Here is a 144,179-nt window from a genome sequence, read left to right as displayed (position 1 = left end):
TGAAAACATAATAGTACATTGTTGTTTTTCTTTCCTAGCAAGGTTTTTGTAGTAAGCTGTACTAGTATTGAATGCAACTGCAGATAACTTTTGGTGCTAGAGAATAGCTGCAGTTTACTCTTCTTCCCACTAGGGGCCCTATAAGATCTGCTGGTCTCTGCAGAGACAGGATGATCCCTTATTTTTTCAGACCAAAAAGGCAACAGCCCAGGTATGCTATATTTATACTGTGGAGGTGGCTCAGTGGCAGCAAGCAGTGTCTTCTCTCATTACCTACAGCAGAAAAGCCATGAGTAAAAGCCAGCCAACTTGCCCCTCCAATCTCTCTTTCTCTCTCTCTCTCCAATTCACTAGCCATTTGCAACCTGGTGGCAGCACCGATAGTGCTGCTTAGTGGACCTACAAACAGCAAGAAAGGGTATTGCTGATCACCCCAGAGGTTCCTGGGTCATCCTATGTTGTCTCCCATTTCCCAACAAAAGGAGAGGCAGCAGCATGTGTGGTTGGTGAATTTGGTAGGTCTGGCTCGCTGGGAAGTCGCCGTTCCGGGCTGTTTTATGTAAAAGCGTATTATAGCCTGGAACGGGTATCGGAACATGGTTTTTGTGGAAGTTTTGTGTCCTATTGCATGCATCCCATGTAGTCATGTGGGACTGGTGAATTTTGGAGGTCTGGCTCGCTGGGAAGTCGCCGTTCCGGGCTGTTTCATTCTGTTCCGGAGGGCATTTTGGTTGTTAAAGGGTTAATAAAAATCCTATCGGAATGGTTTTTGTTCCTAAATGTTGTTCTCAAGTGTCTCTAACACATCCCAGTGTTTTTGGCATCAATTTCCTTTATAAAGGGCCCGTTCTGGCCTGTTCCGTTCCATTCCGGCTTTTACACCATCCCTGGGATTTCTATTGGGGGGGGGAGAAGCTACAGTTTGCAGGATTATTGGGGGGTGTAGTTTTGATGTATGGTGTGTATATAGCCATTGTAGTGCAGAGGTTGGAGTATTGGCCTTGCACAATAAAACACACACCTTTGTTTAAATGCTTGTCCGGCTATGTAACTCATGGAGGGCAGGGTCACAGTTGCTGCAGGTGAATTGGTGTAGCATCAGAATTTCCCACAAATATATCAGGTGGAGAACTTGTGAATATGTTGTTTGGGGAAAATTCAGCCGTTCAGGTGTCCCAGGTACACAGAGAGATGGCTAACATTGTCTGTATGCACAGAAGATGCTGGTGTTTCCTGCAGCAATCCTAATATGTACCATTATTCTGAGATCCTGGGCAGAATAATAAGTTTTTAAAGCCAGGATCTATTCATGTTTCCTTTAAGTAAATTCTAGGTAAGTATGGCTTGTGTGTTTTCACCCTGTTCTTTTCATGCATATTTAGGAGTATGAGTAATTTGCATCCAAGTTAACATGTATAAACACAGTGTGTGCTTCTTGGAGGTAGAACAGGATGAACACATACAAAGTTTAAGATCAACAGATGTCCCACTCCAGTTTCCATCTTCTGGTTAGGTTGTGTTAATGAAAAAATGGCCTCTGTAATAGAACACCTGCAACTCTGCAATTCCGTTTCTAAAAAAGACTTCCTAGTGCTCATCCTTGCGTTGTTTTCCAGGACTTGTTTAAGAGTGTTTATTTTAAACCCGTTGCAGGAGGACATTGTTTGCTGATGCCAGTTTTGTAACAGGGTATCTGTTTGTCTTACTCTGTTCTAAGTCTTCTGTTTGGTGTGTTATGAATCTCTCTGAGCAGATTAAAAAAACAAAAAACATAGCCCATAAATAAGCTGCAGTAAAGAAGACTAGCGAGTGAACACTCTTCCTGGAAGAAAGTGGGCATGACTCTGACTTCTCATCAGAAGTACAGTAGAGCACTTTTGTAATCTAGATACTAGATTTCATGCCAGTGGTATACTAACTAAGGCTATACACACTAACCTGGAAGTAAGCCTCATTGAACTTGGAACTTATTTCTGAGCAGATATGTATAGGATTGCACTGTGAGCTCTGTGGAGCAGAGGTGGACTGGCTTCTGTCTTGTGTGATCGTTTTTTTAACTGAAGACCTGTGGACCATAGAATCATAGAATAGTAGAGTTGGAAGGGGCCTATAAGGCCATCATGTCCAACCCCCTGCTCAATGCAGGAATCCAAATCAAAGCATTCCTGACAGATGGCTGTCCAGCTGCCTCTTGAATGCCTCCAGTGTCAGAGAGCCCACTACCTCTCTAGGTAATTGGTTCCATTGTCGTCTGGCTCTAACAGTTAGGAAGTTCTTCCTGATGTTCAGTCGAAATCTGGCTTCCTGCAACTTGAGCCCATTATTCCATGTCCTGCACTCTGGGACGATCGAGAAGAGATCCTGTTCCTCCTCTGTGTGACAACCTTTCATGTACATGAAGAGTACTGTCATATCTCCCCGCAACATGTTTTAAATTTTAAAAGCAAGGGTGCATGCTTGGGAACTCTCATCCCTGCTGTAGAGGACACAGAAAGAGCACAGGGCTGTTCCAGAGAGCTTGGCAAATATGCTAAAATAAAGACAAATTCAAATTATAATTTTAAAACACTGAGAAGAGTGGTTTTGCAGAGGAGAAGAGATAGAAGTGGTTCAGAGTTGACAAATTGGGAACATCAAATAATGGGGGTGTAAATCTGGGCATTCAGAGAAATTCGCTATGGATGAACCTCTTGTTTTAAGATCAGAAGTACAGTTGCATCTTAGATTAGCTCGTGCCTTGCAGCAGGAGCTGTGGATTATTGTGGCAAGACCTCATTGGATGCATGAAGTGGACATAGAACTGCCTCCAGTTGCATGCATAAGAACCAACATGGGTTGGAATCCAGTTTTCCTATAAACACATATTGAAATGGTGGGCAAGTAATACACTGTGTATCCTCCCTGTGAACACAACAGGGATTGGTTAAAGGGTGAAAAGGGATAACTCATTTGACTTCAAATGTTCTTGAAGTCTTGCAGCCTTAAGAAAGGTCTTGCATGATAATCCAGTTGGTTTCTAAAGCACCACTGTACACTCTCTCATACACCTTCTTTTGAAGCTTTCTTCTCAAACGTGCTTATTTTTCTATAATTCTTAAGCTGTCTGTAACTACTTTGGTAACATTCCTGCATCTCATCTTGTTTCTACTGAATTTGCATGCAGCATTGCCAGCATCACTGCCTGACACCTTTGGGCAGCTTCTAGGGCCTCAGTACCCAGAAGGACCCATCGCTGCTGTCTGCTCTAACATTGTTTTTGCCCCTGATCCAGTGCTTCAGCAGTGTAGGCAGTGCTATTACAACAGAACTTTTAATACATTAAGAAGAATGACTACATAATGGGGGGATGGGGAAGGGAAGGATATTTGAACAGGAGTCTGCATCTAATCCCTGATAACCAGCCACGTACCTTGCTCATGTAAATCCATCCTACTTTAATTCACAGTTCCTCCAAATATAGTGAATAGCTTCCTTTTATCAGTTGAGGATTTGAGTAAATGCTGTTGTTTGGAGGGCTTGGAGATCCTTGTTTTAGAGTCCATAGACTGCCTGATACAACTGTAGGAGCTTCCTTGGGTTTTGTGGTTTCAGTTTAGTTTTGAGGTTTTTGCTCAAATGTTCAGCCAGTAGTATTGCTTAGACTGTTTTTCTAATTGAGTGTGCTCTTCTTTGTTGGTTGTTGCAGACATTAAGGAGCATGTGAAGCAGCTGGAGAAAGCCGTTTCTGGGAAGGAGCCACGATATGTCCTGCGTGCCCTGAGGGCATTGCCCTCTACTTCCCGCCGCCTCAACCCCAACGTGCTCCAGAAAGCCATCAATGGCTTTTTCACATCTAACAGTGCTGTGCGGGACTTCCTCATCAGCTTCCTGGAGGAGGCAAGTCCAAAAGGGTTTTACAGGAGGGTTGGATACTGAATTTTTTGTGGATTTATTTTGGAAAACTCCCCTTTTGGGGCCCAATTAATCAGTGCTCTGTGTTTTGCTACTCTGCGTCATCTGTGATTAATTTCAAGATTTCCTAGTTCTTGAATTGCAATAGGCGGGCACCATATGGTTCCCTAAGGAATTAATGTGAAATTAAGGTGAGGGTGGGATGATAGCTTCTCACTAACCTGATCACGTCTCTCTTACTCGCTTTACAGCCTATGGACACAGAAGCTGACCTACAGTTCCGGCCCCGCACAGGAAAGGCAGCCTCCACTCCTCTCCTGCCAGAGGTAGAAGCATATCTCCAGCTACTCCTGGTCATCTATCTAATGAATAGCAAGCGCTACCAAGAGGTAATATATACTGTCCAAATATGTATCCAGATGAAGTTGGTGTTTCTAGAAAGTACGTGCAAATGTAGCAAGAGTGTTTAGATCATCACCAATAGTAGTTGGCAGGTATTTTTTCTTCCAGGCTCTAATATCTTGGTGACCATTAGGGCATGTAAAGTCTAGTATTGTTGCCATGCTGTTAATCCCCATGTAACAAGAATATAATTTAAAAGTACATAAACATCCTCAAAGTACATAGACATCCTCAATACAAAATTAATATGGACAACAACTTTAGACCAAAAAGAAAATATCACGGGACGTGCTCACATCATTTGCCTCAATTAGGCATTTCCTACAATGCACCTCTCTCATCTATCTGAATTAGACAATACCTTTGTATAAAGACCTGTACAACCTAAGCTAGTGGTGGTTCATGCAAAGTGACCTTTAACACCGATCTCAGTCTCTCTCTTGACTGCTTGTCTGCTAATACGCCTTTTGCCCCAAATAGTCTATGATCTTCCCCGAATGCCCAATATTTCCCAAATCTGTGCACACAGGCTTTATACATGTACATCCAGAACCAAGCACTATTTGAAGCATGCTGGATGAAGCATGTTTTCTAAACAGACAGGCTTGGGGGGAAATCATATTTGCAACTGTATCGGATCTTATAACCTTGAAAATAAATACCTTGATGTATAAACAAACAAAAATGCTTCTGTATGACAAACACCAATGTGTAACTGTGACAATGTACCACTGAAGAATAAGACCTGTAATTGGTTAATATATAAACATGTTTTGTTTGTCCATTGTTTATGTATCAAGGTATTTGTTTTTAATTTTTTCTGGTTATAAATATATATATATATTTAGCTGTACAATATTTGAGCAGTTATTTTTATACATTTCATTTCCCAACTTGTTTGTTGTTTTTCTTGGGTTTTGTGATTGGATTTTTTCTTTCAGTTTTAGCGATGTAGTGTAATTGGATCTCAGAGCCTGGGATTTTAAGGGCAGTGGAAATTAGAACCCTTGCAGCCCCTAGTGGACCTGAGCAAACTCTGCTCAGAGACGACCAAGGGCTCCCTTGGATTGACTCTGATTTTGTAATTTATGGAACTTGTTTTGCTGCTATCAAGATATCTGTGAGAGGCATAAAGAGCAAACTGGGGTGCTTCTTGCAGACCTTGTTTAAAAATTGATGTAAGTAGATGTTGTTTTGAAGCCATAAATGTCGCTATTAGGAATTCATGTGTGCAGTAGTACAAATCTTCCATGTGAAATCTCTTTCATTCAGGCCCAGAAAGTTTCAGATGATCTGATGCAAAAAATAAGTCCTCAAAACCGCCGAGCACTTGATTTGGTGGTGGCCAAGTGTTACTACTACCATGCTCGCATCTATGAGTTCTTGAACAAGCTAGATGTGGTCAGGAGGTAAGTCTGTAAGATGTTGCCATTTGCCCCTCTTCTTTCCTCCTTTGTAATATTTTTACCCCAAGCATCTTACTGACACAATCGCTGTTCATTCCTTCTCCTTTCAAAGCTTCCTTCATGCCCGCTTAAGGACAGCAACACTTCGCCACGATGCAGATGGCCAGGCTACCCTCCTGAATCTGCTGCTGAGGAACTATCTTCACTATGACCTGTACGACCAGGCAGAAAAGCTGGTCTCCAAATCAGTGTTCCCTGAGCAGGCAAACAACAATGAGTGGGCCAGGTACCTCTACTACACAGGTGAGAGACAGCACTTGAGCCTTTCTTGAGATCCCAGATGGGCTGAAGTCAAACATGGAACTCAAAATAATAGGCACCTGTGTAATCTGTGTTATACTGTCATATTTTTTGTGTGCAAAGAAATTGAAATAACCATTACCTTGAGAAGCTTAGGTACATTAGCCACTCTCATTTGCATAATTTATTCTGTTTCTGGTAGGCAAAAGGAAGAAATAGGTTTCTATGCAAACTTGAAGTCCTGCTCACTGCCCCTCAGATTCCTGAAATCCTACAACAATTGCCCATGTGTTTTCAAGCTTCTCTCTATAGCCCTGGGGACTAGAAATGTGCTTTGTTAAAAAATAAAAAATGCAAAGATTCACAGTATGCCAGTTTCAACACCAGATACCAAATGTGACATTTGTCTGTTATTAACACTGATGTCCAGATTCATGTGCAGCCCTATCAAGCAACCTTTGGTTTAAGGTTATCTGAATAACAGAGAAAGAACTTGAAAATGTTCATTTTCCAGCTTCTTAAGACTTCAGGGTGCAGAGGAATTTCTCCATGTCCTCTCCTTTCTCTGTTCATTTACTGCAGTGTTTTCTGAAAACACTAATTATTCACTTATTTTGAAATATATTGCTTTTCTTCCAAATGAGGAACTCAAAAGCAAATTACAAGGATAAATATAGAAGACAGAAAAACAAATACTAGAAATTCAACCTTAACAAAATAAGCAGAGGTTCCTTATACCTGCATTGCCTGTACTTCTGGAGTGGCATGCCTAGAGGCAGCTTAGCAGCTCATGTGCTAGGTTTTTTATATGCTGCATTCCAGGGAATCCCGTTGAGAGCCTTCAGCTCTCCGTTGGCTGTTTAGGGCATAGTATCCTTGTAAAGCGGAGGGAGTAAAAAAGTGATAGATGTTAAAAATGAGAAAGTAGATCAGTCAAGGATTTTTTTAATCTCATCTGCCATTGTTATGCCACTCAATGTGTAGTGAGATGCAAGATAGAGAGGGTGGCGGAATTTTAATTCATCCAGGGCAACAAAGAACCTTGGACCAGACTTGGCCAGGGTAGTCCAGATTTGCCAGTACAGAAGCTGGGCTAGGCCTAATTGGAAACATGTCCTTTTTTTTTCTTTTTGCAAGTTGAATTGGTTTCTTAGGATACTCTTAGACGAGAGGGTGTTGGAGTGTGTCATGTGTACTGATAGAGGCACCTGCCAGCCACAAACTACATGGAGAATAAGGATTGGCAGGATCAGCATGGGTGACACAGTGCACAAGAGTGACTATAGCACAAAACCCTCACTTGTTTGAATAACCCTTTCTTGAGGGACCTTCCAATCCATTCCCCACCCCCAGTGCAGTGCAAAATCAGTCATGGGGGAAGCTGTCATCCAGAGGCAGCCTTAATTTGTTATATCTACACCAACCATTCCTAGTGTCAAGTTCCTCTTCCCTTCCAGGCCGCATCAAGGCTATTCAGCTGGAATATTCTGAAGCTCGGAGAACCATGACAAATGCCCTGCGGAAAGCACCACAACACACAGCTGTTGGCTTCAAACAGACGGTGAGTGGGACTTGGCTCCTCCAGGTGGCGCAGTGGAGTGGTGATTAGAAGAAAGTACATCTGTCATTCACACAGAACTCACAGCCATCTCTAATATTGCTTTGTGGTTAAGTAACAGGACAAATGGGTCTCTTGTATTTACATCTTAGGTCCATAAGCTGCTGATAGTTGTGGAGCTGCTATTAGGTGAGATCCCTGACAGACTGCAGTTTCGGCAGCCATCTCTGAAAAGATCCCTTATGCCCTACTTCCTCTTGACACAGGGTAAGTAGCATGGCTGAGGGTCCTACTTAACGGTCTGATAAAGACAGTGGCCAATGATACTGGTGCACTAGAATCTCCAACTAAAATGCAAAAATATGAAATACATCAGTATTAATAATACCATGACCATTTGAAACATTACTCAAAGATAGTCATATTCTTACAATTTGTAATCTCTTTGATTTGAAATGTACTCAACTAACTGGTCTTATTTTTGTTTTACAGTTAAGGTGTATATATCTCTTACTAGATTGCTCTTGTGAGCACAGAGCAATGGCCCACTTCCCATCCTCCAATAAAACAAAAGTGATGAGGGCAATGTGCATATGGAAGTACCCAGCAATGGGCATATAAAAAGCAGAAGAAATGGTTTCTTTAATCTTGCAATATGCAGATGCCCTTGTACTTTGTAACCATGAATCTTTTATGTAGTGAAGCCCCTAGACACATTGCATGCTAATCCAAAGCATCAAGCGTCACCAAGGACAGAAATTTAATGTAGCACATGAGTTAGAATTCCTAGGCTGTAGTTATTTACATGTGGGGTGTGTGTGTGTGTGTACACACGTACCACACTTCACCTGTATCCTCTCTTGCATCTTTCTGTTATCACAGCTGTTCGGACAGGGAACCTAGCCAAGTTCAACCAGGTCCTTGATCAGTTTAGCGATAAGTTCCAAGCAGATGGGACCTACACCCTCATCATTCGGCTGAGGCACAATGTGATTAAGACAGGTGAGAGGCTGCCAGTTTCTCAGAGTTGTGACATCCCATCTCGTAGCAGCATGGAGGATTGGGTTTGGAGCAGGGTCAAAAAACCCAGCTCAGCTCTTGAGCTGCCAGTGGCTGTGTCCCCTTTGTTTCACCTTTTCTTTGGGGTGTGTAGATAACGAGGAGATCCCTGCTCCTGCAGAGAGAAGAAATGGCAGATATCTGGTGGATGTCCTTAGTGCGTCCGCCCCACTTGCACTTTATTTAAGCTTTATTTCTGTCTGTCACAAAGGTGTTCGCATGATCAGCCTTTCATACTCGCGCATCTCCTTGGCTGACATAGCCCAGAAGTTGCAGCTGGATAGCCCAGAGGATGCTGAATTCATTGTTGCCAAGGTGAATGTCTGCAGTGAAACCCTGAGACTGAGTTGAATGGGAATACCCCCTTATCCTCTCACTACATAAGGCTATTAAAGCTCTGTGACCATCTGGGTCTTGAAACAAATGCAATTTGTCTGCCAGTCCATTAGGGAGACTTACCTTCAGTGTCTCACAAGAGCTGTAAAATATCAGGATTTGGCCTACCATAATCCAGATAACTGTCTGTCTTTAAGCTGTGATTTCCTGACATAGAATATTCCAGCTCTAAATGTTGAGCAGGAAACACTTGAAGGACCTTTTTGAGTTGCTCTTGGCAGTATAGACTGTGTCAGGTAAAGTTCACCCCTGCTCTGTCATTTGTCCCCCTCATCCTGCTCTGTTTACTGAAAGCCTACGCCTGTTCACAGTCTGTTTCCAGGCACAGTGAGCAACTGGGTGAGGCAGTTCTATGCCAGCCTTGACGATGGAGAATTCCTTCACAGCTCCAAAGTAAAGGGTTCAGATGCCATTGTGGTTTTGTTTTGTTAATGCGTGGGACTTACCCTGATAATGTGAATAATAAAATAGGGAGTAGACCTGAGTGTGTGGCAAATGCCTTCCCCATAGCCAATAATCCACCATTTATCTGGAATGAGTTGCATGGCCCTTCGGAAGACTTGACTCCGATCACCTCTCTCTAGAAATCAACTTCTTAGTGCTTCAGTTTAAAATCTTACCAGCCAGCCTGTCTGCTCTTAAGGATATCGTCATTTGAAGGCAACTGACTCTGTGCTGCTTCATCTGTGGTTCCCAGGCCATTCGGGATGGTGTGATTGAAGCCAGCATCAACCACGAGAAGGGCTATGTCCAGTCCAAGGAGATGACAGATATTTACTCCACACGGGAACCCCAGCTGGCTTTCCACCAGCGTATCTCTTTCTGCCTCGACATTCACAATATGTCTGTCAAGGTAAAGAACCAAGTGTGCATTGATGTTCCATGGAGGGCATTCCTGTATTTGCATAGGGTAGAAAAGAGGGGAGCCTCAATCCTACTATTGGAACTGTTCCATTACAATCCTACATCAGAAGTATACCCCACTGGCATCATTGGGACTTACTCCTAGGTAACTGGAGAAGGATTGCAGCCTTAGTGAGGTCAGTCTTCTGTGTCAAGACACTTCTACTTTTCAAATATGATCAACAAGACTTGCTGATGCCACCATTCAGGTGTTCCTCTGCTACTTACCAGACTGAAGGCTCTTAATACCTAGGGATATCCAGCAACTAGATTGGAAGGATGAGAACTAGATTTCTGTGCACTTTCTTCAAGGGAATTGTTATCAAAGGGACTGGCTGATACGGTGGAGTGGCTAAGCTGTGAATCAGGAAGTCCTGAGTTTGAATCTTACACCTAGTGTGGACTTTTCAGTGACTTTAAGCAAGCAACTTTATCTTTCAGCATCACTTCCATCTGCAGTTTGGATATAATATTTACCTACCTGATAGTGTAAGAATTACTGAGAACATGTGAAGTGTTTTGAACAGTCTGAAGCACAATATAAATCGCAGTGGGGAACCTCTGGCCCCCGGGACCAAATTTAGGCCACCGAGCTCTTTTTCCCAAACTGTGCTCACTTGCCATCATATCTGATGTCAGATCTGGACAGATAGAAACACAGCTGGATCTTGCAGCTGGAAAATAAGACTGAGCTCACTGCACATGTAGGGAACCCACTGGTGCACCCAAACCCTGCAGAAAGCAGGACTGAACTCCCTGCACACCATCTGCCCACATGTCAATGGTAGTCCATGGGGAGATAAAGGTCTGGCCGGCAAGGTCTAAAAAGTTCCCCACCTCTGATATAAATACTAATGTTTACTTTTTATCACAAAAGATATGAAGCATCTAGATTTCCCCAGCTTTGGGAAGGGGATATGGTGGTTGCAGAAAGGGATCCTGGGAGACAGGAACTAAAGAGCTAAAGCTTAGGGAAAGATGCATGGAGCTTCTCTACCTGTCTTAAGCAAAGAACAGGGAAGTGTTCCTATAAAACTCCTGTTTGTACCACTGCATCTGCTCTTGAAAGTCTCTATGGCAAAGCTTCTTGCTATAAGACCTGCCTCCAATTCATTAATGTCTGCCTCATCTTACTCCCTCTTTTGTTTCTAGGCTATGAGGTTTCCTCCGAAGTCTTATAACAAGGACCTGGAGTCTGCAGAGGTGAGGATTGCCTAGAAAGCCACTTGGGTCAGGGCACAAATTTTCACTAGGCTGTAGGTCTAGGATGTCATTCCTCAGCCTGTCATAGACTAGCAAATCACCCTCCCATCATCATTATCTCTATTAATCACCCTCCCATCATCATTATCTCTTATAACTTTCACTGCTTAGCATGGTGGCTGCCTAATCCTCCAATCTTGGAAACTGTTTATTACATTGCATGAGCCGAAGAAGATGCATAGCCCAGAGGGGAAGGTTGGCTGGCCAATCCCACAACTTTTAATTGAATTACTGTGTTGTAAGAACACACATACTCCAGTCAGACCAAGTGTTCCTATTAAACCAGTGCTGTTTTCCCATATTCTAGGCTATGTATAAGATTAAAATTCCGTGCCAAGAAAAGCTGGATTCTGTGAGCTTTGTAAATTGAGTGTGTTTGCACCATTTAAACCACAATCTTTGCTCTTTTTGTATTTTTTATTGTAGTTTTGCTAAATACAGGAGAAGCAAGGACACTGAAGCCCTTTCCCTCAGCTACTAAAAATGTTTAGCAATCTTCTGTAGCATCTGTGATTTTAGCACATACTGCCCATGTACTTTGAAGCATATCTTCGTAACCAAAGGCTAGAAAATTCCCTTTTTAAAATGAAAGTTAGTATTAGCAGGAATTGTGACTGCATCTTATGACTACTTGAAGTTTGTTTTGCTGCTAATTCTGACAGGCTTCCCAGCTTTTAACCCTGCTTGGGTTTATATTTCCTTGTTTTCTTTTTTGTCAGTGTGACGGCTTGAGGTTTATCTTTGCTTAAACAAAATTTCCAAAAGACACTTTAGTTGTGTATACTGATGACATGTGTAGAACCCCTTCTGACACACACTGAGCATGCAGGGGGTGGGCTGGGCTGGAGTAGCCTGCATGGCCCTGCAACCTCCCTCTTATGTTCTTCCAATGTGGGCGGAGGGAATTGTCTGAACTCCCTCTTTTGAACAGTTTTTGTGCTCATAGTAATATAACAGTGTTTGGTGTGGGGCAGGCCATAGCCATAGGAGGAGCACTTGGATGCTGTTTATCTGTGACTAAAACAATAGTCCCAACATAAACTGTGTCTTTAAGACCCCATTCATTTAGATTTAACAGCCCTCCCAAAAATAGTTGTTGCCCAGTTCAAAATCTTTCCCCTATTACACAGGTGTCAACCATATGAACAGCTTAAAAGGAGAGAAGTATGCCATCTTGCAACCCGCTCGTAAACACAGTTTTGGGGAAATAGCTGTACCCTTGTTCATAATGTTGCACAAGATGTCACCTCTTAGCTCTCCCTTGAGGAAGTGCCTTTTAGTATCAACCTACAGAACTCCCTGTTCACAAAATTCACATTGTTGCCCTTTGCTTTTCAGGAGCGCCGGGAGCGTGAGCAGCAGGATCTAGAATTCGCCAAGGAAATGGCAGAGGATGATGATGACGGTTTTCCTTGATGCTCTGGGGTGGCTGCATTTGTTCTTGTTTTTGTTTCTTGCCCAATACAAACCATTGTCTACTGGCTGCAACCCAGAACTTGCCTTTCTATATTCTGCATGTTGGGGGTGGTACAGAGGAAAAAAACCCATAGCTGCTCTGGTGGAGGAAACAGAACCCTAAACTAAAGGTCACCTTGTGGTTTTCAGTTATGGATGTACTCACAAGGGACTAAATGAATCCACTATTGTGCTTACCAGTTTTTAGGTGGGGGGTGACAGATCTGGTGGCACTGTGGACCCCTCTTCAGCTCCAGCTGGCAGAGTAACTACAGTTGGAGATTTTTTGTCAAACTTTGTTTAGGGCTTTTAAATAAAAGTTTGGGGAAAATGAAATGCCTTGTGTCCAGAATGTTTAGAGCACCGGTCGTCTTGGTGTCTTCAGAAAGTTGGGAGTTAAACCTCTGTTTAACTCTATTTATACGTATGGAAGAATGCCTGGAAATTTCCAGGAAATTTGGATTTGAAAACTCCAAAGTTTGACAGTGGAATACTGGCTTTGGCTTTCATTGAGATCAATAGAAAAGCAAAAATGAAAAAAGGAACACAGGAACTAGTGACAAAAGGAAATTTTAAAAAATAAAAATGAAAACAAATGGAGATTTCCCACGCACCCCTTGCAGATCCCTGATTTAACCATCCTGAATAATTTTGTATCATCTATAAGTTTGGTCAACTCATTGCTCAACTTTGCCTTAAGATAAAGGCATTGAATACTACTGGTCCTAATACAAATCCTTCGGGGGGACCCCGCTTGCCACTTCCTTCTTCTGTAAGAACTGTCTTCTGCTTCCTGTTCTTTAACCAGTTGCTAGTCCGTATGAGGTTCCATCTTTTTATTCCATGGCTGCCTTTGGTGAAAGTCCCAAACGTATCACCAGTCCCATGATGTACTGCAAGCCTTGGATCAGACCTAGTGAAGAAATCCCCAGATTGTACTAGAACTGACTACACATGCCTACAGTTGCTAACTTTTTAAATTAACCTTTGCTCTTACTCTTTTAAAAAGTAACAGCATTGGTAACTGATATATTATTTGTAAAAACCTGTTACCTGCTAATATCTGTAGATCATGCTGTTAAACACCCAAAGCAACGCAGTGCAGCACCAAAGTGAAAACACCAGGCAATTTGGGGGGTGGGCAGGAAGAAGAGGGGTAAAAGAAAAAGTTTAGTGTCCAACACAGTTTGGACCTCAGGTCCTCATGGAATTCTACAAATAAAATATTTTTATGTAATTACAAAATTATGTATAGAAATTCTTAAGACTGCAAATGCTACATTTGTGTATCATAATTGAACAAAAACAAGCCAAACTCCACCCCCCAGGGCTTAATAATTGAGCCTTAATTAGAGTTAGGGTTCACCATGGGTTAAAACCTTTTTTTCAGACCTATTACCAAAAAATAATAGTAATGAAGTGTACTTTTAAAGATATGCTGAGTGCTTTTTGAGCACTAGTTGAGTACTCACAACATCCTCTGCATTTCTGATGTGTGCATGGAATGGCTTTTAAAAAATAGGCACACAGGCAGTCCAAACTCAAGACAAAACAGGATGACTTCTGCAATCTGTACAAATGTACTGCCTTCAAGTCGATTCCGACTTATGGCGACCCTATGAAGAGGGTTTTCATGAGGCTGAGAGGCAGTGACTGGCCCAAGGTCACCCAGTGAGCTTCTTGGCTATGTGGGGATTCGAACCCTGGTCTCTCAGGTCATAGTCCAACACCTTAACCACTACACCACACTGGCTCTCTAATCTGTACAAATGGAGCAAATTTGTATAATGTCAATTCTGTTAACTCTATTAACAAAATTACTCTGGCTTTCCTCATCGCAGAGAAAGGGAAGAATCCATGCCTGGTTCTGAAGTTGCATTCCAACCACTGGAAATCTTTTCCCACCATCTGATTTTCAAGCACATGCAGCAGTAAGGGCAAGAAACTGACTTTAAAAAAAGTGACTTGGGGATTCTCAGGGACCTGAATTTTGTTCCAAGTACCATATTCTGTGCACCCTAGAATGTGTTCTACCCCAGTGCTCTGGTATTTGCATTCTTTCCACCATGAATGTCATGTTCTATATACAAAAACTGCCAGTTATAATTAGGTATTCCTAAATAGGATACTGACATCCAGGATCTCCAAAGTAGAATTTGCCAAAATGCTACCTGGTGCCTCTCTCAAGGTTCAGCACTAAGATTCAGGCTTACATTAAGCCAGAGCTCCCCTTTGTATCTCAGGTGGGGAACAGGCTTCATGCTGATTAACAATTCAGGACAATAAGCCAGAATGAAATCCTTGTTTAACTCACATTAAGCTTGTTCAGACATAATCAGGAACTCTTGCTCAATGCAAGCTAGGTTCTCTGCATCAAAGACAGTGTACCGCAGGAGTAGCATTAGTCCATGGTTCATGAAGCTATGGACAAATGCAGTCTAGATAGACAGGCTAACCATGAGGGGGAGATATATAAATGTTTATAACAGTGGTGGGGAAGCTGGTGTCTTCCAGATCACATTGGGCTCTTCAATTCCCATCAGTCCAAATCCAACATCTGGAGGACCACAGGTTCCCCACTCCTATGAAGGCAACACAGGAAGTTGTGGTATGCTTGGTTGTAAACATGTACTTAAATAATATACCAGGGACAACAGAAACCTGGTGGATTAGAGAGAAGCAGTAAGATAAATGTTTTACTACATACAAATCCTTTAGAAATGATAGGGAGGGATTTATTGTGGGTGATGTGTTAAAGAGTGCATAAGCTAAAAAGCTTTAGCAGACTCTGGTAATACTAGGCCAAAATGTAAGCTAGTACTGAGGAGATACTTTCAACCCCGCACCCTGGCCAAAAGTCTAAGGGTGATCTTGAGACTGAAAGAAATCTGGCAAGATTCTGGAAAGAAAGTGTAATAAGGGAGTGACTTCAGGTATCCTTACACAGACTCGGTAAATGCATGTTTGGGTCATGACAAAGGCACAAAATATCTGGAATAGATACCATAAAAATTACTGTGCTGTAGAACGGTTGGTCATAAAACTATCCTGAGAGGAAGGGACCCTGGACTTCATCCAAGTGGTGTCCAGAACGTGGTGTGAGATATGTTGTTGAATCAATTTGAACATAGTCACAATAGTGCTAGCAAATTACATGCATATGTAAGTCTAAAATTGCCACAAAAGTTCAATAGTCTCATTTTATTTCAGAAGAGGAAACTTCTCAGGTATGAGCAAAAGAAATCTAAGCTAATTAGGAATGTGAAAAGCAACAATCCAAGGAGTGTAGTGCTAAAAACATTCATAATGAAAATTTCTTTAAATTTATCAGAATCCAGAAACTAGAACCATCTCCATTTCAGCTGGTCAATTTGGAGCCTGAGTTTTTGTTTTCCTTTCCCTTCCCACTTCCTATTCCTTTTGTGTCACATCTTGTAAAGTAGCAGTTAGCTAATAGCCCACATTTATTTATTTACAGTATTTATACATGGGCCTCTCATAAAATATTAGGACAGTGGACAGCAATATAAAAACATTTTTATAACAAAAGCTGTACAGAACAATCATTAAAATAACTCTCTACTCAAGAAATTTTTAAACAATTGCACAGGCCTGTACATATACCCCCCTTAGGAGTTTTTTGTGCCCTCCCAAGATCTCCCAAAATTTAAAAATACATTTTAAAAACAACAACTCGACTGCTCCTGTGTGGCTCCGGCTATGATGCCAATAGATATTTTGTGGGCCCCAAGCCCTCCCATTAAAAAAATGGGTTGTATTGCCAACCTAAGTAAGTCATGGGAGAGCCAGTGTGGTGTAGTGATTAGAGTGTTGGAGTACGACCTGGGAGACCAGGGTTTGAATCCCGGCACAGCCATGAAGCTCACTGGGTGACCTTGGGCCAGTCACTGCCTCTCAGCCTCGGAGGAAGGCAATGGTAAACCACCTCTGAATACCGCTTACCATGAAAATCCTATTCATAGGGTCTCCATAAGTCGGGCTTGACTTGAAGGCAGTCCATTTCCATTTTTCAACTAAATCATGTCCATCAGTTTCAATGGGTCAACTCCAAGGAGGACTAATACTGGATGCAACCCATTAATTTTGTTTTTCACTTGCTGCCATAGGTCCCCCACTGTGATGGCAAAAGATTTTCTTGTGGCTCTCAAGTCCCACCACTACCAAATTTGTCTATTTTTAAAACATCCTTTTTTTTATTGACAGCTCTCATAGGTAGCTCTCTAAGATAGTGTGATGCCAAAAAAAATTTGTGACTCCTAAGCCCCCTCACATTTGCCCATTTAAAAAAATTACTGGCCATACCTGTTGGCCCCCTGCTGTGATACCAAAAGGTATTGGTGATCTTCCAGGACCCCCAAATTTGCCCTTTTAAAAGAACATTAGATGTCTATGCCCACTTTTACACTTGAACCATGCCCAGTTTGACATGCAGTCCCCAGAGGGTTAACCACAGATTTAACCTGGCCCTCAGCTAAAAAAAGGTCCCTCCCTGCTGTTTTAAATAAACAAACAGGTTTTGACACAAATAATCAGCAGATCCCCAAGGGTCAATTTGGGGCAGATGCTTTCTAACTTATTCATAAATGATCTGGCATAGGAGCATCCAGTGGGGTAACCTAGTTTATGGGTGGCAAAAAAATATTCAGGCTGGTGAAACCTGGGCAGACTCCTCTCCCCAAGCTTCTTTCAATCAAGCTGGTCATTTCAAAACTATGTAACTTAACTGTTGCCTGACTTTGCTTCTTCCTGCCCCATCCATTTTCTTTTTGTGTCGTAATCCTGTGAGCTAGCCATGGACAGCTCTGCTTAGCTAGTTTTAGGTGATTTATAAATTGTGAAGAATAGTCTCTCCATACTGGGCTGCAAAATAGCAAACAATGTTCACTACAGGCAAACATACAGTGAGGCAAAACAAAATATAACTGCACATAAAACTGACGAGGTCTCAACTGGTCGTGACTAATCAGCAAAGAGATCTTGGGATCATGATTGATATCTCCATGAAGACGTCAACCATCGAGAAGAAAGGTGAATCCTGTGGTAGGAGAGAGAAAATACAAACCTATGGTGCAACTCCTCTGGAGTACTGTGTACAGTTAGTCTCTGTGTCTCAAAAAGTATATGGTATAGCTGGAAATGGTGCAGAAAAGGGCAATCAAAATGATCAAGGGGTTGGACCAAGTGCCTTATGAGGAAAGGTTGCAATAGTTGGAGGGTTTAAATTAGAAAAAGTACTACCAAGGGGGAACATGACAGTGTTATATAAAATTATGCATGGTGTGGAGAAAGGGGATAGAGAAGTTTTTCTCCCATCCCCATAATTCTAGAGCCTATATTCATTGAAACTGAATGGCGGAAGATTCATGATAGGTACACAGAAGTAATTCTTCACAAAGTATGGCATTAACTTAACAGAATTTGATGTTATAAGATACAGTAATGGCCATAAGCTTAGATAACTTGAAAAGAAAATTAGATACATTTATGGTGGACAATTCTAGCAATAGCTACTACGTATCTGAACCTCCAAGTGTAGAGGCAGTATACCTCCAAATACCAGCTATTAGGAGCAACAACAAAACGGGTATTGCCTTCAAGTTCTGGTTGGCCACTGTAGGACTAGATGGACTGCTGGTTTGATCCAGCAGAGCTTGTATTTTTTGTGACACCTTCAGCCCTTTAGCAGAGTCCAAAATGGCATGCAGAATTTATTCTGGATTCTTCCACCTGCTTCCATATTTCTGGCAAGGCTGGAACTCTTTTTTTCTAGAGGACCCACCAAATCTTTACATATGGTCATTATATCCACCCACCCATTCTTGACATTGGACAGCAACTTCTAACTAGAACATAAGGATGGGAGAGAAATTAACTCAAGGGCAAACTTACCTAATTCACACTTTCTGATACCATACCTGAACAGGAAAAAACAGCTTTCAAAATTAGCACTTCTCCACATTTTGCAGTGCAGTTCTTCAGCCATGTAATGTGTACAAAAATGCATATACTAGGGTAAAGTGTACATAGAAAATGCATAATTAGTGAAAATAATATACAAAATGCATTATATTAGAAAAATCGCATACAAAATATGTATATTATAAGAAATTTACACTAAAATCTGGTGACTTTTCATTAGAATTTTATTTTTTAAAAAACAGGAAGTGATGTGGAAATGTGGAGAACTGAATTTAAGATTAGGAAACTGAGAAAAACCAAAATTGACAGATGTGCCCATCCCTGCTAGCAGAAACCCCAGTTGGGGAACACTTTGCCAATAGCCACATGGACAATAACCACACTGGCAATTCCCGTCTTCCTAAAATTTATCCCCAGAAAAACACTCCAAGTTATGCTAATCAGAAACCTTTCCAACAACATCACACGTTGGTCCATCACATCTGTGCTTTCATGATGTCAGCTTTGCTGAGAGAAGCCTGATGTTTCAGACAGTTTGTTGCTCCTGAGGGGAAATTTCAGAATGTCCTGGATTTCCCAAGATGGATTGAAAACAGGATATAGAAGGGATAGGTCTCCGTCATGCTAAAAGCTTTTCCTGGTGATCTGTTTGTAGAGTAATAAAAGTGCAGGGGGTCTGGCATTTTTCCTCAAGGTGGCGCTTCCATTTCAGGGGATATTTCATTTTCGTAGCTCTTAAACTACAATATATAGTTGCTAAGAAAATGTGAGTTCTAGGTACTGCATGAACTATGATGATGGTAAGGCTGCATCACACATTATTTTACACAAAATCCACACTTTCCATATATGGTTGGTAGCCTTGAGATCCATACATGTTCTGTTTGTGGTTGGATTAATGGATGTTAATGTGATTGATTATTAATACAGGAAAGCATATCGGTTTTCAGTGGTATTTCTAATGCGGATTTGAGAATGCGAAATCCATACTAGCTTGCAATGTCATATGGACGATGGTGAATTAATGAGAACACAAAGCAATAACATTGCGAATTATACAGTCGTATGGACGGGCCCTGACAGGGATGTGGCAATTTCTCCATAGCTGAACTCTTTAAGGAGGGTGTGGAAGTGTCAAATCAAATGGTGGAGAGATTTCTGAATCTCAGATGGAGACTAGAAATATGAGGTGACTTTGATCCAAATTGGTGCCTTTTATGTAGTTTCTACAGCTGAATGGAACTGCATTGAAAGGGGAGGAGATGGAATGAAGTATTGTCTTTTTCTGTATTTTGAAAACAAATTCTCTTAATTGATTTATATTGGTATTCTGAATGGTTTTAAATGACAGTATTTTACTGAAGTGTGACATTGTATTTTATAGTGTGCATAACACATAAAGAAACAAATAAGAGCATCAGTCATATTGTAGTGTCAAAAGAAGTCAATTTTATTTAATTGATCTTCTGGAGCAATTGTTTTCTTTTTCCTTGTTTTATATAAACCACCATGTGAGAGCCTTGCCCTAAAAGGCAGCCTAGAAATATTTCAAATAAAATAAATATGTAGCTCCTTTAGAAAGTGGCAAACTCAGTTAAGGCCTCCATGTCCTTCCATTCACATTTTTCCTCCCTCTCCCCCCCCCTTTTTTAAAAAAAAAAGTTATTTGAGGAATGCAACTTCCTCTCTCCAGCATCAAAACAGACACCTTCCATCTGCATTCACAAACTAGCACTGCAAGGAAGCTTCCACATGCAATTATATGGAGATGGGAAAGTTAAGTGCTAGCACAACATGGAGGCTAATGCAATGGACGTCGAGGCTAATTCTGTGGACACCTAGTGTGGTGGCTTGAGGACAGGAGGGAAGGTGCCTTCCCCATGGCCAACACCCTCAGAGCCCGCCCAAGTAATTTTGCTACCTGAGCCAAGGGACAAGATAGCACCCTCTCCCCTTCCACATGCAAAAGCCAACCAGACTGGCAGTTGACTCCTATTTCAACCCTGGGGATGGGGCAATGTCCTCTACTGCAATTGAGGGCAGCAGGCTACCTTTGGGGGCATAGGGTAGGCTCCAGGGCCCACACACAGCTTTTCCATCTAACAACTCCCTTCTCCCCTGCATCTTTTGGGCGAAAGGCGGGGTATAAATAAACATTAACATAACATAACATCTGCTTCCTGAGGCAGCTGCCTCACTGTGCATAATGGTAGAGATGGCCCTGACCATGCCATACTTACACCCACTACACTGATAAGTCCGTAAAAGTCACTGCAACAAGATATTATTGCTTCCTTCCAGGGAAACTGATTTGCAAGGGTCAGGCCTTTATATTTGCATATGATATTCGCAAGTTCCTTCTCAGAAAATCTTCCAATTCCACTACCAATATTCCACTTTCATTTATATTCTGATTCATCATTTACGGCTGACCCTTCACCATTTCCTCAGAAGTTTTCAATTAAGATGATTCACCTATATATTTGTCCATTTTGCTAAACTGGAGAGAGGGAGGGAGAGAGACCAAGGATGTCATTGTCGCTCTTTTTGTCTCTACAAATTTCACAATCACCGCACTTCCTTCTATCTCAGTTTTATTTAAAGAAATGTTTCAGGGCAAATCAAAGACGGAATGTGGCGTAATTAAGCACATTGCAAAAATAGTGGCAAATGGATAGGCAATGGGGGGATCACAATTCATTGTTAAATGAAATAATATACCACTATAAAAATTAATTTTGTTATTTTCAAATTTAACAATAAAAGAAAAGAAAAGGTAATAATAAATATAAATGCATAAAAATAACAGTATTAAAGATACAAAAAAATAAAAAGCAAGAAAAAGAAATAATATATGAACATTATGGATACAATAACCATATCCACAAATAAGTATCCATTCGAAATTGACATCTATATGAAACATGTTCAAATATAGCCAGGAGAGCAAGGTCCCCAGTCCTTTGTATAATAGACAGTGGGTATTTATCCTTCCAGGCTTAAAGTATGCTTTTAGCTACCATAAGGCCTTGCAAAACTCACTTTTGTTGTCCTGCAGACCTGAAAGACCATATCACTGGATAAGTCCACTTAATGTGTGTCAGCGAGGCATTCTTGGCATTGCATCTCCATCATCTGTCTGTATTGGATAGTGCCTTCCTATACAAACATTGTGGAGTCCATGATATTCAAAATATTAATTTTTGCTGAATCACTCTCAATTTCAGATCCAAGGAAACATTCCATATAGATTCTAAAGCAATTTTCCATTGTTTAGGCAGTATAATACATTCTAGTTCTCTATTCCACACCTCTCTGATTTCCTGAACTTCTACCGTACAAAGATCTATTAAACATTTATGAACAACTGTTAAAGGTTTAGCTTTCTGTAATGGACCAGACTCCATTGTGTAGATGCCTTGTAAAAACTGAATGAACAATACATGTTATACTAAATACTTAGTTGAAGCACCCAAGATTCATCAAGACACAAATGCAATTTATTATATATGTTTACCTCATAATTGTTACTGTTGTTGTTATTTTAAAAGGCAATGTTTATTAATGCCATTTGTTGTGTATTGTAAGTCAGATTATATTATAAACTCCTAACTAGACATTTCTGGGTCACATAGGTGTCACCAATGCAGTTCTCCTTCTCCCATCTCTCCAGTAATATCTAATATTTTTGTAAGGCATCATGCTGTAGTCATGTGATAGCCTTCTAACTGCAAGAACATAGTGGTGGCAGCCAAGGCTGGCAACCAAGTTAAGAGGGAGGGTAGACATGGAAGGAAGAGCTGGCGAGCAAGCAGGCAGCGAGGGAGGTAGGCAGAGAGCAAGAGAATGTGGTGTTTTGCTGCTGCCTCCAAGACTAACAACCAAGCGAGAAGGGAGGTAGCAGGACAGGCAGGCCAGCAGGCAAGCAGAGAATGGGAGAATGAGTGATGTTTTGCTGCCACCGCCAAGACCAAGACTGACAACCAAGCGTGGAGGAATAAAGGGAGGAGGGCAAGCAGGCAGGCGAGTGGGGTGGCAAGATGGGGTGGAGAGCAGAACAAGTGGTGTTTTGCTGCTGCCACCAAGGGCTTGAGGGCAGGTGGGCAGAGAGCAAGAGAATGGATGGTGGCCTGGGCGAGCCATGGAGCAACAGGCCAGGGCAGCTTTCCTGCGCAGCTCACCTGGGGGGAAGAGGTGCCTTGGCGACCTGGGCAGAGGGAAGGGGAAGGTGCCTTGGCAACCTGGGAGAGGGGGGTTGGCACGCAAAGTGTGCAGGGGTGGGACTTCAGTCTAGTAATACAAATGGATGGTGTGCTGTTAGTGCACACACCTGGCATTTCCCTACCTCAGCTGCAGCTCATGGACTGCTCCTTTGAGAGGGTGGGAAATGTTGAGAATGATGCCATTGCGACATATGCTTCTTTTACTAAAGAACTACTTGGTGGGGGAATGGGAAAGGGAGAGGTAGATCAGTGGCAGCCATACTTCCCCTGTTACGTCTAGTTAGGCCTACTATAGTGATCAACATGGGTCAAACAGTCCTCCTTTCCTTGGAAACCAAGAGATTTGTGTCTGTGAGATATATATATACCTAGTCCACATGCTCAATGAATTGATTATTACGATGGTCACTCAGGGCTGAAGATGGACGAGCCTGTCAATTTCAGTTTTTCTCAGTTTCTTATTTTTCCAAACTGAAATTCTTATTTCCACAGCAATTTGAGATTAAAAAAAGATCCTCATGAAAATGTATCAGTATTTTAGTGCGAATTTCTCCTAACAATCAGATTTGTTATGCAGTTGTGACTGATGTACCATTTTTGCAAGCAATAAAAGCTATTTTTGTATGTTTGTGTATGTTATTTGTATGTTATTTTCACTAATATAAGCATTTTTATGCACACTTTCCCCTAATATATGCATTTTGTACACATTAGTTGCAAGTTTGAAGAAGTGTGAATTTCAGTTTGCATATTGATTCAAGAAGTGCAAATTAGGTAGTTTCTCATTAAAATGCAAACACCATCAAATTTCTTCCCCACCCCTACAGAGAGCCTAACTAGATGTCACACTACAAGCACAGCTGCTATTGAAAATGGCAACATCCTCTCTCCCTCTCTCTCACACAGACATTAACGTCTAATAGGACTTACCTGTGTCCTCACAATACCTGAGAAAGGCAACAGGATTGCACCTGCCAACCACACACATGCACTCTGATCACACATTCAGCATCAGTGTGAAGGGGCTGTACAGATTAACATGCATAGAGCTCCTTCACACAAGGTGGAATCTTTAATGTGTGAAGAGGTATGTGTAAACACTTTGTATTTCCTAGCTCAATTCCATGTCAGCTATCACTGGCAAAGAGCGAAAAAACACAGGATGCCATGATATCACAAAGGACACAGGTAAGTCCTATTAGACTGGGATGGGGAAGGGGCCACATTCCCTTCTGGGCAACCTTCCGGAGGCCACCTGACAGTGGTGCGTGGGGCCAGAGGTAAAAGGGGGCCAGGTAACCCTTGCACAGATTCCACACATACTTACATACCTCTTTCAGTTCTCCATCCAGTCAAGCAAAAGGCATTGTCAGAGATCAAAAACACAGTCCAGCCAGGGAAAAACATTAAAGGAGTGTAAGAAGCAGGGCTGGTGAGAGGTGGGGCCTCAGGAGAGGGGGTATGGCTGGGGAGAGCCCCAAGGGCCACATAAAGAGGCTTGGAGGGCTGCTCCTGGGCCTGAGGTACCCCAACCCTGTATTAGACGACACAAAAGGGAAGTAACATGCCCTGGTCACCTCTCAATTGGACTACTGTAATGCACTCTACGTGGGGTTACCCTTGAAAACGACCCGGAAATTACAGCTTATACAGAATGCGGCGGCGCGCTTACTTACTAACAGCCGCCAACGGGATCACATCACGCCAGTGTTGTTTGACCTACACTGGCTGCCGGTTGTTTTCTGGGCCCGATTCAAGGTGTTGGTTTTAACCTTTAAAACCCTGTACGGTTTCGGCCCAGCTTACCTGAAAGAGCGCCTCCACCGCCACCAATTATGCCGCCCAACTAGATCAGCCACACAAGGCCTTCTCTCAATCCCTCCAACCAAAACAGTTAGGTTGGTGGGTACTAGGGAGAAGGCCTTTTCTGTGGTGGCCCCCACTCTCTGGAACTCCCTCCCATATGATCTTCGACATGCCCCTTCCCTAGATGTATTCCGCAAGGCCCTGAAGACGTGGCTATTCCAGCAAGCCTTTGAGGTCATTGGGTAAATCACCATGATTCTGTCATTTATCGTATGTTGTTATTATAATTGCTTTTATATGTATTGATGACTGTCCAGTATTTTATCTATTGTTATTAATGTGATTACATCTGTTATTATTGTATTTTATCTCTTTTAATGTACGTCACCTAGAGTGGCTAATTGCCAGATAGGCGACAAACAAATTTATTATTATTATTATTATTATTATTATTATTATTATTATTATTAAGTAGCAAAATGCACATCTTGTACATTAGCGACCCACAGTGTGTAAGACCAGTGATTGGCCTTAGACCAGAGATTCCCAAACTGTAGTTCATGGACCACTAGTGGTATGTGAGCTTCATCCAGGTGATCCACGGCACATCTACATTACTTACTCATATTGATCTTTAATTGTATTTTTATTGCTTCTTTTGTTTCTTATATTGTATGTTATTGCATTACAATTTGAATTCTATGGAATGCCTACTGTAATGCAATAAAATACACTATAAGAAATAATAGAAGTAGTAAAAATACAATTAAAAATCATACAGCATCTATCACAAATTGCTACAACATACAGAAAAATCATTACATGGTCTGCCAGGACCCTCAGCAATTTTCAAGTGGTCCGTGGGGAAAAAGACTTTGGGAACCACTACTGTAGACAAAGGGGGCCCTGACAAATAACCACACAGACTCAGTGCTCAGTTGCATAAGGGGACTGCTCAGGAGTAAAGGGCTACTCTGAAGTAGGGCCCCTCTCACAAAGAGGACTCCTCTAAGGAGTTTCCGCTGGGATCTGGGTGGGATTCTGGCAGCTCTGCCTTAAAAGCCTCAATGTGAAGCTAGAAGAGCTGCTGGAACAGTCTCCCCACTAGTCCTCTGCTGGAACGGCTGCTTCTGTGTGACCAAACCTTGGACTGTCTCTTCACCATTGCCTGAACTGGTAGCTGTGTGCCCAGTCTCTGGGCTCTCGGGCCTGGGCCTGGCCTCAAACAGGACAGTATACCTCACTTGTCAACTGAAGAAACTTATGTATTTAATACTTTTTCTCCATGGCAATGGCTCCTTCCACAATTCTCTGCATTGGGGTATAAGGGCCTAAAACCCAGCACACATTTAAATCCCATTGAGTCCCAAGCCCATTCTTCTTCTAGGATTACACCAGTTCCTTATTTGCTCTTACTCACTAGCATATGAGTTGTGGGTGTGTGTTTTAAATCCAATTCAGTCATATCCTCTTACAACTGTATCCTGTTAAAACGGAACAGGTTGGAACAAGAGTGAATGGAATCACTTGAAAAGAGAAGTAACCTGAGTTACAATAAAGCAGAAGGAAGGTGTTCTGTGATACCCTCTTTGGGCATTTCCATTTGGAGAGGAAACAGGGTTCAAATTCTCTCACAATTTTTTTTGTAATTAAAACCCACAGAACCCTTTCTCATGTGGTTTTTTAACTACTTATTTTAAAACCATATAGTTTCCTTACATTCCCAGAAATTCAGGGTGGCTCACAATACAAAGCCAGTGTCGCTTGGTGGTTGGAATGACAGACTAATACTGGGCCACCAGGGTTCAAAGCCCTAGTCACCCATGAAGCTCACTGGATGACTTTGGACCAGTCACCATCCCTCAGCCTAACTTATCTCGCAGGGTTGATGTACAGATAATATAGGGAGAAGAAGAACAATGCACATCACTTTGAGCTCCTAGGTGGGATACAAATGTAATAAACAAACGCTATTTCAAAATATAAAACAGTCCCCAAATTAAACCCCACCATAAAGCAAATTAAAACAACACAACACAGTAACAACTCCAGCACAGCCATGCCCCAGGCAGAAAATGATAAGCTGAAGGCCTTTTCAATCAGCCACATTGTTATTAGTTGCCTGAAACCACATAGCAGTGGGAGGAAGGGCAGGATATAAATCAAATAATAAATAAATGAATAAAACATAGGAGTGAAGGGGCCTGATGCACCTTACTCGGTAAGGCATTCCACACGGTAAATGCCATCACACAGAATGCCCTCAACCTGGTTGCCGGTAGCTGTGCCTTGCAAGGTCAAGGGATCTGCAGCAAGGCCTCGGATGATGATCAGAGCATGTGGGAAGGAATTAGGGTTGCCAGGTTCAAGGCCTGAGACTGCTCCTGTATCTTTAGGAGAAGAGAAAGTCAGCCAAATGCAGGTGTTCTTGCAACACTGTAATGGGAAAAACCATAAGGTGAAATTCTTCCTTCCCCCTGCACAACTTTTAAGGATACAGAAGACCTCTTGGTTGCCAGGCCCAGCCTCCAAGAGGTCTTCTGTATCTTTAAAAGTTGTGGAGGGAGGAGGGAGAATTCCACCTTGTGGTTTTTCCCATTATAGTGTTGCAAGAACACCAGCACTTGGCTGACTTTCTCTTCTCCTAAAGATAACAGGATCAGTCTCAGGCCTTGAGCCTGGCAACCCTAAAAGGAATGCATGGAAGGAGGCTGCTTCAAATTATTCCATGTTTTTCACTTGCCCTAATGTAGGCAGTTTTTAAATTGTTTCAAGTAACTCTCCCTGGGGATTCTGCAGAAGCTTCTCAGAGATTCCTCAATTAGAAGATCAGTCCTGGCAGGCAACAAGGTTCTCTAGAAAACATTCACTCAGGGTAAACCAATAAAGCTGAATGGTGGAAGATTCAGGACAGACAAGTACTTCTTCGCATAGCATACAGTTAAACTAAAAGTTAAACTAAATAATTTGCTACCGCAATAATGGTTTGGCCACCAACCTGGACAATTTCAAAAGAGCATTAGACAAATTCATGGAGGATAAAGCTATGAATGGCTACTAGCCACAATGGTTATGAACTATTATTTGTTTATAATTCCCAGAGTGGTTTAACAACCGATCCCTCTTCCCAGAGAACTCTGGGAACTGTAGCTCTGAGAGGGGAACAGGGGTCTCTCAGTACCCTTAACTAACTACCATTCCCAAGAATTTTTGGGGGAAGCCATGACTGTTTAAAGTGGTATAATAGTGCTTTAAATGTATAATGCTGAGGCAGCCAAAACTCTGTTGTTTCACTCTTCCCAATTACAGGGCCAGCTCTGATCCATGAAAGTAGGATGTTTGAAAAACACTGTCATAATGATGCAAAGTTTCAGAAGAAGGCTCGAAGATGGTTCCTGGGACCTTTGGTGTTGTCTCTCTGTAGGGAGTAGGGAGTGAGACTGTTTATCTACAAATATATAAGTTGAGCAGGGTGGATACGGTAGGCACCCAGACAGGCTATTGAGCTAGTCCTAAAGCAGCATCAGAGCTTGGAAAAGTTACTTTTTTGAACTACAACTCCCATCAGCCTCAGCCAGCATGGCCACTGGATTGGGCTGATGGGAGTTGTAGTTCAAAAAAGTAACTTTTCCAAGCTCTGAATTATTAGTTCCAAAAGTTATTGTTCTTACATTTGCTTCCAGCCTTGGGCTTCTCCTTTATGTTTTCTCAGCCCTATGCAAGCAGGTGATGTCAAGACAAATCCCAGTGCAGTAGCCATCAGCTGTCAAAGGCTATGAAGCAATTACCTTTCACCATCCAATTATACCAAAGCATAGAGTGAAGGTCACTCTGCAAAACAAAATAATATGCCCCATAATAACATGTCATACAGTCACTGTATTCCTGAGTTCCCCCTACTTCTGCTGTTCACATGGAAAATGGGGTGCATGGATCTTCCCTACAGTGAGACCTCTGAACTCCAGATGACACCTGGAATCCACAGAGGCCATGGGACGGGCAACAACACCCATTGGCTGTCCTTGCTCCTCCGCCCCCTGCACAGTTCTTGCTGTGCCTGAATGAATTCACCTTTAGGATATAAATCCCAATTAATCCCTCTGCAGGCATTTTGTTTATCCATTTTACTTTCATTTTTTTGTTTGTTTTTTAAAAATGCTGTTTTATTTTCGCCTACTGGGAATTGCTGAGAGATCACTGTCCCTTTTTCCCTTCAGAGACAGACAAGGGAGAAAATGCAAATGACCCACCTGTAGCTTCCTGGTAAACCTTCTCTGTGTTTTGGCAGAAGCAGTCTATGAAATCCCTAGGACCAGATAAACAGGCCTGGAGGACCACATGTTGTCCATGGGCCTATGGTTTGCCAGCCCTGCCCTGCCTGGGTGAACTGACTCATCCTCTGTGGTCAGGTAGAGAGGCCCTTCTGCATGTCCCACCTCCGGCTGATGGTAACAAAGGAAAGGGCCTTCTCAGTTGTAGCACCCAGAATATAGGCTTTCCTGTCCTCAGAGGTTTGCCTTCACTTACGATCTTTTACTGCCAAGTGAAGATTTTGTTGCTGTTTAGGCAAACGTTTAGTTTGCTTTCTGTTTGACTTTTTAAAGCCATTGTATGATCATTATGTTGCTCTGCTCTCTTGTAGCTCAATTATATTATTATACTGTGATGGTTGAATTCATCATATATTTTCCCCATTTTTGTACTATTAGGAGCTCACATCAATAATAATGATAAAATGAAGATGATGATGATGATAAAGAGACAGGCATTGCCATTAGGCTTGCAAGCTAAAAAGACAAAGATGAGTAAGGAAAACGAAGTGGAAGGAAAAGGCAGAGATCAATTCTTCAAGGTGAGAATAATGGGGAACTTTGTTGTTGTTATGCACCTTCAAGTCGATTACAACTTATGACGACCCTATGATCAGCGACCTCCAATAGCATCAGTTGTGAACCACCCTGTTCAGGTCTTGTAAGTTCAGGTCTGTGGCTTCCTTTATGGAATCAATCCATCTCTTGTTTGGCCTTCCCCTTTTTCTACTCTCTTCTGTTTTTCCCCAACTACAAGGATTTATATCCAGTTCAGGCCAGGCTGATCTTCCCTTGTTGGTGTTGCTATTTATTTAATTTCATTTATGAATTGTTTCCTATGAAGCATCTGGAAGTGATTTCACCATATAATAAAAACCATATACAAAACAATTGTGCATGTGTCCGTGCGCGCACACATAATTGTATAAATAAAAACAAATTCAAATACATTCAGATACCAACAGAGATAAGAACTGACTGTTGTTGCTTGAATGGTAGTTTATGGCTCTTTTTTCCTCTAGTCGACGGATGGGGCCAGAGTGCTATTTCCTCCTGTTTCTTCGGTCCAAGGGCAACAGGCCGCTGGAGCAAACTGTTCTTTCTGACAGGGGTGGGGTGGGGAGAACAAGCTCCCTCCAGCTGCTCCTTTTCTATCCAGCAGATGGGGCCATGTTGGTCTTCCCCTTGCAGCGATGTAGTGGCCTTTGAACTCTGGGCCAGTGGCCATGGCCAGGGGGTTCCCCTTCAGCTCTACAGTCCAAGGACATAGTCTCAATTAAATTTCTTTGCAATGTTTGTAACATAGCTGAACATGCTCCAGTGGACTGGAAAGATGAGGTTTAAAATGAAATCCAGCAAATAAAAAAATTAATTCATAACACCATTTTTACTATGTTAAAAGCTCCCAGAAAGTAATCCCCCACGTACAAAAGCTAGCATATCAGGGAGAATGACTCCAGTCCAGTTCATTTACTACTGTGCTAGTTTTCTAACTGCAAGAATTATCATAATCATAATCAATAATAATATTAATTATTTCTATGTATTTGATGATTGTGATTTTACATAGGGAAGTGTAAAAAAAAGAAACAGGAATCCTTCTCACTCACTCTGCTGTATGGATAGACCAGGCCACTTTTATGGGTAGGGAAGCAATCCATAGCTGGAAGAACCCCAGAAGGTCATCTTATCCTTCCCTTGTGTTCAAGGCAGTTCTTTCATACCTCCCTAAAAGCCCAGACTAACTACAGAACAGGAGCATGCCAAGGCTAAACTCACCCTCTTCATTCTGTAAGCTTTCAGTTAAGACATGCAAATTAATTATTTTTTAAAAATGAAAATCCATCTTTGTCTAGTTGGATCTTTGATTTATTTATTTATTTTATATATAACCATTTATATACCACCCTTCAAGGCTTTATACAACATAAAACCAATATCAACCCACGCACACAAAGAAATCAACAAACAAAACTAAAGACAGAGTAAAAGCTCTTTAACAGTGCACTTCAGTAAATGTCTCCGCAGAAGTCAATCCCACTGAGTTCAGTGGGGCTCCTCTCAGATAAATGGGTACAGGATTGCAGCTGGGAATCAGTAAAATCTGTTAAGATGCCTGGGTAGATAAAATAATGGTTTAGTGCAGACAAGCAAACATGCAGGTTCCCAGAAAGATTTCAGTTACTTTGCTCCATCTCTGGCCCTGCAGCTGTGACACATTTATGTGCTAAGCCATTGATTGGCTTAGCATTATACCTGAACCCAAGTTTGTGGTTTATCTCATTCCAGACAAACCACAAGCCAAGGTTTGTTCTATGGACAACCTGTAGCCAAAGTTTATTCTATGGCTTACTGCTCCTGGTTTGTCTGGGGGAGATAAACTATGAGCCTGGGTTGGGAAGTGATACTAAGCCAAACCATTGCAGCAGCAGGATCAGAGGAACAGCAAAGTGGGTGCATTCTTCCTTCCCAGAACCATTTCCTCATTTATGCTAAACCATGGTTTGGTTTAGCATTGCATGTAAACTCGGCCAGTGACTAGCCCAAGGTCACTCAGTGAGCTTCATGGCTAAGGCTGCAATCGAATACATGTCTATTCAGAAGTAAGCTCCATTGGGTTCAATGTGACTTACTCCCAGGTAAGTGTGTATTGGATTGCAGCCTAGGTGGGGATTTGAACCCTGGCCTCCAGTAATCTAATGACTAATACCACATTGACTCTCTCTGTTCAGTTACCTACAAATCAACAATTGTATATCAGAGAAGAAACTAATTATGATAAACATATAGCTTGTCTAACTTAGAATAACTAGGTGGTATTATTTATTTATTCATTTATTTAGAACATTCATAGTTCCTTGATCAAAAAGCTCTCCAAGCAAAACTATAGATAAAATATAGCTAAAATCCATAACTAGAACAAATACAGGAACTAAATGATGTGTCTGCATAGGCTTGCAAAAACATAAAAGATTTTAGGAGGCATCTAAAACAAATACAGTGAGTGCCTGTCTAATGTCAATAGAGTGAGAGGGGGCTCCAGAGCACAGGTGCTGCCACACGAAAGGAATTACTACTTGCATATGCAGAATAAATATTATGTGGCACTTGTAACAGTGCCAGTTCTGCACATCAAAGTGATAATAAACTAGGCACATATAGGGCAAGGTAATGCCTTAAGTAAACTGGTCCCTAGCCATTAAGGGCTTTAAAAAGCAACAGTAATGCCTTGAACTTGGCCTAGTAACAAAGCAGCAGCCACTGTAGATAATTGAGTAGAGGTGTAACATGCTGACAGGGTCTCATACCTGTCACCAATGCATTCTGTATTAACTGAAGCTTACAGATCAACCCCAAAGGAAGCCCTACAGAAAGTGCATTGCAGTAATCCATCTCTCAAAGTTATCAGTACTGTGGTCAAGCTATCATAGTCCAGGAACGGTTACAGGTCTCATACAGCTGAAGCTGGTGAAAGACACTCCTAGCCATCAAGGCCACTTGAACTTCAGGTGACAAAGCTAAATCCAGAAACACCCTAGGCTGTGTACCTGCTCCTTCAGGAATGGAACCCCATCCAGAGCAGGCAATTGACCAATTTCTCAGATGTTTTAATCTGCTTACCAGTTAATTGGTGGCAACTCTGTGGCCTGTCAAAACATTTTTATTTCTTTAATCTAACTGATGAATATGTAACCTTTGTTACTACCCATAAGCTAAGTATTGCTTATAACCTAATTTTTTGGAAATGTCTTAAGAAATGCGGATATAACTTTAATCTATGGCAGAGGGTCTCTTTAGCAAAAATGTGGTGGAGGAAAACCAATCTCCATACAGAAAGTTGTTCTGAATATCCTCTTCCCCCACAAACATTAGGGTTTTTTATTTTTAAAAAGCTGAACTATGCAAATGAGCTAATTCAACTAAAGACTGAGAACTATATCATATGTTAGGCTTTGACAACCTGATGCCCTCCAGATGTTTGGACTACAATTCCCATCAGCCCCACACCAGCACAGTATAATATATGAGGATACTCCTTGCAAGATAATGGGGGGCAATCTGTTGTATCTTATTTATGAGAGTTGTTAGAGGGGATGTGAGTTGCCACTAATGTCGAAATTGACCAGTTATGACAAAGTGAGAGAAAGGAGGAAGAATTGTGGTTTGTGAGAGAGAAAAGAGGAAGAAGCGTGGTTTGTGAGATGGTCTTTTGTTGAGGGATGGCTACCATTTATTAACATCTGCGTCACAAATATTTTATTTGCAGATTTGGACATTTCCATTACTATGTTATGATTTGAGCCTTGTTTTTAATACATATATAGTTATTCTGTAGTTATAATTGTTCTAATTAAGATCTAAATTTTTTGACAAAAATTTGTCAACAAATATGGAAAACTAAACAATGGCCCACAGACTGGAAGTGTTCCATATGCATCCCAATTCCAAAGAAAGGGGATCCCAGAGAATGCACTGATTATCGAACTACTGCCTTAATATCCCATGCAAGTAAAGTAATGCTGAAGATTCTACAACAAAGGCTCTTAACATATATGGAGCAAGAAATGCCAGATGTCTAAGCTGGATTTAGAAAGGGAAGAGGCACCAGAGATCATATCGCAAACATACGTTGGATAATGGAACGGACCAAGGAATTTCACAAGAAAATCACCCTGTGTTTTATAGATTACAGCAAAGCCTTTGACTGTGTATATCATGAAAAACTATGGAACGCTTTAAAAGAAATGGGGGTGCCACAGCATCTGATTGTCCTGATGCGCAACCTATACTCTGGACAACAGGCTACTGTAAGGACAGAATATGGAGAAACTGATTGGTTCCCCATCGGAAAGGGTGTGAGACGGGTGTATTTTATCACCCTATTTATTTAATCTATACGCAGAACATATCATACCGAAAGCAGGATTGGACCAAGATGAAGGAGGTGTGAAAATTGGAGGGAGAAATATCAATAATTGAAGATATGCAGACGATACCATACTACTAGCAGAAACCAGTAATGATTTGAAACAAATGCTGATGAAAGTTAAAGAGGAAAGCACAAAAGCAGGACTACAGCTGAACGTCAAAAAGACTGAAGTAATGACAACAGAAGATTTATGTAACTTTACAGTTGATAGTGAGGACATTGAACTTGTCAAGGATTATCAATACCTTGGCATAGTCATTAACCAAAATGGAGACAATAGTCAAGAAATCAGAAGAAGGCTAAGAATGGGGAGGGCAGCTGTGACAGAACTAGAAAAGGGTCTCAAATGCAAAGATGTATCACTGAACACTAAAGTCAGGATCATTCAGACCATGGTATTTCCGATATCTATGTATGGATGTGAAAGCTGGACAGTGAAAAAAGCAGATAAGAGAAAAGTCAACTCATTTGAAATGTGGTGTTGGAGGAGAGCTTTGCAGATACCATGGACTGCAAGAAAGACAAATAATTGGGTGTTAGAACAAATTAAACCAGAACTGTCACTAGAAGCTAAAATGATGAAACTGAGGTTATCATACTTTGGACACATCATGAGAAGACATGATTCATTAGAAAAGATAATAATGCTGGGAAAAACAGCAGGGAGTAGAAAAAGAGGAAGGCCAAACAAGAGATGGATTGATTCCATAAAGGAAGCCACAGACCTGAACTTACAAGATCTGAACAGGGTGGTTCATGACAGATGCTGTTGGAGGCTGCTGATTCATAGGGTCACCATAAGTCGTAGTCTACTTGGAGGCACATAAGAACAACAAGAAAAGGTTTAAAATAAAGCTTTTTTTAAAAAAATGTGGAAGGCTGGATATTATAAAATCAAATGTACATGTTGCCCAGTGCAGGTATTAAATCTCCTGTATATAGTCAGTTGCTCAGCTAATTTAAGCAAAACACCTGAAAACAGCCTGGTCAATGTAACTCCCATTTCACAGATGGGGGACTGAAGAAAGTTCCCATTGCACAAATTGCTTAACTGTGAAAAAGTGATGACTTGACCCTTGAGCTAGAATTGTGGAGGTTTGTTTTTAAGTGAATTATGAAAAACCACAGCCTCTTACCCTATCTACTCAAGGACCTGCAGGATATTAAAAATGACTCCCCTTTCTCAATTCGCGTTAATGGCCACACCTTTAATTCCATGGGAGGAATTTCCCCAAACTCCCTATAAATACCCCTAATGGCTAAGGAAACCTTTCACAGTCGCCTTTGGACACAGAAGCAACTAAGTCGCTCCTGGTGTTTTAATTCCCGGCAGCAGTACTGTCAAGGCGTCATCAGGCATCTCGTGGAGAGAAGGAAAAAAAGAGGGAGGAGATAAAAAGCAAAGAGAAAGCTTTGAGAAGGATGAACTCAGAACGAAGTAAGTATCCTGGAACTTTGGTCAGGTCCGTGCTAGGCGTCTAGTAGAGAGCGAGTTGGTGAGTTTCATGCGGACTTATGCTTGGGTAGGCAAAATAAGTTTGTACAATCGCACCTGGGTTTCTTTATTTGTAAGGAGGATAAATCTATATTACTATTCCCTACTAAAAGAGGGGCGGAGAGTGGGTGGGAAGGGAGGAAGAATTGAGGTTTGAACGAGGCATTTATCTTCTCTTACTCCTCCTCCCCCCCCCCAAATCCGGAATTGAGCAATTTTAAAAAAACACGTTTTATGATGGAAAGGATGGCGAGCTAAGCGTTCCAAAGTGGTTAAGGTCAAACCAGTTAGGAGAGATGTTTAAGGATAATAAACCTTGGGCTTGTTCGTTTGTTTAGGTTTTTCTGAGCAAGGTGCTGGTCCCGGTTGTCAGTCTTAAGGGGGCTGGGAAGGGAAAATTTTGCTCAGAGTTCCTAGCCTCCCTATGCCACGGACTCGGGTAGAAAAGCAAGTTATTTCAAACCTTATTATATCGCTTATATTCCCTGTTCTTCCTCAAACGAGTTCGAAGTGGTACCTCCAGTTTCCCAAGGACCCTGGCTCTTCGAATGACTTATCCGAGGCTAAAGGCAGAATAAACAGCGTTAACCCCTGGAATTGACTGCCACATGATGGAGACGCCCCAGATCTTCATACTAGTTCTTTTTCGCAGGCATTTTCCACTCACACCCTCTTCTGTGTGTTGAAGTTGCTTTGTAATTTATCCTCAAGCCCGTGGTATAGTTTAGGCCCAAGGTAGATCACTGGGTGATTTGCAGTAAATCGGCAAGGATTTCTGACTCCGGAGTGCTTATAACAATAGCGGCAGCAACATGACTGGCCTTTGCCTTAAGTTACACTGCTGCAATTAAGACAACCGGGAAGTGAGTTTTTGTGCAGTGGAATTCTAAATGTTTTTTCTTTGTACCTGGCTGGTGGATCTAATTCTAAGCTAGCATACAAAACAAAGTAGACCCCACTAGTCTGGAATCTACCACCTACAGCAACTAGTTTAGACTACAAGAAATTGACTTGCCACAGGCCACCCAATCGAGCCGAGGCCCCGGCCCGCACGCTGTCGCAAGTAGGCTTCTTTCACTCTTCCCACGCCGTTTTTAAAACCAAAAGGCGGCGTGAGGCTGCGAGTTTAAACTGAGAGCAGGAAAGATGTGGGGGTGGGATTATGTTTTAATTCAGATTATTTTTTCCCTTCACTTACCCCCTTCTCCACCACCCCTTCACACGAAACAAAAGCGCGAGTCGCTTCTGCTTTATACCTGAGCAGGGATTTCTCCACACACACGCATCCAAGCTGAGAAAACGGAATTGCCACTTCTCCAGGCACTTTATTTTTGAGAAAGTATTGCGTTTGCGCGAGTCACTGCCTCTCCTGCTGTAGTTAATTCTGTAAAAACGAAGAACACCCCAAACGGGATGAGCGAGGAGCCATCAACTCCTGTGGGGAAGAATGCCCAATAAGTTCGGCAAGAGCATCTAGGCTGCGCCCCAGCCCTGCCTGTGTGGGCTGCTTTCTAGAGACAAAATGTGGAGTTGTGGGTATTCTCGCACCTTCCTCGCCCCGCCGGAAAATAAGCTTGACAAGGGTGACACGAGGGACATCCTTGCCTGGAGGTAAACAAACAAAGTCTGGCTGGATCTTTCCTTAGCCTGTGACTTTTTTTGCACTCCGCGGCCTCTCTCTCATTTCTGCCTCATCGATCCCCAAAGACTGGTTGGCCCTGTCTCCCTCTCTTCACCGTGCCCTAGTAGCGTGGATTTAAAAACCCTTTCGGATTTAACTGCTGTTAAAATCGTATGCACAATTTGGGCTGAGCTGTGGCAAGGGCTGCTATGTGATATTTAAAAAGATCTGATTATAATAATGTCTGAGGTCTCTACCCATACTACACGCACACGCACGAAGGGTGCATTAGGAGTGAGATTTGTGGTGTTGGCGATGGGCCACACACTCAGGCCTTTATTTAACATTCAAAGCTGCTCATTTATGATTTAAATATCTGAATAACTAGTCACAACTAAATTGGTGTTTTTGAGTGCCAGTAGGAGTTCGATTCCAACGGAAGGAGGAAGTCGAATCTCCAGTAAAAGGGGTAGAGGTTCACTCAGCCTTCCATCCATCCGGGTAAAATGAGTACCTGGCATACGCTGGAGGGTAAAGAAAGGCCAGGGAAGGAACTGATAATCCCACCCCGTATATACGGTCTGCCTAGTAAACGTTGCAAGACGTCACCTTAAGAGTCGGAAACGACTCGCACTATAAGTGCAGGGACACCTTTACCTTTACTGTCAGAATACTTGAGAAACAGAATTACTTTTTACTGAGCGATTGGGCAGAATAATTTCCATGTCTCTGTAAGTCAATTGGAGAAAGTATTGTCTTTCCTCTTGTTTCTTCTTCTTCAACTGAAAGCTTAATGTCCAGGCAAGGAGCTTGGAACAACTTTGAGGCCAAGGTTTGTGCAGCCTCCCCATAGCTATGGCCCTGAAGTATATAGATAGGCTCTCACTATAAACGGTAGTGCAGTTAGGTAATTTTCAAGTTTTAGGTCACATCTACACCATACTTTTAAAGTTTATTTATTTCAAGTGCTTGACTTTCCCTCAAAGAATCCTAGGAACTATATTTTATCCCTCACAATGCTACAGTTCCTAGTATCCTTAACAAACTGCAGTGGCTGCAATGTTCTCCCCCCCCCCTTAAGATGGTAATTGGGGGATAATATGTGTTTACTTCAAACTGTGGTAAGCCAGTCCTGCTGTGGTTAAGGACCCTCCTGTTCATTCTGCTGAGTGGGGCCTTGGATGACTGCCCTAAAGTCCTACCCTGATAGCAACCACTGATTATAGGTGCCTCATGAACAAGGCCTACATGGAAAATCAATAGAACTTCCATGTTCACAGGCAGTATGCCACCAAGAACCACTTGCAGGGGGACAAATGTTGAGGAAGGGCTGTTGTCTTCATGTCCTACTTGTGGACTTCTCAGAGGTATTGGTGAGAAAACAGGATGCTGAACTAGATGCAGGTCAAAACTGGCACCCATCATCCTCAAGCAGGTGCTGGGGGGCCTGCCTCCCCCCCTCCCCTATTCAGGTGGCTCTGCAACCCACTGAATAATAACACAAAATGCCCCTGACATGTTATTACCATGAGGAACGCTGGACAATTTAATATGCCCCCTTCACATACACATGCAGACCTTCATGCCTTCCCGTATAGCTGTCTCCTGCAATTCATAAACTGTTTAGTCAAGGAGACGTGATTGTTTCAACTCTTATAGGGTGATAAAATATAGTGACTGAAGTCTTGTACATCAGGAGCAACATGAAGCATATGAATATCTTGGGATGAGATTAGTGTGCCTAATTCAGTCTTGTAACTGAAAGGGGGGGGACCCTTGTGCTACAGATGGAAAGGGTGTTACTTAGTGAATAGTGTGTAAGGGTGGGTGTAAATAAATGCTCTTCTAAGTCTTTCCTGCTTGAGCTTTCCTCAGAGGTGTTCCTTCCTAACATTGTGAGGTGGCGGCAAGGGGTGAATATGCGGTGCTGTTAAAAGGGGGAGACTGGTATTGCTGATCTGCGTTAAGTAACCCTCTGGGAAGTTCTCTTGTACAACCTCATTGAACAAGTGATAGTAGTGCTCTTGTTTAGTTCAGCTTTCCCCCAACCTGGTGCCCTCCAGTTGTTATGGACTCCAATTCCCATCAGCCCCAGCCAGCACAGCCAATGGTTGGGGATGATGGCAATTGTAGTCCAAAACATCTGGAGGGAACCAAGTTGGAGAAGGCTGGCTCAGCTGGTGTTGATGGAGCTACTCTTATGGTGGTGTTGTTCCATTGTTTAACATTTTTGTTGTGAGTTACACTGGGAGGGCTTACCCTAAAAGGCAGGGTAGAAATAATCTTCATATTATTATTTAGGAGAATGTCCTAGTGGTTGCACTTTCAGTTGGGTATTCCAAAAGCACCAAAATAGCCAGGGCAGGCTTCGGATGCTTTTTAAGCTTTTAACTTTTTATTTTATGTCCTCCTCATTCTCTCTTCCTCCTCCCAGGTGTTATTCTTTCCCTGATCAGCATCACACTGTGGTGGTTGATGTGCTCAGCTGCACCCCTAACAGAGTCTTCTGGGGACCCAGGATTCCAGCAATTCATACAGAAAAACCGGGAATTTGTCTCCAAGATAAAGAGAGATGTTGCTTCAGTGAAGGAGCGTGTGGTGAGTTGCAAGTGAAAGGGAAAATATTGGGCAAGGAACACTGCACAGAGAGAGGTGCACAGCTTGTCTACAGCAGCCTTCAACCCAGTGCCCTCCAGACATGCTAGGACTACAACTCCCATTGGCCCCAGCCATCATGGTCAATCGTCAGGGATGATGGGAGCTGTCGTCCAAGGCATCTGGAAGGCAGTAGGTTGGGGAAGGCTGTTCTGGAGTATGTCTAAGTCTGCAACTTATGCACACTGAAAGTAAGCTCTCTTTTAAGTTAGTTCTAAATAAACGTGCATAGGACTGAGCTGCATATAAATCCTTAAGATGGATACAGAAGAAGGAAAAGGATGTCTGCTTCCTTAAAAGCAATGCAGCATAATAGTCTGTGCCAATTACACTATCCTGATCCCAAGGAACAAAACAAAGTAATGCATTATATTTATTTGTGTGTATGTCAGGCTTGACCGGGTTGGGTGGTGGTTTTCTCCCCCCAGTTTTTCCTTTGCAGCTAGGCTTGAACAAGGTTTGTCTTGCCTTGCTCTCATCCAAGCTAAACTGGAATAAGCCATAAATTGATTATTTGTATTAAAACATTTCTGTGTTGCCCCTCAGTTTATTAGACTCTTCCAGGACACCTCCTAGAACCGTAAAAACATGTTTGAGCAATAATGAAATGGCACAACAGTATTGGAATTGACAGCATCTGGAGAGCCAGAGGTTCTCCATCCCTGTGGTAATATAAAAGCCACAAGGCTTTGCAACAGTTGCCCAGATTATATCCTCGAGAATAGTCCATCCAGGTAGGGAACCACTGAAACTCAGTGCCACCCATTCCCAGTTCAGACAGCCCATCCAAGATGATGCCATGGTCAATGATAACAAAAACCTGCTGAGGGCTCCAGAAGGACTGGTTCCAGCTCTCTGTATTCATGGACCTATTATTTTGCCAACTTCTAAATGTGTTGACTTCTTGAAACTGTGATGCCCTGTGGGCCTCAAAGGGCAAATTTCAAATGATGGATGAATATTGTGCCAGTACAGGTTGCAGCAAGACTGGAGCCCAGTCCTGAAAAAGTCCCATCTGCCTAATTTATCCTGTAATAACTTCCCTCCCTAGTAACATAACAGCTTAAAAAGCAATTATACCCTGAAAAGTATTAGTGTGCAGCTCAGCAAAATCAAGTTAAAATAGCTTATTTCCCATCAGACTGAGTTCTCAGATAAACAAAATAGTTGGCAAGTCATTCTGATATGGGACTTGCTTTCCAGCATTTCCTAGTAATTACAGCTTGTCACAGAATCTTAACCCCATACAGAGTGGAGATTTCTCTTTCCTAGCATTGTGAACTCTGTCCAGGCTGTGGCCTCACTTAATCTGCACAAATGCATTGGTCTCGCCTTTCCCAGCATTTGTGAGGTTGTGCCAGCTTGGAAAGGTCATCCGCACTCAGTGGCAAACCCACACTACGATGGATGCTAATATTTGAGGCTCATCTGCAATCCTTTAACTAGAATCAAATTATTTGGTCTGGATTTTGTGTGTTTGTGATGATGCGTACATATTGATGTCCTGTAGTAAAGGGAGAACATGTTGCAGTAGATGGCCTTCAAATAAAGATTTATGAATTCAGTGCTTAAAAACTATCATCTTAATCACTTACTGTGTAAGTTGCTTGAGGTTATCCAGAAAGGTGAATCCTGCATCCTGTGTGAATTGTGCAAAAGAAATTTGCATTCAGCTTCTATATTTTTAGTGTGGCATAATTCTGGTTTTGTTGAAGAGCGCAAGGAGCTATGCAGATTTCTACAGCTCTTCTCCTCCAACCACTGGAAATTGTATTAATCAATCTCCATCTCTGGCTTCAGAGATTTCCACAGACATTGCCCATGCACTTGAAAACATTAACTTCCCATCATAAGCACTGGGAAGCTGGTAGTGCCATTTGTTTTTTTCTTTTCCTTTTTCTCTCTTTAAGAGGGAGATGAGTCTTGGCAAATTCTGCACCCTTTCCAGTGCTCCTATAGATTATTCCAATTCATACCTCTTTTATTCTGTGAGATGTTTTACTGATATGTCCTAAGAGATTCCATAAATGACTATGAGTCACTTGACATGCACTCCTTGACTATGACCCCTTGTTCCAGTCGGGGCACCAAATAATAGGGAATTTTAGGTTCTTGGGGGTGGGACAAGCTCATATGTATATCTGCAGAATGAGCAGATAGGTTTTCTGCACTCTGCAGCTGCTAGGACTGGGTGTGTGAGAGCAAGTATTGGGGAGCCCTTGCCTTTGTATTGTGGAATACTGGGCTTAGCAGTAAGGAGAAAGCAAGCTTTATATCTGCCTGGTGCCTCTGTTGTCATCTTCTCAGCACCAGGGAAAGGCTTACCCTTTCCCCCCAGGCATTTGATAGATTGAGATGATATGCTTTCATATGCTGCCAAACCTTCCTGTGGCTGTGTGTAGGTGCTACTGTTTTGTTGTTGTTTGTTATGTTTTATAGTGTGTGTGATTCATTTGTGTTTTAACACTGTGTAAGTTGCTTGAGGACCTTTGGGTGTCAAGCGACTAATAAATCTTAATAATAGCTACCAGGGCACCACATCTTCTGATCATATCTCTTTACTTTTTTCGCTCTCCAGCGTAAAGAATTCAAGCTTGGCAGTGACAGTGAGCTGCTCCTGGTGCGGCACATCCTGGGCATTGAGCAAGCAGATCATTCACATTGTCAGAAAGACCCTTGTGATATGGTGAGTAGCAGCCACAAGCCATTGATGTGCCCTAAACAGTTATTTTTCCCACTGTCCAGATGGTCTAAGGGCAACAACATTGTAATAAGGTGGTAGCTTTGATACAGCTGTCTACAAAGAATACAGGCAGAGCAGGTGGAAGTAAGCCAGAACAAAACCAGCACTAAGCCCTGAAGTCAGTGACAGCACCCACTTGCAGACCCCAAAGCTGCTGCCTGCCTGCCTGCCAGCCAGCTATGGAAACTCTTGCCAGACTTGACTCATTCAGCTGCTTCTCATGCCTGGTATGATCATTTTAGTAACATCAAGTGCCCATAACTGTTCATTAAGCAACTTTTATTTTGGTTATAAAGCCATCCAAAAGCCTAGAGAAACGAGGCCATCTCATTTGGGGTCAGTATAATAGCACAACTATAACAATGAGCATGGGCAGTCTGTGATGCCCTCTATGGGACCCCTTCCCTCAGTGAGTCTTCTTCACTGTAGTAAGTCCAGGCTCTTCTTAGTGGGTTCCCTGCTGGAGTGAGGTACCTCAGCAGATGCCTGGCCATGTCAACCCTTGACAATTGCCCTGCAGACTCCCAATGCAAGAAGGCATGTGGATGAGCAGCATCTGTGGCAATAAGATGAATTCTAGGTGTTTTGCAAGCCTCCTACATGCACGTAAAAACTGGTTAATATTAGTTATTCATGTCTAGCACAGTAGTTTCCTGGGCCATTACCAAAAATAGATTTGGGGGTTAAGGAGAGATTCCTATTGGAAATCAAACCAGATGTTGTCCATTCCCCTGATTCTGCAATACTGGCTCAGCACTCTTGCAAGTGAAGCAAAGGGTTAGCAAAGATGTGAAAAGAATTCAGAGTGGACAAGATTAGATATGTACTTAACAGAAGGGCTTGGTCATGAAAGACGGAAGGATCTGGATCTGTTTTTGGCCCGATTGCAAGAGGTTGGGAATGTTACTGTAGAAGACTATAGTACGCAAGGGTCATTGAGACAGCCATTTTTTAAAAATAAAAAGTAGTAGTAGTATTTACAGAGGGGTAGCCACACTGGAGGGTGGTAGCTCTGATGTCTGTGGGTGTCAGGCCCAGGATGTGACTCAGGAACCAGACCAACGATTGTAGTTAATTCGTGTTTTATTAGGGTAATATCCAAACAAAGACTGCGTTTTCTCATGAAGCAATACAGGGATACAGGTCCTGCGGCATTAGGAGAAAGTTGACAGAGCAAGGGACTTCTTCCCGCCTGTTCTTTAAGAAGGGGCCAAACGGGCGCGCAATCTTTCGCTCCTCCTTAACTGCCCCTCAGGTACTGCCCGCCTTCCCCCCTTCTCTCCTGTCTTTTCAGCTGTCTGCGTGTGCGCGGTGAGGGGGGAAGCATCACCCCCTCCTCTTCTGAAGTTTCCGATTCCAAGATGGGGGATAGGGGAGGGGCTGATGGTAAACTGCCTCCCCGCTTTTCGGCTGTGAGCAGCCCTCCCTCTTCCCCCTCTTGCTCTGAGCCTGAAAGAGGGGGAGGCGTGAGAATGTCCAGGGAGGGCTCAGGCTCCCCGTTGCTAAGCGACCTTATCACTGGCAGTTCCTCTGTTTCGTCTTCGCTCCAAAGGGGGGAAGTTCCTCCCCCTTCCCTCTGCCATCCATCCGAATACTCTTCTCCCAACTCTCCGGGATCGGGACCCCAGCTCTGCCTTCCGACAGTGGGGCACTGAATCTGCTCCAGGTTTTAATCTGAACTTCAAACCTGGAGCAGATTCATGCCCCCACTGACAACGGAGCTATCAGTCTCCACTGGGTAGCCATGTTGGTTGGGAGCAATAAAAACAGTATTATGGCTTTTTAAAAACAGGCTGTGCTTGGCTAATTTCGGACTTCAGACAAAATGGTATTATTGGCGGGGGCACCTTTTAGATGGTAATATGTATTAACAACATGGTAAGCCAGCCCTACTGCTTTTGGTGGCCCTTCCTGCTCATTCTGCGGAGCGGGACACTGGATTTCTGTCGCCAGAGTCCCATCCTGACAGCACCACTGCATTTATTAGCAAAAGCTTTTGTGGATTAGAACCCACTTCAACAGATGCAATGGCCTCTAGCCTTACTATGTTCATTGGCACGTAATTAGCGAAATCTATTATAAACCTATTTGTCAACTAGGGGGATTTTTCCCCACTAAGTAGCTGACTTGTAGTAGTTAGGTTTTTTACCTAATAAAATTGCTGGTGGTAGGTGCCATTTTAGGTGCCTTCATCTCTCTCTCTCTCTCTCTCTCTCTCTCTCTCTCTCTCTCTCTCTCTCTCTCTCTCATATAAAGACACACACATACTCTCACCCCATCCCTCTTTTAAAGGTAATGCCTAGATGGCATGTGCATTTTGTTGATGGCATGCTTTCTCTTTAGACCTACATATGCACATTTAGTTGAACGTGAATAATAAAACTTGTGGCTGTCACCGGATTAAAACTAATCCCACTTTAATGCTAACTTTTAAAAGACACTGAGGCTCAGATACATCTAATCTAGAAACCCTGTCTGACCATCCCAAAGGCTGGTTTTAGTTAACCAGTGATGGAGGAAGAAGACTCTACCCATGCTCAAATACCCACACTCCCTTGCACCTTTCCCTAGGCCACATCCTAACACTCAAAATGAGTTCTGAAGCTGATCTTGGGCTTAAATTAGATTTTGTGAAGACAGGCCTTATTTCCAGGGGACATTGAACCACACCTCTGTAAGATCATGTGTATTCAACCTCTCAAGAGGAGAGGAATATTACCAAATAGCTAAATATCACTGATAACAGCATGCAGAGAACATTCCCCTTCATGTTTTCCTAGCACACAGCAAATATTTCTTAACAATCTAATTGCTGCCAGTTTACTAAGTGGGTGCAGTGTAGAGAGAGCTTGAGCAATAACGCAGATGTCAGTCTCCTATATTTTTGTAGAATGTCTTGTCTTGCCTTGCCTATCATGGGGAAACCTTTTTTCTTCTCACCAGCTCTGATGGGTGGCCTGCTTAATTTTTCTAGCCTCAACATATCAACCTTTAGCATCTTCCTGGTTTGTTCTTTGGCAGAGAAGCTGAATCTTCTCCTTCATACCAACTTTACATGTTTAACACCCTCTTTCTTTTCCTATTCTCTCTCCACCCCAGTCTCCTAATCCATATCTGCTCAAACTAAGCCGCTCCTAGTATTTAATCTCATGATGTAAATGTGGTTTATTTACTCACCCACTCCAAATTTGGTTGCTGTGTATATTTTGAAGAGCCGAAACTGGTTTGAGAGGCATTTGTTTCGGTGGCCTACATGCAGGCACCCTTTTGTCTTGCTGGCATCTCTGATCAAACTTTGTTTGAAACAACATAAATCTTTCTCAGGAGAGGTGGACGGGGAATGACTGTATGTTGACTGCCCTGAGAATTTTTACTGAAATGCATGATATATATGTCCAAAATAAGTTAAACAAGCCTGCTCTTAAACACCTGCAGTGCTCTGGAAATAGAAAACTGTGATCTCCAGCCTAAACAATCCCTGAACTGGGAAAAGCTCTGTATGTGTATGTGCATGTGAGATCTAGCCAGATAAAGACCATAACCCTTCTCCCCCTTTTAATTCTTGTTCTTGTAGGAAGGTTGCTTCAACCAGATACAGGCAGGCCTCCACACCTACCATAGCAGCCTCTCACATATTGGCCAGATCCTGTCAAGTTACACTGACCAAGTGTCTGGCCTCCAGCTGGACATCTTAAACCTATCCATCAACATCCAACGGCAGGTGAGAAGGTGGCTTACTGTTTGCGCAGGTTAGACTGAGAAGGGGGCAGAGCAAGTGCTTGCACTAGGGTCTCTGGGGGCACTAATATCTTGTAAGACTACCCTGTGTGTACATCATAACTATTTTAGCAGGCTCTGTTGCCTGCACCTGATAGTTGCTTTCCCTCCTGGAAGAGTGATGATGGACGTGGTGATGGCCTTGCTGGCCTCAGTGGCACCAACACAGCGGTGGAGTGTGAGCCCAGATGTACTTCTGGCATGGCTTGTCCTAGCTGCCACTGCATTGGTGCCTCTTTTCCCCAGCCTTTGTTGCTCCTCTGTCCAGATGGGCAACATAGAGGCAGGATCAGGAAGATGAATTGCAAGTGAAGACTGCTTCCAAAACTGGCTTCTCGCCACAGCTTGCCTTGGCCTCATTCTCACTTGATTTCCTTTGGAAAACATTGGTCAGTATGTTGTGGTGTTAACTTTAGATAGCACTAGCAGTCATTCTGTCCTTCTGTTTTTTTAAGAGAGCATGATTGTGCATCTTATTTACAATGATGCCTGCCTATGGAAACCAATGCTCCATAATCCTCCCCTTAAGAACATAAGAAGAGCCTGCTGGATCAGGCCAGTGGCCCATCTAGTCCAGCATCCTGTTCTCACAGTGGCCAACCAGGTGCCTGGGGGAAGCCTGCAAGCAGGACCCGAGTGCAAGAACACTCTCCCCTCCTGAGGCTTCCGGCAACTGGCTTTCAGAAGCATGCTGCCTCTGACTAGGGTGGCAGAGCACAGCCATCATGGCTAGTAGCCATTGATAGCCCTGTCCTCCATGAATTTGTCTAATCTTCTTTTAAAGCCGTCCAAGCTGGTGGCCATTACTGCATCTTGTGGGAGCAAATTCCATAGTTTAACTATGCGCTGAGTAAAGAAGTACTTCCTTTTGTCTGTCCTGAATCTTCCAACATTCAGCTTCTTTGAATGTCCATGAGTTCTAGTATTATGAGAGAGGGAGAAGAACTTTTCTCTATCCACTTTCTCAATGCCATGCATAATTTTATACACTTCTATCATGTCTCCTCTGACCCGCCTTTTCTCTAAACTAAAAAGCCCCAAATGCTGCAACCTTTCCTCGTAAGGGAGTCGCTCCATCCCCTTGATCATTCTGGTTGCCCTCTTCTGAACCTTTTCCAACTCTATAATATCCTTTTTGAGATGAGGCGACCAGAACTGTACACAGTATTCCAAATGCGGCCACACCATAGATTTATACAACGGCATTATGATATCGGCTGTTTTATTTTCAATACCTTTCCTAATTATTGCTAGCATGGAATTTGCCTTTTTCACAGCTGCCGCACACTGGGTCGACATTTTCATCGTGCTGTCCACTACAACCCCGAGGTCTCTCTCCTGGTCGGTCACCGCCAGTTCAGACCCCATGAGCGTATATGTGAAATTAAGATTTTTTGCTCCAATATGCATAATTTTACACTTGTTTATATTGAATTGCATTTGCCATTTTTCCGCCCATTCACTCAGTTTGGAGAGGTCTTTTTGGAGCTCTTCGCAATCCCTTTTTGTTTTAACAACCCTGAACAATTTAGTGTCGTCAGCAAACTTGGCCACTTCACTGCTCACTCCTAATTCTAGGTCATTAATGAACAAGTTGAAAAGTACAGGTCCCAATACCGATCCTTGAGGGACTCCACTTTCTACAGCCCTCCATTGGGAGAACTGTCCGTTTATTCCTACTCTCTGCTTTCTGCTTCTTAACCAATTCCTTATCCACAAGAGGACCTCTCCTCTTATTCCATGACTGCTAAGCTTCCCCAGAAGCCTTTGGTGAGGTACCTTGTCAAACGCTTTTTGAATGTCTAAGTACACTATGTCCACTGGATCACCTCTATCTATATGCTTGTTGACACTCTCAAAGAATTCTAATAGGTTACTGAGACAGGACTTTCCCTTGCAGAAGCCATGCTGGCTCTGCTTCAGCAAGGCTTGTTCTTCTATGTGCTTAGTTAATCTAGCTTTAATAATACTTTCTACCAGTTTTCCAGGGACAGAAGTTAAGCTAACTGGCCTGTAATTTCCGGGATCCCCTCTGGATCTCTTTTTGAAGATTGGCGTTACATTTGCCACTTTCCAGTCCTCAGGCACGGAGGAGGACCCGAGGGACAAGTTACATATTTTAGTTAGCAGATCAGCAATTTCACCTTTGAGTTCTTTGAGAACTCTCGGGTGGATGCCATCCGGGCCCGGTGATTTGTCAGTTTTTATATTGTCCATTAAGCTTAGAACTTCCTCTCTCATTACCACTATTTGTCTCAGTTCCTCAGAATCCCTTCCTGCAAATGTTAGTTCAGGTTCAGGGATCTGCCCTATATCTTCCACTGTGAAGACAGATGCAAAGAATTCATTTAGCTTCTCTGCAATCTCCTTATCGTTCTTTAGTACACCTTTGACTCCCTTATCATCCAAGGGTCCAATTGTCTCCCTAGATGGTCTCCTGCTTTGGATGTATTTATAGAATTTTTTGTTGTTGGTTTTTATGTTCTTAGCAATGTGCTCCTCAAATTCTTTTTTAGCATCCCTTATTGTCTTCTTGCATTTCTTTTGCCAGAGTTTGTGTTCTTTTTTATTTTCTTCATTTGGATAAGACTTCCATTTTCTGAAGGAAGACTTTTTGCCTCTAAGAGCTTCCTTGACTTTGCTTGTTAACCATGCTGGCATCTTCTTGGCCCTGGCAGTACCTTTTCTGATCTGCGGTATGCACTCCAGTTGAGCTTCTTAAGATGGATGGTCCTATGAACTCCCAATTCTTCTGGTCTTCCCAGTGATCCCTAGCTTGTAGGGGTGGGGAACCTGTGGCCCTCCAGAATACAGTTCCCATCATCCCTGACCATTGACCGTGCTGGCTGAGGCTGATAGCAGAAGAGAGTCGAACAGCATCTGGAAGACCACAGGTTACTCATCCCTGATGAAGAGCCTTCTCTGTTTAACTTCTTTAAAAAGCAGAGTGATATTCCTTACTCTAAAGGGCTTCTTATCAAATTGCAACATTCTGGGTTTTCAGTGTGGGATAAAAAAACAAGATGTATTTCCAACTTTCAGAAAAAATGGGTCTTCTAAGCATGTGGCGGACATGGCTGCATTCCAGGGACTAATGTGAATATTTTTCTTTCTACCTCCCCATTTCAGATGGAAGAAAGTGGGATGGCCATTGTCACCTACCCCCAGGCAGAAAACCTGGCCCTGCAAAATCAAAGAGAGATTGGGAGTTATCTCATCCTCGGCAATCTCCAGAAATTCATGGAGGCAACTTTACGAGCGCTGAGGCACTGCAGGTCATAATGTAATGGGTGGCATACAGGATTCTCCCATAAGACCTTGGACAGGAGGAAGAGGAAGGAAGAGTCCTGTGCACCCTGTGAGGGTCTAAGAAGCAGTAACAGACTGAGGGGAGAAAGTTGCACTTCTCCTGACTGGACTCGTTTTAATCTACAGAATTCCAGCTTCCTAAATTTTTAATATTTATTTATTATATTTATTTTCTAAAGATTTATAAGATGCTATCTACAAAAAGCAGAGTAGAAACTTGAAATAATATTTAGAGAATGCAGCAGTAGAGCACGACATGCACAATAATTGAAAGAAGCCACTTTTGTGGTTTCTTTGGCGTTTTGCTGCTTGCCATCTTCCACCAGCAGGAAGTAACTCTTGTTACTGAAGTAAACTTAAATCTTTTTTAATAATCAAAAATCAAGTACAATCCCCCATTCTGAGTTCCCTCCAAATATATTGGACAGACTTCACTATATTTGGCACGAACAAAATGCTCAATGCACAAAACTAAATTCCTTGCCCTTGGGGGGGGGGAAAACATAATTTTTCAGAGGCTGATGCAGAGAATCTTTAGAAACTGGATTTTATAAGAGAATGTTGACTTAAGTCTCCTGCAATAACTCCTCTGGTGAACCTCTGGGGTAGCTCACGCAGTCTCTTCCAGATGTTGGACTTGAGCCTCCATCAGCCCAGCTATCATGACCTATGGTTAGGGATGATGGGAGCTGGAGTCAACCAACATATGGAGGACACCACGCTGGCTACTTCTGGAATGGGCTCATCTCACGTATTTTGTAGAATTATAATTTTGGATTAGATGTTTTGGAAAATGTACTTTTCTCATGATTGAAACTTGACATTTGCATGGAAATACCTTCTCATTTTCATTGCCGAATTTCTAGTGAAATATCTTTATGGCAATTCCTGCAACAGTGTTTTTTATTTATTGAGGTTATTTATTTTTATTTATTGTATCTGAAAACAACTTTGATGCATCTTAACATTTTGCCCTTAGATCTTTAATAACTTTGTTGGTATTAGTGTATTTATCACTTATTTAATATTTATACCAAAACTGTTAGATTAACTGTGTGATAGAATATTTGTGATTATTAAAGACAATGTGGTTTCAGCTAGTCTTGGTGTGCATCTTGCAGTGCCCACAGCCTTGTTGTGGTGCACATGTCGAGATATATACAATGTTAAGCTACTGTTTAATATTTAAACATAAAGAGTACTGGCTATTGGTAGCTGGACCAAACTGCAGGGTGGTGAACAATGGGAATTTCTGGTTTCCACTTCTGACAGTCTTTTGGGCATGTGCTGTGCATCTCTCTATGCTTCTTGCAGATGGGAGATACTGACTATGGACCATATGTATACATAGACTTCTCCAATGTATGTTGGAACTTCATCAGTAGATGAGAATTCTGAAACTGCTGTCCTCATTTGCTGTAATCAGCAGATTGTTGATTTGGCTGAGGACCACCATCTAAATTTCCTACAGTGCCCCAGTGTTGGGCCGTTGTGAGACATTCAGACCTAGCTGCTTTGTGCTGCTTGTAGCACTGGGCCCTATAATAATGAGGTGGACTTAGGGCATGGGTCAGCCCTGGCAGCTGCCCAAAGATGCCAGGTGTGATGCTGGCCTTGTTGCCATGTGAAACAACCTGCTTCACCTTGTTGAATAGTAGGGCTGCCTTTACACCAGTATTGGGGAACCTGTGGCCTTCTCCAGGCTGCGGGACTCCCATCAGCCCCAGCTGTCATAGCCAATAGTTAGGTTGATGGGAGTTAAAGATCAATAACCTTTTGAGAGCCACGGGCTTCCCACCCCTGCTTTGCACATAGAGATGTATATAGCTCAAACCTTAGAGAAACAGACATTCATTACTGATTTTCTTTTGGATCTGTTCCTACAATGTGCTATGCTACTGGATATTTTAGCTTTCTTGGATTTATGATATTAATTTATGATTTAAAAGTAGATCTTTTTATTGTAATGAATCATCTTTACATAAATTGTTATCGATCTGTATAGAATTCCATTTTAAATTTTACTTAAAATTGCTTTGCTCTTTGCTGGAGACGTACCTATGATGCTACTTGTAGATTTTAGACCAGTACCCACAACTAAGGCAAACTGTTCCTCCCTTTAAAGTTTGTGAACTCTGTTAGCTTCAGATTCTCCTGCTGCAAGCACCTGTAACAGAAGGCTACTGGAATGACATGGCTAGTAATACTGTAAATGTAATGAGGTAATGGAGAAAGCAATACCTGGAATTTGGCTTGGAACATCAGAGCATTCTGACTGCAACATATATATATTATGCTGTTTAGTTTTTTTGTGGCATCACTGTAAGTAGTGATTCTGATTTTAGGTGTTTCTTGTATCTATAAGCTACTCTGAATGCCCTACATGAGTGGAAGAGGCAGGATATAAATATTTAATTTTTTAATGTTTATAAAAAATATGTGACCATGATATTAAGTAGAATGGATATGGCAGTTTTAAAACTTATTTATATTTTTATTTTAAAAGGTAGAAGTAATTGGTTACCAGGGCATCTATTAGTACATAATATTTATATGTAGAGTCTCAATGCTTCAATTATAATACCAATCAGCATTTCCAATGTAGTTAATACTTCCAAAATTGAACTTTTATTTATAATAATGTGGAATATGTCATTCTTGAGTAGAAATAAAAATGATCATCATTCAATCAAATTTGGTGTTGAAGTTTATTAATGTGTTGGGACCAAAGTGAAGCATGAATGAAAGGAAATACTGGAGTAGCCAATTGATCAGAGAAAGGGTATAACTTAGTGGGTTTCAGGGTGAGCTGCAATGTCCCCAGTTCAGATGTGACATTGTTCACATGCTTAAGACAGGTCTTCTGTCTCAATTTGCCATCTGTAATCCAGTGATAATTATAGGCCACTTTAGTGGGCTGGCATAAAGACTACACAGATGTTTCAGATTGCATTTGGATCCCCTTGAAATCATTGTGAAATGTTAGTTGAGTGACTGAGGCTGTAAACATGCAACTCACCAGATCAAAGCATTTCCATTACTTACCTGGAGGGGGAATGGGTTGATCTGGTGATTAGTTGCGAAATCTCTTTAAAGCTGATTTAAAAAAAAAACGCAGTCAAGCTGTTCGCACCATATTTTACAGTAAAAGGGGTTTGACTAGCATCTTGTGCCCCCACTTTCAGAAGAGAGAGATGGAGATGCACTTGAACTGGCAGAACAGTGAGTGTGTTTCTACCCTAACTCAAGATTCATTGCCTTCAATGGGAACGAAGTGTGACTAACAGTGTAACCCTATAGCCTATACATAATCTACTCAGAAGTAAGTCCCATTGTATTTTATGGAGCTTACTTCTGTGTAGAATTGCAGTCTAAGTTAGTCTGGATCTAACCCAGTGTGCCTTACGGATTTTTAAAAAAATAAACCTGTTTCAACATAATTTAAGCAATGAACAGAAAATGGAACAGACTACAAGTGAGGGACCTGCAATAAAATGTTGCACAGTGAAGTGCTTCTGTTTAGTGTTCCAGCCACTTCACTCCATCCTATTCTCCCCTGCCTGCCCACCCACTCCAGCAACCAGACAGCATGCCATGCTTGCTGAACATACTTAGGCCTCGTTACGCAGTTTTGGGAAGTCTCCGTATGAGGATTTATTTGGAGTGGTGGTGGACATAATCTAAACTATATTAAAGTCTTGGATTTGTACATTGATTTCTATTAGCAGCTCTCCCTTTCATGGGATACTTAAAAAAAAAAGCTGCTCATTGTGAACCAGGAAATGCAATATTTATTTATTTATTAGATTTATATCCTGTCCTTTCTCCCAGTAGAAGCCCCTGGAGGCAGAAACACATTCACTGTTCTGCCGGCTCCAGTGCATCTCCACTAGGGATGGGGAAGAATATTCACAAAATTGGATTTATTACTGGATTTTGACATAATCTGACAATCTGCATTTTTTCAGATCAGCATTGATTTCTTGCAGCAGGTCATGGCTGTCATCAGCACAGTTTTCTTTTTTTAAAAATCAGCCCAGAATTTTATGTTGTTGCCTTCGTAATCAGCTTTCCTCTAAGCTGATGCATTCTTTATTTAACTCATGGAACACGTGCCTGTAGCATAAGCATTTTCACTGGCGTTTTTGTTAGCAAATATGTTTCTTTTTGCTGAAAAAATCCTGCAAATTGGCAATTGCACAAATAATCAGGAACAAAAAAATGGTGGATTGGGACTGAAAGCTGGACTGTCAGAATTCAAACGGATAGGAACCATTTCCTGAACCACACCCCTAGTCTCCACCTCTCTCTCCTGATGGTTCTTGCTATCCTTTTCGTATGGGTCTCTTTTCAGTGACTCCATTCCATTTCTCTCCCACCTTGCTTTAAGCTTTTCCTCTATCTGTTAGCATTCTCTGGCCATTGATCTTTCCTGGGATGTTTCTGCTCCCCCATTTAGATTTTTCCAAATATTTTTGGTACTTCTGCAAACGTCAAGCTTACCCAGGGTAGAGAGAGACTCACTGTTCTGCTGGTTCCAGTTTGTCTCCACTTTTCTCTTGTGAAAACGGGGAGCACATGACACTGGTCAAGCCCTGCCCCTTTTTACTCTAAAACCTGGTGGGAGCAACTTTTTTTAAAATTCATTTCAAAGAGATTTTGCAACTAACTGACAGATCAACCTGTCCAGGTGTGACCAATGGAAATGCTCTGCTGTAGGCGACTAGTGTGTTCACAGCCTCAGAATCTGCTTCTGCCTCCCTTTTCCTATGTAGGTGATGCCACATGGGCATGAGCAGGTGAACTGACTTAAACAAGAAATAGAGGAAATGATATCCTCAGCCTTGTACAGAGACAAAGGACTAGGAAGGGGACATCTATTTTGATTAGTAGGTTGAGGGTAGAAACGAGGAAATGGAGAAAAAGGCAGGCCTGCAATGACTTGTTCTGAAAGAGCAAAATAGGGGTAGGGAACATTTTTCAGCTGGAGGGCCATATTTCTCCATGAGCAACCTTCAGGGGGCCGCATTCATTAGCAGGGCCAGAGGGAAAAGTGGGCAGAGCAACAAGAGTGACTCTTACCTTTGAACAATAGACTAAATTCCAGACACACAACAGTTAGCGGTCTCTCTGCACACCCATTCCCATTTGGTCAAAGGCCTTCAAATAAAGGTAAAGTAGCCTGAAGGTGAGAGGATGTCTTGTGCGTCATAAGCGAGAGGAGACAGAGTGTGCGTGCTTCCCCTCAGTCTGCCCCACCTTTCACCATTCAAACACATGTCTGGAATAGGAAGGGGAAACTGAGTGAAAAGATGGCTCGGGCAGCCACTTGTATATCAGGGATTCAAGTGACCAGGTGTCCTTGGGTAGGTGGTATTAGCACGTGGTTTTGCCCAGTGCTAAGAGAGTGATACATAACACTTTCGTGGTAGTCCGGGCAAGTCATGCCCCACCCTTTCTCTCTCTAGTTTGTAGTTGTAAATATAATTTATTCTGGTTTTTTAAGCTGTAGTTGGGCATACCAAAGACAAGAAGAAGCGCTGCTAAATAGGTGTGGTTAAAGAAGAGTGGAGGAGGGGACGATAGGGCCAAGAAAAATGGGGTTGGTAAGATTAGTTACCCCTTACTGTGTAACCACACATGACCCTCCCTTGATGGCTAGCATGAAGTACGATAGAAGACTCACTAGGCTGAGATGACATTTGCTACCTGAGGGGAAGGACATGACACCCCACATACAGAAGCTGACTGGAGTGGCAGCTGAACCTTAATTTATTTATTTTATTTTATTATTTATTTATCACATTTTTATACCGTCCCATAGCCGAAGCTCTCTGGGCGGTTTACAACATAAAAGCAATATACCATCACATTTGGTACACAATCTTCACCACATCTGAGGATGGCAAGCTAGCTTAGGGCAGAGACAGCCAAAATGGTGTTATCCAGATGTTGCTAACAGCAGTGGGCTGAAATGGGAACTCCTGGATTCACAGGTCGCCATTCCAGTGCTGGATGGGGGCAGGCTGTGATTTGAGCCTTGAAACAATTTCAGGGGTGTGTTTGTGAGTGAGAAACTGAGCTCTGGCCACTACTATCCTTCCTTCCCAGAGGCTGTCTGGAAATGTTGCTTGTGTGTCCACATCCTTTTCACTCCCACAGTTTCCCCCAACATTATGTCCTCTAGATTAGCCTTTCCCAACCAGTGTGCCTCCAGATGTTGTTGAACCACAGTTCCCATCTTTCCAGACCATTGGCAATGCTGGCTGAGGCTGATGGGAGTTGTGGTCCAACAACATCTGGAGGCACACTGGTTGGGACAGGCTGCTCTAGATGTTCAACTCACATCAGCCCCAGCCAGCATGGTCAATGGTCAGGGATGTTGGGAGGAGATGCAGTCCAACAACAACTGGAGGGCACTACATTGGCTACCTCTGGCTTATTTGTTGTGCACCGCCCAGAGAGCTTCGGCTGTGGGCGGTATATAAATTTAATTAATAAAATAAATAATAAATAAATAAATATATTAGGGGATGCAGTACAGACTCTGTGGCACATACCCCTCTGTCCTTTGACACCTCATTGCCATTCCCTACCCACCAGCACCTGCCATCGGAGGCAGCCACTTCACTCTGCCTAATATTAGCGGCAGCCCTGCTTTGGAGTGGATAGCTCTTCAGTAGACACTTAGCAGTTGTTCACATATTACACTGAACACAGGTACAAGCTATACATGTACAAGTATTTGTGTGAAAGGGTGTACATTTGTTCATTCATACTACTATTGTGTACACTTGTTGAATGTTACATGTGAATACTCGCTAAGTGTCAGTACAGGCTCAGCTATTTGTGCACACAGATTGAACACTCGTTTAATGTAACATATGAACACCCCTTTAGCAGTGGTAGCTGATGCACACTGGAGCTGAAGGCAGGGAGACCAGCCATAAGTGAAGCCAGAGTCAATGACAGGCAGAGCCAGCTAATTCTAGTTTAGTCCCCTTCCTCCTCCCTGATGAGTTCTACAAGAGCAGGACCGAGACTAAGGTGGAAGAGGAAGCTGCCATAAGCAAAGCCATGCCCTGGAGTGGCTGCAAGAAAAAAGGCAGGCAGGTGGGGCCCGGCTGGGGACAGACTGAGGTTGGCGGGGGCAGTGCCCCATTCACTCTAATGGAGTCGCTTCCATTGCCCTTTCATGAACTGACAATCAGTTCCTCAGGAGCCAGCTCTGTAAACTATCTGTAGAGAGAAGACAACAGCGGCAGGATTAGTTGAGTCAAGCTATCTTTCCTTAAACAACAGAAAAGTGGAATACTGACCCCTTCAGCAGTTCTAAAACTCCAAATAGTTTTGAACATACACCTCTCAAAAAAAACACCTTCAAGCATGTTCCAGACTGGCTGACCTACTCTGACGCTAAAGGCACCTGGATGATGATGATGATGATGATTTATACCCCGCCTTTCGGCCAAAGGCCCTCAAGGCAGCTTACAAAGAAAAATAAACACAGGTATAAAAATACAATATAAAATACAATAAAAATACAATAAAAGCAATACAATTTACAAAAATTAAATTAAATAACAAATAACATTATAATAACAAATAAAATTAAATAACAAATAACATCATTATTGGCACCGCCAAGAAAGAGGAGGTGGTGTTAGCAGGAGTGGCAGAAGGGTGACAGGCATTTGTTACAGCGAAGCTGTTGTTACGAGGCAGGGTCATGGAGCCTGCTAAACTACAATTCCCACCCCACACCCCACACCTAATGGTATGGCTGGTTATGCTTTCCCACGAGGTTTTGTGCGAAGAGTAACAAGGGTAGAAATTAAGATACAAAAACTAAAGCTACAGCATAAATGTTCTGCATAATTGTTATCTTGTTCCTTTGGCAAATTTCCCTCACCCACAGTGAATCCCATTGTTTGTTAGGAGCCTTAGTTTTTCAGGGTCAGTTAGAGATACACACACACATACACAACATCACCAGACTTTCATACCCTCCTTGGCAGGAGGGGGAGAGAGGAAAAAAGTATTTTAAAACCGAGGCTTGAAGGTAGAAAGAGAAGAGAGGAGAGGAAGAAAGAGAAAAGGGGGGAGCTGAGGAACTCCAGAGCTCCGACACACGTGTACGACGCTCTCAAGGAACGCATCAAGGACTGCAGGGACAGAACCGGGGGGACTCTGGGTCTCGGTGCAAAAACCTTGAGACCAAGAGATTCCTTCCTGGTTTTGGATCAGAGCTCTTCCACATAGCTTCAGCTGTATTCAACCACCCATTCCGGGCATAGGATAGGTAAACTCTCCTACCTTTCACCTCTTATAGTAATAGGGTCCTTTGATTTCTTTAGTTTAAAGTTATGAATGGGTTAGGATATTAATGATAAATGCTGCCACACACCCAAGTAATTCTGTAATGCTTTCCTACTCTTTCTCTCAATAAAAATCAAGCTTTGCTTTATTTTGGTTTGGATCTGCATTTCTTGGGTTAAATATCTACACCATTTAAGCACATTTCAGGGCAAAGCGCTTGTTTTTATCCCTAGCAAAAGATCCCCTCCTCTCAAGGAGGTGTGTTTCATGGGACATGAGGGTGGCAAATGCACACACTCAGGTTCCCAAGAGCACATGTCGTAACAGACTGGTGGAGAATCAAGCGGGCAGCAAGGGTTGCAGGAACAAAGTAACATGTGAACAGTCCTGCAATCCAGGGAAACAGGTAGCCAAGTTTTGAATGTGTCTGGAATGAGTGTAATTTCCTTTTCTTTGCTGTCTCTTGTTTTAAAGTGAGTGGGGAAATGTCCTTTAAATGCTGTGGTACAACAGCTTTACTCATGAGGTTCCCTTGATTTGGGAATGTGGCATTTGAAGGTGGCTCATGCCTGAACTTATTATTTCTTATTCTTTGCATTTGGCTTTTGGTGTTGGAGATTTCTAAAGTGGTAGCCATGGAGGGAATAAAACGCTTTATGAGTCCAGTAGAGTGCCTATCGAAAATAGAGGAATGGTTGATTAAGAAAGGAAGGTGTGTGGGGGATGATGATTGTTTTAAGACATATGACCCTATGAAAACCATGACTGAGGCTTATGGGGAATATTGCAAAGAGTGCAGGCCTTCCAAATCAAAGAAAAGTGCTGCAGCCGCTTGGGGACTTTATAATGCATGTCAGGATTTGTCAGATTTGTTAGAGGTAGAACGCAAGAGAAGTCAGGAGGCAAGGAGTAAGTTAGAGCAGGCAGAGGAAGCCTTTGAAAAAGAGTGTTTGGAGTTAAAAGAAAAGGGGAAAAATGATTGTGAGGGTTTGAATGAGAAATTTGAAATAGAGCGCCTCCATTTGACTGAGGCACTGGAAAAGGAACGAGAGATTTTTGCCAGAGAGAAAAGTAATTTGAATGAGGCACTGGAAAAAGGAAGAGAGGCTTTTGAAAGGGAACGGGTAGATTTGAATGAAGGATGGAGAAATGATTGTGACAATTTTGGTCGTGAACGAATGAATATGGTAGCAGAAAAAATCAGGTGGGCTTCTTCTTTAAGACAAATGGAGAAGGAGAGAGATGATGCATTAATTCAGGCTGAAATAGCTCGTAAGGAGTTGAAAAAAAGAAAAGGATGAATGTACCAGAGCAAAATTAACAGCTGAACACTTGGTGGTTAGAGCACGAGAGCAACGGTTGAATGTTAGCCATGATGAGTGCAAAGCTCAAATTAAAGAACTGGAAAGACAGTTGCAGGTTCAACAGGGACTGGTGGCCACAGTCATGCATGTTTCAGGTGATGGTGATGAGGAATGGGGCCTTCCACACTCTCTTCCCCCCCTCCCGGAAGAGGCTGTATCATCTGCTCCTTTAAATCCTGAATGGAAGGAGTCACAGGTACTTGCACCCATTATAGTGAAAAATGTGGTGGAAGCCACTGGGATGGGACCAGCTCGTAATAAAATTGTCCAAGAGATTGTACGTTGGTCCCCTCCCCAGGCAAAGGCAGTGGCTGATAGTTTGGGTCCTCTGAACAAGGACACAGCTTTGACGTGGTTAACTAGGGCAGATGAAATGTATTCTACTGCTGATGTTCAAGATTTAATGCAAGTGGCAAGATATTGTGACACGGAGCAGGATGCAGTGTCCATTGAGGCAACATTCAGAATGGGGAATGCAAGACATGTGTATGATTGGATGAGAATTGTGATTAAGGCTCTGTTGCCAGGGATGAATGTGTTAAAGGCATATGTTATGGAGAGTCAAGGTGTAGGGGAAAGCCCAGAGGTTTATGTGAATTGGAAGAAATTCCTTGCACGTTTATCAGAGCATGTCATGCTTCGGGAAGATGGCCAGTATGATTATAATGACAGAGAATTTCTGGAAGCTGTACACATGGGGTTAAATGCTCAAACGAAGTTAGTAATAGGGAGAATGGATCTTGAAGGTGTTACTTGGCGAGAATTGAGTGTGGCTATTTCACAAGTCTCTGAGCTCCTTCGAGAGGTTGGAGGGGGGCGAAAAGCTGCCACTACACTGAAGAAGGTTCAGCTCGAGCCAATTCAAACTGTCACATATACCAATCAGGGGCCTCATTCATCTGTTGTACCCAACGCAAATCGGGGACCTCAGGGAAGAGGAAACTATCGCCCTTTCTTGGCCCCTGGTTCCAATCGGGGTAATTTCACATCAACGGGGGGAGAGAGAAGTTCTGGGTTCAATAACTCCAGCAACAATCACAGCAACTTTTCTCCCTCCCATCAAGGCCCTACTCAAACCCAACAGGGGAATGAACTAGTGGATTTTGGGGATCCCTTCCATAATCAGCTTTGGTCCATGCTTAGAAATTTGGGAGAAAATACGGATCAATTTCACAAGCAACCCACTGAAGTTTTGCTGAATGCTTTAAACAAGAGAGCACAGACACAGGCTCCCTCCCCCTCTGCTTCTGTTTTCCCCCCTACTGCCCCACTTGCTCTTACTGCTCCTATCCAGCTTCGCTCAGAAGAGCAGAGGCAGGCCATACAAGATGTTCATGATCGAACCTAGGGCTGCCCAGTTCCTGCTGCTCCAGTCACAACTGTGTCAATGTTAGCACCAGCTTTGTGGGGCAGAATAAATGTGGAGGCCACCACTTGGGAACTGGGAACAGTGGCCAGAAAACCAGGCATGGGTTTTTCGAATGAATCCAGTCTGCAAAAAGCAGAGGTCTTTGGTACAAATTCTGTAGCTACGGGGGGGAGGCGATTCTCTCCTAAAACAGGGTGTCATGGATCACAGTGCAAGACCTTCTTTGGCACAAAAGGAAAAAGAAACAGTTGAAACCAGAAGGGCTCCTGTCTTTGAGCAAAGTCCTATTAATGTTCTTAAAGGGGAACATACAAAAGCATCTTCTGAAAGTGCAGGCCCTGGCTTAAATGCTTCAGAGTTACTTGAAAACACACAAGATGTGCCCACTTCCATGAAAAAAAATACTGATTTGAATGCTTCCCTTGGGTATTCTTTTCCTGAGGAACAATCTCTTGCTGGCAAACAGCCTTTGGATCAAAACAAGACTCAAAGTATAGAGCTTCTAGCTTCAGGAAGAGTCTATCCAGACATTGAATTTACTTTGAAAATTAATACAATTTGGCTTCCAAAACAGCAGCTGGTTTCTGATGCCATCTGCATGCAAATGGACAAGTTGCAAAGCCCTGATTCCAACAGGGAGTTGCTTTCTTCATTGTCACACTTTGTGTGTGCAAATTCAGACACTGATGCAAATGTGTTATCGCATGCAGTCCTTGATAAATTGAGTAACAAGGAACCCAGAGCAATTGATCTGCAAACAAGGTGTTCACTGGTGAAACTCCCTGACATGGTACAAATGGAAGCACAGTTGTATTTGGAATGTTATATGCTGGTGCTACTGACTGTGCTTTGTTTTGCATCTGCAGCAAGAGAAATCCAAAAAAGGAAGATCCCACATGTATCAGAATTAAGCACAAAATTAGGGAAAGGAATCTCAGATTCAAATGCATTACACAAAAAAGATTTGGACACAAAAGCAGTAAAGGATCCTATAAGCAAATCCAAGTCTAAGAAATGGGAAGATGCGGGTAAGCCAATAGAGTCCAATGGTTACAGACATTGGATGAACCATGGTAAGAAACAGGGAAAGTGCATTCAGACAGTGGACAGACAAAGACATGAGGATAAGACTTACAGAGACACTGACAAAGACGCCTGCAGGACTAAATATTTTCTTTGGGCCTCACTGAAGGTACAAGTTCTTGTAGCCAAGCAGTGGAAGGACAAACCACCTGATGTGCTTTCTCCCTCCAGTCCTAATTGTGTGCATGCATCCCAAATTCAAGACTTCATTGCCTAAGATGTACAGTAATATGGTAGCTTTAGTTTTTGTATCTTAATTTCTACCCTTGTTACTCTTCGCACAAAACCTCGTGGGAAAGCATAACCAGCCATACCATTAGGTGTGGGGTGTGGGGTGGGAATTGTAGTTTAGCAGGCTCCATGGCCCTGCCTCGTGGGTGGCAAATGCACACACTCAGGTTCCCAAGAGCACATGTCGTAACACTGTTTGCTGTCTCAAAGTTGTCTTCCTCCCCATGTCCTCGGGCTTGCTCAGCTGCTGTTCCCCGGGCTTCTGCTGCTGCTGCTGGTGGTTATGGTTTATGCCGGGGGGTGGCTGTGGGAGCTTGGGCTCAGGGACCTGGGCCTTGCCTGGAGCAGGAGGAGGAGGACACGGCGGCGGCAGCTGTTGTTGACCAGGAGGCCTTGTGTTAGGATGCCCCGTGCCAGGAGGCCCCGCACCAGGCTGTTGTTGGGCAGGAGGCATCGGGCTCAAAAATGGCCACCTCCACTATTGCGAGTTGAGGCGCAACCCACAAGCAAGATGGCTGAGACATTTCACTGGCGACTGACTCTTGCTGGCGTCAGTCCCAACTCCAAGATGGCGGAGTGCCATTGGCATGAAGTGAGGGTTGTCTGCGTCACCTGACAGGCAGAACGGGGGTGTGTGTATCCCCATCGTAGAGTGGAGTCGACTGAAAGGTCACAGCTGTGAAACGAATGCCACTTGACATTGTCACAGAGCACCAAACCAGAGGTCATAAGTAGCCCAGCAAAATGCAACATATTTGTGCTTCTGGAACTGCAGCCCAGAGCTTGCAAGCAGATCTACTGAGTCTTGAAAATACATATCTTCCTTAAGATTGAACTTGAAGTTAAACTGCCACGTGTTGATCCCAGCAGGATACTCTCCTTTCTCATTTGTGAAGGTCAGGCCTACCTTGATGCTGAGTTATCACCTGGCTTGCTGCTGGGGTTGGTCTAAGAAGTGTGGTTGCCCACAGTGACGGGGCTGGTATGGAATGTGTTTAACTTAAACCTGAACTAGATTGCCAGCAACACATTTAGCATAATATATAGCTACGCCCAAAGAACATCAAAAGAGGAGGCAGTCACACCCAGAAAGGGCTCCAGCATACCGGGCAGAAGGTTCCTGACAGTTGCCTTAAAATCTGATTAACTTGATTTATAGGGAGGACCAATGACTCAGCCTGAGCCACTTTGTGTGCACATGCTTTGTATGCTTAAGATCCCGGTTTCTGACTCTGACCTCCGATCTCAAGAAATATATTTTGCCTGCAGACTTAGAGCAGGGCTTTCTCCAGAGGATGGTGAAGTGATGTATCTGCCTCCAGGCAGGCAGATGTCTACTGTCTTAACAGCACTTTTGCACTTCCTGCTGGAGTGGCAGTGTGCTCAAATCCCCAGTTGCATGTGTAGGAACTTCCTGGCGAAAGTGCCCCCCCTTCTCCAAACCTGGAACTTGCACTGCCTTAGACAGCCACGGCCTGTTAGAGAAGGCACAAGTAAGACAAATCTGCCAATGGACCATACAACCATAAGCTTTCCAGCCCACAAGCCCTACTGAAATAGCAAGGGCCTATAGAAGAGCACAGTAGCTCATTGAGCTCCTGTCCAGTCCAGTCCAGCTTGCATAGACAGATTGGGCCATGAAAACATCATGCCCACACCTCCCCAAAGGGAGCAGGTTAAGAACTTCTGTGGGTGGATGGTTCCCATCACTGTACAACCAGTTCTTGGAGAGGCTGTATGCCCCCCTGAAGGAACAGGTTCATAGTCTGGGAGTACTCCTGGATTCCAACTGGTCCCTGGAGTCTCAAGTGGCTTCTGTGGCTGGGAGTGCTTATGCCCAGCTTAGGCTGGTTCACCAGCTATAGCTGTTCCTGGACTAGGATAGCCTAGCTTTAGTTGCCCATGCTCTTCTGACCTCTTGCTTGGTCTACTATAAAGTTCTACATGGGGCTGCTCTTGAAGATGCTCTGGAGGCTGCAGCTGGAGCAGAATGCAGCTGCTAGGTTGGTAAGTGATGGGATGATGTGCCACTAATTCTGAAAGCTCTGCACTGGCTGCCAGTGAGCTACTGAGCCAAATCCTATGTTTAAATGTTAGCATATAAAGCCCTAAATGGCTTGGGACCCAAGTACCTTAAGCAACTTCCCCAACATCAACCATCTTGGGCCCTATGATTGGCAGGAGTGGCTCTGTTAGTGGTACTGCCTTGGGCTTCTGCCTGGTTGGCATTGACCTGTGACAGGGACTTCTTGGTGGTGGTTCCCTATTTGTGGAATGCCCTCCCTGGAGAGCTGCATCTGTCTCCTTCACTCTTGACTTTCAGGAGAAATTTAAAGACATTCCTGTTTATCCAGGGATTTGATGGCTGATAGACACTGGCCACGGCCACCTTGAAATCAGTAACTGTGAGGATATGTTATTGTTTTTAAATGTTTTTTGTTTTGAAATGTTTTAGATGGTTTTAATTGTTTTTAGGTATGTTTTATTTTATTTTAAATTGTATTGTTCTGACATGTTGGTGTTTGCTGCCCTGGACTCCTTTGGGAAGAATGGTGGGATACAAATGTAATAAGTAATAATAAAATAAAAGGTTTGAATTCTTCCAGAGAGACCTACTTCAAGGTGGCATTGGGGACGATAGCAAATAGTGCTAAAGGAGAGATGATGTGTTGCAGCCTTCACCAAGCTGGTATCCTCCACTGGCCAAGGCTGATGTATTGGTTAAAAATGGGGCAAAAATGGTTGGGATTGTAGAAGCGCAAGACTTTGTGAATGGGCCCTGAAGCCAAGAAACTTTCATACTGTAATTATCCAAGTCTGCCAGGGATGCTCGGTCATAGGGTCAGGGCTCTGTCTAAGCTTGTTGGTTCCTATCTACTTTTTCACTTCCTGGGCAGCTTGCCATGACACCTCAGCCTTCGACAAGAACGTTTTCCAAAATTGCTACATTATTCGGTAGCACTTCCTGTTTGTTGTCTGCCTGGGTTGCAGAACCACGTGCACAAAAGGAAAGGTTAAAAGCCCAGTGTTAGAAGATTTAGGAAAAGTACTGGAAAAAGTACTTTGAAAAATTATATATATATATATATATATATATATATATATATATATATATATATATATATATATATATATATATATAAAGGAAAGAGGAAGCAAGCAAAGGGGAAAAATAGTTGAAATGCAAAGCAAGAGGAGGAGATGGAGAAAACGCATACCTATTTTCAAACACCAGGGATTACTCAATAGTTTGAATATCTCAGATATGTAATCCAGACAGCAGTGCAGTTAGGTGATTTTAGACTTTGGACTAAATGGTCTTTTTGGGGGGACCTTTAGATGGTAATGCACATTACTTGATTTACTGCAAATGGTCTTATTGGGGGAATTCTTTAGATGTATTGTATATTACTTTGTTTACTTCAAATGATTTTACTTCAAAATATAGTAAAACCAGTTCTGCTGCATTCGAGGGCCCTCCTGCTCATTCTGTTGGGTGTGGAATGCACCAATGTCCTGCTACGAGCATACCACTGAATATAGGCAGCACGTTGCCCAATATTTCGGAGTCTGAGGAAGAAGATTCAAATTATACACCCCTTTTCCAATAATTAACCTAACTGCAATCTCCCAAAATCTTCTGTGCAAGCCTCATTTTTAAATCAATGGGAGCTGTGCTAGTTACTCATTACAAATTAATAAACAAAAAAGATATCCAAAAGGAAGGGAAAGGTTAATGTATTTACAGAATTCTCATTATTTGCAAGTTTCTCATAACCTCTATATAGATAGTCAGATTCTAATTATTACTCCAAATGATGTTTTCCACTTGGATAAAATAAACATCCCATTATGAATTCTGAGTGTTTGCCAGATGAGAGCCATACTTTTAATTAAAAAGAGGTTTTCTCTGGAGCCTTTCTTTTTTTTTTGGACAATCAACATGTATTTATCTAAAGTTTTCCTTTGCCGTACCCTAATTCCACTGCAGCCAAACACTGCCATCTCCATTCAAAATGTACTGAGCATGCATGCATAGTGTACCTTCTATGATGAGTTTCCACTGGGCCTTGAAGACCTGGCTCTTCAGGCAGGCTTTTGGGGTGGGCTAGATTTTATCTTCATTGTTTTTAGATTTTCAATGTCTAGGTATTATATGCCTATGTTGTACGTCGCCCAGAGTGGCTGGACAGCCAGCCAGATGGGCGACTAATAAATTCTATAAATAAATAAATAAATAAAAATACCTAAAATGGTAGTGAGGGTAATGGTGAAAGTGGGCAAGAAGGGGTAAGGGTGGAATTGCAAAAATGCACCAGTATAAAAGCTAGTTTCCACAGTTCCAGCATCACAGCAATAGATCAGTAGGAGATATGCCAGTGAATGGATGATGTTATGCAGATAGATGTTGGCTCCAGGTGCTTGAAATAAGATTTATTCTAGGTTTAATGCATTCAGAACAAATCCTTATTTGGGGGGGGGCACAATTTTAACAGCAATTCTAATAAAATGCATGGGACACTATAATAACTCACGTCAGTAGTGTCCGCATGCATGATGAGAATTGCTATGAAAAACATGGCCCCAAGGAAGGATTTGTCCCAAATGTGTTGGGCCTAGAATAAATGTTATTTCAAGCACCTGGACTTTTTTCTTCTGCCAGTGGTGCTTGTCCAGGTGGTCACAGAACACTATTTGAAAGGCTTAGTTATGGAATGCCAAACATAATTGGCTGCTATGAAGGGAGGGACGTTACTTTGGCTGGGGAGATAAGGAAAGCTGGATTTCACATATTTGACCCAAGATATACCACCTGTGGGTTAGAGGAAATAAAAAAGATGAATATCATGCAATTCTTGTCTTGCTCCTCAAATTTCGGCATTGTAGCTCCCAGTAAGGAAGAGATACTTTCCTTAGCAAAAGCATCCTGGCACCAAAATGAACATGACACCTCACCCTATTTCAAGGCTCTTCAAACATCTGTGGGATTCTTTGAAGTTGTTCCTCATTCTTGCCAAACTGTGACTTGATGACGTACATTTCTAGGCCAAATACTTAGAAAGCAAAAAGGATTTCCTTCCGTTTTCCACACGTTCAGACAACCTCTGAAGAAATCACATTCTCCTAACTTAGCTTTCAACAACCGCATCAGCTTGACTAGCTCCAACAAGCTGGCAGAGAGAAGTCTGAGCTGCAAAATGTTTGGAAGAATCTGCAGCTACCAACTAAATGGGCTGAGCCTCCCAACAGGAGAGCCCAGCTTTCCTGCCAGCCACCTGACTTTTGGTTAGGATCACAGGTCACCAGCATAGGCTTGTGACTCTGACTGAGTCTTTGGAAAGGAAAAGCAATGACAGCAATTACACATTTTCTGAAAGTCCCACACTGGTTTGCAATAACTGATAGTGATCCATTTCTGTTCATACTGAATATTTGTGCCAACTTCATGAAATATTGCACAGCAAGAGTCTGTGTGAGAGCTGTAGTAAGGCCAAAGATTAAAATGTTTGGATGTTTAAGTTCTGAGATATTAGGAGTTCCCCTTGAAGTAAAATTTTCACCTGTTTGCATCCCTTTGGGGGGCACACTCATAACACACCTCCATTTTTCCTTTTGCTGGTTTAGATTCTATCAAAACATCAGGTAAATAAAACAGCTGCTGGACTTTGGTCTCTCATTATTTTGCCCCTGCATCTTCAATAACATTATTTACCATGCTAGTAGAAGAAGCAGGTAGAAAACACAACTGAAAGTCATGTAGAGTTGTTCTAATGTAACATTTTGCCAGCCAGTTAGAATTTCTACATTTCAATTTTCTCAGCCTCACAGTAGCTTAGTTTATGCACAAAACTGTGTGCCTACTCTATGAGTAACACATTTGGGCTATATTCACACCAAACATTTATTCCACTGTGGTTCCACTTTAACCAGTCATGGCTTCCCCCAAATAATCCTGGGAAGTGTAGTTTGTGAAGGGTGCTGAGAGATGTTAGGAGACTCCTATTCTCCTCACAGAGCTACAATTTTCAGAATGGTTTAATAGTCAGCCCCTCGGCATCTTTGCAGAGGGCTCTGGGAATTGTAGCTCTGTGAGGGGGTTATGTGTCTCCTAACAACTCTCAGCATCCTTTACAAACTGCACTTCCCAGGATTCTTTGGGGGAAGCCATGCCTGTTTCAAGTGGAATAATAGTGGAATAAATGTATGGTGTTAATGTGGTCTTTCTTGCTCTCATAATCTATTTTGAACAGATTTTGAGTTGTTATAGAAAATAAATATAAATTGGCTGCCATTTTGTAATTTTTTAACTTAGATTTCTAAAAACTTTGGGGTACGTATTTGGCCTAATATTAGCTTACTCTCAAAATATTGTGAAAATTGGTTAAATGGTAAGTTAATAGTAGTAAAGAGTCGGCATCAGCTATCTTGTTTAATTGATTTATGTTTGCTTCCATGGGCACCTTTGGAAGGAAGGGTGGGATGATAATCATAATCATCCTTGGTTTTAGGATCAAAGCTTAAGCGTACCATTTAGGTACAGACAGATTTGGATTCAGCAGGCTGAAAAAGCAAGTAAGCAAATACCGCTCAAATAGGCTCAAAATGTGGGAAGTCTTTCATGCTATAGAGGACATTCATGCCAGATCAACTCATCATAAACTTTGTCTCATTAAACATGATACCATTTTACATTTCACAGCTCCTGAGATTTCCCTACCAGTGACTGGAAATTAACAGCACATTATGGAAAGATATTAGGCTCCAAAGTCAATTAGGGGGAAATAATAAAAAAATGTTATCAATTTATCTGCCACTACTAAACATTCATACAAAATTTGTTGCCAGTTTTGGGGGAAGCATATAGGAGTACTTAAAGGCTATTCATCCTAAAAAACTTATTAAACAAAGTAATTAAAAACTTTTTTTTTGCATTTTAAAATATTTCCAGGATTGGGGTAAATCAGAGTTCATGGTTAACAAGAATGCACGCTATAAAAATGCTATCTTCAAATTTTTATTATATCTTCAAATGATAATTATTGGAATCTCAGTGAAAGCCTTTAATCATTAATGACTGAAAACATATCTTGTCGAGTTTATAAATGTAAATTTCACCAGCTAGTCTTCAATCACCAGTTTCTAAAGATGGTTTGAGTGTTGCAGATCTTAAATTATGACATCCCCCAATTTGAGACACGTATCTCACATGAGAATAATAGGTTGCACACTTTTTATTTTCCTTAGAATTATTCATTTGATGAAGTGGTCTGGATGAAGAAACTCACACTAATTGAAGATTTTAAAATATACCACTTTAGATGTATGGGATAGGTGCAGAGCCTGGAAAGTTCATTTTAAGAACTAGTCCAAGTTCAAGGTGTCCAAAAAGAAACTAATTCCAGTTCATGCTTGTCCCTTTACAAATGAACTAGTACAGTTCATAGTTCAAGTTAATCCAAATGATCCTTGGCAATTTTTTCCAGCATTTAAAATGCTACAAGCAGCTGTGCTGAAGTATAAAATATACTTGATTGACATCAGAATGCACACACAGTGGAATGTGAATTGTTTAATTTGTTTTTCTCAACAATTACGATCTTTAAGTTTAAAGGCACAAACTCTCATCTCCAACCTATATACATGAGGCTTGTGGCTTTGACTTAGGTTGAAATACTTAAAAATACTGGCTTACCTTACAGCAGGGATGAGAACCTGTGACCCTTCAGATTTTGTTGGACTTCAGTTCTCATCAGTCTCACCTAGCATGGCCATCAACACCTGGAGGGCCACAGGTTCCCTACCCCTGCCTTTCAGTTCAGGTATGGTTTTCTGAGAATGTATGTAAAGAGCTTTGAACACTACTTCTTTCTCCACTTTCTGGCCACTGTTGATACTTGGTTGCAAGCTTCTTAGGAGAGATGTTTCCTTTTTGCTTAACATTCTGTACAGCAGAGGTAGCCAACATGGTGCCTTCCAGATTTTGTTGGATTACAACTGCTTTCATCTCTGACCACTGATCATGCTGGTTGAGGCTAATGGGAATTGGAATCCAACATCATCTGGAGACCACCTTGGCGATCTCTGCTGTACAGCATCATATACATATTGTACAATAATAAATCATTTAAGTCTCTTGTGAAAATAACTGCTTTCGCTCCGCGGGGCAGTGCTGGGGCAGCGTATTCTCCTTCCACCCAAGCGCTGTCCTGCGGAGTAAAAACAAACCCTCTTTTTAACTTTGCAAAAGGGCCCCTTCTCTCTCTAGCATGGTGCCACTGCTAGGTCTTAGAGAAGAAACAGGAAGGAACAGTTCTTCCTGTTTCCCAAGACTCTCCAAAATTGTAACAATGGTGGCAACGAGAATGGTGCAATGCCAGAGGGAGATAGGTCTCTTTTGCAAAGGTAAAAAGAGGTGCCAAAAGTAAAAATGAAGAGCAGGGAGACACATCCCCATTCTCGTGTTGGTCTGGGCGCCTCTCCGCTCTCATAATGAGATGACGGGGCTAAAAAGTGCTGTCTGATGCCTGGAATTTTTTTAAATGCCTGATGCAGCAGCCAAATTGCTGGGAGGCTTTGGGGGCCACCAGAAATCACTTGGTGGGTTACATACGGCCCATAGGCTAGCCACCTTTGATGTCAGGCTACTATATTCTCTAACAGAAGATGTGTGTGTGTGTGTGTGAAATAGTATTTTGAGTGTTTTGTTTAGGCCTTATTTCCCCCCCCCATTCTTATCATAACTGCAGCTTAGGCTCTGCAGACGTAATTTCCACATGCCAAAGGCCTCCATCGTATCCCACTCCCCAGATTTACAACTCTGGCATCTATATTTCCTTGCTCTACCGACGTCAGTCAAGTCCTTGGCCATCCTGCGGTTGCAATGCTGCATGATTTATAGCCCATTCTTTCATTTGTTAAAAAAAGTCACTCCGGTTCTAGGAGGTGAAGTTACATAAGAACTGGGTGACCACTCGTTCTGCTATTTTTATCTCTTTTGTAGGAAAGCCTGGCACAAGTAAGCACTTTCCAACATATAGCGTAACCACTTTGAGTCAGCTCGAGATAATTTTGTATGTACTTGCTCCTGGGTAAAACCTGGCAGTGATGTTCTGGGGCCAGTCACTGCTTCCTCATGCGGCCAAACAGGAAAGAAACACAACTCAGGCTCCAAGAGCAGCATGCTCTCCATATCCACTAGGGTCCCTTTTACAAGTTTCACCAAGCCAAGCAAGTAAAAGGATGTCCATCCTATCAAGCTCAAACCACAATTCCCGTCAAACTTCCTCATCTGGACTGTATATCAGCAGTCTCATTTGCAGAGATTGGCCAAACTTTTCAGGCTAGCTGTGCGCTGGCTGGCTGCCTGCCTCATGGACATGTTGCCATGCACTAGCCAAACAAATAGTCTAGTATCTGATTGGAAGCCTTGCGAGTTCCCAATTTTTCTCTGCTGTCTTCTCAGTTCATCACAAGCAATTCCCACAGGCAAGGGGGTGTGTGTATTCTCAGTCCCATACTTACGTCAGGGGATTTGTCACATTCGAGTCCAGAATGCTTCAGACACTGAATTAAATAGGGGTTCATGATTCATATCAGAAAATGTCTTGACTCAAATGTACAAGATCTGCTATGATAGCCAGGATGTCCTAAACAAAACTGCTTTAGGGATGTACCTGCAAATTACACTCAGACATTACTGGTACAGAACTGTGGCCCAAGGGGAGATTAGGAAGGGCTTAACTAAGATCCTAGGAATTTCCCTACTCTCCCTCCCTCTGGGGCACCAGGGACGTCTGAACTACAAATGGACGATGAGGCTCACCCACAAAAATATTTCCTTTAGGAAAAGTTTGGATCTCACACAGAAGTACAGAATGCAGAATCACAGAAGAGAATGCATAAGCACTTGGCGTATCTTCTTTCCATGCTTGTGGTTAATGTCCAATGCAATGACCTGGTATCTCAGCTGTGGGAACATGCACAAGTTTTAGATATGCATCCAGCTCAGGCTTGGTCTACACAAGCAACAGAATGACGTGGCAGAATAGATTGGATCACTTCAGGCTGCATTCTCTCAGTGTATGCATGTACCTACACACACACATATATTATATATAACATAAATAAAACAGCTCCCTGCAACTAGCACAGTACGGAGTAGGCAGGGCAAGAACCATTTTCTCTGCAGTTCGAGTGTTTTATTTGACAAAGATTTTTTATGTGAGGGGAGTATTCAAAAATGGCATCCTCTACCTGTAATCCAAAGAGGGCAATCTATTCTACCACTTCATTCTGCTGAATGTAGGTCAAGCCTCAGACATCTTTCAATAGGGGAAGCAGCAGGAGTCTGATACTTCAGACATTACCTGGAACTGTCAGAAGAGTTTTCACAAGTCGCTCAGTAGTGCATTCTCTTTTCAGACCTTCTGCATCATGACAAATGAATTTTGATTCCAGACAGGACTGGCATTTGCAGTTGGGAAGTAATTCTCTCCTAACCCCTCAAGTTGGATTGTTCAGTGAGCATGGTTTTTTATGTGCCTTCATCAAGCCACTACAGCGTGATTCACTTGCTTGATTGCCCGCATGTATTTCTTCTGTAGGCACTAAATTGAGCTTAATTGGACCTGGGGGAAAATTCCCTCCTCATCCAAATGTCACCATTAGATCAATCCCCACCACCACCACTACCAGCCAAGCCCATCCATCTTTATGACTGGATTCTGGGCAACATTTCCCACCACGCAAAGGGATACAAGCTGCTTAAGGCTGGGTGGGGCTCTAGTCATCGTGGCTGCAGTTTTGCCAGGATCACATCACCATAATGGAAGAAAGTAGAGTCGAGTCAACTTTGTCATCACAAAGCCTGATCGCTTTTAGCTCCAAGCTTCACCCAGCATTGAAACCTGGCAGGGGTGGGTGGGTTATAGATCAGCAAGCTCAACCCCACCACTTTCATCAGCGAACTGCCCAGGCTGTGCGGTATCTAAGGGCTTGGGATGAAGCCTCTGGTGGGTGCTGGTGAAGCCCTTCTTTCCCACTCTGTAAGTCACACAGTTCTCTGACGCTCCACATCCCACTTGCTAGAACTCAAATGCTTCCTGCCGTTCATAGGTAGGCAGGTGCCTTGTTCAATCCATGCCACAAGAACTCAACTGGTGGTCTTTATGGCCTCTCGAGCTACCTCATATTGATCCTTGTTAGGTCTCTCACAGTATGTTTCAAGTAAACAGTTCCAAGCGTGATTCAAAAGACATTCTCCTAACCTTGCCACAAGAAGAAGGAATGCAGGAAGAACGGCCTATTACTCATGTCTGCAATAATAAAAGAGACACGTTGTTTAAGATGAGTGATCACACTCACAAATTCTGGAATTTCCAAACAACATTTGCTGGGGCGGGGGGGGAGTTGGAGGTGCTTCCTCATCTACAGCAATTCTAGATCACAAATGTGAAGGGGAACATACTTTAAGGCTTTCCAGAAGGATAACCAGGTTAGGCTGTTGTAGCAAAAGTAACTAAGTCTTGTGGCATCTTAAAGACCACCAAATTTATTATGGCATAAGTTTTAAAGGACCACAGTCCACTTCAACAGATGTTTCTGATGGTGGACTCCAGTCCGCAAAAGTTTGTGTCATATGTTTTTATGATGCTCAGTTCTGTGCCCAGTCCCAAACCCCATGCTTCTGAAGTATGATCATAGAACTAGGAGATACACACAACTCTGTGTTTCACCAAATGGATTTCTAAAGAGAGGGCAAAAAGAGTCCCTGCCCCAATATTTATAAAGCATTTTAAACACAAAAAAAGCTATTAAAATAATCTGAACCTATATATACAATAGCAAGGGGAGGGGAAGGTTTGCTGGGATTACTGTCATGCTCCTCTTGCAAAATTCAGCCTCTTCAGGAAAATAGTCTGTGTTAAAGATCTGTTTTCATAATGATTTCTGTAACTGTTTTTTAACATACCGCTAAAATATCAAAAATCATGACACTTCTGAAATGTCTTATAACAGGATACGTTGCTTGGAAATGCAGCTTCTTTCAGGCATTTGTGAATTAAGGGGAGGGGGGGACCAGAAGGTTACAAAGCAAGACAAACAAAAGCAAAACGGATGTTCAAAACCTGATGAACACATTCAGACGTCATGGGTGCTGAGAAATGGTAGTGTGGTTTGAAAAGCATAAAGCACCAACGATCCTTGGTGAAGCTGGGACAGCAATCATGGTGGTTTCAAACCCACTGGTAGGACGCTCTTGGTGGCGACTTGGAGACCAACACAGCAATCTGTCCTGGCATACTTTTCCATTGCTGCAGTGCCTGCTCGTGCAGGGCATATGTGCAGTTCACAAACACCATGTAGCAGCTTCCTTGGAACAGAGGGAGTGTTCTCCATGGCCCTTCCTCTCCTTCTGCTCTCCAACTTCCCACTCTTGCCTCCAGGGACGCTTACAAGGCGGCAATGGCTTTGGCAGCCACTCTGCGGCCCAGAGGCAAGCTGAGGTCCGTGATGGCCAGGACAATTTTGGGGCTAGACATGGTGGACGCTTTCACCAACTCCGAGACCTGCCCAGAGATAAAGAAGGGGAAAGAGGTCAGAGAGACACATCCGTGACAAGGAGACACTAGCAGAACGAGCTCTGGGGTGTGGTTTCTCTTTCAACCAACCCATTTCCTTCCATGACAAAGGAATAACTCAAGGAAACCACCGGTCCTTTTGTAGCACTTGTTCAGATGCACTGTTCAGACTGTGTGTGTGCCTGTTTATATTGATTCACTACATTTGTAAACATTAGCAGACGGGCATGATTCATGGAAAAATAGGATAAATATAACAGAAAAATAAATGTGTCTATTATTTTTCTGACAAGGCATGAGGGAGGGAGAGGAGTTTAAAAAAGAATAGTAGACTTGTCTCAGGCCATTGATGGTTTGTTAAGGAGCTAATGGCTTAAACTCTGTGGGCTGGGCTTCTTCTTTTCTGCTTTCCCTCAGGGATGCAGGTCTTTAATTAGCCTTTATACAATCCCCTATCCCAGAGCCTTCTAGCTGGTAAAGAAGAAGCTGGAAATTACAAAATGGAAATGGACTGCCTTCAGGTCAATTCCAACTTATGGCAACCCTATGAATAGGGTTTTCATGGTAAGCGGTATTCAGAGGGGGTTTACCATTGCCTTCCTCTGAGGCTGAGAGGCAGTGACTGGCCCAAGGTCACCCAGTGAGCTTCATGGCTGTGTGGGGATTCGAACCCTGGACTCTCACGTTGTAGTCCAATCTTTCTCTTCATGGAGAGGATGAGGATAAGAAAGCAGGAAGAGAAAGCAGAAGCTTCCGGCCTAGGCACTCCCACTGCAGGATTAGCTGAGGAGATACTGGAACCTTACCTGATTCATAGGGTCTCCATAAGTCGTAGTCGACTTGGAGGCACATAACAACAACAGAACAGAAGCAGGAATATGAACCTGTGACCTTCTTGATTTTGCTGGACTCCCATCTCCCATCATCCCTAAGGCTTAGCCATGGTGGCTGAGGCTGATGGGAATTGGAGTCCAGCAATATCTGGGAGGAAAGGGTTCCTTACCGCTGGTCTAAAAATTCTCACAGGATGCTGCCCTCTTATAACTAAGAAATAAAAACAGAATTTTTAAAAAAACCAGATTGTCCCATTAAACCCTTTCTCTCACAATGAACCTGATACTATTCCTTTCTCAACTGTTTTTCTACTAATACAATTTTTCAGCGTTCGTTTAAAAGCCTGCAGGATCACATTACGGAAGATAGCTAACATATAGTAAAGTGGTAGTCTTAATTTACGTTTTGGTTGTTATAAACTAGAAGTGGTACATGGGTTTGATTTAGAGAGTGAAAAAGTTAATTATAACATTCTGTAATGTTCAAACACAATAAAGCTTCATATATATATCTGTGTACACACACACACACACACCATCACATTTCTACAAGACATATATTTGCTTCTTCTTCAAAGAGGAAAGTATGTGCGTGTGTGTGTATGAGTGAGAAAAAGAGATCAATTATATCCTTTGATTACATCTTCTCTCAACTTAAAACATGTCTTTAACGGTGCAATCCTATGCGTGTTTACTCAACGGTAAGTTCCACAGTGTTCAATGGGCCTTACATCAGGTACCTGTGTGCAGGACTGCAGCCTAAGTGGCCCTCACTTACTTCTTTGGTGCTGCCATTTCTAGCAGACTCCCTCTAGTGTCAGGAAAGTCAAACAACAGAGAAGCAAAGAGACCTGACCTCTTGCAGTTGATTTGGATCATCTGTATCAGCCTTCCCCAATCTGGTGCCCTCCAGATGTTCTGTACTACAACTCCCACTGGTCTCATCCAACAATGCCAATGGTCACAAAGATAGGAGTTGTAGTGCAGCAACATCTGGAGGACATCTAATTGAGGACAATTGGTCTATATAACTGGAGAATTGCAAATGGGAGATTTACTTGTGATTTTCAGGGTACCTAGCAGGCCAGATCATTGTGGCACTTTTGCAGGTAGACAGCATATCGTTGCCACATACACAAAACACACCAGTTTTTGTATACCATTGTTTACCCACTTAGGAAACAACACTCCAAACACTACGTGAGTCTCTCTGTTGAACCCATCTAAAACTGAACTCTCAAGTGCAAAGACCCAACTATGGGTGAAATCCAGATGACAGTTCTTTTGACATGACATTTATTTTGTTTTAGCAGCAGAGATTCGGAAGCTCAAGGGGCTACAATAGGGTACCAAAAAGTAAGGCCCTGATGGAATTGGCTCCACCTGACACGTTATTCCTCTCTTCCAGGGGACAGTAGGTGGCCATAGCAGGAATTGTGACTGCTGAATCAGCAAATGGGGGGGGACTTTATCCAGGCCATGTGAGAGAAGACTGCTTGCAATCCTATGAGCCAGCCATGGTGAACCTCAGGCATGGGGGTCAAGGTCTTGGTCTGGCCTTCAGAACTCTCCCTGGCCACGCACCCTATTCCCAGGCCACACTCCTCACAGGCCCTGCTTCACACCCGGAATGCTTTTGCCTAGATGGAATGTGTCCTTGAACTCTGATAATGCCTCTTGCTTGTCTGGATGGAAGACACGTGTAGAAACTAGCCTACTGTACAGAGGTAATATTTACGCTTATTGCTCCATCCACTTTTGCCTCAGGTCCTGCCCATCAATGGCTTGTGGCCCTTGGAAGGCCACCCAGAAGGGAAGTTTCCCCACCCCTCCTGTAAGCCAAAAACTCTGCTAGAAAGCAACTCTAAATGGAACTCTAGGAGGGAAAGCTGGATCCCAGGAAGAAGCACCAAGAGCCTGACAAGGGACTACAGAAATCTTCAATAACAGTAATAATACTAATAATAATACTAATAATAATACTAATAATAATACTAATACTAATAATAAACTGGAGCTGCTCACCATGGTGAAGGGCATGAACTGTAGGATGCTGCCACGGCTTCCCTGCTCCAAGCAATCTACACACTCCTCCATGAACCACTGAACAAACTGGGTGTGCGTTCCAGCTGTCTTGGCTCCCAAGATGGAAGAGATCAGCAGGAAGAGGTTGGCTGGGGAGCAGAAGAGGAAAGAACTAAGCACTGCCTCCCCACTCCAAGGCAGGAAAACTATTTCAAAGCCTTCTTGGTTTTAAAAATAATATAATCTTAATAATATTATGAGCTTCCACAGCACTGGGGTTGAATATTTATGCAAGCAACGTGTTTCAGGTTTTTATGTTTCTGAAAAACATTTCCTGACATAAAACCAATGTCATCTTACAATAATTTACTTTGAGCTTCAGTGTTTCAAAATAAAATATCATACAGAACGAAATTACAATGTACCATTTATAATTCAGTAATATGAGAACACTGGTCATGGGTCTGATTACGTTTGCAAGGCACTGTATATATCTTCTGAGTGTTGACATTATTTCACATGCTTCATCTCAGTATTCCTTACAAGAGCCCTACAAGGTATTATTTTTCCCTGTTGGTGTCCGAGGCAGACAGATTTGTGGTTTGCTTAAGGCCAACACACAGTGAGTTCATGGCAGGGGTAAGATTTAAAACAGTGACTTCCTACCTCACAGTTCAGTCTCATGCAGCATAATCCTATGCATATTCACTCTGAAGTAAGTCAATGAGATTTATCCCCTAGTAAGTGTGCTTAGGGGTTGTAGCCTTAGACAGTACACCACACTCATTCTTTCCTACACCACCTTGCATTACATTTTTGGGCATCGGCCTTGCACTAAAAGTTTCTAGGCACCAGCATAAAATGTTTAGGACCCATTTTAGGCACTGGCATTTTTCCAGTCCAAGAGGTAAGCCTTTGCCTTATTTGCCTCTTCTCCTGGGGTTGTCTACATCAAGGGCGAGAAATCTGTATTCCTCTAGACGTTGTTTATAGAATTTTAAATGTGGGAGGTATATTTGAGGTCCTCTAGTCCAACCCCCTGATCAATGCAGGATCTACAGTACAGAATAAAATTACAACATCCAGATGGTCATCTGGCCTTTCCTTAAAGTCGAGAAGGAGAACCTATCACCTCCTGAGGCTCTCAGGAGAATGCTTCAAACAGCACTGTCATTAGAAAGCTTCTCCTAACTCTTTGCTGAGATCTGCTTCTCTGCAGGTTTCACAACTGAGCCCCTAATGATAATCAAAGAAGACTCTCCATAATTTGGGTCAAGATTCAACCAGACTTGCTGGGCTTCTGGCCTGCTTCTAGAACTTACTCCTCAACTTGGCTAGAACCCAAGAGGCTTACCTAGGACTCTGTTGAGGGGATCTCTCATGCTGACTGTGTGGAGTTGCGAGGCAGACAGTGAACTGCTCATAGTACGGTCTGCTGAAAGAAGATAAAAGATTTCAGTTTGCTACCCAGTACCTTGGCCTGGATGGTTAACTCCTTGAGTCCCAAACAGGAAATGCCTTGGAACCTCCTCCCCTTTTGTAGACGTTATCTGAGCAGCCTGTGATGGCAAGAGGGCAGCAGCACAGATTTGGGGCAAATCAATTTGATTATTAATTGATTATTAATTATTAATGTGCTCTATGTGGGGCTGCCTTCGAGGTTGGTCTGGAAGCTGCAGCAGGGTATCGCCAACATGTCACCCTGCTGCTGAAAGAATTGCACTGGTTGCCCGTTAGTTATCAGGCTACGTTCAAGGTTCTGGTTTTGGTGTACAAAGACCTGTACAGCTTGAGATCAGGATACCTGAAAGATCACCTTACCCTTATATACCCAGTCGATCACTACACTCTGTAGGTGAGGGCCTCCTGCAGATACCATCTTATCAGGAGGTCCGTTCTGCACAACATAGGAAATGGAGCTTTAGTGTGGTGGCACCTACCCTTTGGAATTCCCTCCCCTTAAATATTAGACAGGCACCATCTCTGTTATCTTTTCGGCATCTGCTGAAGACCTTCCTCTTTTAAGAAGCCTTTTAAGTAGAAACCTTATTCCAGTCTGCGTCTGTGCTGGAATTGCTTTTTAAGATGTTCTTAAAGCTTTTTTACAAAAATGTTTTGTTTTAATATATTTTAATGTCTATTTTTATGATGTTTTAGAGTGTTTTTAGTGTTTTTGTTTGCCACCCTGGGCTCCTACTGGGAGGAAGGGCAAGATATAAATTTTAATAACAACAACAATAACAATGTGGACTATCATCCTTAGCGTTCAACAATATTATTCTAATATAACAACAAAATTAAGCATTTCTGAATGCTCAACACATACTGTCTCTGCAATCTTTACGCTACACTACACAGGCACTCCTGATGGCTGAGTTTGATTCTAAGAAACTGAACTACAAAGTTGGAAGCCCCAGTTCAAATCCTGCCCCCACTACCAAGTGGCCTCAAGCCATTTTTTCTCAGCCATGGTCCCATATCTGAAATATGGAGATAACAACACTGCACAATTGTTGGAAGGATCAGGCTTGCAAGGCCTCCCCATTTGGCCTGTGTGGAAATTTTGGCCAAGCTACGCTGCCCTGGGCTCCTACTGGGAGGAAGGGCAGGATATAAATAAAATAAATAAATAAATAAATAAATAAATACCTGTCCAACACCTGATGTAATAAATGACTTCAAAGACCTGGTTCAAGCTGAAAGGGAGTTTGCAGGCGCTGCTCATCAAATGATTGGCGGCACCTGCAAAGTGCTGTGCAACACCTGATGATCAGCTGATCATTGGTGCTTTGCAAGCTGTGCCTTTGCCAGCATGGTTTCATTTCAAGCCAGGTGGGCAAAAAACAAAACAGGGTCACCTGATGCCATTGTGATGTCAGGTGAATGGTCCTGCCCACCAGTCAAGTTTGGTCCAGGGTGTTATTGGTGAGAGAGATAATGATCTGGCCTGCCAGTCATATCCAGTTTCCCACCCCTGCACTATATAAATGACAAGTTTTAAAAAACAAGAAGTATGACTGAGCACCTGCTGCACATATCTCTACACTATCCCTTGGGGATGAGAAATCTTTTTAAAAAGAAAGAGGAACTAAACACAGAGATTGGTCAACTGCTAAATCCTGTGCCTATTGCCCAAATCTGTTCTATGTGGCAAAACTGAAGAATGCACATGAGCTAGCTATATTAGCAACTGTACTGCCAATGTTTGCAACTGAACAGTCCAGCTTGCCTCTTTCCAGTTCCACAATTCTACAATGGAATTGCCCTGACAGTGGAATCAGATGCAATGACGTTGGAGGAAAGGAAGTTAAATTCCAGCACTCCCTCTGATTCATAGTTAGATCAAGGATAGAGGTTTTGGTTTTTGCCACTTGTAAAATCAGCTTGTGTGCAAATCAGAGCAGAGAGGAAACAGGAGTGCCAACTCACTGCTCTGACAGACTTTGGGGGAGAAAACTTCCCAATTACAATTATAAAGAGAAAAGTAAAACCACAATAAAAGAGTAATGAAATAAAAGGAAACCACAAGCACATTGGCCTTGGGAACAATGGAAAGTTACCAAGACAAGATCTCTGAATCACTGGGCAACAATCCAAGGTGATGAGCAGTGATGTTCTCCATCTCCAGAAACCTGAGGTCAGCAGCATTCCCTACTGACAAAGTTACTGCTCATTTGATCTCCCCTTTCTCAACTGTGATATTACAACTGGAGCAACAAAGGAAAGTAGCACTTCGGCTTGCGTTTGGTCCAAGGTCTTCCACATAACATTGGATGCCCAAATGACATCCGTGGCATGAAGCATCTTTTACCAGCTTAGGCTGGTATGCCACCTACAGCCCCTTCTGGACTGAGATAAGCAGTGTTTGCATGTAATGATAAATCAGATTTTCTGACATTGTGGCTTATCATGAACAAACAGCATGAGCAGCTTGCTAATGCAAGTTGTCCAAGGATTCCCACTTCGCTCATCCTCTAGTGTGAGCGATAAATGAACGGAGAAGGCTTGGCTCCCCATTACGTCCAAACTTGAAGTCATAGTTTGTTGTTCCCTAACAAGCTATAATTGCTAGCTAACCATAAGCCATAGTTTGTTGTCTGCTTATGGTTTGTGACTTATTTTTGAGCAACAAACCGTGATCCTGGGTTAGCACATAATGGGTAGCCAAGGCTTCGTGGTTTGTTTATTCTGTTTGTGCCAGAGGATGTGAAGCAGGAGCGATTGGGCAGCGTGCCCCAAGATACCGCTTTTTCATGATAAGCCACAAACCCTGGCTTATTGTAATCTACAAATGTCTTGCCATTGTTATCCATGCCCTGGTAATATCCAGACTTGATTACTACAATGCATTGACTGTGTGGCTGCCCTTGAAAACGATTTGGAAACTACAGTTAGTTCAGTTTTAAAAAAGATCTTCATGAGCATTCACTATTCTGGTGTTTTTTTAAAATAAAGAACAGTATATACATTTCCTAATAGATAAATAAATATTAAACCCTGCAAAGCTTGTATCAGGGTATCTGGAGGACTGCCTACTCCTATATGGGCCTGCCTGTTCAACTCAGATTTGGCTCAGGGGCCCCTGCAACCTACAGAAACAAAAGGAGGGGGTGATTGGAAACAGGGCCTTTTCAACGGTAGTGCCTCAGTTATGCATTGGCTTCCCAAGGACACTAGGCTGGCACTGCATTTATTATCCTGTCAGCACCAGGTGAAGACATACCTTTCAATTGATTTTTTTTTAAATTGCTGTTTCAATTTTCATCTTAATGGTTAAACAGGTGCTTTTAAACTTACTCTGATTTCTTGGGTTGTTTACTGCTGCTGTTTAATGTTTTGTTGTTGTGTTTGGACTGCTTTATTTTGTTCTAAATTTCCACCTTTCAGACAAAGAAACAAAAAAACCCCTCTCAAATAAATAAATACAATTTAAAAGTGGAAAGCCCATCCAAAGCATGAAAGGTAGCAGAAAGTCCGATGGTTGAGCCCACATATCTGTTGCTGATGTGTTACATCAGTCACATACATTGTAATACCAGGCTCACATCATGGTTAAAGAACCCTCTCTACAAAGTACATCTCACTTCACCCTGAGGCAAAGAAAGTAGTATTTTTTCCCATTCATCCTATTTATTTATAGATGTCCTGTGCAGGAAGCACAGTTCACAAAAAATAACCTTTATCTTAAAAATGACAAAATAATAACCTTTTAAGACATATAGATGTAATTTGAATCTTCTTAGAAGGAGAGAAGCTATTATTTTGACATTATATAAAAAAAGAATGAACTCTAGTCAAGTTTAGAATGGATGACTAGCCTCCAAGATTGCTCACTCTTTTCCAGGGAACCTGTTTGTGCCCACCTTAATTCCAGTAAAAGCTTTCTCACCATGATTCCACTTACTGGGGCTGGACAGGATGCTGGTGTCTTCCTCGTTGGAGCTGAGCAGGCGCATCAGTTTGGATGGTTGGGTATCATCTAATGGGAAGAGGCTGATGTAATCCTGAAAGAGGAACCAAAAGGGCAGCAAGAGTCAGCTGTGATTACTGAACAAAACATAAGCCAATGAATAAAGCAGGCATTCTGGCCCTGGCCCTCTCATTCATGTATGGGCTTGTGGCACTCCTCTACCTCAGCCTCTCTCAAAAAGCCTGATTCAAGGGCGATTCCCATACTCCATTTCTCTGGTGGCTTTCTAGCATTTCTCTTCAACCTGTTTAAAAAAGGAAGTGGAGGTGCAAGAGAGCGAGTGTAACGTAGTGGATGAGACTGCGCTGTGACCCACAAGCCTGCAAATCCCAGCTCTGCAAGGAACTTGACTCAAATGCCCCATCTGGGATAACAATATTGTCCAACCTCATAGGATTGAGGCAAGGGATCACTGATGACTCCATAATGGATGTGATGCACTTCAAATACTCAGAACACAACATAAAAAGATAAAATGCTATCCCTCCTTTTGTTTGTAACATGGCTGTTCCATGTGTAAATGTGCTGAGCTGCAAAAGGGCTGAAGGGGATCCCTACAGGGAGGAGGCTTCACAAAAATCCTGCTTTTTGGGGGAGATGGACTCCCCAAACTGGTATATGCAGTACTTTCATGCTACCGATAAATGTTGGCAGCAGATAGTGACACAGAGGTGCGAGTCCTCGCTCGCAGGAGTCATGCTGAATGAGGCATGCTGAGATGTACGGGCTTGAAGTGCATATTCCACTGAAAGCAATGCATGACAGATCAAAAGCATTCACACTGGGATGTGCATTTGGATGTGTATCTGATTTAGACTCATGATTACAGTAAGTGACACACATATGGAAGGTTGCTTCTGCACACTGATCTCACACAAACACAGGAAGCTTGCCTTATACCAGGTCAGAATGTTGGTCCATCTAGCTCAGTATTTTCTACATTGACTTGCCATGTCTCTCTAAGGATTCAGGCAGAAGTCTTTCCTAACCCTACCTGGAGACAGACCCTGGGGTTTCCTGCATGCAAAGCAAGGGCTCTGCCACTGAGCTATGGTCCTGCTCCTTAATTGGATCAACTGAAAAATCATTGGGGGGGGGGGAAGGACAGAATAAGGAAAATTGTCTTCCTTGTATGCCACTGCTATTCTTCCCATACATAACTTTTTGTTTCGTGTGTGCGTGCCCTCATTTACTATTAATAGACATTGTTTTTGCATTTCTGACACTGCAGAGTCAAATTATGAGATGCATGCACTCTAATGACATCCCCAGAATCTTAGTGAAAAGCAGGAGTTGCTCTGGTATCACAAAAAAGTTTCACATCTCAGGCCTGTATATATTTTTAAAAGGCAAAGAAAGAAAACTGAAGTCAGAAGTTGTCTTGGGCAGGATTGTGTGCATTCTGAGATTGCTTAATTTCAGAATGCAATCTGAAATTGCTTAATTTCAGAATGCAATCTTCTAAAAAATAAATTCAGCTTCCATTTAAAACAGGCAGCAAGTTTCTAGTTCTTATGGCTTCAAAGTGAGTCGGCTGGCTTGTGAAATCTCAGAAGAGGAGAGCTGGGTAGCACTTATGTGATCAGGGGTATTGATTGTCCTCCCTATAACAAAACAGAATCAAATCAAACCATGCAGTTTAAGCCAACATACATATACTGCATAGAACTGGGACTCAAGGTGGCTTACAAAAATTAAGACAAAAACAGCTAAAATGTATAAACATATAAATGAAACATACATAAAGTTATAATTAAAATGAAATTAATCTATATATAGAATTAAAACCATTTAAAACATAGCAATAAAAAAATCAAAATCAAAATCAAAATCAGCAACCTATTAATAGCCCTTGCAGTCAGTTCCCAAAAATCAGGGGTAAGCTAGTGGGTTGAGCAACATGACTAGCTATGATCAGAAATAAAAGGATAGGTAAATTCATGAAGTACAGATCTATAATTGGCTATTGGTCATGCTAGTTAAATAGAACCTTCATGTATAAAGGCAGCGTACCTCAAAACAGATGATTTTGAGGATGTAAAATAGGGGAACGTGTAAATATTTGTCACCTCTATGCCTTATTTGAGAGATTTTCAGAGGCAGTGGCTATCATTGGAAACAAAATGCTAGATGATATGTTCCAACAAGGTGCTTTTTATGTTCTGAGAGGTCAGGGAAAGAATTCCTTTGGCACAATTTAAAAGCTATCATTTAAAAGCTTAAAATTTAACTATCAATGTAAAATTGTACAATTTAAAAATTCTATAGCTTGCTATTTAAAAGCTTAACAACCCACACTATAACATAGCATAACATACCTGATCCTTTTGAAATTAGAAGTCAGAACCATCAACCATCTTCCCCAATACTTTTTAAAACTCAGGTAGGAAAGACTTCCCACCCAAACTGTCATTAGCAAGTACAGAATGCTTTTTGCGTTATATTTGTGCCCATCCTCAGTAAGACTCTTTCCTCCACTCGTTTCTCTTGCCTCTTCAAACTCAGCCACTCCAACAGTGTTTATCCACTATAGACTGTTTTCCTTTCCCGAATATCCTTCCCCAACATCCTTGTGGAGCACTTCAGTGGGAACCACCATTTACCTCTATATCTTCTCGGTGCCTCTTGCGCTGCCAGGCAGATGTCTGCCCCTTGTTGTGGGAGGAGTAGGAACTGGAGGCACACCACACAGACAGCCTGATGGAAGAAAGCAACACGCATCACCCCCAAGGGAGGATAAGTGAATTTCCCACTTTTTTCTATGGGATGTTGGCCCTTTGACATTCTCAGACTGTGTTGGCAGTACAGGGAATCTCACCTATTTAATAGAGATTGGTAATGTCTCCTTCAGTTTACATCAATAACTTGTTTCCACTCCTAAGCTCATCTCTGAACCCAGTCGCCATTGGTACTCCAGAAGACAAAGATGTCACACTAAGCATGGAAGAGGGCAACAGGGGGAAACCGCATACAGTAGGGCCCCGCTTTTTGGTGTTCCGTTAATACGGTGCCAGCGTGGCGATCAGCTTGAGGGGGGACTTGAGCTCCCTGCACCCCAGCCAATCGCGCCGGAGGGGAAGATTAGCTGTAGCATGCTACAGCCGATCTTCTCCTCTTCTGGCGTGATCAGACTCCCCCACTTGAGCTGATCATGCCGGAGGAGGGGAAGAGCTGATCTTCTCCTCCTCCGGTGCGATCAGCGGGTTAGGTTCCAGACCCCCGTGCTACAGCTGATCTGCTTTTCAGCGGTTTTCGCTTTCCAGCGGGGGTCTGGAACCTAACCTGCCGTATGTGTGGGGCCCTACTGTACTATTGGGACCTACTGACAGCCTGCAGAGAAAAGCTGAGTTTATGGTTTAACAGAGTGGACACTAGCAGCCTAGCCTGCTGGGCCTAGACTGTGAAATTGTGCTCTTTTTTACCGCTTTAATACATAGAGATGTGCTTCTTGTTTGTGCTTGTGAGGATATAGCCGTGAAGAATGGATGGGTCATTGGATCCCTGGACACTAGTTCTAGGAGGGTCTGGCAGCTGGGCTGGAAGGACTTGTATGTTTTAGTCTCAAAGCTTACCACTAACAACATTTGCATTTTTTTGTATCTCCTTTCTAGTCTTTTAACTAACATTGGACAACCACCTGTCAGGTATGCTTTAAGTTGGATTCCTGCATTGAGCAGTGGGTTGGCCTCAATGGCTTTATAGGCCATTTCCCACTCTACTATTCTATGGTTTCTTTAGCCCTCAGTATAAAAAAAGGAAAGCCTCTTGTTCTTAAGGCTTGGAAGGATATGGGGAAATACGTGTAAATACTGAAGGAGGGCTAAGCAGGATTCTCAGGGGGTTGGGCACAAGGTTTCAGTACCCTGCACAATGTTTTTCCTTTCCATATAACAACCAGAAACAGAATAAACTATGAGTACTTAATTTAAATTTTAGCTTGCAGATTTGAGCCATTTTGTCACAGAATCTGAGTTCATTAGTGTCTGTCTGTCCATCTCTTACTTGGCGAGGGCCTTGCCCGGCGGGTCCATTAGCATATGCCACTTAGAGGAGTCTGTGAGCAGATTGGGCAGAATATGTCCCAGGAGGGTGAGCGTCAGCTGCTGCATGTCCAGGCAGAAAATGGAGTACAGCAATTCCACAGCCCGTATTGCATGCTCTTTCCGTGTCTCTTTCAGGAGCTCCTAAAAGAGAAGAGGGCAATGGATGCAACACAGCAGAGGAGCAAAGGACAGTGACATTTGCTCCTTGCTTAATACCATGAGGTGCTCTGGGAACCTATGACACCAGAGTGTCATGGGCAAAACTCATACAGATTCTCTCTCCAAGAATTTGTCAGTAGTCACAGTATAGAAACAAACCCAGAGAAAAGCAATGTGAAATCAAATGCACCAAAAAATACATTCCTATTGCAGTGTCCCTAACAGAAAGGTAGGGGGTGAAGACATATAATTTTGACCAATGTACGCCCACCCATCTGATGGTTAGAAGGAGGAGCCATACTTAGGATGTCTTCAGACTGCATTGTACAGCTAAATACCCCAGGGCCGCCTCTGTCACTGTTCCCAGTCTTTGGAATCTGTTTGCTTTGGAATTCTACCTGAGTCCATCATTACACAAATTTAGCAGACAATGTAATTTTTTTAAAAAAATCAAGAGCCTTTAATTATGTGACTTGATTATCGCTAATCAGAACATGGGTCTTTCTCAAATATGCCTAAATGAAGACATGCAGCTGAGACCAGGCATCATGATTCTGAGTATCTTAATCTAGGTTGAATGTAGCTGTTAATGAGCCAAGAATTTGAACCGCAAAGTCATCATGAGAACTCCCTGGGTGACTTTCGCCAAGCCACTCTATATTCTTCAGTCTTAACCTACCGCACTCTCACTGGTACTATAGAAAGAATGCTTTTCTGCCTTACAGGGCAGTTGCAAGGATGATCAAAATAAATGTAAAGCACTTTGAACACTTAAGAAAAACACAATATATTATTAAAAGCAAAGCTCTTCCACTTATTTATTTAAGCATTTGTAACCCACATTTTCTGCTGAAGCATGGCACTCACAATTAGCCCCCCCAACCACTTCAGGAAAAGCACTTTACAATTTAAGCCTCTAATAGCTGAATTCCATTTTCTAGTTTCCATATGAAACATGTTAAACATGCTGAGATTAGCACATCTGTTGAAAAAGTGTAGCATTACCCACTCCCATACCTTAACAAGGTTGTTGCAGAACCAGTAGACTCCACCCATGTGCAGAAGGGTGTCAAAGATGTGGATAGAGCGACTGTCCACCCAGCCTTTCTCCAGCACCTTGGAGAAGACACCCATCAGCACTTCTTTGATCGGCTTCTTGGCAGGAAGGAGGTTCCAGTAGGGCATGGTGTCGGCTCCTGTGGCCGGGAACTTGATATGTGCAGCTGTCTGCTGCAGAACATCAGCACACATGTGCTCAAGGATTGAACTCATGATCACCACTCTGGACAGGGGAATAAAAAAAGATGAATTATAACCATGTCAAACCTGTCTATTTTTCAAGTCTTGTTTGGCAGTTCCATGTTGTTAATGTCTCCAAATTCAAAGTAACACCACCTAAGGCCAGCAGATTAAGGCTCTTAGCAGGCTGCAGCCTACAAAATTTGAGACAACCAAATCAGTTGCAACTGTGCCTCATTTCCAGAGTCTTGCGGCACCTTAAAAACCAACACATTTTATTATGGCACACATTTTCAAAGACTAGAGCCCATTTCATCAGATGCATGAATTATGATCCTCATTTGTCAGGAATCTCTATCTATCTATTTATACATATCTATATGTACACACAGGTATAAAGCAGAGGTGGAGAATCCATGGCTCTCCAGATGTTGTTGGACTTCAATGATGCTCTGATGGCAATGCTCTGCCTCCACGGTCGGAGGCAGTATACTTCTCAGTACCTGTTGGTGGAAACCACAGGAGGGAAAGAGAATGCTCTTGTGCTCAGGTCCTGCTGGTGTGCTTCCTGTGGGCATCTGGTTTGCCGCTGTAAGAACAGGATGCTGGAGTAGATGGGGCATTGGCCTGATCCATTAGAGCTCTTCTTATGTTCTTAACTTCCATCATGCCTCACCACTGGCCATGCTGGCTGGGGCTGACCGGAGTTGGAGTCACAGATTCCCCACCCCTGATGTAAAGGGGGTGGGGTGAAATAAAAGTTGGAGTTAAGTGGCAATGGAAGCCAAAAGCATAGTCTGTGACCATTCTAGCAGAGTTTAACTGTATGCAAAATGATCCTTCATAGCAGCAGTGATTTGTGATAATGGAATTGTCTCAGAATTGCTGAATAAATTAACACCTGTAGTAGATCAGGAAACTATTTTCTCTACAGACCCAAATGAGTAAGTTGTAGTTCAGCAATTTCACACTGCAGTTTCCCTTTCTCATTATTTTGTTCTAGGATGGTCATCTTAAGATCAGTAACAGTGTGGCCTGGTAACCAAAGTGGCCTGATGTATAATTGATGACGAAGGGAAGTGAGTGGTCCAGTGGAAACCCTGCTCAACTCCTCACTGGCTGTATTGCTCATGAATCTTCAAACTTTCTTCATACAACAAAAAGTCTGGACCACTTACTGTTAATCTTTGGACTTTTGGGATACTGAATTCAGTGCTTTTTATGAGACTTGTAATATCAACGAGACAATCACACAAATAGGATGTGCACAAATCAGACTACAGCCAGGACATCCTGCAATGCAGATGCAGCCTTTACCCCACATTTTGAACCCTTAGCTTAACACCCTGCTGTCTCACACCTGGATAGGCTGCCCAGTAGCTACTTGCCTTTCACTGTAGAACTGGAGGGTGTTTTCACCAAACAGGGGAGTTGCCAACTGCCGGATCATCTGCAGTGACTTCTCTCTCTCGTCCAAGCCCAGCATACGGACGTGGGCCACTAGCCAAGCCACAGCACACACAGCCATACTGCACACTTTCCCCTTGATGTTGTCTGTAATTTTCTGGGGCAGGGAGGAGGGAAAGTGAGGCAAGAAGGCAGTTAAGAGTTTAACACAGAGCACAAAAGGTTTATGCTGTGAAAAGAAAAAGAGAAACCTTAAAAATTGGGGGCATGTTTCCTGGAGCATGCCTTCTATTTTCTTGCTGTGGTCTGGTAGAGGTAAGAGGTAGGGAACCTACGGCCGTCCAGAGGCTGCAGGGTTCCAACGCCCATCATGTCTGACCACTGGTCATGCTGGCTGGGGTTGATGAGAGTTGGGAGTCCAGAAACATCTGAAGGGCCACAGGTTCCCTCTCACATGGTTAGGACAACTTTGGTGCGTGTCTGATGGACAGAAGGCTTTGCCTTGCTACAGATGCTTCCACAAGAATTCCCACCTGTTTCATTCCACATGCCGTATACCTGCAAGTCTTAACTTTTGTACTCTCATCATGTATCTTTTCAAACCAGTTGCCGGAAGCCTCAGGAGGGGAGAGTGTTCTTGCACTCGGGTCCTGCTTGCGGGCTTTCCCCAGGCACCTGGTTGGCCACTGTGAGAATAGGATGCTGGACTAGATGGGCCACTGGCCTGATCCAGCAGGCTCTTCTTATGTTCTTATCATCCCTAGAACTCGTTCCCTGAACACCTACAGTACGTGGTGTCACCGCTCCCTCTCTTCCTTCAACCCACCTCTTCCATAAACGCTTTGGTTTACCCGCACACAGAACAAAATCTGAGTATGTGTAGCTGCATTTACTTGCTTTCATCTTTGACAACCCCGGTCTCTTTTCTCCCTTTGTTGCACCCTACCTTAATCTAAATTTAAGACTGTAAGCTTTTTGGGAAGGGACTTGCCATTCACCAATACTGCTCTGTAGAACACCTTGTATTATTTAAAAATAGTCAGAACAATATGAAACATTTATTTAAATATTATTTCAGCACCTGTACCTGAAGGAATGTTATGTGTAATTCAGAAAAGTCTGTATCCAACATTTTGAACACTAGCTGGTTTAATAAGAAGTATTGTCTCACTTGCTCTGTACATACTTTTCCTTTAGTATCAATATAGCTATTGAGACTCTGATTTGAACAAGGGAGGTTGTCGCTTTACTTGTCAAGGCGTGCTTTGGATACCAGACATCCTGTATTATGGCAGCAGGCTGGCCTAAGATCACTTCCAACTATCAACTCGATACGTGCCAAGTGCCAACACACAAAAGGAACTAGCCTGAAACATCAAATCAGGGGGATTGCGTGGTGTACTTGTTAAGCTGTACCATTTCAGACTGGGGAATGCAGGTATAAAACAGGAACATGGGGGAGAATGTTAAGCTAGACAACCTCTCTCTGATATACCAGCTTTCCATTTTCAGGGAGCTTTTCTATATGGGGAGAAGTATTCAAACATGCAGTCCCCAAAGTGCAGCAGTACAGCCCACATTTGTATCACAAGTTTCTCCTGATCGAGGGTTTCACTTCTGAATGGCTGTGGCTTTTAAAAGGTCAATAGTAGCACATTTTCACTGTTTATAGGTTCACTGGAAAAGCTAGGTCTATGGCATTACCTGGACTGACTCAAAGGTGAGAACTCCATTCTCCCAGGCATTCAGGATCTCTAAGATGGCAGCAGAGATACTCAGACAGGCTTCTTGCCATTTCATCTGCCTGCTCAGATGCAGGGATAGAGAGGGAGGCAAAAAATCAAGGGAAAAAGCTGGTCAGGAATATAGGAGGTCATTAGGTATGATTCTCTCCCAAACCCAAACCTGTATCTGGAATTTCTTTGAGAGGAGGAAATGGTGCAGTGGTAGAAACTGAGTTAAAAGCATGTCTGCTGGAAAGCACAGAACTTAGTATTGGGTGCCAAAGTCAACAACCTTCACCTTTCACCTTTCAAAACATCAAATCCCTAGTGTCTTGTTTTGAAAGTACCATTACTTGGTAAAAGCTCAAAAGTGGGGGCTGATCAAAGATTTCCAGGTGCCAGAGGGAAGGGCTCCAGTGTCCTCTGCCCATGAGTAGGCAGAAGCCAAATTATGCATTATGACAAAATATGTACCATTTTCAGATTTTCAGTCTCTCTTGGCACAGAATTCAAGTCATATTGGTGCAGCCATACATATGGGACAAGGGAGAAGGAAGGAGCAGCAAGGGATGCAGAACACAGAAACTCCACATTTTAAATACAAAAGGCCTCTGCAGACACTGCTTGCCCTGTGTTCAACCATGAGAACTAGAAACCTGCTTAAAGAAATCAAAAGCCAAGAGGTTCAGGAATCCATGTTCTATGGCATGGACAGAGAAAACAGTGGAACCACTCTGCAGAATTAACAATAAAGAACATGGCTAGCATTCAGGAAGGAACGCAACATTCAGCCTACTATTTTTAAAACACCACCAGTTTTAAAGTCATAACAGTATAGCTACTTACACCAACTTCATTTCTGATGAATTGTTGAGCAAAGCAACCAGTGATTCCACCTTGGTGGGTTCGGGCCGGAAGCAAGGGTGATCAGGATTGAGGATCTTCCCTTCTTCTGGCATGCAGGTCTGCATCCAGGTCTCAAAGAAAGGCACTTCCCCAGGTGGACCAGCTTCAGAAAGGATGACCTAAAAGAAAGGCAGCCAAGGGGGAAAAACACCGTTATGAAGCCCTAGAGCAGTGTTTCCTAGCCAGTGGGATGTGTCCGCTGCCCTCTCCAAGGGCATATGGAGGGGATGCACGAGTGTTTCCAAAAAATATGTACAATATGCGTAAAATCTGAATATCTTTAACTGCAATTACTTTGATTCATTTTTATTATTAAACCCCCCAATTTTATTTATAATTAAAAGTCACAATATTTCAATCCTTTTGAAAATTAAAACAAAATAATTAGGGGAGTCAGGTTTCTGGAGGGGGCATGGGATTTTTATATTAACAAAAAGATGTCACGGGTTAAAAAAAGGTTGAGAAACATTGCCATGGAGTCTAGAGACACTAGACTAGGGCAACAGTGCTCCCTAGTGAATAAACTGGATAATTACAAGGTAATCTTGGAAGCATGCTTATGGCACATTACTGTAGACTACAAATGCAGCGCTGGAGAGAAAACGTATCTAGATCTGGAAATGAAAAATATACTTTGACATTCAGCAACACGCATGTGTTTCCCTTATTGCCACAGTTTATACCAGCCTTTCCCAACCAGTGTGCCTCCAGATGTTGTTGGACCACAACTTCCATCAGCCTCAGCCAGCATTGCCAATGGTCAGGAAAGATGGGAATTGTGGTCCAACAACATCTGGAGGCACACTGGTTGGGAAAGGCTGGTTTATACACTTGAATGCAGTATACAAATGTTAAGTATTATTATTAATACCTGTTATCTTCATTTCTAAGAATTTCACGCAGCAGGTCTCAGCCTGAGAAGCAGGCAGAACCGGGGCAGATGGACCACTGGGATAAGGCAACTCTACTCTTTTCTCTTTTGTTCACATACTATTTGGGCCTCCCTATATAACCTTTTCCTCCAAAGTTGTGACTCATCCCCCACTCCCCAAACCCCTTTTGCTTAAGGGTGGTTACTGCCAACCGGCTCAAGTGGGAAATCTCCTCCTGTACTGCACTACTTGAGAGAGAGAGAGAGTGGGCTCACACACTCCAATATACCCTAATCAAGATCTGTTCGGGGAGAGGTTAAGGACAACACATGCAGGACGTGAACATATGACTTGGTTTCCAGTGCCTAGAATCCACTTTCAATGTCAGGCCTTGGCCATCATGTTAGACCGATCCATCGATCCAGTACCCTGTTGCCAAGTTCTCAGGTGGCTTACAACAAAGCTAACAGCAATTTTTTTAAAAAATACATACATTTATCATAGGTGGAGGGAAAAAGAGAGCAGGGAGATGAGGGTACTCTGCAGGTGGTCAGAGATTAACTCATTTTACTTACATCTCTGTGCATATGCAGAGTACCTTCCCCATTCTTTCGCAAAACAGAGCGGAGAGCAGGCCCTACCTCAGAGCCGTAGGTCTGGGCGACATGGCACAGCATGAGGAAGGAGATGTCGAAGAGCAGTGCTCTGACTGAAGCTGCTTTGGCTAGAGAGGGGGGGAGGAACCCACAACAATTAGTTCCCACAGCAAAAAGAACAGAAATGGCAATATTTTACTATGACCATTAATAATGTCTGATGAACAAGAAGTGCTCTGCAAATGCACCGTTTGTCCTGCCAACACAATCAGAGTTCTGTTACACACTGTGGTTCTGTTTGTTTCACTTCCTCATTTCTTATGCTCCACTTTGATCACTGAAATTTTTTGATGGGGCACTTTTGGTGGTCCTTCATGCCTCTGAGGTTCATTTGGCCTTTTCCAGGGACTGAGCCTTGTGTGCTCTGTGGAACTCCTTGCCAACAGAAGTCTGGCAGAAGTGATCCCTCCTTTCTTTTAGACTTCCTTTGGAAACTGTACTTTTCAGGCTGCCCTTTGGAACTTTTTTAACCAATCAGTTTTACTGATATGCTACTGATATTTTTACTGTAGTACAATATTTTCATGCTGTACACTGCCTTGTTATTTTTCTATGAAAGTGCAATTTATAAACATTTAAACAGAGTCAACATTTTGTATTGGTAACCCCAATTCTCAGACAAGAAAAGCTGGATTCTGGGAGCTTGGGGCACCAATAAAACACACTTTCTAGGTCAGCTGCCAAGAGTGTATTCCTCTTTCTTTTCTGCCTTTTCCCAAATCTCGTGTATGCAAATAAATCCAAAAACCTTTTAGTAATTATGGAAAGTGGCAAGAACAAAGCAATGTGCATCACTAAAGGCCCTGCCCTGCGACACAGTGAAGATCTGATTCAGACCCGCCCCCTCTTTCTTGCTCTTAACATTTTATCGTCAAACCCTTGTGGGGGCAGATCAAGATTAATAATTTTAAAGCACTACAAAAATACTGAGAAGTGAACAACAAGAACAAAAAGTCAACAGCTAGAAGCTCCCTTTCCCATTTGTCCAGTGGAAGGTCAGAGGGCCTTTTGTGGATTTAATCACATGCAAACATATTCAGAATCCTTATCTTGGAGTAAGTGGGATTCAAACATCATTCCATCCAAAGGACTTGAACTATATGGGTGCTCACAAGCCAAGAACCGTTGGGAGGAAAGGAAGGGGGACGAGGGGAGAAGTGCAAGCTCACAGCTGCAAATTAACCCTTTTCCTCCCAGATTCCCACCCAACAGCACAAAGTAACTATTCTCAGGGGTGGGAAATGGAGGATGCACATGGTGGCCAAAAAGACAAAGAGACCCCAGTAACAACTTGAATGCCCGCCTTGTTGCATCAGGAATGCTGTGCTGGCGCTGCCTACGCTGCCAGGCACCATGGCTCACTTTCAACGCTTCCCCACCCCCACCCTTCAGCAGACCTTTCAGTTAACCCATGAAAGCCTAGTCTCCCAAGAGGAGCTACAGTAACATATGACTGGAGGAAGAAGAATGAAAAAAATAACAGCGAGACAAAAACTTACAGCCTTCACCACTGATGTGCTTGGTAAGTTCATTAAGCCTAAAATGAGAGGTCAAGGAAAATGAAAGAAAAATAGTTAAGACTGTGTTTATGTCATCAGGGAGCAAGCCAAATCTCATAACTGCCTCCACATTTTTTGGCATTTGAAATTTTTGATCATGTTACTGTGCAAAGTAAAAGGCGAACTAAAAAAGGAGGTCACAATTATTCCCATTTTACAGATGAGAAAAAAACCAAGGCAGTAATCTGGTTTGAAGCAGTATAGATTGAATGCACAGTTCAGGTAGGATCTGAATTTAAGCATTGCTTCAGTGTAGCGATCCTCTGGTTCTTTGTACCAATCTGATCCAGAAAAACCTCCTTAGCCACTCCCTGACTCCATTCTTCTCCTCTCACTCTGCCTTTAAAAAAAAAAATTCAGGCCTTCCCACACAAACTTTTCTACCCAGATGTAACTCACCACCTTCTTTGGGCTGCTCCTGTAAAGGAGGCATATTAGGGATATAGGTAAGGCATCCAACATGCCATGCTCAAATATTCCCATGCCTTCACATAGCAATCCTAATTCCCATAATGCAATCCAGTTATGTTTGCAAGATTCTAGTATAGCAGAGCAGCTAACAACGTGAGTTGGAAAGTCTCCAGTTCAAATCCCAGCCTCAGCTCTATGATGAGCCACTCTCCATGGTAGATTACCCTGCAGGTCACCAGGCACTGCCACAAACGTTCAGCCTCACACAGGATGCCAGATTATGCACTCGGTACCACACTTGCAAGGCACCTCTGTGGAATACATATTGCCATAGTTATATTACAGCTGTAGATCTTGCATGCTTGTAGACTATATAGAGAAGTGGAGTGGATTTATTTAGATAAGAGCCTTGTGACAGAAATATACCATCACATGGTTTCAAAGCTAGTCTAGTCCCACCCACCCCAGTTCCCCCTCCTTGCAGCAATATCAAAAACAAATCTGTCCTCCCCCTGCTGGAGAAATGCTTGCTTCAAATAACGGGTGGGAGAAGACGTCCCCAGCGTGCTTGATTTGCTCACGAACAACAAGATCTGGGTAGGCTTGCAAATAGCCACTTGTGGAAGGTTTAACGGGCTCGTGAGCGGCTATCTAATAGCTCCTTCAGTGAAGCAAAGACACAAATAGGTTTAGAAAAGATGCAGCAGCCTCATTTGGAATTGGAGGTGGGGTAGGGTGGGGTGGGAATGGAGGCAGAAGAATGGAGACAGGGAGTTGCTCTCTTGTCTTATGCAGGAAAGAGAAATGCAAAAGACCTCAATGGCCAAAATGTATTTAGTGCCTGTGTTCAATTAGAACAGTACAGAGGGGCTTACAGCCTTGAAGGATTGCATCCAAGGCTAGAGGCTAAAGGTTAGGGGAGTCACCTGGCTATCATCAAACCCAGCACACTAGTATTTTGCCACCCCGCACCCCATAACATCTAAGCCACAATGTCATCATATTTTGAGTTTCCCTGCCCCCAGTCCACTTCACTGATTGCCACTTCCAGGGGAGGAAGAACTCAACATGTGGCAATGTCATATCACAGTTAATGTTTTACCAGATGTCTTTGGGGGCAAGGGGAGAAGAGATGATAACGGGGGACTGCTGCTTTTGACAGCGTTCGCACAGCTCTTGCTATGGCTAGGTCCAGCCAGGAATACCACTGAGGCTTGGGTCACAATTCAGTCTCACCATCTCAGTTTCCCCATCCATGTGAATTGGGAATTCTAAGAACCTGCCTCATGCTTTTGCTGGAGGAAGGGCAAGGATGAATGCTAGATCAGCAGTGATTTGTACATTATTGTGATGTTTATATTGTTAATGACTGGGAGCACTTTACACCGCTACCTCCAGCCTCCTGCCTTGGTTCCCCACTGAACTGTGTCTGGAAGACAAAGTGCTGATGGGGTCCTCTGAACAGCTTGAGTCCTACAGAGATGGGTGTGAAGCTTTCAGTATACTCAGCCAATGCATACACAACTATATTTTTGCCTTTGCACAACACTCGTGCAAGTGCCTTTTGAATGACAGCAGCACTATATTTCATTTCCCAAATTCTAGGTTGGAAGTCTGGAGGTGGGTGAGAAGATAGCCTTGGAACATGTTGTTTGCTCCTCCTCCTTAATTTTTTTTTTTTTTTAAGTTATGGGCAGTCGTGTGCGCTCCAGCACTGAATAAGATCAGAACCTTGTTAGTGCTGTGTGCGTGTTGTTGTTTTTAACTGTACGAGTGTTCTATACTCTCTAATCTTAGTGAGGACAACTCTCAGATCTGAAAGAGAGTAGTGGGCAATCGTATCCACACTCACTCACTTGATAAATTTCCGAGCAAAGACTTTCAGCTTTCCTGTAGCTGCTGCAGCTGCCAACAACAGATCCAAGCTTTTCCCGGATAGCATATGTCCCAGGACACCCAGCAGCCCTTCTGGGGTTTTTGAGTGGTCTGAATCCATTGTCTGGAGTAACAGAGAAATAAATAAAGAAGGTAATGTAGCTGAGGAATGGTCCTGGTTAGTAGCCAGGAGGGCACAAACTACAGAGAACTGTATAAAGAGAAATCAGTTCTTAGCTCCTTACCATGTTTATTCATCCCCATTTGGCAACGACAAAATCTGGTACCCAATTCAGAAAACCCTTTTTCTTCCCTTTTCCAGAGAGATTCCATCACTTCCGCCACTTTGGCCAAACACTACTGTCTCATTATTTAGCATCTGTTTCTTCCTTTCCTTGCTTCATTCTTAGAGTCTAACTATGGCCATATTTAGGAGCATTTTATACTGCTCCTAAAGGATCAGCTCCAAAAGTTTGGGGGTACTTTTGGATCCAATATTATCATTAGATATGCAACTGGCTTATGTGCCCCAAAGCACCTTTTATCAGTTTTGGCCAATACACCACCTATTACCATAACTGGCTAAAGGTAAATTAGCCACAGTTACCCATACTCTGGTAATCTTCCACTTAGATTATTGCAATGTGCTGTATATGGAGCTGCCTTTACAAATGGTCCAGAAACTATAGTTGGTCAAGACAGAGCTACAAGATTACTATCTGGGACTGTGTATCAAATTATGCCAGTGAGTTCTCATTTGTGTTGATTCTCAGTCCATTTCTGGGCCCAATTTAAAGTGCTGGTTTAACCCATAAAGCACTAAATGGCTTTGGGCCCAGTTATCTAAAAGATCACCTCCTCCCACATATGCCTACCTGAACCTTAAGATCCTCTTTGGAGGTTTGCTCCAGGTGCCCCTGCCAGATGAAATGAGATGCTACGAAGGAGAGAGCCTGTTTGGTAGTGGCACATTAATTATAGAATAGCCTCCCAGAGAGTCTTGTCTGGTACCTTCTTTACGGTCTTTCTGGTGCCAAGTGAAGACCTTTTTACTGATCCAAGCTTTAAAATTGTGTTTTAAATCCAGGCTCTAAATTGTTTCATAGTGTATATAGTGTTGTAAAGAAGTTTTTTGCTGTTTTTTAATTGTTTATTGTTGTTTTTATTACATATTGTATTCTTAATATTGTATTGTTGCAAGTCACCCAGGGAATATTTATTGATGGGCAACTGTATACGTTTAATACATAATAATTAAATAACAATGAACAACTATTTTATAACCCTTTTTATTAAATGCCTGTTTTCAACCTGTTTTATGAACAAATTGTTTATTGTAAAGGTGTTCAAATACATGAAATAAGGGGACATGATGCCCAACAATCAAGAGACAATTTCAATACAATTTAGTAAGTAAGTAAGTAAATAAATAAATAAATAAATATAATGACAATAATAAAGGGAGGGAGCGGGGGGAAGGAGGGTACCCATCTGAAAATTGTCTGATGTTTTTAAAGAACTTTATATATTTTGTTGCATAAGCCACTTTTTTTAGCCTAAAATGTTTTAAATTAATAAAACAGCTCATTTTCTGTTTGGTCATAATTACTCAATATGTGGCATATTTTTCTTTTCTCATGAAGTTGTTATAAACAAAATATCTTAACACAATCACTATCATCATCAAATCAGGAAACCAAATAGGTACTGACACATTCAAGGAGAGTGAGCATTCTGCATTATGTGAAATCTTAGGCTTAGGTCCAAATGGCACAGGTTCAAATCCTGTCATGAAGCTGTTGTTGGCCAGAGGCAAGTCACTTTCTCGCTACCTGATTTACAACACAATTCTAACCACGCCTACTTGGATGTAAGTCCCATTGAACTAAATGTGGCATACACCCAAGGAAATGGAGTTAGGATTGCAGCCTTAGTCTCAAATAACACTGTGAGATAAAACATTGTTGTGAGTCCCCTGAAGGGATGGTAGCCAAATGTAATCATTTTAAAGTGCGCTACCATGTATGTCTAGACAGAAGTAAGGCCCACTGCATTCAATGGGAGTTACTCCCAGTTAAATGTGTGTCGCCCTTAGTAGCACTAAACAGACTAAAACAGCCTTAGTAGTACTCAAAAGAATAAAATTCTGTGCAAAGTAAACTAGTTTCTGTGCTCAAGATGTCATCACCAGGATAGCACCTACTTTCAGGATATTGGTGACCGTGGGCTCTGCTCGCAGGATGAGGCCTGGGTTGGGTTGAATGTTAGCATTCTCAGGAGACTTTAAGCGTGGTGCATGCTCTCGATCAGCAGTCCTTTGAAGAAAGATACCCAACGTTGCAGTAAGAGAGAGACCTTAATGAGACTAGAATGCTCCACTATAAGCCCCTCTCCCACCACTACCACATGCACCTACATATAAGATTCTGATAAAAATCTGGGACTTTCAATTTCTGAGAGTTTGGCTCTTAAATATGAGGCCAGGTGAATTTGCAGATCTATGTCAAATAGTTGTGGACTCTCAGAATCTCAGGTTTCTAGTCCCCATGGGCTCAATGCAGATGACAAACTGAGCAAGTAGTAAAGTTTTCTACTATGGTTTTGCTTGGTCTACATTGGGGGGGGGACCCATGACCATTCAGAAGTTGTTGGACTCCAATTTCTTTCAGCCTCAGCCGGTGCACCCAATCATCTGGAATGATGTAAATTGCAATCCAACAACATCTGGAGAACCTCAGGTCCCCCATCCCTGGTTTACATTCATGAAAATGTGGTGTGATTTATTTTTTCTGCCACACATTCTAACATGTGGTAAAGTTTGAAGAGCTTATCATGTGGTAAGGCTTCCCCACGTTTACAGATTTATTTATTTAAAACATTTTATCCTGCTCTTCAGCAAAAATAGGCTCCCACAGCAGCTTACAAATGTCAGTAATGATACAGTCCCAGCCCCCAAGCTTACAATCTACAAAGACACAGCACAAAAGGAAAAGAAACTGAGAGGGAGAAGGAGAAAAGCAAACTCGGGCACTATTTCTTAGTTACAAAATTCTTGTAATGACAAGCTAGAATGGAATTTCAGGAAGAGGGACGAAAAGTTGCTGGGCTCAATAAACTGGAAAGAAAAGTCTAAGGGTGTACCCCCAACCCATAATATTCATTCAGATCTTGAAGTTTCTTGTCTCAGGGAAAGGAAAAAACCTTTGGCAAAACAGGGGTTACATTTAGTCTGTCTTGACTAAATGTAACCTGTTTTGCCAAACGTTTTTTCCTTTCCCTGAGACAAGAAAGTTCAAGATCTGAATGACCATGTAACACACTGGTGAGGAAAGAAAATTTAGTGTTTTATTGAAGCAAAAGCTATTGGTTGTGATAAGCAGGCACTCACAATTAATAAGCACAGCTTTTATATCACATTCTCTGTTTTCCCTGCTGGAAACCCCCAGACAGCAAACAGGAGAGGTCCCTTTATGGCCTTGTTTGGATTTACACCACGCCACCTTTCCCTGCAGGCCGGTGTCAAGGCTTATCTGCCCATATCGAGGGCCCTTTTTTAATACCCGAAAAGACCCTCTGGGAGGGGGCACAGGTGGCACCTATACCTATGAGATTTTTATCTTTCCCAGGGGTTAGTGCCCTTACTTCCAACTTCTGTTTATCCTACAGTGGCCTTGAAGTTGTGCTCGCAAGAGCTGAGAATGCAGAAGCTGTGAAGCCTTCCTCCGCCCTCTCATAGTGTGTGAAACCCTTCTCTTTAATGAGCTCATCCTGGTTGTTTTGTTCAATTAAACAGCCTTTCCCAGTCTCTGTTTTTAGGCAGAGCAAAAAGGTTCTGTCCTAGCTTTTTATCCCAAGCAGCATCAGAAAGCCTGTAATTTTTGAACTGCCTTCTGCTCTAAACAGAACTTTTCAGACTCCAGTACTATGCAAGCAGTTTGCAAAAGCAATAAGCACCCTATAAATCAGGAGTATGTGACAAGAATTATGGGACAGGGGGAATGGGGCATACCACACTAAGCTTCCTCAGTTACATCTAGATGTCTTGTGGATTTTATTTGCCCCTACAACCCCATAACAGTTCGCTTACTACAGTGTGTTGAAAGGTTTATTTGCTAAGCTAAGGATTCAGTTTGTGTTGTGTGATGAGGGGGCTAGATGCTGGGGGGGGAAAGGGAGAATATGATTAATTTTTTAGTTTAAAAAGGTGTGAAATTAAACTCAATAGATGCTTCACTGGTTTAAAAACAGTATAGTGAATGATTTCACAGGTTTAAAACACATGTAATCTACTTTAAGGGGATTTGTTTTCCTAAAAGAAAGAGAACGCCTCCAAAGAGACACTAACATGTTTGAAACAACAACACCATTATTAGTTTAAAACAACAACACAATCTTAAGATTGTGAGAATATATTACTTTCCTAAAGAAAGAACTAGTGAGAAAACACTGTCACAAGGCACGGAGGGATAGGTCTTCACGCTATAGCAACAGAACAAGTCAGTCAATGAGGATGAAGTAACAGCATCCACAAAGTAAGACAAAGCCTGTCACAGTCATTTGAACAGTTGCACTTCAGCATACACTTAAAAAATGGGCAAGCTTCCTATATTTACCACTTGGTAAGTTGCTCACTAAGTATGACACATAATGAGAAGACATGTTTCACTAGAAAAACAATAATGCTGGGGAAAAACAGAAGGGAGTAGAAAAAGAGGAAGGCCAAGCAAGAGATGGATTGATTCCATAAAGGAAGCCACAGACCTGAACTTACAAGATCTGAACAGGGTGGCTTATAACAAATGTTATTGGATGTTGCTGAATCATAGGGTCACCATAAGTCATAATCGACTTGAAGGCACATCTCACACACACACGCAAGTTGCTCACATGAATTCACCCATGGTTTTAGAGAAACTGGAAATATGCATGGCTGCTGGAGGAAGCTAAGGAAAGTCTCAGACGACTGTTGGACAGCCAAGGACTTCCTCTCCCCTTCCCCTGCAAATAGGAGACTGAAACTCAACAAACACTTTGAGCAAAGTCTGAAGACAGAGGCCCACACACTGCTTGAATCAACCGCTATGGAACTTTCCCCCTGCTCTAGCCCATGCTCTTTTTATACAAAGCTAGATTAGCCTACCGTTTAGCTACGAGGTTGTTCATGTTGGCTTCAGAGAGCAGACTCTGCTTGCTACATTCTTGAAAGAGAAGGCTTGTGCAGTCACAGCTGGAAGAACAACAAAAGAAAAACATGTGTACAAATATCAGAAGGAACATGGTCAATAATAGGAGAGACTGTTCTCTTGCTGGACATTTAGAGGAAGAACACTAGATGGCACACAGTGAGTTAAGAAGGAGATGATGGGAACCCAACTAAAGGAAAAATATAACCAGACATTTGGAGGTGCAGAAAGAACCCCCTGTTAAAATGTCTTTTTTTGAATGGGCATAAAGCCCCTGTGTTTCTTCTGCCATAACCTGTATTGTTTTTATTGACTGTTATTTATGACATTGTCATTTGAAACGGATTGATATTATTTTTGCAATCAGGGAAGGCACCTCAAGGCTTGGAAAGGAGCATTACAAAGTTTTAATAATAAATAAACAGAAGAGCAATCTTTAAGTCTTCACAACTTTAAGGAAAAGACAATGTAAGCAAACACTGCTTAAGGTTCAAAAGTTCAGGAAGGATCTTTGTGGTTTCAGGGACCGGCATTTGCATACCCTACATTTCCCTTTGGGCGCAATAAGGAAATTGTTCAGCTTGTTCTGGATAGGGTTGCAATCCCCCCTAAATCCGTCCTGAAAAAGCCCACCCTCGACCAGTTGGTCTGTGACAATTACTGATGTCACAAATACCCCCTTTTTAGGGAAGAGGGTTGTGGTGCAGCAATTGCAAGTGCTCTTGGATGAATCAGATTATCTTGACCCGTTCCAGTCTGGGTTCAGGCCTGGTTATGGGACTGAATCGGCCTTGGTAGCCCTGATGGATGACCTTTATCGGGAGAAGGATGGGGGGAATGCAACCCTGTTACTCTTACTTGATCTCTAAGTGGCTTTTGATACCATTGACCATGGTATCCTTCTGGACCGACTTGGTGAGATGGGTATTGGAGGCACTGTTTTACAGTGGTTCTGATCCTATCTCCAGGGTCGTTTTAAGAGAATAGCATTGGGTGATTGTCTTTTGGCCCCCTGCCAGTTGTGCTGTAGGGTGCCACAGGGTACCATCTTGTCCCCCATGCTGTTTAACATCTGTATGAAGCCCTTGGGAGCGGTCATCAGGAAATTTGGGGCAAGGTGTCAGCAGTACACTGATGATACCCAGCTCTATTTCTCTGTAACATCTGAATCGGGAGAAGCCTTGCAAGCCCTGGACCGCTGCCTGGACTCGGTGGTGAGCTGGATGAGGGCCAATAAACCAAGTCTGAATACTAGCAAGACGGAGGTACTGTCGGTTGGTAGTTCCCAAGTTCAGATAATTGATCAGTTGCCTGTTTTGGATGGGGTTGTACTCCCTCTGAAAGAGCAGGTCTGTAGTCTGGGGGCGCTCCTAGATCCATCTTTGTTGCTACAGGCCCAGGTGACCTCAGTGGCTAGAAGTGCCTTTTACCAGCTTCGGAAGACAGTTGCAGCTGTTTCTGGACCAGCCTAGCCTGACCACTATTGTCCACGCACTGGTAACCTCCAGGCTGGATTACTGTAATGTGCTCTATGTGGGGCTGCCCTTGAGGTTGGTTTGGAAGCTGCAGCTGGTGCAAAGTGGCGGCAAGACTGCTCACCGCGGCAGGGTATCACCAACATGTCACCCCGCTGCTGAAAGAACTGCACTGGCTGCCCATTTGCTACCGGGTCAAGTTCAAAGTTCTAGATTTGGTATACAAAGCCCTATACAGCTTGGGACCAGGATACCTGAAAGACTATATTATCCCTTATAAACCCAGTCGAGCACTGTGCTCTGCAGGTGAGGGCCTCCTGCAGATACCATCTTATCAGGAGGTCCGTTCTGCACAACATAGGAAACAGACCTTTAGTGCGCCAGGACCTACCCTGTGGAATTCCCTCCCCTTAAATATTAGACAGGCTCTGTTATCTTTTTGGCCCCTATTGAAGACCTTCCCTCTTTCAACAAGCCTTTTAAGTTGAGACCTTATCCCAGTCTGCATGTCTCACTAGAGCTCAAAACAGCTTCAATGGCTCCTGGTCCATTTCCAATAACAATTCATACTTTTAGTGCTTACCAATAAAACTCCAGACAGGCTGGGATATGGATATCCAAAGAAATCACCTGCTCCCACATGAGCCTGCTCATACACTGGCAGCCCTCTCCAACCTGGTGCCCTCTAGATGTTTTGGACTTCAACTCCCATCAGTCCCAGCCAGCACAACTAATGATCAGGTGTTATGGGAGTTGAAGTCCAAAACATCTAGAGGGCACTAGCTTGGAGAGAGCTGCCAATGTATGGGCAGGTTCATATGGGAGCAGGCGATTTACTACGCAGCCAATATATACCTGCTGTTTTATTTGTTGCTTTAACATGTTGACTGATTGATTTTAGCCATGCTGGAAATAACTGGTATTGAAGGTGGGATATAAAAGTTTCCCAGCCCAGCCCATAAAGTCACAAATGACTGACACAGGTATGTGTCAGCAATATCTCATTTTTAAAGAGCAAGTTCCTAGCTCTCAATAGTTTTCAAGATATGCTTGAGAACACGTGGGCAAAAGGAATCAAGCCCAGTCAAAATCTGTGGACTCTGGAGATAATCTCCTTCCCTACGTTCCACTGGTATCCTCTAAGAATGGCCAGGGATGTCCTGTTATGGCAAGAGACCACATGAAATCTGACAAGCACAGAGAGATCCAAGTGGCTTGAGATGATGCATCTAATCACTTCATCGCTGACCAGCAGTAAACCTAGAGAGCACTTTGAAGAAGGACTTCCAGTTGATAGGTGGGGTATGTCCAAGGTTGTGTATATTCTGAACTGTATGCATTGTATCTGTATCCTGTATGTCATTTTAGCCTCACAAATACCTTGCAGGTAGCTTAAGCTAAGAGGCAGAAATTTGCTCAAGGCTTCCCAGCCAACAGCCTGACTGAGCAGCAAGGAAATGAACCCTGGTCTCCTCATTCCAAGTTCAATGCTCTATCCATTACAGCAGCAGCTATGCACAAAATCAGCCGAATTCTGCAGCTTGACTCAGTTACGTAAACAAAGCATATTTGCATGTGTACGCTTCCTTGTTTTGCGTAATCTATTCAGCTTCTGCCAGCCATGAGAGATAGGTCCCTAATCAATGGATACCCTGCTTAGACCTTTTTGGGCTTCTGCTCAGACATTTTCAAGGTTATTTTTGCTGTCTTAAGAGGAATGACACCTTAAAAAAACCACAGAAATAAACACCTGGTTTCTTGGGATGATGAATCCTGCACCCAGAAAATTCTGCACTTGTGTGATGAGATCACAGAGTAAACATAGCCCAGGAGTTGTCCATTCTACCTCAAAGTTCCTTAGCAGACAATTTATCTACCATAGAGCACATCCCGCTCTGGCTGAAGAATTAATCATAAGAAAGAACCACCCCAAACTTGTGCTTTCATCTCCGTAGCAGAACAAAGCGTTCAAGAGCTGGGCACAAGAAAATTGGACCCAATTGATTCAAAATACTACTTTATGCAAGAGCAACACTGGCTGCTTCACACATTGGGGAGTTTTGGTCTTAATCTATCATGCAGAACAAACAGTTCTAGTTAAGACGTCAGCAGCAAACCTGTGCATGACAAACTCTGTTTACAAGGCTGACCATTTTTCCTGGCCCTTCCCCAATTCCAGTCTTCTGTGATAACCCACCCAGTAGGGAAAAAACACGTACATCAGTGATTTTCCTTGAAAAATCCCCATTTCAGAATAAATTGTGCTAACCTCTGCTTTTCTAATGCCTGTGCAGACCAGTCTGGGGTGAGGTGTCAAGAATTTTGGCCCAAGAAACCAAGATACAAAATTCTGTTCAAGATCAAGAGGTCAAGTGCCTCTCTCTCCAATACTTGTCATCCCACTTGAGATGAGCTAGAGAGGCCATGCTTAGGAACCCCCATCTTTGGATGACATACAGTTGGGGCCTTTTCTGTGGTGGCTCCAGAACTCTGGAATGCTCTAGTTAGTGAAACATGCCTTAGTCTATTCCTGCAGGCAACTGGGACAGCTGAACACTTTTCTGTTGAGACGAACATTCCAGCAGAGGTAGGGAGTTCTTCATATTTTACAAATTTAAATGTGTATGATTTATCTTGAAGTTAGCTGCTTCGAATCAACAGAATAGTAGTTTATAAATATATAAACAAAAACCTGCTTTGCAGGACTGTTATGGGAACCATAATATAGAATGTAGGAACAATAAATTCCCCATTAAGTATTTTACTATGTTTTTTTTAAAGTGGTAAGACATAACAAATTTACCATATTTTAATAGGAAATAGACTTTTACTGTCTCTCTTTTATACATGAGAACACAGGTGGCTCACAGGCCCTCTCATTTGCAGCCCAGCATCACACCACATACTGTCCACACAGAACTTTGTTTTGTGGCCAGCATCACTGTCACAAAGCTCCACTCACTCTTGATAGGATACCTGCATTCTTTCAGTACATAAGGTCATTACATTATGTGAAGTGGAAGACGGAGGGGGAGAAGTTGAGCAAACGTTACAGTGGCAAAGCATCTGGAAAGTTACATTGATAACTTTGGGAGTAAGGTAAGAGGTCTGCTCCTTCCATAGTCCCCTTTTTGCTAATCGAGCCAGTTGCTGATCTGCCTTTTGGGGTCTGATTGAACAGATTTTCAACAGGTCAGAGAGGTTCTGGCTTGGATAACAAACATACCCCCCCACAAGTTGGTCCATCTGGCTTCATCTGTATGTCAAACACCTCAGCTACATCTCCCCTTATCTAGCCCTCTCAACTCTGCCTTGGATATCTGGTGTTCCCATCTTAACCTTGACCTTAACCTGTTCTTACACCCTGCTGCCCTACTCCAAATAACCAACTGGTACTGGCTTGCTCTCAAAATCAAAGCCAAAATTTCCTTCAGAGCTAGTCTTCAATACTAAGTATACAATTTGGTAGAAAGGGAAATAATAATAGGTTCATACGTCTATATTTATTGTACTGTATTTTTTTTTGCATTGAATTAAATATATGAAATTATTATTATTATTATTATTTAAAAACTAAAAACAAATCAGCCTTCATCCAGCTACTCAGCCTAGAGCTGCCAGGCTCCCTAAGAAATGGACCCTGAGATTCAGGGAGTGGAGCTTGGGAGCAAAAGGGTGGTGACTGGTACCTGAAGGAGTGGAGTCTCACGGGAGCAGTGGCAGCAGAGGGCAGACTTTGATCAGCATGGGAGTGAAACTGATAGAAAAGCTCCCAGTCCATGTAGAAAAAGGCCTGGGTTCTGTTCCCCCTACTTGAAGGCCCACAAGGAAGTGGGAGGACCTACTTGCAGCGTTGATCTGCCTTGTCCAAAAGGGGTGTCAGCTTCAGGAGGAACTCAAAAGCGCAATTCACATCTTCTGTGAAGTCCTGCAATTGCACAAGATTTTCTACCTTAGATCTTAAGAATCTGTCAGTTCTGTATTGGAAACCCCACCTTCAATTCCCTATAAAAATAAGCCAAGACAGCGCATCCCAGGAAGGCATTGAGAGGATTAGCTCATGGAAATGGCCTGTTGGCAATAGTTTCATACTACAGAATTTGCCATTAATTGAGGGAGAAAGCAATTTTCCAGCAAACTTCCGATTGTGGTTTGTTTGTTTTGCCCCTTTCTGTGGTGTGGCAGCTTGGCCCACTTGCTTAAGTAAACTGAAGCTCTGCAAGCACACTGGTGCAGTATTACTCTTTTGTTTAACCTGCTCTTTGCAAGTGGGATACTGCAGTTTGGGTTTTATAGAATAATCCTGGGTGGAGGGTGAGAGAGATGATAGATGCGTTTGCAACTGCATTCTGGCCTTCCCCCAGATTTTACATGGTGTAGAATTTAAAAAGGAAAAAAGAAAATTTATGCTGAGATTTGAAAGGGGAAATCTGAACAGCAGGTATTTTCTTCTTCATCTTTTAAACGGAGGCAGTTCCAAAAGTTCATCTTGGAGGCTAATTTGTTTCCATCTCCCTATACACGGCCTCAGGGATTGCAAAGACTTGGGTTCAAACCCAACATTAGCCATAAACTCACATGGTGCCAAAAGAGCTACTTTTTACTGAAAATATCAATTTAATCCAGCATTCTGTCTATAACAATGCACAACAGCCAAACATCACTGTGAACCTCACAAAGAGGGTATGGTGGTAATACTCTGCCCTTTCTTCTTTGATCCAAGAACCCGATAATCAGAGAAATCCTGCCTCTGAGTGTACAGGTTTCATTCTTATCCATCATTGCTAGAAAAATTGACAGGCTTATTTTCAGGCTTGTGAAAATCCCATTATCACCTTTAACCTAAGCCCTCTTAATTGCAAAACTGGCATTATGGATTCTATTATGCTTCTGCCCTCTTAATTGCAAAACTGGCATTATGGTTTCTATTATGCTTCTATTATCCTTTCCCTATTAAAAATATTAGAAGTTGTAAACAAGAGATAAACAGAGCACTGGCATATTGTTACCTTTTCTCCTTGAGGATATTTTTTCAGTTTTACCAGTACTTGTGGAATCTGAAAAAGAGCAAAATAACAATATAGTAATGTACCATAAAAAACTACTCCCTCTTTGTCTCACTGTCCTCTTGGTTCACATGACCTAGACTGCCAAAGCTCCCTTTTTTCATTCCCTTCCTGCGAACTGCACATATTGTCTCCTCTCCCAAGACCCTAAGTGAGAGCTATCCTTAGCTTTCTTTCTCCTTAGCTCGTACTTTGCTCAGCTCACTGCCTTCTCCACGGGTCCTTCACCAGGTTCTATTTCTCAATCCACAGATTACACTGTTTCCTTCTTTCAACCACCTTGATCTACAGTGTCCACTACCCTTTAACAATCCTCACAGCTAGGCATGAGGAACCTTCGGCCCTCCAGATGTCGCTGAACCACAACTCCCACCAGCTCCAGCAAACATAGCCAATGGGCAGAAATGATGGGAACTGTAGTTCAGCAACATCTGGAAGGCCAAATGTTCCCCACACCTGCTCTCAGTCCCCTTTCTCAACAAACCCTCCTTCCATTCATCCTAACTACACAGATTCTGTGTGAGGTTTTTCCTATGCAAACTAGTTTTCCCTTTCCTCACAAATGCTAGACTGTTTTTCAACTTCCTACTACTATACCTTCACCTGGAGAAGTTAAGTCTATCTATGAACATTCCATGGCACAAAACCTAACTAATACTAGAAAAGGTTCAATAGCTGTTGATTCCAGTTTCCCTATCATATAACTCAAAGTTGCAAACTGGCTTAATTACTTCCAGCAACAAATTTGAGGGGATAGTAATGTGGTTGAGGTCACTGAATTTATTAGATTTATTAGAAGGTGGGAGCACCAGATTTCAAATGTCTACTCAGCTGTGAAACTGACTGGGTGGCATAGTGTGTTTCTCCCAGCCTAACCTTGCTTTTGAAGATAAGGAAGCATTTTGCATATTAAATTGCAAATAAAAATATATTTTAAAAATCTGAAAATAAAATTAAGCACCTCTAATCTGATCTTCATGCTGTCATAAGGCAACAATCTCCAGAGGATAACTGTTTGTTACTTCTTCTGCTTTCCAATTTGTTCAAGGGTGTGTGCGTGTGTGTGTCTGTCTCTTTCATACTTCTTAATTTATTCCTCTTTGCATGGATGATAGGTTACATGATGTACTTGAGCTGCAATGGAGATTTACTGAGCAGGCAAAGAATGCTAAGTTGCAATTTGTTGAATCTCTTTTGGGGAATCTAGCAGCGTCAGAGTGTGTTTACCCAGAAAGCCAGGGAGAAGAAAGACAGAGCCATCTGGCTTATGTTTACCTTGCAAAACAAAAAAAGTTTTTAAAAAGTATACCGCTAAATACAGAGACTCCTTTAACCAAAAAAGAAAGAGCACAAGAAGTGCCTGGTGCTTCAGCTCACTATAGCTGTGAATGTCATAAGACACACTGGTTGCAAGTAGATTTGGGCACCTGCATTGATGCAGAGGGGAAACCAGAAGGGATAATTAGCTTGGCAGAGATTACAGTGTGTGGGTAAAAGCCTCTGACAAAGATCCTACAGGATCTTGGCATTCTTTGCCTTTTTATTTTAAGGTAAGCTTCTAATCCCTGATGTTGCAGTTGCATTGTGCCAGGATTGGTTCAGGGGCAACTGTACTTGATCCTGATCAATAAGATGTTTTCCGACCCAGGGTCCCTGAGGCTAGAGATGGAGACTGGTATGGAACTGGCAGAAGGCACTGCTCTGTTGACCAGGCAAAAGCAGAAGGCCAGGCTCCTAGTACTCCATACCAAGATTGGCCAATCCAGCTCTAAAAAAAAATGTCCTCCAGACCCTGGTCACATGTTTCCAACTTCAAACATGTCAAAAGTGAACCAACTAGGGGGAAAGCTACCTGTGGAGCCTGAGCCTTGAACTAAATGTGGGGGCACAACAGAGCTGGAGCAACAGGAATATTAAGCAGATATTTCGGAGTCTACCTTTGCAATGTAAGGGAGCACAAGAGGAAGCTTGATGCAGAAAGGAGAAGAGTGAATAGGTATGAGATCATGCTTGCTATGGAAGAACAGGGGATAGATGAGGGATAATGAGAAACTCATTCCCTTCACCTAGATCAGTCACATGAATCAGGAAGAGACAGGGGCTGAGGCAGCTGACTCTAGTAGGGACAGTTTTACATCAAGTCAGACTATTGGTCCATCTAGCTCAGTACTGTCTGCATCAACTGGGTGTGGCTGACAGTCATCAAAGTTTCAGACAGGGGGTCTTTCACAGCCTGGCCTGAAGATGCTAACAGTTGAATCTGGGACTTTTGGCATGCAATGTATGTGCTCTGCCACCGAGTTACTGCCCTATCTCTCATCTGATACCCTAAAACAACCATGAATTTATCCAACCTCCCACAATCCTTTCAGCCTCTGTTGGTCAGGCTGGGAAGCTCAACTGGTAACAACATAACTTTACGAAAGGGATGAGCCTAGCTGTTGAGGCCTAAAAGAACCTTACCTTGAGGAAAGTAAAGGCTGTCCATTTGAGCTCCTCTGTCCCTTCAGGAGACTCAATCAGCCCCACGAAGCAAGCTTTCCAGATTTCCAGAATGAAAAGTGGGGATGGGATGCGCTAGTGGGGAGAAGTGAGACAGTGAGAAAAGGCCTCAGGATCTCCCTCAGGGCAGATAATTTAAATACAGGGTGGTACAGTGCCCACAACAGGCTGGATGCAAGATTTCCAAAATGTTCATGGGTCCATCCAGCAATCCCATTCCACCATCAGCCAATTTCTCGAACAAAGCACAGCCTCCCACAGTCTTGAAATGCTTCACAATCCTGCAGCTGAAAGTCCACAAATTGCAGCTGGGCTTGATAACCACTAATAATTTATCCTAGCCAGCAAGAATGTTAACAGAAGTGCCTATAAGCACAATGTCTCTTTCCACTGAGAAAGTGCAGCCCCCTCCTCCCCCCACCCACAAATGAAAGAGAAGGGCTTACAAGATAGATAGCATGGCTTCCACGCACTTCTCTTTTTAGCAATTAGATACTGCCCCCACCTCCTTTGCAAGTATACAACTAAAGAACACAGTCTCCCTCCCCCAAGATCCAGTCCTGGTTTTTCCCAACTCTTGTCCAACAACCCCCCTCCCCCAAGATCCAGTCCTGGTTTTTCCCAACTCTTGTCCAACAACCCCCCTCCCCCAAGATCTAGTCCTGGTTTTTCCCAACTCTTGTCCAACAACCCTCCCCCCCCCATATCTCCCTTGCTTTAGGCAGGTTCTCTGTTCTTTGCATTCACCTGTACACAGGGTTTCACTTGTGCCTGGGCACAGCATAGTAGGAATCTACTTTCAATACCAGGGGCAAAAGGCCAATAAATATATCCTTTCCTTCCACAGCAGTCCATTCCAGATTTTCCTCCCTTCGTTTATTTAAGTTATTGAAGACATTTATATATTGCTTAATTATTCCTTGCAGCAACTCACTCTCTTTTTTCTTTTAAATTAGCCTTGGCTTTGCAGTGAGTTGGTGTAAAGCTACTGCAAACATGGAAGGAGTTTTAAAATTGTGTGCCCAGGCCCCTCTCAGCCAGTCAAGAGTGGGAGGTAGGTTAGGCTGAGAGGCAATGACTGGTCCAAGGTTACCCAGTGAGCTTCATGCTTGAGTGGGGATTCTCAAACCCTCGTCTCCTAGGTCCTAGGAGAAGCCTTCTTCATTGTGGTGCCTTGCCTGTGGAATTTGCTCCTGGGGAGACTAACTTGACACTCACACTGATGACTTTTCAATGACAGGCAAAGACATTCTTATTCTCCCAGGCTTTTAATCACTTTTAGGAGTTTTAACACTCCTGTTCTTAACGGCTGTTTTATTTAATGTTATTTTAATGTTGCTATTATTCTATCTTCTAGTTTACTGTAAAGTGCCCTGGAAATTCACTGCATGGTAGTATAGAAATGTGTATAATGAAATTGGTATAATGAAATTTTTTAGATATATTTAAAATTTTAAACCCTGGTAAACACTTAAAAACACAACTCCAAACTGAAATCCACATGGATACCACCTGGCCTGCTCTGGACCATTGTTTTAAGAGGCTTCACTGCTGGCCTCCCTCTGATTTCCTCCTTTGGTGGCAAACAGGATGAAATTCCCATCTGGCATCCCACATCCAGTGCCAACTGCAGATTCAAGTCCTGCAGGTTCAAGTTCATAGTGACACATCCTCACTTAAAAAGAAGTTGGTCTAAAAGAACTTCATTATTTCCCAATGGCAACAGTGAGGGGCAAAGCCAGGATAGGGGCGAGTTTGTAAGGAAAAGGAGAAGTGTCACAAGAAAACTCAGGCCTTGGTTGCTAGACTGCTAAGTGAATAATAGGTGAAAAATTATGCTGATGGACTCTCTCTAGAGAAGTGAAACTTCCGGCTTTCCAGGTTCATTTGTTGTACAGTCAAAAGCACAGAAACTTTGCTTGAAAAGCTGTATCTGTCTTGTTCTCTTTCTATCCTCCAAATTTGTATAGTTGGAAGCACTATACTACCTGTGTAGGTCTCCATCGACTGCCATCTAATTCTCTTTAATTTTCCATTGTTTTAATTTGCATTTCAAGAGAGAGGTACAATAGACAGCCAGACCAGATAAACAATTCACCTCATGGCAAAACTGATCTTGGATTGCACCATTTCAGAATGCATTTGAGGGATCACAAGACAGGATTTTCCACTGTGCAGACATGTTCTGCATATAGAGAACTCTGTGTCAAGGATAGAGGTTCTAACACAGTCTTTCTCTGACATACTGGTTACATATGTGCTGGATGCTTTTCTTTACTCATGGAAGGACATTCAAATATGCTATCATCCAAGTGAAGTTTGAAGTAGAACAATTCTACCATGTCATGAGATGTCCAGCCCAGCCATTGGGAGTCAGGTACTGTAAGGCAGAGCATCCTTTCTATGGTCTAGCCATACCTGCATCCTTTTGACCATCATGAGTTGCTCCACCAGTGGCTGTGGCTCTCCCGTCAGGTTCATTGTCCCCTCTAGCAGAACCACAGCATGGATAGTGGGGAAGCCAGTTTTGTTCAGCTGTTCCAAATGCACAGAGAGCATAGTGGGGATACTGTGTAGAAGATTGGGACAGAAGGGAAGAAGAGATTTTAACAGTGCAATTTTGTTTGTGTATGGAGAGGAAATTGCTTACTTCTCATTCTGTGGCTGCCATTTGCCCACCTCTTGACAAGGTTGATGCACTCTTCTGCCTGGCTCTGTAACTGGCTGTTACTGATGTGTCCCAAAGTGTCTCCCAGCTTGGCAAGTGATTGTTCAATTGCACTCCAGGAAGCTAGAGAGGAAAGGAAACGGTTTAAGTTTAAATCAGCTCTTAGTCCTTGGTGGAGATTTCTTCCCTGTCCTGCGATCCAAGATCCTTTAACTGGAGATGCTAGGAGTTGAACTCAGTTCCTTCTATGCACAAGAGTACATACATCCTCTTTGCTATGGCCCTTCCCCAAACTGAGGCTTTTATAATGATTCAAAGCAGCTAACATTATTAAAGTATTATTTTAAAAGGCATCCAAATATTTGCGAAGGTTAATTTTGGGGGGAGCAGCTGTGAAAGTAGGCTTGTCTGATAAGGAAGTAGAAATGCCGTTCCCAGATAGGCAAAGGAGAAGAATCAAGGCGACTGAGAGCTCTAAAAAAAAAAAAAGGCTGGTTTGCTCCTACCTCAGATATTGTAAAGGGCTCCTATAAGTGAATTTTTGGGAAAATTCTCTATCAAGATTACAGGAGACTCCCGAGCCCTGGCATTGGAATCCTGGAATGAAGTGAAGCCCTATAGTTTTTTATACAAACATTTGGTCTCTCCCATAGGAGTGCTAGCCACATACATGTCTCTTCCAACTTGGCTATATGAATTAGGGCTCGGTTCTTGGTACTGTCCAGGATCTTTGCCAGCCGTTCTAGGCACATCTTGAGCTGGTTCTCAGCAGATCCCTGCTCCAGCGGCTCCTTCAGTTTCTCTGTGTAGAAGGCAGTGCAGCGCAACATCCAGTTGAGGACACTCATCAAGGCACGGCAGAGGCCAATGCATTCTTCTGCCTTGCCGTGGCAGCTGCATAAGAAACAGAGGGCAAATCACTAATTTAGTGCAGTCATGTGAGTGCAGGGTGTTTAGGACTGTGGGACACCCATTCATAAATTTCCAGATCTCATTTTTTCACTCCAAGCTACACCTAGACATGGGTGCAACTTGCAGAGAACAAAAGAACCAACAAAAGAAAATTGTGTCAGAGTCTAGGGACCATCCTGTGTTGTCCCAGTTGGATGTGGGTCAAGGGTGGCAAGAGGGAGAGAGGAGCTGAATGACAATTTGGATGGAAACTCATCAGGAAAGGACTTTTCCTCTTTGAGTTCTGGTTTATTGTGTGCCAAGTGAGACAGGTGGGACAGCAGACCTGAACTGGTAGTAGCAGCAGCAAGAGAGTTCAGACATCAATTTGGGAACACCAAAGGTTTCATTACCATTTAGCTATGAAACTCAATGGGTGGTCAGCTAAATATCCAACAGTGCCAGAAAAGAGATACAGCAGCTCCATTCCTGAGAGTCTCAGTGGTCTGGCAAAACTGGGGGATGCAGGCCAATTACCTATATGAAGATACTGAACCCAGCAGGGTTGTGGGGAGATGCATTTATGGTTCCAGGTGGATGTCTTCACTTGATCCACTGGAAAGAGTGAACAAAAGCAACATACCTGTGAGCAGCATAGTGCAAAGATGACCAAGAACCTTTTCAGGGACTCTGTGAATCCTACTAACAGACTGAGCTGCAAACCAGGAAGTCCTTCGTTCAAATCACATCTCCAACTTGCCCGGGTGCTTATCTCAGCCCCATTACCTCAGCCCTAACTCTTTATCTAGAACATAAGAAGAACTCCCACCACCACCATCAACTACCTTACAGGACTATTTTAAGGATTACTGAAATAATATGTATGTAAAGTTAGCTGAATATGCAAGATAATACAAAGTATTATTATTGCTATCGCACAGTAGTACCTGGAGCACCTGGGGGCTCAGGGAAGGCTCAAAAGCAACACCCTGTTACCCAACCGCCTTAGGCTGAGAATAATCTCTGCCCCCTCCTCTTTTATTGGTGCTTCACAGCAATGCCAGGAAGGGAGAGGATAATGGGGGATTTCTCCTATCAGCCTGAGACACCAGAATTTATGACTGGAAGAAATCAAGCTTCTGGGGCTTGTACCCCGTGGCACTGCTGAGTACACTGTCACATTCACAATCCCCACAGTACTTGGCTTTGTTTAAACAAATTAAAAAGAGAGAAGGAAAATTATCCAAGCCGATGATTAAAATGCCCTGGCTCAGAAAGCAAATGTGGATTGAGGAAGAAACCCTTTCGATGGGACAAGCACTACTGCAATAGGCACAAATAATCCCAGACCTGAAGGGTTTTGATCAAATTAAAAACCAGAAGATTGAATTAACCAGGGAGAGGATTAAGTAGTGGGCTTTGTATCTGGCTGAGAACAGCTGTTTATCACCATTCTGATGGCAGGTTAATATTCATTGTTTCTGTTTTCTTTTAGGAAGGGAGAGTTCCTATTTCCTACCATTTCAATCTGTACCAGTGTACTCACCTGTTAGCTCTAAACTAAGGGCATAAAAAACCCACAGATTTTAGAAACGTAGGATCTTTGAGGGGTTTTATTCTTTGGCAAGACCTTTGATAAATGAGTTCCATGCAAGGCTGTGGTTCTCCTGCACAGGGAAAGAATTGGGATTTCTGACAATTCCTGTGTTCTTTTACTGTTGGCTCATTTTATAAATTTTTAAAAGTACATTTCTAGTCCTCATGGTTGCAAAGATAATATCTGCAATATCAGTCACTACATGCAACTCAAGGGTTTTCAACACAAAGTGCTGTCTATTTGGCTTTTTACTCTAGGGGCTCCCCTTCCCCAATGCACGTATTTTGTGTATATACTCTCTCTCTCTCTCTCTCTCTCTCTCTCTCTCTCTCTAGCTTGTTATGGCCACTGGATGAGGCAATTTATGAATTTGTCTAGAAAAATAGTGCTTTATCATGTTTACTATTGTTGTTACGTGCCTTCAAGTCGATTACGACTTATGGCGACCCTATGAATCAGCGACCTCCAAGAGCATCTGTCATGAACCACCCTGTTCAGATCTTGTAAGTTCAATGTTTACTATAGTCACACAGTATGTCACATAGACTAATGGGCTTTCCTATGGCTCCCCACTGCTTTGTATCACAAGTCTAGTTGCTGGTTTTGAGCAATAAAGACTTTTGAGGCTTGGTCCCACAGATCTAAGAAACCACCTTCACTCCAGTATCCCATCATTATCTCCAAGACTGTACCAAGAACATATTCTAAGGACATTCTGGACTAAATGGGCCTTGGTCTGATCCAGCAATACACATTTATGTTCTTAAGCAAGAGAGTACATTCAATGTAGATAAGTTATGTCAGTTGTCAGGAATTCTAGTTTGTGGCTTTCAATTGTTGTTTATGAACAGTGGGCCAATTTCAGTCTTGTGAGGCCCATGTATTTACTAGAATTTCCATGATCCAATTTGCATAGCAGAAGTGCATACTCAGGATCTCCTAACAATCTAGGCACACCTAATGTGTGCTGAAGAACCTAAGAAATGCTTTGCTAAATCAAACTAAGGCCCACCTACTGGAGAATTCTTCCTCAAGAATCCCAGCAACCAGCAGGTGACGGGTGGTTTATTGGCTGACCACAGTCTAGCTGCTACCCACCCTGGCTTATGTCATACTAAACACACACACTGAAAAGTGTTGTTCACTTCCTACCTGAGCCGGTCACAGAACATATCCATGATTTCCAACAATGACTGGACACAGAGGTCTCGGGAGAAGTCATCAAACTGAAACAGGGGAGAGGGAAAAAGCTGGCCTCAAAAGAAAACATGGACTTAGGTTTCCCACAAGATAATGCTTTCAACCTGGATATGACTTCCACGTAAGAAACTGCATGTACATCTGATGTGGTACAGTCTATACTCTGTGCTCTGCTCAGCATGAATCAGCTCCAAAAGATAGTGATTTAACAAATGGCATAAAGAGCCAACTCTGCTCCCATTATGTTTTATTGACATGTCCAAACCTCAAGATCTAAGCTCCAGTGCAGATGTAACATTTTACAATAGTTTAATCATAGTTAAGAGAGCAGGAGCACCCCTCAGGATAACACCTTCCCTCGCCACTCAATTTTCCCTTACCCTTCAATGCTGCTATCTGCACCAGGATTAATGCTAACCTTGGCATTTTTAACCAGGGCTCGCCAACAATCTTGAAAACCTGATTTCAAACTAGTGTTAACCAAACTAGTGACTATTGCTAACATAGGTGGAGGCATAATGCCAACCATTATTAGTTAAAAATGGAGATCACCTCACCTCACTACTGTTGGAAGTGGGGAAGAGCAACTCCTGTTCTGTTCTTTTGTTTATGCTCCAGAAGGGAGATAGAGTTAGGGTCCTCCAGATGGATAGGCTTGACTACCTTTACCTGTGATGCTCTGACTGACTTCCTTCCGTCGTTAGACTGATACGTCTTTAGGGAAGCATACTTGGCCCTCCTCCTTCTGCCCCCTCTTCTCTGACTGTCTGGGAGAGGGGAGACACCCTTTTTTCTGCACTCGCTCTCTCCTAGCCATGGGGTCAACTCCCACACCTGGGCGTTGCACCTCCATCTTAGTTAGTTAGAACTAGGTATGCCTTTCTAACTACAATGTATTTCTATAAATAAAGTAGCTTTTCTTATTTTACTAAGTCTCAAGTCTCAGTGATCCTGATGCAGGGTAAAAGTTCGTCAGGAGCTTTCTTAGGTAAACGTGCACACACGCTGGCACACTCACATTTCTAACCGCTGTTACTCTCTGCTGTGCTGCTTAAACTAATTTAGCACCAGCAACAACTACAAAATGGAAACTGTTAGAGCTACAAAAAGATTGAGAAAACGCAATCAAAATGATCAAGAGGATGTATCAACTCCCCTATATGGAAAGATTACAATATCTGGGCCTTTTTGGTTTAAAAAAAAATGCAAGTAAGGGGAACATGATACAGCTGCATAAAGTATGCATAGTGCGGAGAAAATGGATAGAAAGAAATTGGAGGAAAACTCTCATAATGCTAGAGCTCAAGGCCCCCCATTGAAACGGAAGGTTGGAAGATTCAGGACAGACAAAAGTAGGTGGGCTGTCACACAGCACATTGTCAAACTATGGAAATCGCTCCCACAATATGTAGCGATGGCTACCAACTTGGATGGCTTGAAAACAGGATTAGACAAATTTATGGAGGGTAAGGCTAGCTCTGGCTATCATGGCTATGTACTACCACCAGCATCAAAGGCAATGTGCTTCTGAATAACAGGTGCTGGGAATCACACGTGAGAAGTGCTCAGGTTCTGCTTTCAGGCTTCCTATAGGCATCTGGCTGGCCACCACAAGAATAAGATATTGGACTATACAGTAGGGCCCCGCTTATACGGCGGGTTAGGGACCAGGCCCCTGCCATAAAGCGGAAATCGCCATAAAGCAGAACCCATTGACTATAATGGGTCACGTTGCGCAAAAATGCCGCAAAAGCACAAAATCGGCTTTAAAACGGGGAATTTTCCCTAATTGAAAGCCGCCGCATCAGCGGAACGCCGTAAAGCAGGGCCCTACAGTATGGGCCTTTGGTCTGGTTTAGCAGGGCTCTTCTTATGAGAAGGGAGAAATGCAAGTGGGGGGAAGCAGAAAGTAACATGGGAGCCAGAAGCACACACCTGTCCTCATAAACACAGGTACACCTGAACCAGGCTTATGTCAACATAACTTTAAAATGGTTAAACATGTGCCAGTATCTGCAATCTAATGTGCTGGGCAGGGAAGAAGGGATTCCCCCTAAGTGTAGAACTGGTATAAAACTGGCAAGCATTCTTAACACTTCTGAAATGATACAAAGCAAATGCTGAATAGCACCAAAACTATGGTCAAGCAGAGATTTCAACGCTCACTAGCCTAAGCAGAACACGTGTACACAGGCTTCCAGTTTCCATTTCACATTCTGCCTCATAACTCCCTATGAGTTAGACTGCTATTGTTGTGATTTTATAGACCAGGATGCAATGGTCGTACATGTCTAAGGACAAATCTATATTTTCAGCAAAACCACTTCTTAGACTCTCCAAAAGCACTACTACTAGGGATTGTCTGCAGCTGTAGGATGGTGTTTTTAAATGTTCCCTCATGTAAAAAAAAAAAAATAACAACAAGCTTTCACTTTACATAGTAAAACAGCATACTGGTAAGAGAGCTCGGTTAGGACCTCTCTTCTTGACACCATCATTTTCTTCATACCCAGAATTGTTTGTTCACTGCCTTCAATTTGAAGAGGTACAGTTACCACATGACATCTGAATATGTAGTTTAGCTCTCAGTCCATGGCTAAACTGGAATTTAAATAAGGCCCTATAGCTCATTTATTTAAAATATTTCTAAGCACACACAAAGCAGCTTACAATGAAAAAAAAATGATTAAAAAAATCAGGCAGTTAAGAAGATCCAGTAATAAGTGCTTTAAAACTAAAAGCTACTAAAAAACATGGAAGCAGGAAGTTCTTATCTTCTGAATGTTAAAAGCATTAGTACTTCCCTCACCTGTTCAGAAAAGGCATTCCACATACATAGCGCCACTAGTGAAAAGTCCCTCTCCCTGGTCACCAGTTGCCTAATCTCATTTGACAACAGCATCCAGAGGACCTCTAATGCAGACCTTAACAGTCTGGACAAGTTCATATTGGAGAAAATAGGCCTTTACGTACCCTGGTCTCAAGCAGTATAGAGTTTTCACACTTAAGTACAGTATCTTTAATTGAGCCCAGTAATGCTCCAGAACCAGAGCATATTTTCAGAATGGTTTGACTCCAGCCATGTTCTGAACCAATTGGTTTCTGAACTATCTTCAAGTGCAGCTCCTTGTATAATGCTTTATATTAATCTAGCCTGGATGTTGCAAGAGCACTGATAATTGTAGCAAGGCTCTCTCTGCCAAGAAGGATCCATAACTGGTACACTTGCTTTAGCTGGTGAAAAGGGGCTTTGTGCCATGGATGCAATTCAAGCATCCAAAGAGGGGCTGGATGTAACAGACCCCAACCCCAAGTTATAAATCTGCTCCTTAAGTGGGACTGCAGCCCAATCCAGAGTTGACAAAACATCACTTCTCCAATTTATTGAATCACCAACTATTAGCACCTTGGTTTTGGTCAGGACTGAGTTTTACCCTGGTTCTCAATTAATGATATCCAGAAATGATTTTGAGCCTTCTTGGTGCAAAACATGGGAAGAGAGGGCAACAGGAAATCCAGTGCAAAAAGACTTACACCCCTCCGAGGCATACATTTTTAACTAGGCCCAGTTCACAAATTCTTTAATAACCGCCAAAAGAAGCTATTAAATAAATGCTAAAAGTATTTAATTCTTCATTCTTTGTGTACCATTTGATTTTTTGCTGATTTTTCTCTGCCAGCTTCTACTCAGCCTACACTTATCCAGAAGAACAGCAGTAATAAGGATCCTTTTACATATGAAAGTCCAAATTCAACTATTGGTAGTTGCAGTTAGGGGATCTCAAGTAGGAGGTGAGAAAGACTACAATGATTATTGAGCAGAAGGGCTGAGTACAGATCTGCTGCCTGTTAAGGTTCAGAATACTGGCCAATATGGGTTCTTTTTCCAATTCAGCAAGGGCTTTGGAAATCTTTTAAATCTCCAGTTCTGTAAAAAGCCCTGGATTCCAAAATGGTAACAAATCATGCAACTGAACACACATATGTTTATTTTTTACTAAATTATGAACTCTATATTTATTCATTTGTGTAGGGCTGGGAAAGAAGGGAAAATTTCATGGGAAAGGTACAAGCCTGAAAAAGAAGGTAGACATCAACTGGGAAAATGCTACCATGTGAATAAAGCCCTATCTCCTCGCAAACTTTCAGTTTAGCAAAACCTGCCAACTTGTACATTCAGACAGTTTTCAGCCATCAATAGTAACAAAATGTTGTACACAACTATGAAAGCTGGAAACATGCTATTGGTGTGAGACCAAAGATTCCCCTGAGTCTACAAAAGCTGCTGGTTGTATATTAGATACCATGCTGCAGTGAGGTTCTGCAGTCCCCAAATACAAATAGATCCCTCTACCAGGCGAATTAGGAAAGAAAGCAAGATTTAGGTACAGAGAAAGAAATGCTTGAATGTTACCTTGCTGATGGCCATCAGAACAGAAGAATAAGACACCATCTGTAAATGAGAGAGAGAAAGAAATGGTTACTAGACAAATATAACATTTAAGCAAACAAACCCACAAATAAGACCTGCCATTTTGACCGCTAAGGGAGGGGGGTGACAAGGTCACTTAACAGCGACACAATGTGTTGCTCGAGCACTGATCTTGCACAAATTTAAACAGACATGTTTAGGCGATGACGTATTTGCTTCACATCAACTTTATAGTGAGCAACTAGAGAAGGGAAGATGTGAGTTAAAAAGCAACCAGAAAGCTTCTCTCTGCGACAAGGACTTGCAAGCATTTCATATGGACAAAGCCAAGCGCCTCTTGTAGCTACAGCAAAGGGCTGGGGAGAATGCCATTTGCCATTCTTGCTTTGGAAAATGTTATGTGAGAAAATACATCAGCTTGGGAGGTGAGCTTGATATCCCAAGATTCTCTTTCAGAGCCTCAGATTCTTAGTAGCAACTGCTTTTAAACATGTTTATTTCTGCTTGGTCCAATGGTTTGTAACAACATCCCTAAAACATAACATAGCATCGAAAACAAAAACATAACATCAAAGACTACACAGGATAGTGGGATAGTAATTGATAGATAGTTCAGTACACCATAGGCTTCTGGTAATAGAATCTGCTCATATCATTTTATACTCCTGAAACAGAGCAGGGCAGTATTCATTATAGACAGACAGACAGAGATATAAAGACTACACCGGGCACAGAATTCTGCTACCTCGCACATTTTACTTTAAAAAAAAAAAGGTTTCTAGCCTTTGTGGTTACAAAGATGTGCTTAAAAGCATGTGAGTAACTTATTTTGATTTCTCAGAAGCCAGAGAAGTAGCTGAATAAGATTTCCAGTGATACAGAGAAGTTTCAGTGCCCCTGTATAGCACCTTTCCCAGGGCCAGCTCCAGGAATGCCGGGGCCCTTGGGCATCAGCTTGCCCTGGGCCCCGGCATGTGTGCGCGTGCGCATTCGTGTTCTTGCGCAACCTATCCCACCCCCACCTACCTGTCTCCTGTCTTTTATTATTGCCATTAACCAAGATGGCGGCCTCGGTTTCCCTAAGGGGATGAAGCCTCTGCCGCCATCTTTGTTGATGGCATGCATGCGTGCATCTCTGCCATCAACTAAGATGGCGGCAGGGGCTTCAGTACCTTAGGGAAACCGTGGCCGCCATCTTTGTTAAGGGCAACGGTAAAAGACAGCAGACAGGTAAGTGGGGAGACGTGGGGGGCAGCAGATCACAGAAGGTGAGCAAAGGGGCTGCTGAGGGGCCCCCTGTAGCTCCAGGAGCTGTTGGGCCAGTGCCCAACCTGGCTGCCCTTTAGAACCGGCCCTGACCTTCCCCCAAGATTTAGCAAAAACAGAATAAATTATGCAAAAGAGTAAGAACTATAGAATCAGGCAAAATAAGAAAAAATAGTAAGTTGGCCAAGTATATCAGAAAGAAAAAGAGCAAGAAAACATTGCTTTGAGACTTTGGTCCTGGTGCTGTCAAAAAAATAAATAAAAAAAATAAGGATATATAGATCTCCTGACTGAAACTTGTAATTTGTCCTATTAACATGTTTACGCCCTCTGAAGATGAAAAACTCTACAACAGGATTATTACCTGGGAACTAATAGCATATTTCAGGTAAGACAGGAGCAGCGGGTTTGGCGATGGGCCAATCATGGCTTGTTCAAGAAGTGCTTCTGCAATTAAGAAAGAGAAGGGAAAAGAAATTCAATCTGGGAAATGTGCATATGCCCTCATGAAGGATAAAGGCAGTCAGGTAAAGGTCTCGCACAAAATGTGGCGAACTCTCAGGAATTGCAAAAATGAGATAATATTACTCCTTTGCTGCTGCCAAAGGATGCAAATAATGCAAGAAAGTGGTAACTCATCATTCCACATGGGTAGGAAATGGACACCACGACCACACACACCCTCCCCATGCACAGAATTTGCTGAAAACAATGCAATGACCTTTGCATGACCTTGGTAGCCTCAGATGGGAAAAGAACACACTCTTCTCAGCCATCAGCTCTGCTAACCAGCAGCGTGTGCAGACACTTCCTAGGATTGAGGCGGTATGGTGGGGAGGAACTTTTGAAAACTGGCACACAAGATCTCTCAGCAGAATGAGCACCAACCACTGCCATGTATTTCCCAGTGGGAGTTTGCCAACATGCCAAATCTGGCAAGATGGAAAGGGGCAGCACACGTCTTATCTGCTCAGTCAAGCTTTTAATTAATCATTTGAGTATCTGCTCAGGAGAGGAAGATTCTCCAAATCAATCCATTTTGCAGTCTGCACTTGAATTACTCTCTCTCTCCCCTTTCATAATCAGTCCGAAAAAGGCCATAATCCTCTATTGTGTGGTTGGCCCATTAGCCCACCAGCATACATACACACACGCCCTACGTCCATCAACATCCACAGTGTACTCAAAGGTTGTCAGTGTTATTATTTATAAAATAGCTAAAAGTTATTATGTGGATTTCAAGAAGTTAAAACCTAACACGAGTTGCTTGATAAATAATAACCAAAAGCTTCTGCCCAAGGCAGCTGACAATCCATACACTATACACCTTCACAGTTAACCACACCCACAGCAACTATTTTTTGGGGGGGCTACCCCAAACAGCTGCTGAATTATTTAATTTCCAGCTGTGAAGCGCTTCCACTGTTAGCAATCATTGCCTTACCCCGTATGTGCCACTCCACTGCTTTGATCTGTAGAACTGGCACCGTTACAGATGCCACACAATACTTGCTCTGCACTTGTAAGAAATTGTTCTTTTAGTGTGGCAGCATCTACACTTTGGAATTCCCTGCCTATTGACATCAGGGTGGCGCCTTCGTTGTATTTCCTGGCACCTGCTTAATTTAGGCAAGTCTATCCAGACACACAATGCTGATGTGTTTTAATCTTTTTAGTTTACTGCTGTTTTAGTTGTTTTTAATATGTTTTTAATTACTTGTTTTTAACTGTTTTTAGTGATTCCAATAAACAGCTCAGAGTTTGTATGTTTTTACAATCAAACTGTTCTGTTCATAGGGTTTTCATGACAAATAATTACGTGTTAGAACAAATTAAACCAGAACTATCATTAGAAGCTAAAATGATGACACTGTGGTTATCATACTTTGGACACCTAATGAGAAGATATAATTCACTAGAAAAGATAATAAAGCAGGGAAAAACAGAAGGAAGTAGAAAAAGAGGAAGACTAAACAAGAGATGGATTGATTCCATAAAGGAAGCCATAGGCCTGAACTTAGGGTGGTTTATAACAGATGCTATTGGAGGTCGTCGATTCATAGGATCACCATAAGTTGTAGTCTACCTGAAGGCACATAAGAACAACAACAACAACAACAACCAAACGGTATATACATTCTGTTAAATAAATAAAATAAAATAAAATAGGCCTAACCAATGGTGATGGCTATCCTTAATAGTTATTCAGCCTACCTCTAATTCTATTGCTTACAACACTACACAGAGTTGCTCCTTGCAACCGCTACAGACACCATAGTTGTTCCCTTTTATGGTTGGCCAACCCAATAGTAGTCCCACTCAAGGTCCAATTTATTACAGCTCTTTTGAAGGTGCACTTCATAGTGTTGCCTCAGCCATCACTAAACCTGCTCACAATTCCATCTACTACAGCTACCCAAAGTCATGTACAGCATGAGGACTTCCCTCCAGTATCCAATGGGGATACCCCTCACATCCATCTTCTATGACCTCTTGAGAGTTATCAGTGTCAACTCCATGGTTATTCCTTATCGGCTACTACAGCTACTCACAAAGGCACCCACCTTAGCCTTTTACAGTTATCCACAGCCTTTGTGGGGTGGACAGTTTCCACAACTTATGGAGACATGAAGTTGTTGTGTCCAAACAAAGAGCCAAAATCTTCTGTGGCTCAGCTGGAATACTCCAGCAGTCATGCAGGAGTATTAATGATGATCGCTGTTGTTTATATCCCATTATTAATCCACATGGTATGTTGCAAAATTAAACAGAACAGATCCCAGCCTTAAAAGCTTTGCAATCTTAAAAAAAATGCTGAGCAAACTTAATTCCACAGCTTGTACCATACAAGAAAAAGTACTAAAATTACCATAAAAGTGTCATCTTGGTTTTTTAAAAAAAGATTATAGCAGAAGAGGAATGCAAACAGCAGCCAATAGACAGGGAAGCTCAGAAAACTACAGGACAGTGATAACACTAAATTCAATAATATAGCAGAATTCCAAGTATTGCAGACTTTTTCTCCCCAAGAGAACAAACGTTTAGTCCTTATTGTTATGAAGCTACTTATGACAACCTGCAGGCGGTGTCTACTAGACTTAGAACCTAGAAAGAAATATTATGGGAGTTTCAAGTGGACTGAAGATGGCATTAGAAAATTGAATCAATCTGAAATTAGTTCAATTTTCACTGCAGCTCCATTCAGATGTTAACTATGGTTTATCAGTACATGAACGCATCTAGGAGAAATTTGGCCTTCCATATCCCCTGTCCCTCTGGTGTATCAGCTAAGAGGCGATCAAAAGCTTTCAATTCCGTTTTTAACACACTGTAGATTAGCATTATGTTTGAACCTGGTCAAACTGCAGCTGAACTATTGTTTAGCGAAATAAGCCAACTTCAAACTGTAGTTCGAATTTCATAGTTAGCTTGTTTCAATAAATCACAGCTAACGTTAAAACACAGTTTGTCCAGGTTTGGATGAAACACTAAACCGCAGTTAATTAAAAACAGAACCAAAGACTTCTAATCACCTCCACAAAGCTACACCAGAGGACAGCCAAGTGGGGAGCACACAAGCCCATGGATCATGCACATAACAATAAATTCATGGTTGATTGCTACATCCAAAGCCTACCTGTATTTCCTCATAAACCTTGAGTTACAGTTTAATGAGAAAGTTCAGTTATAGAAGCCCTACCCCCTTTAAACTGCATGTGTCCAGTGCCCCCTACTTGGGAGCCATGAGAGCAGAAGACTTATTTGAAAACACGTTTATTCTGTAGTTTAAGCATGACTTCAGTATGACGTAGAACTCTGTACTACTCAATCTTGCTCCACAAAGACAACTAGAAACCTCGCTCTCAAAACTCTACTTATTAATCAATTGATTAATCTACTAAAACTTTATTTGTTTGTTTATGTATTTGTTTATTATTTGATTGATATCCTGCCCTTCCTCCCAGCAGGATCCCAGGGCGGCAAACAAAAGCACTAAAAACACTTAAAAACCTTAGTTAATACATTGGCAAGAGCCTAAGCAAAGGCAATTTTAATAGAGTTGAGAATAAGCTGGTTTACACATAACACTAAGTTTAGCACAAACACACAAGTGGGAGGGTTCCCAGGGAGGAGATTGCAGTCACTTTGTTCTTCCTCCAGGCCTGCTGCTGCAAGCTAATCTATGGGTTGGCTTAGCATGTCAGTCTGACCCTCAGCTTGTGGTTTGCCTTGCTTCACACAAACTACAAGTTGTAACCAATATTTGTTCTGTGCTTTACAGCTCATGGCTTATATGGAGCAAGACAAGCCATGAATTCAGGTTCAGACAACAAGCTAAGCCAAACACCTAGCTCTGGGTACCACAGCAGCAGTAGGACTGGGGGAGGAGTGCAGCAGCTGCAACCTCCTCTCTGGGAACCCACATGCTCAATCAAAAGCATTCTTTACAGATGGGAAGTAAGATTTGGGAATACACTCCCAATTCTTTCTTTGTAGGTGTGGCTCGTTCAAGCTGCACATGCAAAGATATAAGCCTTTGCAGCCATGGCTTGAATTCAAGCCGGGCACCAAAGGAAAAATCTTCCTTTGCATGTGCAGCTTGAACAAGCCTCACCTGCAAAGGGTGAACCACCTGATGTCATGCAACAACAGCTGACTGAGAGGTGGATAGCCTTACCCATCTGTCAGTGTGGCCTGCAGGAAATGGGGGATTTTAGGATCTGGCCCACCACCTAGATTCAATTCCCCATCTCTGGCATAAATCATAGTTTGCTGTTTTGCACAAACCATAATTTGCCTGCAAACTAGGCTGCTCATAATGCCAAACCATGGTTTGGTATTATATTTGAATGCTGATATTTAGGTACAGTCAGAAAATACTTCTGGATATGCATTCTTTCTTTGTGCGAATGGTGAAACACAAATCTGGCAAAGCAGTATCTGTCAAGTTATCTGCATGCATTTTCACAATGTGAGTAAGAAGAAGTAATATCAGCAGCAGCCTCTCTCAAAACAAATCCAAAATTGCCCAACATGAATCTCAAAGTACAAAATATAAAACAATGAATGAATCCAGAATATTCAGTTACATGGTACTCCATTCAACTTAATTATATTTTGTAACTTCAGAATGCATAATTACAGTGCGATCTAGCCATTTTATTGCCCTATATTTTGACCCAATACACACACACAATATTTATTTATTTATCAAATGTCTATCTTGTCCTTTATCCCAAAGGAACACAGGCAGCAAACAACAAAAACAGCAATACAATTAATTTTTTTTAAAAAATCTGAAAACAAAAGATGCACACAAACATCTACCTGTGCAGGTAGCACAGGGCATGAAGGAAGAGATGAGGCATTTGAAAAAGGCTGCACGATGATTATTTTTATCCATTTCATATTTTGTAGCTATCAGCTTGCTAAAGTACTTTAGGGAGCATATATATAACCAAACTACAGAACAATTTTTTTCTAGGAGTAAAATTGTAGTTACTCCAAATCCCCAGCACCACCTGCATCATCTCTAACATGGAACTTCCTGAAGTAACTCTACTTGATTTAATGCAGCACTGTAAGGAACTGGAAACCACCGCAGCAGCTGCGACACTTTCAGCAGTCAAACGCTAACATCCACACTGTCAAAAAACCATAGACGCTGCAGTTTGTTGCTCATAGGTCACAAAGTTAATGTTAGGGGAGGAAAAACACAACTAAACACTTCTGATTTGTACAAACTTTGAACCAGACCTGCTAAATTCAGGATATCCCATGTGGTCCCGCGGGGAAAGAATTTCTTCATGTTTATGGCCCACTGGTAATCACTCCACCGCTCCTTCCAAGCCTGGAGGATGGCCTGTTTGAGGTTGACCACTTTCATCATCTTCTTATCCTGAAAGAAAAATAAAAAGCGTGACACAGCAAAATTGCTATGCGTCCCTCTCAAGTCTCCAACACTACAGGTTATTATTAAACAACCTGAATTTTTTTTAGCACACAGAGGGTAATTCATGGATGCTTTAGACAAAGAGAGCACTTTCTCAGTGCCATCCATGTGCCTACTGGCTGCACAAGGATTTGAGAGTGTTGGCTAGGGAAACCCAGGTTTATCTCCTGCAGTATGCCATATGCTGGCCTCATCTTGTTTAATCATTTGGCTTATAGCAAGCTTACTCCCTCAAGAAGCAGCACTTGACATTCAAATAAGAGATGTAACCAACCAGATCCTATTTGTCAGCCCAGCATTCCTGACAAAGAGATGTTACTTTCTATTTCTACTTCTCAAAACTATATTTGAAATGCAGGCAGTGCTGGTGGGATGCTAGCCCAGTCAGGGAGGGAAGCATTCACAATCATTCATATATAACGCACCTTGTCCCCAATGCTGTTTAACATATATATGAAGCCATTGGGAGTGGTCATTATTTATTTATTTATTAAATTTATTAGTCGCCCATCTGGCTGGTTGTCCAGCCACTCTGGGCAACGCACAACATAAAAACATACAATTCACATTAGAACCTTAAAATTCCAACAATAACACTAAAATCTAACCCATCCCAAAGATCTGCCTGAAGAGCCAGGTTTTCAGGGTCCGGCGGAAGCTCATCATGGAGGGGGAATGGCGGATGTCATTTGGGAGGGAATTCCATAGAGTGGGTGCCACGATTGAAAAAGCCCTCTCCTTAGTTCTCACCAGTCTGTTTTAACTGGTAGGACGGAGAGAAGGTCTTTTGAGGCTGATCTTGTTGGGCGGCAACTTTGATGATGCTGGAGGCGCTCCTTCAGATAGACTGGGCCGAAACCGTACAGGGTTTTAAAGGTCAAAACCAACACCTTGAATTGGGCTTGGAAAGCAATTGGTAACCAGTGCAACTCCTTCAGCACTGGAGTAATATGGTCTCACTGGCGGCTACCCTTAATCAGGTGAGCCGCCACATTCTGTACCAGTTGCAGCTTCTGGACCATCTTCAAGGGTAACTCCACATAAAGCGCATTACAGTAGTCTAGGCAAGAGGAAACCAGGGCATGTACCACCAATAGGAGCAGATGGTTTGGAAGGTAGGGGTGAAGCCTTCGTATCAAATGGAGTTGATACAATGCCGCCCAGCTCACAGCCGAGACCTGAGCCTCCATGGGCAGCTGGGAGTCAAGAATGACACCCAGGCTGCGGACTTGGGTCTTTCAGGGGCAGTTGTACCCCATTAAGCACCATGTTAACACCCCCAGCCTTCTCTTGTCTCCCACGAACAGTACCTCGGTTTTGTCAGGGTTCAGCTTCATCTTATTCCTTTCCATCCAGCCACTCACCGACTTCAGGCACTTGGACAGGGTTTCCACAGCCAACCCCGGTGAAGACTTGAACGAGAGATAGAGCTGTGTCATCTGCATACTGATGACATTGCAGCCCACATCTCCAGCAGCTTTATATAGATGTTAAACAGCATCGGGGAGAGGATGGAACCCTGTGGTACCCCACGAGTGAGAGGCCATGGTCCAAGACCTCATCCCCCAGTGCCACCCTCTGGTACCTATCAGAGAGGAAGGAACGGAACCACTGCATTACAGTGCCCCCTATACCCAGCCTCTCCAGGCGGTCCAGGAGGATACCGTGGTCAACGGTATCAAAAGCCACTGAGAGATCCAGGAGGATGGGGAAGGTGCATTCGCCCCTATCCAATGCCCTCCTCATATCATCCACCAAGGTGATCAAGGCCGTTTCAGTCCCATGTCCAGGCCTGAAGCCGGGTTGAAATGGATCAAGGTAATCTGCTTCCTCAAAGTGCACTTGCAACTGCTTTGCCACCACCTGCTCCACCACCTTCCCATTAGATTTGGGACAAGGTGTCATCAATATGCTAATGAGACCCAGCTATATTTCTCTGTAGCATCCAAATCAGAACAGGCCAATACAAACCCTGGACCAGTGCCTAGACTTGGTGGTGGCCTAGATGACAGCCAACAAACTGACACTGAATCCTGGCAAGACAGAGGTGCTGTGGGTGGGCGGTTCCCAAGTCCAGATATTTAGTCAACTGCCCAGTTTGGATGGGGTCATACTATCCCCGAAAGAGCAGATTCCTAGTCTGGGGATGCTCCTGGATCCATTTCTGTTGCTAGAGGTCCAGGTGACCTCAGTGGCCAGGAGTCCCTTTTATCAGCTTCAGCTTGTAAGACAGCTATTGCCATTTCTGCACTGGTATAGCTTGACTGCCATCGTCAGACATTTATTCAACTTTAAACAGTCATGGCTTCTCCCAGAAAATGTATTTTGGAAGGGTTCTGAGAGTTGTTAGGAGACGCCCAATTCCCCTGACAGAGCTCTAGTGGCCAGTCAGAGTGGTTTAACAGTCAGCTCCTCTTCCCAGAGAAGTCTGGTGTGGATGTGGCCAGGGAAAGCTTTGGTTTAAATAAGGGTGGGAGACTACGTGTCTGCTAAAAAGGTGGGGGAAACCCTGAAAAATAATGATATTGTTAACAATGTTTTCCTTTTGGAAAGGAAGGGGCTTCCCACTGCACAGTGTCCACCCACCCAATCGCCTCCCCTCCCTACTTCCCCCCTCTCTCCTTCTCCCCTCTCCCCAACTACCTGTCTCTCCTCCAGGTCAGTTTCACCTACCATAAGCATGATTGCACAGGAGTAAATCCCACTGAACTCAATAAGCATGCAAATGATCGAACCTGCCTCCCCCTCCCTCCTAGTTTCTCCCTTCTGCCCCTTCTCTCCCCCTTCCCCTCCTCCTCTGCTCTCCCTTCCTCTCCCAACTCCCCCCCTTCTCCAACTTTCCTATGGTCAGTTTCACCTATCCTAAGCATGACTGCACAGGAGTAAATCCCATTGAACTCAATAAGCATGCAAATAATAAAATCTGCCTTTCCCCTCCCCTCCTTCCCCTTCTCCCTGTCCCCTCCAACCTTCTCTCCTTTCCCATTCCAGCACTCACTCACTCCTCCATGGTCAATTTCACCTATTCTAAGCATGACTGCAGGGGAGTAAATCCCACTGAACTCAATCATGTAAATGATCACTCCATTCTCAGCAAACTTGCGCAGGATCCCATTTTATAGCTCCCAGATAAAAAAGGAAAGAAATTCACTAATAGGCAAAACCCCCACACAACTTGCAGTTTAAGAATGTACCTATAGCCAACATATATTATACTGCCCTACAATTTGTAAAAATGCCAAATTCTTCCAAGCTACACAGGAAGTGGACTGGACTGTGAAAGACCAATCCAAATTGTGTTTGCATTTTTACAAATTTGTAAGGCAGTACAACATCTCACTGAGGAGATCAGGTCTCCTGCTCCCCTGGTGCTTTCACTAAAACGGCCCAATTTCCCTGCTTTTTAAAGTTTGATAGAAATATCTGTTGGTTACAGGCACGTTCTTACCACTGCCTATTAGTGAAGATACCTAGGCAATCACTGCACTCTGCAGACAAGAACATCCTACTGATACCATCTTATCAGGAGGTCTGTCCCACACAATATAGGAATCAAGCCTTTAGTGTTGTGGCACCTACTCTTTGGAATTCTCTCCCCTTAAATATTAGACAGGTACCATCTCTGTTGGCTTTCAGCACCTATCGGAGACCTTCCTCTTTCAACAGAACTTTTAGGCAGAGACCATTATCCTGGTCTGTATCTGTACTGGAATTGATTGTTAAGATGTGTTTATTGTTTTGTTGCTTGCAGCCTTAGGCTCCTTTGGGAGGAAGGGCAGCATATAATAATAATAATAATAATAATAATAATAATAATAGCAGCACCACCACCACACCAGTAGTACCATTGTTCTCCCAGCTTCCAAATGCAACAGACTACTGCCGCTGACCAAGGGGGGAGGAGCAAGTCACAGGGAGCTCAGCATGGTGCAGTGCATGGTGACAGATGCACCAAATTGGTTCCACCACTGAGCACTGCAGTGCGCCAAGCTTCCCACGGCTCACTCCTCTCCCTCTCAGTCAGTCACATTCAGAAACCGGGAGCGCAGTACTGCCCCATCTGTACCACCTCACTGGCCACTACTGGCACACGCATGCACTCATAATATAGATTATGAGTTTCAGACAATATGTCATTATTTCTCAGGAGTACCACCATTTCTAGCCACTGGTTTTAAACAATGCAATCCTATATATGTTTTTAATCAGAATTTAAGTCCCATTATGTTGGATGTTAGGACTGCAGCCTAAGTTATTATGTCATGCAGACCATTTACTTACTGATGACCAAATGCATAATTCCTTTGCTTAAAATACACTGCTACTCTGCAATTTTATTTTCCAAATAATCAAAAATATGAACCTTGCTTTGAATCTCACACAGATATACAAACACAGCAAATCTGAAATGGTGCTAGTTAAGTCCTGCATTCTTTGTATGATAGAGCACAGCATGTAATTTAGGGTGGGTGGTACAGAAAGTGGGAAACCTGAATTCCTAGTTTATACTCCCAGGTCTAGGAAAGAAATACAGTTTAGATCGCCTGTCAACTCTAATGCTTTCTGTAACAAACAGCAGAGCTGAGCTACAGAAAGCAAAAGATATTTAGAAAATCCCACCATTCTATTTTACAGGTCAAATTTGCCTGACCCAGAAACAATACTGAACTACTGAGACCAACTAGACAGGTAGACTACATTTGCACATCATGTTAAACCATCCCCCACTCCCTGCAGGCCACACTGAGAGGTAGGTCAGCATCATCCACCTGCCAATGATCTGATGTCACTTGACATCAAGTGATTCAACTTAGACCAAGGTCCACCTAGTCCAGCATTATTTATTTGCAAGAATCATAGAAAGCACTAGGTGGTCCGGTGGAAATTGGCTAGTGGTCCAACGAGTCATCTTTTCCTAATCTCTGGTCTACATTACACGATCTTACTAGGATTGGTTTAGTAGGACATGAACAGGCCTGGCCTCCTCCCATGCTTGCATGTTCCTCCCTCCACTCTTCTCCCCCTGTGTGGCCAAGGGGAAGACTCTGGAAGCTTTACTCTCTGCATCCCTGTCACTGCATCCATACTGAGAACTGTGGTTTAACACTAACTATGGTTACTTTCAACAAGTCCAGATTCATAACCCATGTGTGAAGCTGGCTTGTTTTGAAACTAACCATAGTTAGTGATGAACCCCTCCCTCAGTTGAATGACAAGACAAGTTATGGGGAAATAGAGAAAAACTTCCAAATGCCCCCTCCCAGCCATGCAGGAGGCAGTGAGTGGAGAGGGGGATCACATACGCCTGAAAGGAAGACAGGAACATTCACGTCATGCTAATCCATGGTTAACGTGAGATATGAGCATGGCCATCTTCTGCATACCTTACCCAGGACTCCCGAGTAAATGTAGCAGCCATGGGATAAGGACTTGGTATTCTCATGAAATAGTAAATGATTAAACAGCAGGAATTAGAAGGCAGGAGTAAATGGACAGCTCACAATGGAGGGAAGTAGGCCCCCAGAAGGATCAATATCAGGATCACTGCTGTTAACATTCATAAATGATCTGAAAGCACGGGTGGGCAGCAAGGCAGCCACATTTGCAGGCGAAAGTACATTATTCAAGATGATAAAATCCCAAGCAAACTGCAAAGAATTCCAAAATAATCTTTCCAAACGGGGTGAACTGGCAAAAAAAAAGGTAAATGAGATTCAATGTAAGCAAGGATACAGTGATGTACATTGGGGCAAAACTATCCTACTGTCACATATGCATTGATACAGGTCCGGCAGCAAGGGGCAGCCAGATGGGGCACTGGCCCAGGGTCCACAAGCTCTTAGGGCCCTACCAGCTGCACAGCTCCCATTCACCAGCTGCCCTCCTCCCCACCAAGAGTCTGGACCTAATGCAGTGGGTGGATAGGTGACAGTTTTGAATTGGAGCAACTGGGGTCCTGCATGCAGCAGCCGCCTGCTGTAAAATTAACCAATATCCAATGGCCCCTCAGGGCACTGCATGTTGGATAATTGTATGGCTGGCGGCTGCTGCACAAAGGCGCCAAATTGCTTCAGTTCAAAAGCGCAGACACTGCATGCTAGTTAAGTCTACTGCTTCTGAACACTTCCCTTCCCAGTCCCAGACCTAAAGCTGCTGCACCACCACCTACTAGCCACCTCCCTCCTGGACTGGATGGTTTGGGTTGAATGGGGTGTGTGGTGTAAGCTCTCTTGAATAGGAGCGATTCATCTTGCATGCATAGTGGCTGCACAGCTTAAAATGACTCAACATGCATTCTATGTCCGGTAATTTTACGCCAGGCAGCCACTGTGCATTCAATCTAAATCACTCCCATTCTATAGACCCTACACCGCACACCTTCCCACCAAACACAGCACACAGGAAGAAGCCAGTCCAGATTGAAAAGGGACAAGGAAGTGGAGGTGGTGGCAGCATCTTTTACCAAGGCTTTTCTCCTCTATGATGAAGGGGGAGCAGCATTGGGCTGAAAAAATTAGAAGGAATGTTTTCTTCTTCTTCCTTCTCTACATGGCAGCATCTTCAAAAGAGAAGAAACCAAACTAAGAAGGAGTAGGGTAGGTGGGTATGGGTGGGTAGATGGGTGAGTAAGAACAGAGAAAAAAATGGAAATGGACTGCCTTCAAGTCGATCCAGACTTATGGCGACCCTATGAATAGGGCTTTCATGGTAAGCGGTAGCCAGAGGGGGTTTACCATTGCCTTCCTCTGAGGCTGAGAGGCAGTGACTGGTGCAATCTCACCTAGTGAGCTTCATAGCTGTGTGGGGATTCGAGCAGAGGGTCAATTCTGCTTCTGTGTTTATCAGAGCAGCAAACAGCAAGGGGAAGTTGCTGCTACCCCATGTAGGGAATGGCTTTGGATCCTTAATAAAAAGGGGAGAGCTAGTTACTTTAGATCTTTCCTGTCATTTGAAAACCCTTTTAGAAAAAAATCAGCTCTTAATATTTTCCTTTCTTCTCCTCCCCTCTTCGCTTCATCCCAGTGATCCGACAGGGGTGAGAGAGGAGTGGGCAGTGAAGTCTTTTGTGTGTGTGTATCTGTCTGAAAACGCTGAATGATGCCATTCTATTTTCCCTTTCCTCTATCGTGTGTACGTATTTCCTTCTCCTTTTACAGGCCAAGCCAGGCCAGCTTCTAGTGTTCTCAATAGGGTTGCCAGATTCAGGGCCTGAGACTGATCCTGTGTCTTTAGGAGAAGAGAAAGTCAGCCAAGTGCAGGTGTCCTTACAACACCGTAATGGGAAAAACCTCAAGGTGGAATTCTCCCTTCCCCCTGCACAACTTTTAAAGATACAGAAGACCTCTTGGTTGCCAGGCCCAGCCTCCAAGAAGTCTTCTGTATCTTTAAAAGTTGTGCAGGGGGAAGGGAGAATTCCACCTTGTGGTTTTTCCCATTATAGTGTTGCAAGAACACCTGCACTTGGCTGACTTTCTCTTCTCCTAAAGATACAGGATCAGTCTCAGGTGCTGAGCCTGGCAACCCTAGTTCAGATCTGTAGGGCTTTTGTATATTTATTATCTCTTCTTCCCTCCCCTCACACTACAATAATCACTAGGAAGTTCCTATGTGTATCTTTAATTTCGGCAGCTGTATAGTTGTAATGTCCTGTGGTGGCACCACATGTCTAGAGTAATCTGATTTTATCTATATTTTTAATGTTTTATGTAAACAGCTTTGACAATTAAGCAGTATATAAATCCTGTTAAATAAATAAATAAAACAAATAAATAAAAGGTTGCTCGCAGAACCTGTTTCAACTCTTCATCCCAGGCTCCATGTTAATAGTACAAATAGCATAAAGAAAACCAGTGTGGTGTAGTGGTTAGAATGTTGGACAAGTGCACAGAGGAACAGGATTCAAATGCCTACTTTAAAGGGGTGGGGGCCAAGAGGGTAGAGAAGTGTAGTTTGAGAGGGGAAGGACAAAGGGCCTATTGATACCCTGTGTCCAAGGGCCCACAGAAATCTGGAGCCAGCCCTGCATTGATAGGGTCTGAAATGGCAATGACAAACCCCAAAAGAGACTGTATGGTTGTGGAAGCTTGTCCAATGAAAGTGTCAGTTCAGTGTGCAGCAGCGAAAATGGCAAATTCCATGATAGGGTTATTAGAAAAGGGAATGAAAATAAAATGGCCAGTGTTGCAATGTCTTTATACAGTATATTGTTGTGGCCCTGTCACATTTGGAATGCCGTGAGGGGTATAGGAGGTAAGGATCTGGTTCAACAGCCAAATCAGGTTCCCCACCCTTGCTGTATGCAGTTCTGTTAAGCCCATCTCAAAAAAGGCATTCTACAGCTGGAAAAGGTGCAGAAAGGGGCAACCCAAATGCTGAAGTGGTTAGAGTACTTTTCCCAGGAGAAAGGAGTAAAATGTTTTGGGATTTTATTTTAGAAAAGAAAGCAAATGAAGGGGGAGAATGATTATAAAATTATTCATGGTGAAAAGAGTGGAGAGAGATCCCCTTCCCGTTCCCCATAACACTAGAACTCAATCAAACAATGAAATTGAGTTGCAGTCAACTCAGGACAAACTTAAGTCCTTCATCACACAATGAAAAATTAATTTATTCTCACTGCCCCAAAATGTGGTGATAGTTTTAAAATGGGATTAGACAAAAATGACTATTAGCCATGATGGCGATATGGAATTTCCATGTTTCAGCAGTATACCACTGAACGCTAGCTAGAAGGGGACAACAGCAGGAAGGAGTTATTATTTTCAAGCCAAGGTTGTAGGCTTCCTAAAGGCATCTAGTTGGCCACTTTGGGAAGGAAGACACTGGACTAGTTGGTACTTTGTTCTGATCCAGCAGAGCTTGTCTTACGCCTCTTATTAATCAGGCCCACAGTTTACTAGGAAACCTGTGGAGCTGTCAGGTACTGTGTTTAGCATATAACATGATTAGGAGAAGCACACATAGGCAAAGATTCTGATATACAGAACAGGCGAGAAACAGCCCAGCACACCAGGTTACAATTGCTAAGTGCTGGAAAGCAGGAGTCTTTTCACACATTTTGTAGTGGCAATCCAGCATTTGCTGCTGAAAGCACACTCAAAGAGCCACATGGCTCCTTAATGAGCATATGTTTGAGACACATTTTAGACTGTAAATTCTTCAGGGAAGAAATCTGTTCTCTGTAAAGAGCCATGAACTCTGATGGTGCACTGTGTGTGCCAGATATATGGTAACATATTAGTTCCCACTTTACATTTTCATATGAACACTTAAAACATTTTGAGAATCCAATCCTGTGCATCATGTTTATTTGGAAATAAGTTCTGCTGACTTCAAAAGGGCGTACAATCAAGTGTCTAAGGGTCAATCTTAGGCTACCTTACAAAAAAAAAAAGGATGAACTGGCCCAAATCTTCATGGCTTGCTGTTAATTGAAGCCTAAGACAAGTAAAATGATATGAAATAACTTCCTCTCACCTCTGAACAACCACAGTCAGCTTCTCCTCTTTTATCTGGGGCCAGGGGTCTGCGGTCCCATGTCAGGGACAAAGGTCCACACAGTACACTTTTTTAATAAACCAAATCTATTAAGATCATGTAGACTAGAACAGAGTTTGAGAGAAGACCAATCATAGTGGACCACCAAGTAATTTCTATTGGACCACCAAGGATTCTTACAAATAAATAAATAATGCTAGAACTTGGTCTAAGCCAGCAATACACTTTTCATACTCTTAAATAAGAATACGTATTCAAGTCACTTAATACACACGTGCATGATCTGTTACGGGATCCTGAGTGCATATTCTTAAATTACAATGTTCAACACGCTTACTTGGGAGAAACTATTGAACTCAGTGGGACACCGAGCGCACGTTACTGAATTCCGCTGTTAAATTCTAAATACATCGGCGCCCACGTGGGTTCTACTTAAATAAATAAAAAGACCGCGCAAAACTGAATATAACTTACCCGGGAATTGAAACAAAGGTAAGAGATTAGGATGCCTGGGTTCTACAGCCAGCTCTGAGACGGACACCTGGTTAGCTAAAGCGGGGGGAAACTAAAATCCCAGTGCACCTAGATTATTTCCTTTGATCCCTGATCCCTAAAAGGGAAGAATGCACAACCGACACTTACCAATTTCTTTTCTAGTACAAAAGGAACACATTTGTCTTAGTTCCTGGATTCCGCCATCTTTGCACCTAACAAAGAACCTTGCACGGATTGGCTGGGATTAACCCCTAAACCGCACGGACTGCTGGGAGTTGTAGTTCTTAGGCTACAAGATTAAGCACACTTTCTAAGATTTAAGAGTGAACACGTTATTAATAGATTTACTGTACAGCGTTCATTTAAAAGCTTGACTCTAATATTCATTTAATTTATAAATCAACACAGTTTGTATTAACTGAGGAGGGAGGGATTTCCAATGATGCTTTCCCTCTCAGGATTTTTGTTTTCTTTAATGTTTCTCATTAACAAGTTGTGATCTAGGAGCCAGAACGTAGATGCTCTGATGTATTAAAGGTACACCTGCTGAATGTATGTTTATCAACAAGTGCATGTAATAAAGGTACAGGAGAGAATAAAGGTACAGGTAGGAAGGTGATGGCCTCCCTCTGTGGTATTCAGAGGTACACTACCTCTGAACATGTAAGATCCATTTAACTACTATAGCTAATAGCCATTGATAGAACAATCCTTCATGTCCGCAGCTTGATGAGAGCAGACACTGGCAGGTGCTAAAGCTTATCATCACACAATCAACCTACTGTTACAAGTACAAGAACAACTCAGGCTGGGTTTTTTTGGTAATTTGGATAACCTCCTGGGAAGCAGATGCCTGTACACCAACTTGGCTTCTATGATGGAAAAAAGGTAGAATAGAATGTTTAAAAAAACCCACACAAACAAACACTTTCAAACCTATTTTCTAAAACCCAAGGGTATAGCCCATTCAAAAATACTTGCTATAATGATTTGAGAAAGACACTACTACAGAACCATACATTTATTACAACAGAATGCACAAGTATTACCAACACTGGGAGGCAGCTGATTGCAAGGGTGCCAGGGTGGAACTGCAAAAAATATTAATTAATTATTGAAATGGTGCCATCCATAGACATAGTGTTTTGTAAAGCAGGACTGGATAGGTCGCTACCCCAAGGGGCCTACAATCCAGAAAACAACCTAAGATAAAATAGGAAGGAGTAGGAAATGGACACAGCAGAAAACAGGGAAAGAATAATTACAGTTACGCATACTTAAACTTACTTACAAAAGGATATGGGAACTAGGACCAGGAGGTTTTGCCAAACCAAAACAAGCATGGAAGAAATTAATCATAGCAGGGCAAGTGTCTCTTTTTTTACCCCTTATTGCCATTTTCTTTTTTTATTATTAAGTAGTTCATCAAAACATCCAGCATACATCTAAACTACAGAGAAATCAGTCTTAATAGTTTTTTCTTTTTGAGTTTTAATTATAGTACAAGACCAAGAGAAGAAGCCCTGTTACCACAGCCCTTGCCTTTAGGGTGGTGCCTTTAATTAGAAGAAGGTATTTCAGCAGAAATTTTAGAATGTGAGGTAAAATCTGCTCTTAAAATACTTGGAAGAAACAAATCACCAGGAACAGATGGCATACCAACAAAGTTGCTACAAGCTACTGAGACTGAATCTGTCCAAATTTTGACAAACATTTTTCAAGAAATATGGAAATCTAAACAATGGCCCACAGACTGGAAGTGTTCAATAAATATCCCAATTCCAAAGAAAGGGGATCCCAGAGAATGCAGTAATTATCGAACTATTGCCTTAGTATCCCATGCAAGTAAAGTAATGCTCAAGATTCTACAACAAAGGCTCTTAACATATATGGACCGAGAAATGCCAGACATCCAAGCTGGATTTAGAAAGGGAAGAGGCACCAGAGATCATATCGCAGACATATGTTGGATAATGGAAAGAAGCAAGGAATTTCAGAAGAAAATCACCCTGTTCTTTATAGATTACAGCAAAGCCTTTGACTGTGTAGATCATGGAAAACTATGGATTGCTTTAAAAGAAATGGGGGGTGCCACAGCATCTGATTGTCCTGATGCGCAACCTATACTCTGCACAAGAGGCTACTGTAAGGACAGAATATGGAGAAACCGACTGGTTCCCAATAGGAGAGGGTGTGAGACAGGGGTGTATTTTATCACCCTATTTGTTTAATCTGTACACAGAACATATACGGAAAGCAGGATTGGACCAAGATGAAGGAGGTGTGAAAATTGGAGGAAGAAATATCAATAATTAAGATATGCAGATGATATCATACTACTAGCAGAAACCAGTAATGATATGAAACAAATGCTGATGAAAGTTAAAGAGGAAAGCACAAAAGCAGGACTACAGCTGAAAGTCAAGAAGACTAAAGTAATGACAACAGAAGACTTATGTAACTTTACAGTTGACAGTGAGGACATTGCACTTGTCAAGGATTATCAATACCTTGGCACAGTCATTAACCAAAATGGAGACAAGAAATCTGAAGAAGGCTAGGACTGGGGAGGGCAGCTATGACAGAACTAGAAAAGGGTCTCAAATGCAAAGATGTATCACTGAACACCAAAGTCAGGATCATTCAGACCATGGTATTCCCGATCCCTATGTATGGATGTGAAAGTTGGACAGTGAAAAAAGCGGGTAAGAGAAGAATCAACTCATTTGAAATGTGATGTTGGAGGAGAGCTTTGCGCATACCATGGACTGCGAAAAAGACAAATAATTGGGTGTTAGAACAAATTAAACCAGAACTATCACTAGAAGCTAAAATGATGAAATTGAGGTTATCCTACTTTGGACATATCATGAGAAGACATGATTCACTAGAAAAGACAATAATGCTGGGAAAAACAGAAGGGAGTAGAAAAAGAGGAAGACCAAACAAGAGATGGATTAATTCCATAAAGGAAGCCACAGACCTGAACTTACAAAATCTGAACAACGTGGTTCACAACAGATGCTCTTGGAGGTCGCTGATTAAATGGGGTCACCATAGGTCATGGTCAACTTGAAGGCACATAACAACAACAACAAACAACTATTAAAAGCTCAGGAGCCCTGCTCCCTTTTGTATTGTGTGACCCTACTTTGCTTCCATTCTCCTCAGATACACTAGCCTTTCCCACCTTGGACACAAAGTTGGTAGTGGCCCCAGCTCTCATGACTTTCTTTAAGAAATTCAGTGCTTGTTCCAAAAATCAAGCTATCAGAAGCCTCAGTTTAATCATGCTTGTTTGGTTGTGACCCTGGTCTGGATATCAGGTAGGGATTTTTCAGGCCACGTCCACACCACACATTAAAGCACTATTATGTATACAAAACTGTACTTTGGAAACAGTGCTTAGAATTGTTAGAAGACCCCTTTTCCCCTCACAGAGTTACAATTCTCAGAGTGGCTTAACAATCAACTCTTCCCAGGGAACGATAGGAATTTTTTTTCCGTAGGGGGAATAGGAGGTCTTTTAACAACACTCAGCACCTTTACCAGACTATACTTCCCAGGATTCTCTGGGGAAAGCCATGACTGTTAAAGTGGTATAGTAGTGCTTTAAATATATGGTACAGATGTGGCCTCAGTCTATGGGCTACCACTCAGTTCTGAACAATAGTTCTGTCAAAGGATTCCCACCTTTTACAGATGATGAGCCACAGAGAAGTATCTTCTAGAATGAGCCTAGCTGGCTATTGGATCCTTCTGTTCCACTGGAGCCTTGCCTGAACAACAAAGATTTCCTGAGCTTTGCCTTGTTCTTTGGCTCTCTGTTTAGTCCTGCCTTTTGGTTTGTCTTTTAGTTCTGACTGCCTCTTTGATCTTGGCTTTTGGCTTATTCCTTGACTCTTCTGAGACTTGGCTACTGGCTCACCTCAGCTGCTGCCCATGATGAGTCAACCCAGCCTTGACACAACTCTATTACGGCATCCTTGTCGACACACTTGGATGAAACAGATTATTTGGATCCATACCAATCGGGTTTCAGGACTGGACATGGATCTGAAACAGCATTGGTCACTCTGGTTGATGATATGAGGAAGGCATTAGATAGGGGAGAATTCACCTTTCTTGTCCTCCTCGATCTCTCAGCGGCTTTTGATACTGTCGACCACAGTATCCTTTTACATCGCCTGGAGGAATTGGGAATAGGAGGCACTGTACTACGGTGGTTCCATTCCTTTCTTTCCGACAGGCATCAACAGGTAGCATTGGGGGAGGAGGTTTCAGACCCTTGGCCTCTCAATTGTGGTGTGCCACAGGGCTCTATCCTCTCTCCCATGCTATTTAATATCTATATGAAGCCGCTGGGGACAATCATCAGGAGATTT

At 42.7% G+C, this 144,179-nt stretch overlaps 3 protein-coding genes across 8 annotated transcripts in view; 2 read left to right on the top strand and 1 right to left on the bottom strand.

Annotated features, from left to right (window-relative positions):
• The window catches only part of PSMD3 (proteasome 26S subunit, non-ATPase 3), a 14,526-nt gene extending 1,557 nt beyond the window's left edge, over positions 1–12,969 (top strand). Inside the window, exons 2-12 of the mRNA XM_061591109.1 lie at positions 3,686–3,876; positions 4,143–4,280; positions 5,566–5,702; positions 5,812–6,002; positions 7,457–7,560; positions 7,710–7,824; positions 8,440–8,559; positions 8,828–8,931; positions 9,710–9,865; positions 11,068–11,118; positions 12,517–12,969. Of these exons, the coding sequence (XP_061447093.1) occupies positions 3,686–3,876; positions 4,143–4,280; positions 5,566–5,702; positions 5,812–6,002; positions 7,457–7,560; positions 7,710–7,824; positions 8,440–8,559; positions 8,828–8,931; positions 9,710–9,865; positions 11,068–11,118; positions 12,517–12,594 (1,385 nt within the window). The 3' untranslated portion in view covers positions 12,595–12,969. The remainder of the gene's footprint in view (positions 1–3,685; positions 3,877–4,142; positions 4,281–5,565; positions 5,703–5,811; positions 6,003–7,456; positions 7,561–7,709; positions 7,825–8,439; positions 8,560–8,827; positions 8,932–9,709; positions 9,866–11,067; positions 11,119–12,516) is intronic.
• A 22,137-nt stretch (positions 12,970–35,106) lies between these two features.
• Positions 35,107–52,113, top strand: LOC133366999 (myelomonocytic growth factor-like). Of its 2 annotated transcripts, none has more exons than XM_061590571.1 (5): positions 35,107–35,280; positions 39,393–39,556; positions 42,192–42,299; positions 45,931–46,077; positions 49,263–52,113. In XM_061590571.1, exons 1-5 carry the CDS (start codon positions 35,265–35,267, stop codon positions 49,413–49,415), a joined length of 588 nt encoding a protein of 195 aa, XP_061446555.1. In that variant the 5' UTR covers positions 35,107–35,264; the 3' UTR covers positions 49,416–52,113. The 2 variants fall into 2 exon arrangements, with proteins under 2 accessions (XP_061446555.1, XP_061446556.1); XM_061590572.1 differs by having other exon boundaries at positions 35,270–35,338.
• A 21,230-nt stretch (positions 52,114–73,343) lies between these two features.
• On the bottom strand, positions 73,344–140,056 carry MED24 (mediator complex subunit 24). 5 transcript variants are annotated; one of them, XM_061588758.1, is made up of 26 exons: positions 139,942–140,056; positions 129,606–129,747; positions 124,213–124,295; positions 122,565–122,603; positions 118,103–118,176; positions 115,133–115,356; positions 114,474–114,585; positions 114,213–114,363; positions 111,756–111,869; positions 109,236–109,283; positions 108,072–108,154; positions 102,709–102,795; positions 99,772–99,883; positions 97,550–97,692; positions 95,223–95,260; positions 93,709–93,791; positions 92,136–92,314; positions 91,270–91,369; positions 89,547–89,722; positions 87,937–88,201; positions 86,720–86,901; positions 85,321–85,414; positions 82,637–82,751; positions 78,602–78,682; positions 77,248–77,396; positions 73,344–74,377 (listed from the first exon to the last, which is right to left on the bottom strand). In XM_061588758.1, exons 2-26 carry the CDS (start codon positions 129,736–129,738, stop codon positions 74,261–74,263), a joined length of 2,982 nt encoding a protein of 993 aa, XP_061444742.1. In that variant the 5' UTR covers positions 129,739–129,747; positions 139,942–140,056; the 3' UTR covers positions 73,344–74,260. The 5 variants fall into 5 exon arrangements, with proteins under 5 accessions (XP_061444742.1, XP_061444744.1, XP_061444746.1 ...); XM_061588760.1 differs by having other exon boundaries at positions 78,602–78,679; XM_061588762.1 differs by having other exon boundaries at positions 82,652–82,751.
• Between the last annotated feature and the right edge of the window lie 4,123 nt (positions 140,057–144,179).

The sequence above is a fragment of the Rhineura floridana genome, chromosome 11, assembly GCF_030035675.1.
Source record: "Rhineura floridana isolate rRhiFlo1 chromosome 11, rRhiFlo1.hap2, whole genome shotgun sequence".
In the NCBI taxonomy this organism is placed as follows: Eukaryota; Metazoa; Chordata; class Lepidosauria; order Squamata; family Rhineuridae; genus Rhineura; species Rhineura floridana.
Note: the sequence above shows the minus strand (reverse complement) of the source record. Positions and strands in the feature narration are given on the sequence as shown.

What these genes read in the sequence shown, in the direction of transcription:
- LOC133366999 (XM_061590571.1), top strand. An exon ending in CTTCAGTGAAGGAGCGTGTG is followed by an intron (nt 39,557 to 42,191) that starts GTGAGTTGCAAG and finishes TTCGCTCTCCAG; the next exon opens with CGTAAAGAATTCAAGCTTGG. An exon ending in AGAAAGACCCTTGTGATATG is followed by an intron (nt 42,300 to 45,930) that starts GTGAGTAGCAGC and finishes TTGTTCTTGTAG; the next exon opens with GAAGGTTGCTTCAACCAGAT.
- MED24 (XM_061588758.1), bottom strand. Translation starts at nt 129,738, where the DNA reads ATGATGAAAGTGGTCAACCTCAAACAGGCCATCCTCCAGGCTTGGAAG. An exon ending in TTCTGATGGCCATCAGCAAG is followed by an intron (nt 118,177 to 122,564) that starts GTAACATTCAAG and finishes CCCCTGTTTCAG; the next exon opens with TTTGATGACTTCTCCCGAGA. An exon ending in TCACCTTTGAGTCAGTCCAG is followed by an intron (nt 89,723 to 91,269) that starts GTAATGCCATAG and finishes TCCCTGCCCCAG; the next exon opens with AAAATTACAGACAACATCAA.